Raw genomic sequence first — 141,096 nt, 5'->3', positions numbered from 1 at the left:
GTGACCCTGGTACAAATGTGGTCATTGTAACAAGGTCTGAATTTTTCTTGTAAATTCAGAAATATAATCTCCAACAAATAGTTTTGCAGAGCACTTTTATCAGCTTGGAATATTTTAATGTGACAGAACTTTCCAGAACATTAGTTTATTAAGTTTGTTTTTTGTTTTTATTTGTTATTTGCTTTTGCTTGGTACATTCAGTATTATATTATTTCTTTTCATTGTATTTTAGAGCCTCAGGAATGACTAGTCTAATAAATAGTATTATAGTAATGTATTTGAAGATTAGAAGTTATGAAATATCTAGTTACAAATGCGGAAATTACGGAAGTAAATAACAATAGTTACAAGGCATAGAATACTATGTGGTGTGTAGATCTGCCTTGGGTTCTATGGTGTTGAACAGGGCTTCTACCTTGTATAGAAGAAAGGTTCTGCCTGGGTATAGAAGAGGGGTTTTACCTGGGTGTAGAAGAGGGGTTCTACTTGGTGTAGAAAAGGTGTTCTACTTGAATATAGAAGAGCTACCTTGGGTTTAGAAGAGGTGGTTTACCCGGATTTAGGATTTGCCATACGGATATTATTTATATGTACCCAGAAAATGGGTTTAGAAGAGGCTTTCAGGGTTTAGACTAGAGCCCATAAATTATTAGCAATTTGGCAAATTTAGCCAAAGCAGCAATGGCAGTACATCTATAAACGACAAACGATTTTCGAACCAGCAATTTGATTTGGTGAATTAGTAATCAGATATAATTGTCAAATTCAACTTTAATTTGCATTTGGCAATTTGGCAAGCAACAGCTTAAACTTAGGGCTTTAGGTTAGCTTAGGATTTGTCATAAGGATATTACTTATATGTACTTAGAAAATCTGTCGTATTATTTTCATAATGTTTAGAATTCCCCAATAGGAACACAAAAAAAACCACAAAAAATAAACAAAAACAAAAAAGAAATCCAATTCTGGTTTCAATTTACACAAATGTCTGATATTTCAGCAGTGACCTAGCTGCCTTCCTTGGGGGGGAAAGTGGGAACATGGATCAGAAACTCTGTTACATTCAGATTCTTGTTCAAAAATAACAGTTTAATGTATTTATATCTAATTTCCATTTTTATAACTATATTTTTTATTATATGCAAACTGTTTAAAAATATTTAATGGACATTTTTATAAAGAGGAAAAAAAGAAGAGTTTTAATGCACACCAACAAGTCGAAGTTTCTTCATATTTTTATTGTCTTTATTTTTCAGCTGTTAAAATGTTCTGTGGTAAAACTATATGTCATACACGAATAACATGGTGAAGTGTATGTGTGTGATATCATTTGCATGGTATGTTGGGCACACTGTTAGTATTCCAGCCAGATTTTAGTTTGTTATATTCTATGTACCAAATGTTCTATTATATACAATGATCAGGACCTTTTATATTTTTAAATGTTGACAGAGAAAACAATACAAATGTATATATTTGTAACAGGGTGAACAATATTTTAGAAACTTAAGTTAATAGATGTCCTTTTTTTTTAAAGATTCTATTTATACATTTGTATATAGAAGTGATCAAATTATTACTCTGATGTTGATTTTACATGCCGTATATATTTTTTTTCATCAATGATAACATTTAATTTGGAGAAATATATTTGGTCGAAATACTGCATAAAACAGAAGTTAGTAGTGGTGGTTATACATTTTTGTGATTCAAGTGAAATTGTAGCTGAAGTCAGGTTGTACAAAGTACATGGTATCTATGGGTTGTTAGTTAGGCAGAGTGCATAGTGTAACAAGTGTGCCATCTACCTCATACAGCTCGAATTGTGGCACATACCTAAATTACAATTTAGAAATACTTGGGATTTTCTCTTGAAATATTTACAACATGCTTGTGTATGCAATTGTACCAAATGATTTGTACCTAGTAGTAGGTACATGTATTTATTCAAATGTCTGATATGCATAATTTGAGCAATTGTTTTGCTGAAAAATAGAACAAATTACTATTTAGAAACTCTACTGAATAGCTGGTTTCCCAATCCAGTCAGTACTGCACGTATAATATGCCACAGGCTGTGGTGTATATGTGCTGTTATTTCAGGGATAATTATCAACTATTTCTACATGACTTTTAAAGATCTCCCTCCCTCCCAAAAATATTTATGCTTGCTGTCCATAAATGCATTTTCATATCTGCGTTTTGTTAAGTGGATTCCAGTTATTGGTTCAGAATATTTATTATATCAGGTACTGACAACCAAGACCCTCCATATCCCTTTCCCCGGAATTTTTTTTGTTTTTGTGTGCTAGGTAATTATAATTCTATTTCTGTGATCCCTACAACACAAGCTTACCAACATGTCTTGTTCTGTTGTAAGCTCTCCTTCCAGTATTGTTGCCCATGTTCCCATAAAATTAGTACAACAGATTTGGACAATTACTTTCTCTATTTAGCTGCCATCAAACACTCCACATTATGACGACACCAAACAAAAAACTCTAGCGCAGATAAATTGCACATCGATCTACCTTTTTTACCCATTAACAGAAATGCATATATTTAAAAGGTATTGTGTATATGCATTGTATTGATAAGCTTGCTCATAAAATAGCATTAATGAAAAGCAGGTCAGAAAAATAGTTTTTCAACTTGTAACTTATTTTAGATAATTTTCAGTATGTACACTACACAGTTGCAAACTGGGAAAATTGCACAAATTATGTTACTATTCAAGGGAGCCACAGAGCAATTTTAATGCAGGATTTTGAATAATTTTTATAAAATTATAATTACAAACTTTTCGCATTTATAAGATTTACTCTAATCTGATTGGACAACGTCGAAGAAAAATTGAAAGTTATCCTTCGATAAACCTCAGAATATGACGTCATTATGCCAGATGGGACATCATTACATACAACAGGCCATGGCAAGGACTTTAGAAGCTGATTTGTGTATTTTAACTAAATATGGTGTGTTTGGGTGCTTGTGCATAATGTTTAGAAGATGTTAGGGGCTAAACTGTGGCTAGCGAAGTTTATGAAGGGTTAAGACATGCTTCCCTGGATAAAGTATTGAAAAAAGATTAAAATTTGCTTGATCATGGGGAGGGTTCGACTGCCAAAACCCACCCTCTGCACATGCTTCAATGTTTGTAATTATATAACTGCTTGTCATTTCAAAATAAATATATCAATGTACTACTGTCAGTTTTAACTAAATAGTTTGTGCTGTTTGTAATTATAAGAATTGTTCATCATTTTGTTGTGAATTTAACAATGTATAACAGTTATAAATTTGTGTAGTGATGCAAAGCGATTTTATACAATTTGTGACTTATACATCGATAAATTCACAAAAAATTACGAACAATTTTTATAAAACCTTATGTTTCCATTTTTTATAATCTCCTGTTAACCTTCAACTGTTTACTTGCATTTTGATCATATTTTATTTTTTTACTTTCATAAATGATTTTTATATTTTTTATTACATTTAAACTGTCATCATTCCATTGTCTTGATGTTTGCTGCACAAATTTCCCATTTTTGTAATTTTCAAATCAGTCATAACAAAATATATGGTTATATACATGTGTAACTGCTCCTGTGCAATTTTCATAATAAAAGTGTTACTTATTAACATGATTTGGGGTATTTTTTATATTGCATTCAGCCCAGTCGGTTGAGTGCTCGCTTAATGTGCTTGGGCCATAGGATCGTCCACCTTCCTTCCTTTTCCCCCATTCAAACTAGTGCACCACAACTGGACAAAGGTTGTGGTATGTGCTTCCCTGTCTGTGAAAGTGCCAATAAAAGATCCCTTGCTGCATTAGAAAAAAATGTAGCAGGTTTCCTCCGATGAATTATCAGAATTATCAAATGTTTGATATCCAATAGCAGATGATTAATTAATCAATGTGCTCCAGTGGTCATTGAACAAAAACAAACTATATTTGGATTTCAGTTATTAGCTTTAAAAAGACAGAAAATAAAGGACAAGAATGGAATAATTAAACTGTGACTTGGGTCTACAAAATGAGGGGAAATATGCTGGCAGGAGTCTTTTTACATGTACTTTCAATTCAACAGGACCAGTCCACTGAGTGATCGATCCCATGACCCATTGCACCGTAGGCAAGCATTCTACCATTCAGCTATTGCCACCCATTTATATTAAGGTATATAAAAATTGATGGCCAGCAGGTGCCGAGATGAACTTGAGTGATATATCCTTGTTCACTGTGCTTAAAAGGTAAACACAAATCAGTGGGCATTTGTAATAATAGGTGGTGACACTAACCAAAATGGTTGAACCATGTTCACTGATTTAAGGAAGGAAAAATGGTTTATTTGACGAAGCACTCAACACATTTTATTTACGGTTATATGGTGTCAGACTGATTTAAAGGCACGTGCAAATCGGTAGGCAGCTGTACTAACAGGTGGCCATACATACCAAAATGGTAAACCTTGTGCATGGTGGTTAAAAAGTACATGTACATACAAATAAGTAGGCAGCTGTACTAACAGGTGGTGACACATACCAAAATGGTAAACCTTGTGCATGGTGGTTAAAAAGTACATGTACATACAAATAAGTAGGCAGCTGTACTAACAGGTGGCCATACATACCAAAATGGTAAACCTTGTGCATGGTGGTTAAAAAGTACATGTACATACAAATAAGTAGGCAGCTGTACTAACAGGTGGCCATACATACCAAAATGGTAAACCTTGTGCATGGTGGTTAAAAAGTACATGTACATACAAATAAGTAGGCAGCCACCAGATGGTGAGATGTACCAAAACGGTGAACATTGTTCATAGTTGTTAAAAGGCACTCAGACAGAGTGAGATGTACCAAAACGGTGAACATTGTTCATAGTTGTTAAAAGGCACTCAGAAAGTTGTGGGCAATTGTTCCTACAGATGGTGAGATGTACCAAAATGGTAAATCTTGTTTACTGTGGTTAAAAGGCACATAGAAACCGGTGGGCAACTGTTCCAACAGATGGTGAGATGTAACAAAATGGTAAACATTGTTCAGTGTGGTTAAAAGGCACATAGAAACTGGTGGGCAATTGTTCCAACAGATGGTGAGATGTATCAAAATGGTAAACCTTGTTCACTGTCGTTAAAAGGCACATGGAAATCGGTGGTCAACTATTCCAACAGATGGTGAGAAAAAATCAGTGGGCAACTGTTCCAACAGATGGTGAGATGTACCAAAATGGTAAACCTTATTCACTGTGGTTAAAACACACATATAAATCGGTGGGCAACTGTTCCAACAGATGGTGAGATGTACCAAAACGGTGAACATTGTTCAGTTGTTAAAAGGCACTCAGAAAGTTGTGGGCAATTGTTCCAACAGATGGTGAGATGTACCAAAATGGTAAATCTTGTTTACTGTGGTTAAAAGGCACATAGAAACCGGTGGGCAACTGTTCCAACAGATGGTGAGATGTAACAAAATGGTAAACATTGTTCACTGTGGTTAAAAGGCACACAGAAACCAGTGGGCAATTGTTGCAACAGATGGTGAGAACTACCAAAATGGTAAACCTTGTTCACTGTTGTTAAAATGCACATGGAAATCGGTGAACTATTTCAACAGATGGTGAGAAAAAATCAGTGGTCAACTGTTCCAACAAATGGTGAGATGTACCAAAATGGTAGAACCTTATTCACTGCACTGGTTAAAAGCACATACAAACAGGTGGGCAGCTATAACTAACAGGTGGTGAGATGTACCAAAGTGGTAGAACCTTGTTCACTGCACTGGTTAAAAGCACATACAAACAGGTGGGCAGCTATAACTAACAGGTGGTGAGATGTACCAAAGTGGTAGAACCTTGTTCACTGCACTGGTTAAAAGCACATACAAACAGGTGGGCAGCTATACTAACAAGTGGTGAGATGTACCAAAGTGGTAGAACCTTGTTCACTGCACTGGTTAAAAGCACATACAAACATGTGGGCAGCTATACTAACAGGTGGTGAGATGTACCAAAGTGGTAGAACCTTGTTCACTGCACTGGTTAAAAGCACATACAAACATGTGGGCAGCTATAACTAACAGGTGGTGAGATGTACCAAAGTGGTAGAACCTTGTTCACTGCACTGGTTAAAAGCACATACAAACATGTGGGCAGCTATAACTAACAGGTGGTGAGATGTACCAAAGTGGTAGAACCTTGTTCACTGCACTGGTTAAAAGCACATACAAACATGTGGGCAGCTATAACTAACAGGTGGTGAGATGTACCAAAGTGGTAGAACCTTGTTCACTGCACTGGTTAAAAGCACATACAAACATGTGGGCAGCTATAACTAACAGGTGGTGAGATGTACCAAAGTGGTAGAACCTTGTTCACTGCACTGGTTAAAAGCACATACAAACATGTGGGCAGCTATAACTAACAGGTGGTGAGATGTACCAAAGTGGTAGAACCTTGTTCACTGCACTGGTTAAAAGGTACAAATAGATCAGTAGGCAAATGGACTAACAGGTGGTGACATATACCAAAATGGTAAACCTTGTTCACTGTGGTTAAAAGGCCAATAGAAATCGGTGGCCAACTGTTCCACCAGATGGTGAGATGTACCAAAACGGTGAACATTGTTCATAGTTGTTAAAAGGCACTCAGAAAGTTGTGGGCAATTGTTCCTACAGATGGTGAGATGTACCAAAATGGTAAATCTTGTTTACTGTGGTTAAAAGGCACATAGAAACCGGTGGGCAACTGTTCCAACAGATGGTGAGATGTAACAAAATGGTAAACATTGTTCAGTGTGGTTAAAAGGCACATAGAAACTGGTGGGCAATTGTTCCAACAGATGGTGAGATGTATCAAAATTGTAAACCTTGTTCACTGTCGTTAAAAGGCACATGGAAATCGGTGGTCAACTATTCCAACAGATGTTAAGACAAGGTGTTATAAAACTGAGACTGAATTATCGAAGAGATTGCCTATTGTTTTTTTAAATTAATGACAGAAAGCGTTGATCACTGACACATAGGGAGCTTCCAATGCTTTTGATGCTATAACTAAGCTAATCTTCTGGTCTCAATTTAACATCAACAAAAACAAAAACAATTTTCATAAAGAGTTTATTATAGATAACCTCTTGCTTTACATCTGTGATTGTTTTGTTTCACAGATGAAGCATGAAATATATGACTAAATTTGTAAAGGCTTTTCATGCATTATCCCATGAAATCGATTACTTTTGAAGTCAAACTTTGGTTTGTCATTTTTCAATATTCTTTCAACTTTTGATGACCCCCTTTTTAAAAAAAAAAACCCTTAAAATGCTCCATACAGAACATTGCACCTGTATAAATTATGAGATATATGCACCAATATACAAGTAGTTTTTCTAAAATCTTAGATTACCCATCATATCATAAATGACCCAATTTTTCTTCTTGAACCCACCGCTGATCAAAACCGAAATAGATGTTGAATGTGGCAACCTAGCACACTAGTGAAGATATTCATCTTTGAAACACTCTTTATGATCACACATTGTTAAAATATATAGATTAAAAAAAAAAATTCACAAATGCACTTTGAAACATATTTGTCATGCACTTTACATAGATTTTTTAAATCATTTATGTATACATGTGTGTGTGTATGTGTGTCTGTCTGTCTGTCTGTCTGTCTGTGTGTGTGTGTGTGTGTGTGTGTGTGTGTACTGTACTAATACTACATGTATACACGGCATGCTATTTTGCAAATTTGTTTCTGTAAATTAGTAAAAATTAAAATAAAACAGCACAATGCAGTAAAATGATTTTATCACAGGGAACTAATGAAGAAATATTCATGTATGATAAATACGACAAAATATTTGTCAAAAGATTACAGTTGTAACTGAACACGATTGATAATGTGGTCCTATGAACATATGTACATGTACAAGTACATTGTATGTTAAATGTTTTGATGCCCTCTCTACAACTATTTTGATTGCTCACTTGACAATAAATATCAATAACGGTCGCCATGTGATAACCAGTTTTGTTGTCACAACAATTAAACTTTTAGCTCATATCAACTAATTGAGCATGATTGTTAATTTTTAATTTTTTTAAATCTAGCCATAAGAAAATAACAGAAAAAGGTTTGTTATTTTATTTGTTTAAAATATAACACAGTGGCCTTTCTTAGTTACACGGGCAGAATATAGCCCAGTGGTAAAGCTTGATGCACAGTCAGTCTGGGATCAATCCCCATCGGCAGGTACATTACACTATTTCTTGTTCCAGCCAGTGCACCATGAATGGTATATCAAAGGTCATGGTATGTGCGATCCTGTCTGTGGGATCGTACATATGAAAGGTCCCTTGCGATTAATGGAACCATTTAGCAGGTTTACCAAGATTACATGTCAAAATTACAAAATATTTGATATCAAATAGATGTTGATTAATAAATCAATGTGCTCTAGTTAAACAAAACAAGTTATTCTTTGTCTATATGTATTTGTAGTCAACATCGGAAATGGTCGAGTACAAAATGTTTCAAATCATCCTAACCTTATGCACCACTTACTACCTACGGGCCTTGTTTCAACTTTTTATACCAAACTACCAGTACACATAATAATGATGTACATTACCGTAACGTAAGTTTAATTTTGCATCTGATATTTTGGGGGGGGGTGTTTTACTTTGAACATCTGCATGGCAAAAGCATTATTATTATTAGCATATGTGACCAAAAAAGATATACTGAACTTTCAAAACTTGTTGGACATGACCTTAAATTTAAAGGGATTGTCCTGAGTTTGCAGCCATTGTAAGATGTTTGCGATAACAGAGCCTTGTTGGCGACTACTATTTCATACTAAATACATTTTCTTGTTTAGAATACCAGTGTCTGTATATCAAATGTGTTTACGGTCATATACTAATGTTTGTAGCACTCAGTTTTTACCAGTACTTTAATTTATGATATATATTGTTTCATACGTACGAAATTATTGGGAGTTAAAATCTGATTTGGGCTACTACAAGCACCTTGTAAATACAGACATGATATTTTAAATAAGAAAATGTATTGAATTTGTATGTTACATCATCAAAAAGGTTCTAATGGTCGGAAAGATTTTACAATGGTTGTAAACTCAGGACTGTTCCTTTAATGGATTGGAAACAAATTAAAAAGAACACCCAGGCAGTTAATCACTAAGTAGTAAGTAGGCCTCCATGTATATGTTTTCAAGTAAACTTGTAAAAACCTGTGATTATAAACAAGAAAATATACTGACAATCATATTACATTATTTGTGTATTTCTGCAGAGGTACATGCAAGGCGTGTAACTCTCGATACAACTGTTAAATAGACTGTAGACAAAGTAATATGATGCTAAATAAAAACAAAACAAAACAACTACTATAATAATAATTGCAATATTATTGAGAAGTATTTACAAAGAAAATGGTCCACATGATGCAAAGGAATTGTCTTTGTTAAGTGTTCCTGCTAAGTGAGACACAACATAAAATAATAAAAATATTATGTAAAATATTAAACACTAAACGTAACTACTCAGGGGTCCATTTCTAACAGTAATAAGTCCAATAGGGTTGTTGCTAGTAGAATCATGCTCTACTTGTTGCTTTGCCAGAGTCTGTACAACGGCTCCATTTGACAAGGAACTGGAGATGGTCTCCGCTTTGTTAGCTATTCTGTCCTCAGCTGCCACCACAGAATGTGGTGTGCTTACAAAACTACTGGAGACATCCATTGCAGGTTGCACATTCTGAGACACTGGATACGACTGTCTCTTTTTAGAGCGAGAACTCTGCTGTAACTTCCTTCGGGGAATGTTTTGACTGGTTACCAAATACTGGTTTAGATGTTCCGTTGCAGGACTTGCGTCTTTTGTTGCATGGATCATGGATCGTGGTCTGGATGTCTTGTGTCTCGTCGGACTGGGGCTGTAGGAGCTTTTGTCTGCACTTGTCAAGTGTCTTTTCGCACCAAGTTTGCTTGCCACTATTGGACTCCTGTGTTCAGGATCTTTGGTAACATGTCTGCCGTCCCGTGGACTCTGCCTAACAAAGTCCATTTTTTGGTCATCTTTGACGACAGGCTGAGACTGAAAGTGACTAGGATCATCAATAAAACCGTACTGCTTGAAGGAACCACCCACCGACTTATTGGGTTTCTTTTTTGCGGGGTCTACAGCAGGTTTTACTTGTATTGCACAGGTCTTCATGTTGGATAGTGTAGCAGTCTCAGCAGCTGCGTCAGTCATCTTTGCACTGCCTAAATGAACAGCAGCCAAGGGGGGTCTCTTTGGTTTTTGAGTAATAATACCACCTGTGGAATGCCGGTTCTGTTTTTCTTTTTTCTTGGTCTTCGTCTTGTGTTTAGAAGGCTCAGGTTGCTTGTTTTGCGGTTGTGTTACTTCGTTTGTTGAATGACTTTCTTCAGAAGGTTTTACGTAACTGGTCATTTCAATGCCATTCTCTTTAATAGCATTTAACCGTAGTTTTTTAAGTTTCTCATCTCTTGCAGCACTTTCAAAATGGTCCCGATTCAATTCAGTTGGATTAAGAACAGTGGAATTGTGATGATCGTTTGATACTGCAGGAGACTTGCAGTTTCCATTATCAGAAACATTGTGAAATCCTGATTTTTGAGGAGTAGCCTCCCTTTCAAGACCCCGGACTGCATCAGATTCAAGTGTTAACCTCAAGGCATGTGCAGAGACAGGAATTTCTGGATACTGTGAATCACTTTCTAACACTTTGGCAGCATTTCTAGATGCCCGTTTCTCACCAGTTTCTGAACACACGGATATCAAAGAAATTTCTGAATTGACTGAATGTGATCGGATAATATTTTTCTCCAGGGTTGAGCTAGGCGACCCCGGGCTCTCGGGCCTCGAGTTTGGATCACACCACAGGTTTAAAAGACGAATGTTCCTCAACGTGTGATGTTCACTGTCCGTCAACTTGTGCATTTCCTGTGTTTCCACTCGACCAGGGCCTTCCTCTACTAATGCTGTTGATCTGTCACAGGCCATTATGCGGTCTGCACTGACTGGAAGAACAAGTGGAAGACTCTGACTGATCTCTTCCTGATTCACCATCCTGGGCAGACTGCTCCTCAGTGGGCCACAACTCTGTGAATGATTACCAGGCTCACTACGCTTATCAGGTCGGCAGGACAATGGCTTTGGCAAAATGGGGTATTTTGTATTATGATTTGTCAATGTTTTTTCATTTTCTCCAACATTTGGCACAGAATCGGATCTCTGATCCACTGCAATATTTCTGCTACTAGATGGCAGAGAAGAATATTTATGCATGTTACTGATTGGCACGCAGCCGTGCTCCCTGTTCTCTGAAGCCACACTACCCGATGATGCAGGTGTTCGTAGTTCACGGTCCGGCGGCGACTGCGTACAAGCACATCCTAAAACCTGATCAACACCACACTGTCCTGATTGTCTCCCCAAGCCGCGACCGTCTTGTTGATTATTCGAGTTCTCCGGGCCGTATGACTGTTTCAAAAGTGTCTGTTCGCTCAGACAACCACAGCCATGCAAAGACTCAACACTTTCACAAAAATTACCCAGACACTCATTCTGGGTTGCCTTCTGTGTACTCTGTGACGAGTCCAGACTGTTCCAAGCTCGTCTTGAAGGTGTGCACTCTGTGCTAGACGCTGGCGACTGTCTCTGTGGCTGTTCCTGCTCCAAAGGGATTCCATTAGTCCTTGCATTTCTCGTCTGGTGATGATCGTGAATGAGCTGACAGATTTCACTCATTACAGAACGACTACATATAGCTTGTTGGTTGTTGCATTCACGCGAGACTTCAGTGCCTTGATTCCGCACCACGTCGTGTGTTCTATTATGATTATGATTATTATTACTTCTGTCGGGTATCCTCCCACCATCACCATTACCAACACCAGCAGGGGTACTGTTTTGAGTGTGGTTCACTTCTTCGTAGGGTGGAGGTGCCTCCCTTGGTAGTATTCTAGGAGTGGGTTTGGGTGAGGAATACGGTGGTGGTGGGTCTTCGTAGGGAGGACACTCAATACCAAAGAAGGTATCTGGGATATTGAGGTCGGAATCGGCTTCCTCCATCTGGTGCCTCCTGGCTTCAATTTCAAAACCTGTATGAAAACAGAGATATTCACATTAATACACTGAAGAGGAAATTAAACATATAATTGAACTACAACAAGAAGATGGTTAATTTAAACAATATTTTTCACAACAAAAACTTCTACCGATTTTGGGCCAGTGATGTTGAGACCTTCTCACACATCCTAATACATTTTACCATTAGAATTAAAAAAACAAAAACAGTTCCACTTTTGTTAGACTATAATAAATGTATGTATAAAAATTCACATGTATAGCTGTAGCCGAGACTAAAATTAGCTTCAAGAGCAAACACCGTAACACCACTACATTATTTATTAATATTATGTGCATATAAAATATTCTCATGATCTAAACAGGGATAGATGACATCACTGACATTACAATAATATAAATTTTAATCCGTTTCCTGGGGTGTCGTTAAACAAGCATTCATTCATTCATTCCATTCAAATAATTAAAAATGTTCTGACTTTTGCTCCATAATGATGTAGTCACACGTATCATCTAGCTGAGGTACATGTGTATGATTTTCAACCTTTAAGACACTGCAGGTGAGACATCCCACCAATATTGTGCAAGTCCACATGCTATATACCGTATGCTTTGCATTCACAGATTCATATTTTCTGCCGTTTTTAGCACTTAGGAAAAAAGTAATCAACCAGAACTTACTTTATTTTTTTCCGTATTTCTGTCTGATTATTTTTTGGTTAAAAATCCAATTTTTGGTGAATATTTTGGCTTTAAAACAGTTGAAGTAAACTGTGTGATTGTGACAGCTAACTCAGTATTCTAAAGGTTACAGTATACAGTTAGTTGCTAGACTAACTCAAACATATTTAAGTGGTAAAATATATATATATAGGTATATAGATATATATATATATATATATATATATAAATATAGATATATGCAGGGAACATAAAAGTTCCCTGATTTGCAGTGTACCAAACTAGTTATACTTTTAATTAATGACAAAATCGAATGTACTATCTTACGTCTCATGGCCAGTAGGAGGCGCCTCTGTCTGAGCCTGTGGACGACAAACAGCAGCAATGCAAGCACAAGGAATGACGTCACGGTGCTGGCCACCAGTCGCAGACCCAGGTTTGTGATGCTGTCATCTTCAACAACTGGAAACGTAAACATAGATTATATGTGAAAATATGGGTTAATATGAATGAGAGACTGAGTGAGTGAATGAATGAATGGTTTTAAAGTTTATTTTGTTTAACAACATTGATTGTTTAATCATCAGCTTTTGGATGTAAAACATGTGGTAATTTTTACATAGAGTCTTAAAGAGGAAACCAGCTACATTTTTCCATTAGTAACAAGTGATCTTTTATATGCCTCATCTCACAGACAGCATAGCACATACCACAGCCTTTGACAATTTTGACAATATCAGTCGTGATGCAATGGCTGAAATGAGAAATAGCCCAATGGGTCCACCATTCATGGTGCACTGGCTAAAATGAGAAATAGTCCAATGGGTCCACCATTCATGGTGCACTGGCTAAAATGAGAAATAGCCCAATGGGTCCACCATTCATGGTGCACTGGCTAAAATGAGAAATAGCCCAATGGGTCCACCATTCATGGTGCACTGGCTAAAATGAGAAATAGCCCAATGGGTCCACCATTCATGGTGCACTGGCTAAAATGAGAAATAGTCCAATGGGTCCACCATTCATGGTGCACTGGCTAAAATGAGAAATAGCCCAATGGGTCCACCATTCATGGTGCACTGGCTAAAATGAGAAATAGTCCAATGGGTCCACCATTCATGGTGCACTGGCTAAAATGAGAAATAGTCCAATGGGTCCACCATTCATGGTGCACTGGCTAAAATGAGAAATAGCCCAATGGGCCCACCATTCATGGTGCACTGGCTAAAATGAGAAATAGCCCAATGAGTCCACCATTCATGGTGCACTGGCTAAAATGAGAAATAGTCCAATGGGTCCACCGACAAGCATCGATCCTAGACAGACCACGCATCAGGCAAGTGCTTTACCACTGGGCTACATCCGGCCCCCCAATGAATGGTTTAACAACACCACAGCACAAAAATTACATTGGCTATAGGGTGTCAAACCTAAGTGTGAGACTATGTCATAGTTAAAACCTTGTTATGTTCGGAAGATACAACCCCTGCAGATTTTATATTAACCTTTTGTTCAATGCACAAATTATAGTGTTATTTTAGTGTCATCATAGTTTATAACCTTACAATGTAGTATTAGACTTGTGGTTGGACTAGGTTTGGACATGGAGGTTTTTTTGTCTAGAAAATAAGTATGTATTGTCAATTGCACTGTAACACAAAAAATTAGCAAATATTAGCTCGAAAATCGGGAAACACATATATATATTTTTTATTTTAAATAAAAAAATTTCCTTACCTACCCTGATTTTGCGGGGGCATGTAACAGGAACCAAACATTTTGTTTTACTTGGCCTAGTAGTTTATCCAAGGACTGGCACTAGTGAACTGATGCCATCTTTCACTCTCCAAAGGCTTGTAAAGAACTTCAATTCACTCATGTATGCAAGATAAATAGTATTGCCTCATAGGACATCAAGTATTCTCTGAATATTTAACCAGGGTTTTCTGCCAGAGGGTAAAATGGGTATGGCGCCATACCTAAAGTTTTGCAGATTTTATTTATTTAAGTCAACCTTTTGACAAAATTAATTACCCTTATTATTACTGTATGATTTTCTTAACCTTAACATTAAACTTAACCATTTTTTTCTGGGGAAAGCCCCCCATATCCACTGTTGACTATGTTTGTATCCAATTCCATAGCGCCATACCCAAAAATTTCTTTCTAGCAAAAACACTGTTAATAACCATACACTACAGTTTAGGGTTAGCTCTGGCACTCACCAATTGTGAATTTCAAAAATATTTGGTGAATTTTATTTTATTTTGGCGAAATAATTTCATGAAATAATTGAGATTTTGTTAGAACGTAACAGGTTTTCTGCAAATTTTTTGAAGTTTGATAGACAATTTGGCGAAATGTTCTGCCTACCAAGAGCTAGCCGTGCAGTTTATGATACATTAGCACACCACAGCGATGTATTCAGTGTAAAGTGATAAGACCTGACAACACTAACCTGTGCCGCCGTCGGTGGAGTTGCTGCCACCAAGCGGGTCCAGACACCTGTAGTCGCAGCACGTGTCCTTTACCTTCTCCAGCTTGTTGCAGCTCGGGTCCTGGGGCGGGAGACACGCCACGGCCTTACACATGATCTGGAAGCCATTGTCGCATGTACACATCAAACACGGGTCCTCCGTCGGGAAGAACTTCATCCCGTTGTTCACCGGCTCACCCTTCCAGTCAAAGCATTGCGTACTGGCAGACATGGCTGGAACTGCAAGGATACAAATGTTTTTGTCTCCTATCAGCACATTGTTTAATCATCAATCCATTAAATTTACATGTATCTATGTAACACAGAAAGTTCATGAGCAGCTACCTCTCCCACAACCACCGCCTACTTTTCATGCTTGTTCTGATAAATCTAAAACAACATTCAGCATATAATCATCTACTTTCTCATCAGCCTCCTACATGTACTTTCAAAGACAATGAACATCCTGGTAACATGTGGACATGTTTAAGTGTAAAAAAAAACCTGGAAATTAAATGTGGTGGGTTTTTTTGCACACTGTACTGTAATTCTGGTACTGGTTTTTCTGGTAACTAGTCTCACATATGGCCTCAGACCACAATTAATTTCGCTATATGTTTCTATATAGCCTTAGTGGCTATAACATTTTTATTAATATCAGCAGGCCCGTGAAGTTTTGTATGTACCTTTGCCTGCATGGGGGACACATACCCTGAAAAGGACAACCCCTGTTGTCCAGCTCTTTCTCCCAGCATATTGGTTTAAACAGACACACCCTCTAAACCAGGCCGGAGTACACCCATTTTACACAAAAAGCACTACTTTTGCATGGGCCGGAATTACCACAAACAAGTCTTCAATGTCAACAAGTTACACATGTTTACAAACTACATGCTATCCCCTGTCACTTCAGTCAAACAGTTGCCACTTCATAGCTGTCTGCCATGAAATAATCACAGTCAAACAGCAGACTACTTGCGCGGTGAAACTTCCGGATTTTGGACAACCAAATGGGAAGATAACTGTAATCTGAGGCCATACCAGATACCACAATCACATGAACAGTTTGTTTTGTTTAACAATACCACTTTATTAATCACCGGCTATTGGATGTCAAACCTTTTGGTAATTCTGACATATAGTCTTAAAGAGCAAACCCGCTACATTTTTCCATTAGACAATTACATGAGGCCTCAAAATACGAGGCGGTCTACCCAATTCATATAGCCTGAATAAAATGTTTGGGAGAAAATATGACTGGATATTTTAAAACCCATATACATACTTGACTAACATAAAATGAAAATGTTGATTATATTGGTAGGGGACATACAGAGTATTTTCACATATACATGTATCTAGTCATTTAATTTAATCATTTCTAGATGTTCTAATTTGGTCGATTTGTACCCTAGTAATTTTGTACTATTGTGAAAAGTCATTTCGAGGTCTGGTCATTTCATACCCTAGTTTTTCGTACCAGTACAAGTGAATAGATTACTTGCATATAAATGTACTTGTATTTAAAAATAAATAAAAATGTCTACCAAGGGAAGCAGTGTATATATTTTTAACAAGTCATCATTGACCAAAGTGCACTTTTTATATTTACATTTTAATAATTATGATAAATTAATTTGAACCATTTTCCAAGTTGACCATGGTACGAAATAGCCGGATATTGTTTATTTGCATCTTTATTATTGTTTTTATTCAGTTGCAGGTGGTGTTTGCATCTTATAGAGGTTTGTAATGTAATGAAAGAAAGAAGTGTTTTATTTAACGATGCACTCAACACATTTTATTTACGGTTAATTATATGGTTACGGACCACACAGATAATGAGAGAGGAAACCTGCTGTTGTCACTTCATAGGCTACTCTTTTCGATTAGCAGCAAGGTATCTTTTATATGCACCATTCCACAGATAGGGTAGTACATACCACAGCTATTGATATACCAGTCGTGGTGCACTGGCTGGAACGAGAAATAGCCCAATGGGCCCACCGACGGGGATCGATCCCAGAACGACCGCGCATCGAGCGAGCGTTGTACCACTGGGCTACTTCCCGCCCCCTGTAATGTAATGTTATTTTGTAAAAGACACTACAAGAGTGATATTACATTGATTCAGTTATAATGGTATGAAATGACCAAGGTAATAAATGACTACGGTAAAAAATTAGTTTTTGCAATGGTACAAAATGACCAGGGTACGAATCAACCAAATTAGGTACGAACTGACTATGGTATAAAATGACGAGGGTACGAATTGATTAGCAACCAAATTAATAATCAAATGACTTACATACATGTACATGTACAAGTACATACAACACAATCCCTGTAATTAAGAAAATATCCATGGTTAAAAAACATGCCATTGAAAAAACCCTGAATATAATCCAAGGCAAAAAAGGGCGGTGGAGAATTAAAAACTCCACGGCAATCTCTACAGCATTGCTGATTGCCGTGGGCAATTGCAGTGGTTGCAATATTTATCCTGATTTTAGAATCAGCACTAACAATGAATTTACGCAACAAATTTGAAACACAGTCAGTTCAGATAAAAAAAGCGTATTATAAAATAATGATATATATACGTGTATATGTATAGACTACCACCGACATCAACAAGTTAGATAACCCAACGGATCACGGGTCAACAAACTGCCAGATAAAGGGGTCATAACAGGTGGTTGGAATATATTTCTAGAACTGTTGATTATTCCCGCAGTTATCAACAACTACGTGATTATGGAAACAAACTATTATATATCTCTCAGCTGGTTTCAAACCACTGGAAATTTTATTAATGGTAATGGTTTTAATCAAGTTGCATATCACTGCAAAATGGTGAAATCATCAAGACTGATCCTGTACAGCTTTTCTGAATAAAACTATACAGTGACATAGGAAGGTGCCAAAAAGTGTGTGGGGTGGGTCACACTTGTATATTTACACACTTTACACTATTATAAAGCAAATATAAAGCAAAATATTTGAAAAGTGGGAGGGCACGTGTCCCTGTTGCACCCCCCCCCCCCCTTCCTACGCCAGTGCTATATATATGTCCAACTTTTTAGTAGATCACAGGATAAATGAAATAACTGGTAACCTTAAATTGGCTGATGTGTGGCACATATGAAGTCACATGAAATCAGTTTATAATGGAATTATTTGTGGTTTGTAATTTAAAATGTAGAAACCAAACAAACACATCCACACAAATACAAGAACATATGAACACAAAATAACGAGACAGAGTTATCTGTCCTAAACCAAATGTTAATTTTGTTTTTTATTTTCCATTGTGTGTGGGCAAGTACAAATGTACATGCACATGATCAGCTACTTTACTTATTTCACAATATTATTCTACAACAAATTATGCATAACAATAAAAAATATTTTGTTACATTCTTATCTAAAATACTTTTCTTCTACATCAAGCTGTTGAAGAAAATCAAAGTATTTAATAAAAATTATAGGTTTAATTTTTAAAAATTGTTATTATTATTGCTTTTTAATAATTTGTTGTTTTAAATTTCATTTCAAAGCAAACTGTATACATTGGCAAGATCATTCTTACAAACGACCACCACCGCTTTATAAACTAGTGATATTCACAAGTGTGCTGGAGATAATAGTGTCTTATCACATGCCATAAAGATAGCCTCCAAAAAACAGGCATCTAAACACATTTAAACACATGTAACCCATGTCTGGCTCTTGCAAATAAGTAAGACTTTAAACATGACTACTTGAACAAAGATAAAATGTCTTATTGTGATAGTACATATGCAATAGTTTCAACAATCATCAACTACATGAAACCCCTCTAAACTGGACCCCTTGTAAACCTGAATTTCCTTAAAACAGAATATTTTTCACAGTCCCTTTTTAAATATCAGTACTGAACACAACCTCTCTACACTGGATACTGATTAAAACCAGCGTTTTTACTTGGTCCCGTGGTCGACTGGTGTAAAGGGTTTTCACTGTATTTAACTGTGTATTCTTTGTCTCAAATCTACAAAATGTGTATTTCAGTGTACTTGTTAATGAATGACAATATGCAACAAAATAAGGTCACAGTGACACACAAAAAAATTGCCTTCAATCAGAAAAAAAGAGAGAAAAGAAACACATACAAGTACATGTAACTAAATATAGACATAAAATGCTTAGAATGTACATGTACAGGTACTACAGGTATATATATATGTAAGCACTTAATAACACAGTCACAGTGTTCAAAATAAGCACTTGTCCGTTTGTCCTAACCAGTGTTTCTGCCAGAAATCTGAAAGACATTTTGGGGTATGGCGCTACTGTATTGAATGCAATCAGTTAATCAGAGGGGGTATGGGGGCCTCCCCCAGAATGAAAATTGGTTAAGTTTAGGGTTAGGGTTAAGAAAGTCATACAGTAATGATAAAAGTAATTAATTTTGTGAAAAAGTTAACTTTAAAAAAAAAAAAATTGGGAATGTCCCTCTCGCAGAAATGGCTAATAAGTGAAAATGTGCTTGAACAAATTTCACCTCAATGGTTGCCCTGTATGGGCAAGTAAAAATGTAAGCAGTAAAAAACATTGTCTTTGTACTTGTATTTAACAAACCGTTTGAACAAGTGAAAATATTGGCAGACAAGTAGATTTCTAGATGTACTTGTCCAGTGGACTAGTAAACAATTTTGCTTATTTCTATCACCGTAACATTATATATATATATGCACACATACACGTTCAGGTAGTTATTATTTTTTTATAAATTTTTTTTAAAGAAACAAAAAAAGAAAGAAAAAGATCACACTTGTACTAAATTAAAATACTAAAATCAAAAATAAAAATACCTATTTTTATCATTTACGACTTCCACCAACAGTACTCAGATCACCATGCCAGCTTAACTATATGGACTTCTATATATATGCATGTACACGGATTGTGATGTGTAGCAGTTAGCAACAAAATAAAGCAGAACTTGGACATCTTGCCCATGGATTAGAGCCCAGTGTGCATTTGTACAATGCCTGCAGGGCAATCAGCCTGACACTGATAGAACATGGCTGTGAGGAGCTGTGTATCCAAACACAAACAATACAGTCAATTCCACATTCTTAACAGCCACAGCAACTGGCTCCCCATGAGAACATAACCGCCACAAAAACCACAATGACCTAACAATGAGTGTTAAACAGTTGAAAAGAAATGATGCAAGTTAAGCCAATATTACATATAGGGCCTACTCTTGCTTTCCTGTAACCAGACTAGGATGGCCACAATACATGCAGGTAACTTGTGTTCTCAGCTACTGAGATATGGAAACTAAACCCGAGCTGGGAGCCCATGGAGCTCTAATTAAGAGCAATTTAATATACTGGGTAGGTTACATGGTAATAGGCTGCCAGCTGGTTCCTCCATGTTCAGCAGAGGTACAATAATCTGATTAATTGAGTATCATGCAGACAGAGCCTGATGAGTAATGAGTAATGTTTATCAATTACTATACACACATAACCGTATTATATTGTGTGTGTTGTACGTGAGCATGCAACAGTCATGGCTACATGATCCAGTTTAAAATTGATGTGACTGGCCTTGGTGGTGTAGTGGTTAACTTAAGTCATCACCATAATGACTCACTAACGGCATAACACCACTATAACGCTGACATTTCTCTCACTAACACCCCCCATCCACACCCCGTCAGGGACAGAACTCTTTGACAAAGGCAGATGTTGTGCCCATGACCGGCATGCTTGAACAGTTCTCTGATGGAAGCATGCCAAAAATTACCCCCACCCAATAACTACCACTGAACCACTATCCCAGACAGATGGCCAAGGCATGTGCCCAAGACAGTGTGCTTAAACCTTAAAATTGTATATATAAGCATGGAAATGTCATGACATGTAGGCGCTGGGGTTGCCTCCTAATACTGTGCAAACTAAGGATGACATAAAAACTTTAAAACTGTACAATGCACTCAAATATTAAATCAGAATATTAAATCAGAATTAAATAAATCAGACCCAATTGTACCGTGCTACTTTTACGATGGTGATAGAAGGCAACAGATATTACATAGTCGACTCCGCTTGGGAACTAGCGATCTAAATGGTCATAAATTTGCAAGACACGTAAGTGACAGTCCATTTTGTACTTGTGGACATCTTATTGAAGATGCAGAAATTTTGTTATGTTATTGTCCACTATATAATGTAATTCGTAATACTCACCTGTCAAAATATCACAATCTTAATTGCAAGACTTTATTATTTGGTGACCCAAATTTTAGTACCCACGAAAATAGTGTTATATTTAAATCTGTTCAGACTTTATAATTAATAGCAAACGTTTCGATAACTAACCATTCATTATTCCTCCTTCTCCCTTCCCAACTGTGACTAAATAATATCATATCAACTATCTATTTTTATTTTTCCTTTCTTCTCTCTCTCTTCCATTCTTCTCATCTTAGCTAATTTGAATTTATTTAAATTATTATACTATTTCTGTCATCTTGATGTATCAAACTTGTATTTATAAATGTAGGGAGAGGCCTTAATATAGGCTCTTGCCTGTTGGCCAATCCCAAACCGCATTTTGACGGCAATAAATATTGTTTAAACTAAATATTAGGTTATTTTTAAGCATTTCATATCACTGATCAGTTATCAAATTCTGTTTACTTGGTGCAAATTTTTAAATTGAAATCATAAAAAAGCTGAAAATCACATTACTGTGATACTTGTATATGCACAATGTACCACACTGCCTTGAGTGGTATACTGTCAAGTCATCAACTCTTGGACTCGTACCACAGTACAGTCTGGCTACCACCCTAAGTAAGTTTTAAAACCTTAATGAGGTAGATACAAGACTACTACACAGCCTTCTATATACATCAGGAATTTTACTAGGGTCCCATCATGTCTGATAGGATCCAGGTTATTTTACTAGGGTCCCATGTCTGATGGGATCTAGGCTATTTTACTAGGGTCCCATCATGTCTGATGGAATCCAGGCTATTTAACTAGGGTCCTATCATGTCTGATGGGATCCAGGCTATTTTACTAGGGTCCCATGCCTGATGGAATCCAGGCTATTTAACTAGGGTCTCATCATGTCTGATGGAATCCAGGCTATTATACTAGGGTCCCATGCCTGATGGAATCCAGGCTATTTAACTAGGGTCCCATCATGTCTGATGGAATCCAGGCTATTATACTAGGGTCCCATGCCTGATGGGATCCAGGCTATTTTATTAGGGTCCCATCATGCCTGATGGGATCCAGGCTATTTAACTAGGGTCCTATCATGTCTGATGGGATCCAGGCTATTTAACTATGGTCCCATCATGTCTGATGGGATCCAGGTTATTTTACTAGGGTCTCATCATTTCTGATGGAATCCAGGCTATTTAACTAGGGTCCTATCATGTCTGATGGGATCCAGGCTATTTAGTCAGGTCCCATGTCTGATGGAATCCAGGCTATTTAACTAGGGTCCTATCATGTCTGATGGGATCCAGGCTATTTAGTCAGGTCCCATGTCTGATGGAATCCAGGTTATTTTACTAGGGTCCCATCATTATGTTCGGACCCACAGAATGCTTGAATAAATCCTTGAACATGTACACTGTAAACACCACAAGTGATTAAACCATGGTCCTGGACACAGTCCAGATTCATGAATTTATGAAGCCTGTTTTTCTTAAATGCAGGTGTTTATGTATTGTAAATGTTTTGTAAATTCAGCCCTATTTTTTTAAATCATTAAAACACTTGCCTATAAAAGAGGACACTTTAGATATAATACATGTATTACCTGTCTAGGATAGCAGTGATAGAAATAAGCAGTACATCTACAAATCTACTTGCCATCAATATTTGAACTTGTCCAAATAACTTGTTCAAGAGCAAGGACAGTGTTTTTGATTGCTCAAAATAACAACCTACTGGACAACCTACTAAGGTGCATTCTACTTGTCACAGCAGATTATCACTGGTCAGGACAAACATATAAGTGCTTATTTTGAACACCGGATCGAACCTTTTGCCAAGTCAGAGGTTGTGCCCACAACAGGCATGCTTGAACAGGCAAAAAATTTTTTTTATCCGTCTCCACATAACATTCAAGGAAGGAAATGTTTTATTTAACGACACACTCAACACATTTTATTTACGGTTATGTGGCATCAGACATATGGTTAAGAACCTCAGATATTGAGAGAGGAAACCCGCTGTCGCCAATTCATGGGCTACTCTTTTCAATTAGCAGCAAGGGATCTTTCATATACACCATACCACAGACTTTGTTACACAAGTTCTGGAGCACTGGCTGGAAAGAGAAATAGCCCAACGGGCCCACCGACAGGGATTGACCCTAGATCGATTGCGCATCAGGAGAGCGTTGTACCACTGCATGAGCTACGTTCTGCCCCACATAACATTCAAATGCAGTACAATGGCCAATTGTACCTGTATAAAGCCTTTGTACTATAAACTTTAATAGGCTGTCTCTTTTGAGTCCCTTGTGTGATACATTTGGCTGAACAACTACATACATGTATATGTACATGTGTGTGTGAAAAACAAATGAAGCCAGTATTAACCTGAGTTTATTGCACTCCAGGTCCACTTCTTGTAGATGGTGTTGTGGAGAACCTCCACACCATGCAAATAGAACAATCAATATTCCATCAGTTTGATCACCATAAAAACTCCACTACAGCTAGTGTACTCAATTATCACAGAATATGCATGGCTCATTCCGGCTTTAACTACCTGATAGCAGACGGAGTCCAGTAACACACATCTTTGTGAAATGAATCTTGAGCAAAGCAGAGTAAGTCCATGTGCATGTGGATATCCAGTAAACAATGCCCATTGTATGTAACCTTTAGTTATACAACCAGAATGCAAATGGTTTAACGTTGGTAGATACTGGGATCAAATTCCTGTAACATGCAGTTACAAAGCAGAGTCAGTGCACTACTAGAGGACTTCATGACATTGTATCTATAGGTGTAAGGAAAGGAATGTTTGTTTAATGACACTTTACCACATCTTAAAACTATTTATAAATGGAACGTGAAAATGTTTTACATTCATGCAAGGGACTCATGCCCCCTCCGCCATGGAACCGTGGGCTGACGAAGTCAGAACGCGGATCCATGGTGGACGTGCCTGAACCATGATGGATAGGGGCACGCGAAAATAGTTCCCACTCCCACTCCCATGCAAGTATGAAGCACAGAACCGCTTTGCACATTATATGAACGACGTAACATATTTACAGATTAGATTTACATCTTATGTATTTGTAGGTGTAAGCATTATGTATACAGATGTACTTGTTCTAATAGAGAATATTAAATGATCATTCAGTATTCTCTATTAGAACTTGTGAAGTACTTGAGTGCTGTTATACACATATATATATTGGTCATTTACCTTAGGTGTTGTTTCCAAAATGATTTAACAAGTGAATTATTAAATATATTGAATTTAATTATTCATAATAGTTCCGGGGGCAGTCTCCACATTTTTAGGATTTCGGTCTATCCAAGAGAGTCAAAGTGACAGCCATAGTTCTTCCATGTAAAATGATGTGCTGCATCATATTCCAGTGGAGCTCAACTTTGAAAAGTGTGGGGGGTGGGGGACGGGGGGTGTCATTAGAGGTCAAGGGATACAAATCTGGAGAAAAAAGTAATTTTTTATTTTGATCATAAATATCTTCATAGCCATAGCTTTTATGTGTGATTACAAACACCACACATGCTTTAAAATTTTGATTTACAATGTAGTTATTCAATACAAAATCTGAACTTAAATGTCACTTTTCTCAGTTTGATTTTTCAATTTAAAAAAGGGGTTTCAAATAGGATATAGTTCTACCAGAGAGGGAGTCAAAGCAACCATCATGGTTATTTCATGTAGGATGATGTGCTGCATCATCTTACAGTGTAGCTAGGACAGCTCTGAAAAGTGTGTGTGGGTCACCACATGGTCAAATGGCTGCATATACTGGTTATGGAATCTCCTAGCCAAAAACTAAATGTTGTTGCCACTTTTAATAAAAGTTTCCATATGGCTAATTTGACCATGTACAGGGTGAGCCCTTACTATGCAAGCCCTGATTATTTTTATTCCTAATATAGGATACTGACAATAATAAAACAAGCCAGGGTAATATCAATCTCTTTATTATATACATGTAATCTCAAGCTTAATACAACATATTTTTGTAAACTGTATACGCAACATTAATTCCAGTCAACTATTACTCAATATTCAAATGACATAAACAAATTTTAATTTAAAAAAATAAAACACAGTGTCTTTTTGAAGTAATTTATTGACGTCATTTTGGATATCCTTACATAAAAATAAATTAAAACTGGACGGCTTTCAGAGTAAAGTTGCTAAAGAAATGTTTTTGTTCAGTGACTGAATGCATATGTCAATTATGGAATGTTACTATAGTACATTTGCTTAAATGTCAATAAACATAGTGTCATGACCTTGATTAATTTACATCTAATTTGCAAAGTTACCAAATTCTGAAAGAATGTGATCTGAAAAATGTCACGTGACATCCTTTGATTACACTGGACATGCTAGCTATTATATGATAAATATACATATTAATGTACAGGTACATATCAGTATTGTAAACACAGTTTGTGCAAAAAAACCCCTACTCTCTGTTGTTCTTTTTATCTTAATTTCTCTTAAGTATGTAACATGCCACTGTTCTAAATAAAATGTATTGTCACATGCACAGGCATACGGGCTCCCATTTTTATAGGGGCAGGCTGGCTTTTGCCCAAATTTAACAAAAATGCCTGAATCTGGATCAAAACATTTATTCATATTAGTATTACTGTCAAACAGCAATATAAGGTTGCAAATTAATCACAATGCATTTTTACACAGAATACAAATAATTTTGAGGATAGCATGATGGAAATACATGGTGAAAAGGTCTTAGGTTAGCACATTTTGCCCAAATATCTGTATCACTTTTGCCCGAATTTAATGGTTTTACCCCCTGCAAAAATTATACATTACATGCAGAACAATTAGCCATCATGCATGCAGAATAACCAGCCATTATCATGTAGAACTAGCTATTATCATGCAGAACAACTAGCTATTATCATGTAGAACAACCAGCCATCATGCATGCAGAATAACCAGCCATTATCATGTAGAACAACTAGCTATTATCATGTAGAACAACCAGCCATCATGCATGCAGAATAACCAGCCATTATCATGTAGAACAACTAGCTATTATCATGTAGAACAACTAGCCATTATCATGTAGAACAACCAGCCATCATGCATGCAGAATAACCATCCATTATCATACATGTAGAACAACCAGCCATCATGCATTCAGAATAACCAGCCATCATGCATGCAGAACAATAAGCTATCATGCATGCAGAATAACCAGCCATCATGCATTCAGAATAACCAGCCATCATGCATTCAGAATAACCAGCCATCATGCATGCAGAATAACCAGCCATCATGCATGCAGAATAACCAGCCATCATGCATGCAGAACAACCAGCCATCATGCATGCAGAACAACCAGCCATCTCCTCATGAAAACTGCACAATTTGTTAATATTTTGGACTACCGGTAATCCTACAGGACACTCAAAATTCAATGGCATCACAAATACCGTTGCATGCTACTGACCCTGGTCGGGCTGTTAGTGCTCTCTTGCTCTTGCCAGTGTGGGTGGTCCCTCCTCGCACCCAAAACCCTTTTCTGTGCTGGACAGAGGAGCCAGTGTGAGTCGACACCTGCGCCCATGACAGGCGTGCACTACAAAGGCGTGCACTACAAAAGTGTGCTCCAAATGTGCACGTTGTAAGCCCTTTGACCCGACCTGACCATCTACATGTACATTAAGCAATCAGGGCATTAATAATTATAAATCTCACTAATTTGGGCACAAGTGTTTCGTCTGTTTTGAGCACGAGGTCTTTTCAGCACAGTAATGTTATTAACTGCCAATGAAGAGTTGTGAATATTTAGAAATATATTTTAAGTTATTTTAATCTAATTAAAGCTTAACATTTCAGTGGCACTGAATTGAAATGTTTTGAAATCAGTATGTTTGTACTTAATTTGGGCATAGGGGCAACATCAAGCACAAGGCCACATTTGGGAAAATTAATTATTTGGGAATTCACTAACTTATATGGATCAGAAAGCTATTTATGTCTAGTTTACAAAACTGATTAGTTCTTAAATACACCTAGCCATTCAAAAGTTATGCCCATTTTAGCAAATCACATTTTGACTAACAATCTTGAGTAACTTTTTGTCAAAAATATATAGCTTTTTCAGACAGTACTAGACAATACAAAATGATCTAGACATATTAAACAACTTTAAATATAGTTAAAACATACTTTACTTTAAATATTTAGCTAAATTTTTTCACTTTTAAATACTAGTATGCATAATTAGTAGTAATCAAATTAAAATATGCTTGTGGTGTCCTTCCGTTATTTGTCCCTCCATTACCGAAAGAAAAAAGATTTTTCTATTTTTTCATGTCAAAGCAAATAATTTTTTTTTTCAATCCTTATGATCAATAGCTTGCCAGTAATAAATTTTAATTTTTTTAATTAAATAAATTTAGTCATTGTTACAGATTAAAAACCTGTCCATTAATGGAGAATATATTCAAACAGTTTTTGTCTATAGGACAATGGGAATGGTTACCTGATCACTTTGGAACTGTCTTGACAAAAGAATGTGTATCTCTACTTCTGGCAGACTAAGCTTATTAATTTACTTCACACATTGGTGCTAATTAAAAGCCCTGGGGAAATGGGAAATGTTGTAATAACTGTGACACCGGCCTCGGTGACGCAGTGGTTAAGCCATTGGACTACAGGCTGGTAGGTACAGGGTTCGCAGCCCAATACCGGCTCCAACCCAGAGCGAATTCTTAAGGCTCAATGGGTAGGTGTAAGGCCACTACACCCTCTTCTCTCTCACTAACCACTAACCAACAACTAACCCACTGTCCTGGACAAACAGCCCAAATAGCTGAGGTGTGTGCCCAGGACAGCGTGCTTGAACCTTAATAGGATATAAGCACGGAAATAGTTGAAATGAATGAAATAATAACTGTGACCTTTTAAACAGCAACATGACAGATTTTTTTTTTTTTTGGTAAATGTATAAAAGAATTTTTTGCTTCAAACATATATACTAGTATTCATTTATATAAGCCCAATCATTGCATGTTCAATATCATTTACATTAAACAGTTCTACAGTTAAAATACCTACTAGTATTGTTTGTTCAGAAAAATAAAGATGCTACAGAGAACACAAAACAAAAACCCAACAACCTAGGGTTATCATATTTTTTACAAAATACACAAGTAAAATTGATTTTTTAACTTTTATCCACAAGTTATCTGCAGATAGTATTGGTAGTTCATGATAATGAACAAATCAGTGTGTCTGATGTTTATTCAAGTTGATCATCCAGCTTTAATATCCTCAACATGCACATACAAATATATGAAACTTTACCATTTGGATTATGGAACCATAATCAGTAGAATCAGAGAAATAGTTATCTGCACGATTCGGTCACAGTACAACAACAAAAAAAGTGTCCCATTGTTACTGGTGTTGATGTATGTGATCCAGTGAATACTAAACCAAAACATTAAAAATAATATATATTATAGGTGTCCAAAATTGTTTGCATAATTTCAACTTGATTATATGAAGAGTTCAGGCACAAAACGCGATATAAACCATTTTCTTTCTTGTTTTTAGTTAAAGTCATTATTGTATGTCAGTAAGGGCTAATCGTAGGCCCGCTGATTTGCTGCACAACGTGATTGATCCTTATGAAATTGTATTGGGTAAATCCCATTGTTTTTTTTTATCAAAACGCGATATACGCCAATTAAAAAACCCATTTTTACTGAAAATGAAAAATGGATATATCGCGTTTTACGCGTTAACTCTTCATATATATATATAAACACACATATAGCACTTGTGTTAAAACATCAATACAAGCAATTGGCAATGTACAAGTTTTGATATACATTTGGATGTACTGTGTTCAATTGAGATCCAAAACAATTTATTAAAAATGTAGTTACTAAATTAAGTGATGTATTTCAGATTTATATTATTGATTTTAGTTATATTCTACTTTCAATATTGGATACCTAGCATGTGCAGCTATTTTATTTTTTTAAAATGGAGAGTAATTTTATGACATGTAGTTTATGTCCCTCCATTACACAATTTTAAAAACCCATTTTCAACAATTACAACAGTTGCATTAAATATTTATATGCAACAGTATAAAGGAACCCATCAGCTACAATACCAATCCAAAAGTAAGTTGATATGACAAGAACATAAATCAATATAAACACTTTTTATGTGTAAAAGTAGCAAAAATGTCCCTTGTTACTGCTCAATCTTGTAAGTAAAATTGGCAATGCACATGCTCTTGGATGTACAGTGTTCACTTGATCGAAAACAAAATATCAATGAACCACTGTTGTTAAACAATACAATGTACCCTCAATTTATTGCCCCCCCCCCCCCCCCTCCATTTAACGCCAACCCCGCCTACCGCTGTCCTTTTTGAACCGAACTCCACTTAGTCATTATAATCCCCCTCGATAATACCACTAACAGTGTAGTCAGAAGTCAATCATAGTGCTTTACTTAACCTGTTGATTGGTGAAAATGTAACACCGATGACCACTGGTAGTACTAGTATACAGTGAATGTACAGCTTTGTGTTATGGAGTGGCAATTAGCAACAACTGCTTTGGGTAGCTGCAGTAATCATGCCCAATTAGCACTCGCAGGACAGGAACAAACGACATTCTGATGATCACATGACAGATAGTGCATTCAATTCGTTATTTCATTTACGGATTAATTACTCCAGGTCTGGTAATGATCTCCAGATACCACTAAGTGATGGCATTCGTTTGGGTGAAACAAGCTTGGGATATTGTCAGTGTCATAACCATCAAAAACTGTTGGATTCATACAGGGGTTGTTCCTCGAGTGCCTCACACAGAGTTGCTTGAAGCACCAGCCAATGAAACGACAGCATTACCTGATCTCGTTGGTGACGTAACATGCAGATTTTCTATCGACAATGAACTGCGAATGGACTTTGATGAGTTTGTTAATGTTGATAAACAGGTTGAGACATTTGCAACAATGCAAGTCTCAGCAATGAGCAGATTGTTGAAAATGTCAAGATAACTTGTGACAAAACATGCGATGACCAGGAAGAAGAGTCTGACAGCGAACCGGAGCCCATTACATCAGTGGCCATGTAGTGCCCGGGATGCCATTAAAACATAAAATTTTAGTTCTGTAGAAGGGAATCAACATTCTGACTTAACATGTTTATAAACGCATAAAATATAAAAATTTGATAATTTCTTACCTGTAGGGAGTCGATCAAGAAGACCTTGAAAGTCCCCAGGGTTAAAAATGTAATTGTTTCGAAGGGGTAAAAAAACTGAACATAGAGTAATGGTTTTATGAGCCGTGACCTATACGGCCCAACTTGTAAATTTGTCTTTAATATGACTTCACTCTGGGGAATCATTAACAATAATGGAAACACCTCCAGACGCTCTATTTTCAGTTTCTTGACATTTATCGTAGAGATTAAATCCTCTGATGTTAATACTGTCAGTATTCTACACTGCAAGAAGATTATATTTTTGAATTAGAAGACTTAATTAATCAAAATTGGACCTACGCCCATGACAGTTCCACTGATAACTGAAGTGAAGGTACCTTGGTGACAACTATTGAACTAACACGGAGACTCGTCCAATATTCTGCCATAAATGAGGACTGCTATGGTGCTACCTATGGAACCATGTTGTTTCAGACATACAATTTACATTAAATACACACAATAGAACTAGATGATTCGTCTACTGTTCAGTTTAGAAGGATGTACCAAATCATTCATTTAAAGGATGCGTTGGTCGTTGAGCCATTCGCCTCACATAGGGCTTCTTCGGCTCTATTAATAGACATAGGAAACTCTTCTACGGAAAACGCAAAGTATATAAGCATGTGCATGATATGGTAAAAACAAAAAAGAACCCTTTAAATATGCATTTTAAAACATACTACATCGCACTACTTCAACACAGAGATACTTACTCTTAATATCAATGAAGTTTTTGTTTATCAAAGCTTGGCATGACACATTTGCAGAGTATGACAAATATTTTGAAAATTCACTAGCCACAGGGCTAGTGGGTTTGTGAAAACCACTAGCCCACTAAGATAAAGCACTAGCCCAAATTCCTTATCAATTATAACTGGATTTTTATATAATTTTTGTAATATTACACATTTACGAGTGTAACAGTAAAATAAAACAAACACTTAAATCATGTTGTAACTTTCAGTTTTTTGTCGTGTCGTACGTTTTGTCTTTTGTCAAGTGTGATCCATCGTCATTGTCCCGTTTTCGTTTTTGCCCTATCCCCGTGGAAATATAATTGAGCAAACGCTTGGTTGGTATCTAAAAGCACTATCAAAATAATTAAATTTAAATGAGGGTACGACAGTGTGACACACGGTAATAGATGGTTCAGTGTATTTGGTAGTTGGTTATATATTTAGGGCCTACTATTTATGTCGCCAGGAACGGTGATGCCAAATACAGGGCATTATTCCGTGTCAGACCGATATCAAAAGAATATAACGGCGACATCTAATCCGTTGTTAATTGATGAACAAAAAAGGTATTATCTTGTATCGGCAGCTGTGACGTATTATCCAAACCGCTACACATAATAGGCCAAGCCGAGTCATTGCATATGCGGTTACCATTAAAGTAAATTGTTTTCCTGATTGCCGATAACCACATGTTAGCGAAGTGTTAAATTAGAAAACAATAGGTAAATAAAACAAACACTGAAATTCAAAGCATGGCTGGGGTTTACTTGATTGAGATTAACCTGTCGTCGCGATTGGTGATTTCCAAGTTCTTAGCCTAAAACATATGTGCGAGATTAACTACCACGTGACGTGTCTAACCAATCAAAACACGCATGTCATTAGACTTTATTTCCTGTGCCAGAAACTTGAAAGGGAAAGGTAAACAATGCATGCTGTAACTGTGACGATGTAGAGATAGCATGTTACTGCAGTTTGCAGACCTAGCTCAAGTGGATTATTATTATATATACTGATTGCGTTGTTGATATTATTCGATGACAAACGTCACAATCAAATTTATTAAACGAAATTTCAGCCGAGAGAAAAAGAAAGAAAGAAAAAAAAACCCGCGATGACGAGAGGAGGGGGGAAACCACTAGCTCGCATGGGCTAGTGGTTTTGCCTTTCTCACTAGCCCGAACTTAAAAACCACTAGCCACGGGCATCTGGCTAGCTGATTTGTCGAACTCTGACATTTGTACCGGGCAACGTCCATGACTAGACGCCCGTAGGAACGATATCTGGAGTGGGAGATGGTAACAACCTCTATGGTGGGGAGACAAGCCATATTTTAACTTTTATTTAAATATAGAAAGGGCCTGTTATATCCACTTTGTTTTGATAACAAATCAACAAGAAACCACGTGGTCGGGCTTATCCCGCCTTTTCACGGGTTTGTTGATCGATCGTAATTTTGTTTTGTCATGCACAATTATTTTTAAGTAACTAATTTCATAAAATTCACTGCAGATATATATGTAAATAATGATAAATGTTAACTAATATGTTTTTTAATCGTAGATTAATCCATCTAACAGGTTTTCGTGTTATCACATTACCAATGATGTAATCAGTAATTCACATAAATCAAGGGAAAACTGACTTGTAAACAGATAACTACTTTAAACTTAAACAACAAAACAATATAAAAAGAAAATTTGTTTTTAAATATGAATGGTATCTAATATAATTTGTTCATCAAATAAATTATTTAGGTCAGCCGAGATGTTCCGGAGTGGGGAATTCGGAACTCAATCGCAACTCCAAGGTATTCCGAATATTCCCGAGCTAAGACTATTGTGTTATCAAGACCATGTTTATTTAATTCTCAAACCACGATATTTGTATAACATTTTGTGATGATACACAGCTGATTTCGTTGGGGTTTTTAAGTACAACCATTGCTAAACATTATGATACTGTTTTAAAAAAAAAAATTTTACTTGTCCGCCGAATAACCATAAGGTAAATTATGCTTTTCCAAGTAAATTTTAACTTGTCGGGACAGACAGACAAGTGCTTATTTTGAATGCTGATAAATGACTTGAAAGTACAATAATCTATTTAACTATGGGTTAATTTATGTACAAAACATAATAATTATTTCAACACTCTGACAATGGTGGTTTATTTTGTATTGAAAAATAATATATACTTATTGCTGGCTTACTGGGATGGATATTATTACAGAACATTGCGATGCATCTGCAAAAATCAGGAACGTTTTGTTTATTCAGTTCTAAGACTTCCTGACGTGACACGTTAAGTATTATGTAACCACTGGCTCGCCTAAGGGCGTATTCACTGGGATGGTACAAATGACAGCACCCATTATATATAATGGCCGTCACATTTATCCGTTTTATTAATTAACTATATGATTATACTTGTTGATATTAAGCATTAATGTGCATCATATATTGTTGAATATGCATACCAGTCCAGCCTTACGCGAGCATCCCTTTAACAGCTTGTCAAGTAATCAATAAATTTTCATAAATATAAAAAAAAAGGTTTTCTTGTGCTAACAACTTTTATAGGTGGCTAAAAAAGAAAGCTTACTTTTACAAACAGTAAAGAATCTACTAATGTTTCTCAAAAACAATCGTGGATTTGACATTTATAAATGGTCTTTCATACATCACCCCCCCCACACACACACACACACACACACACACACACCACACCACACATTTTAAGAGTTTCAGTCATGTGACTTATGCAGATGACAGTCATTACAGATCTGTCAAATCTAGTCTCTTCATTTTTAAAGGTTTTAATATATTATAACCTTTGGATATAGGATTAAATGTGTATGTGATAATATAATTACTGCTACCAGTAACTTGAGTAAGTACTGAAAAAGGAGGAAAACAAATTAATTACCTTTTTTCACCCCCATTTTCTATTTTGATTGGTGGAGACTTGGTTAGTTCATACATATGCTGTGGATTTAAAATTTGTTTGCACAGTGTGATTAGAAAGAGTGTGGAAGTGATATGGGACGGAATTCGATAGTTTAGGATATAGCTCTCCAACAGCAGTAGGCTACTCGGACATTGGCAAGGAAAAATATCCGCCCGGATCCCCCCTCCCCTAACCCTAACCAAAACCTAACCTCTAACCATAACTAAAAATAATAAACGGGGGGGGGGGGGGGGGCATTATACCTTGGCGTTTTTATATTTGGAACGGTAAAGGCTCTTTGTAGCACTCATCATGATCATGGTTCATGGGAACTCACCTGTCAATGTCAGCGTTGACAGCAATCTGAGAAGACAATTCATCGCACTCGGACTTCTCAACCGATTACGAACTACAACCTTCCTCATGGTCGCCAGATCGGATGCTTCATTTTGTTTTGTAATCAAACAAACCTACTAGCTGCATACATTAATGGACTGGCATTCATAATAACACCAAATGATGACATCATAATACCACCCGTAACTTTCCAAGCCGCTTTTCATCACCAGCCATGGCTGCCGTATTTATGTTATACTACTTTCTATATCTTATTATTGAGTTGCAGAAAAGACGATTTTTAAAAAAAATTATTATTATTTTTGGGGGGGGTGGGGTGGGGGTGGGGAAGGTGGGATCTTGCTCATTCGAGTAAGTTAGATCGCTTGTCTCAGTTGCTTTAGTCGTAGGAAGTTTTACGTCCATCATTGAATCCATTCTTTGATAGTTTTTTTCCGTCCCAACCGTGCACCACGACTGGTATATTAAAGGCTGTGGTTTAAGTTTCATGCCATTTCAAAAACATACTGCATTTTAAGTTTTTGTGAAGTTCGATTTAATATGTGAAACGGTACGCATTAAGTGACTGTCAGTACTTTATGTCGTAGTTTTGAGTTATTCCGGTCTAATTTAGCATAGGCCTACTATTATATACAGTTATAAATATTAATATCTATTTTGCATTTTATGGTACCCATTATGTCGGTCATTATGTAATAATGTGTCAGTACCGTAACGGGAAACTATGCTACGGTACCAATTGATATTACGGTACTGACTACCTTTTACAGAAATGACACTATGTTTACTTAAAATGCATAGCTATATGCAATGTTTCATGGTGCCATATCCAACACGCCATTCCTTTTTATATATTTATATGGTCATTTAACTGCCAAATTCACAGAATCCATTGCAAATCTGCGTTATGGTACCGACGTTGATTAAACACAGCCATTCTACATTTAGTAGCAAATTGGCAAAAACTTTGTAATCATCCAAGCTATTTTGCCTGCGGTGCTCATAAAATGCATGTGTAGCAATGACAACTTTCAAATGACAATCTGATTAAAATTAGCTCTACTGGTCTAACAGTAATAGTGGAGCTAATTTTAATTAGATTATTCAAATGATTACACAATAACTTTATTAAAATCAACATAGGTTATATTAATGTTGCCTCTGTTAACGTTGCGTTACGGTAGGCCTACTCTGACATGAAACTTGGCAACAGAGTAACATTTGCCTCCCAAGCATTTTTTGTAAATGAAATTGATGTTTAATATGAAGAAAATAACTTTTAATAACATCAGAAACTGTTTTATTTGTTAATGATATCCACCCATATCGATAATAGACCTGATGATATATCGCTTCCCCCAAACATGGCGACATGGTGATTTTGCTGACACGTTACAGCACTAACATCAACAACAACAAAAAGAATCATAATCAGCGAATCTGAGAAACAATATCTTGGGTAGAATAATGACTATATATTTAAGTTACTGTTTAGTTACAAATCATGATTATTGCAAAAAGTAGCTCCTAAAAGCTGGCGACATCAATTTGGGACTTTATCTGATAATGACCCATATATGCTGTCCAGTCTGAGGAAAAGTGCATATCAATAAATCAATATGCTTTAACTTTAATAATCGATTAAATTGATAGATTTTAACAATACATGCGTTTTTTTATATTGTTAAAGTCTGGCGCAAAAGCACAGGCCGTAACGGAGTTATTTAAACCCTCAATGCGTTTCCTGAGAATAATTAGGTCCATCGTATTGATGTTTTTGTTTTGTTTTTGTTTTTGTTTTTGTTTTTTGATTATTTTTTTTACCGTTGGACACTATTCCTCGATACCATTTTAATATACAACATGATAATTGCAGTATTTTTAATTTTAACGCCGAGTTAATTTAGCGGGATAGCTGCTGTTATATGTGTTTTGAATTAATAGACCTAACATGTTATAATATGGTCAGGCGATGTAACCTCAAGCAATCTGGGAACGGGTGCATATATGTATACATCGACAAAAATATTCGATGAAGTACACATGTATATCCATATGCCTATAAGACGGGGAGCATCGAGTTTTGAGACATCTTCGAAAATATAGGCATACTAGACATATAATTATACGTACGTGCCAGACGTATAATTCTGGGCGTCATTAAAGGCATACTGTCACAGATTTAAGGACTTTATTTCGATAAAATTGATTTTAAAAAATCAAAATTACAGTAATTTTTACATACTAAATCTGTCTATTGCATCACTTTAACTACACCATGAAGGAGTAAAATCCATGTCAACCTTCTCAGCAATGTTAGTTTTTGAATTATGGACCATTGCCATAATTCAATTATTTTTTACAAAATATCATTAATAAGTGGAGTATGGTGGTTACATAGATGATTGAATAAAATACATTTAGGGACGGATCCAATATATATATATTTGTAAGTAGCCTAATACTTTGTTAGGCCATGTAATAGGTCAGTGGTCTGTGACAATATGCCTTTAAGTATCTTAAAACATGCCCAATTAAAACAAATGCAGGTAGTTAGTCACCATGATATATAATTTGACATTTCTAGATATTGACCAAATACGTAAAGGGTTGAAACACGTTTTTTTGTCGGAATGCTGGAAATGGTAGGGGTGGCGAATGGGTTGGTGAAAATTTACGTTATCTGGAACATCTACCGTTTAATAAACTTTAATGCTTAATATATACATCTGGTACATAGTTAAATGTGTTGCATTTAGCACTGCTGTAAAATAATAAAACATTTTTGTTGTTTAATGGTGTTTCGGCATTATAGGCCTACCACAACCTGGGAAATTTTTCAATATTTTGGTGAAAATTTCCAGTACATATGCTACATACGTGATCGTCTATATTTTCCAAAACAAAATAGAATTGTTCTAAAAAAATTTTTAAATGATATCAGTCTGACAAAGAAAATTGAAATCGGATTTATAGCGAAAGCCAGGAGCAGCAGACGGTGACCGTTTTGAAATCTAAGATGTTTTTTCCTTTTTTTAATGATTCCAGAGGCGGATCTAGAGGGGGGGGGGGGGGCCGGCCCCCCCCCAATTTTTTTTTGGCGATAGTTATAATGTTATTATATATTAATTTTCATTGTTCTTACTATCCCCCTCCAAACCTCCCCCAAAGTTCCCTTGGCATTCCATCTCATGTCACGCCCCCCCCCCCCCCCCCCCCCCAAATGGAGTATCTGGATCCGACACTGGATTCAATCATAACATAATTACTATGGCTGAATTAAATTGTTTGTGTTTTCCTCTTTAGCAATACAAAATATTTTAATTAATATGCGCATAGGCACTACAGTTAATATCACACGATACAGACAAGTGGAGTGGTAACAAAATAGAATCATAAATGCTGGGGCTATTTCAATATTTATAAACAATATTACGCTGCCATCACGGATTGTGTTGTTCTTCAATGTTTGAAAAATGTATCTAACTAGGAGGGATGCTGTAATATTTTAGTTCTCAACGGATGTTCTATTATGACATCTAATGCATCCGACCACTAGCTTAGACTTTGTTTCAGAAACTTGTATAGGCCTATGCACCATACCACCGTACCAGGATAGGAGAGGATAATAGCCTACATATCCCGTTTCCCCCACATCCACACACAGTTAATGACATCACCTACAGGCACTTAATTCTATGCCTGTGCACGGTGTGTGTGTGTGTGTGGGGGGGGGGGGGGGGGTAGACTGTGGAGAACGGAGATTTTATGGAGTAGACTGGAGAATGAAGATTGTTTTTTTTGTGTTTTTTTTTTTTTGGGGGGGGGGAGGTCGAGTAGACAGGATCATCGAACCTCCAAACCCCCTATGATATAGGCTACACAGGAAATTCCGAGTAGGCTACTTTAAATAGCAGCAAGATTTTTTTTAAACAAAGTGAACAAAAACTTGTGCGCGCATATTTTAAATATATCAAGCATTTTACTACATTTTAAGTCAATTCCGTACGATTACCGGCATAATCATTACTTGTTTGTTAGGGAAAAGTATATTATCAAGATCTCATATAACGCGAGATTTTCCGATATTCAAGATGTCAGCCTCCATTGCTTGTGGTTCAAAGTTTTTAGCTTGAGATATTGTTTATAAATGTATGACCTAAGCTAGTTGTCTTTATTCAGCAATTAATTTTAACAAAGCAAAGATGAGCTGGAGTAAAGAGAAAGATGACAATGCCCTTGACAAAGCATTGAACACCTACTCTAAACTTATACAAGAAAGACCAGTGCTAACGAAAGCTATAACAAGGTAGGCGTGATAGGCGTGGTCTGCGTTCAGCCACACAGGGGGGGAAAAATCTCTCATTGGACTGGTTTATGTGCTCCGCATTAAACCGAATTACCATTTTGTAAACCAGTTAGTGTCTCATTGTCGTTTCTCTATAATAGACAGAACTCTCAGGCGAAGTCAAGAGGTTGTATCCACGATATGCGTGCTTGAACAGTTCTCTGATGGAAGCATGCCAAAAATTACTCCCACCACTCACACACGTTGTGGTTGAATGCAGAACTTATCTATGTTCACCCTTCGATTTTTTGCTAAACACTAAATGTTTGCAAACTATTTGACTGGTTCCCGAAGAAGTCATTCTGTTTAATGTATAGCATAAATGTCAGTCTAGCAAGTGTTATAAATAAATGACTGACTAAATTTGGACCTCATGTAGCCAAATGCCTGTCAACTCGACCCAAAACCTACGTGCCCTAAACTAACTTGCCTCAGTATTTGGTTAACTCACCCCAGTGGTTGGCCAACTTGCTCCAATCCAATTTTACTTGGGACGATACATTAAAAATGGACAACAAGTACTTTAGTGTGTCATTTTATTTAAATTATTATTAAACAGGGCTGGCCAAAAGTGCTTGTCCGCTCGCTCCAGATGAGTACAAATTTGCTTGGATGAGCAACATTTACAAGTCAGTCGTCTGCCAGGCAACCAAAATTTCCTAACACAAACTGCTTCTTTATCCCTTTGCTACACTCTCTCCATCCATCCCCTATACACATGAAATATGTGTGTGTGTGTGTGTGCGTGCGTGTGTGTGTGTGTGTGTGCGTGTGTGTATGTGAGGCTCCTGATTATTATATTGAGTACCATATTTGACCGGAAATAGGCTCACGTCTTTGAATAAGCACCACTCCTTTTTGAAGGCATTTAAGAAATTAGGCCTTTATTCATGGTATTTCATGTTGGTGTCTGTGAAGTAAATTGCCAAAAACTTTGAAGGATCAAGAAAAAGCTGTTTAGAACCTTACGATCCAACACGTTACTAAAATTGATAAATAGACTCTTTGTAAAGTTAGTTTTCGCTTTGTCTATCTGAGCTCGCGCAACACACATGTGACATAAACGAGGTCAGAGAATTCTCACTGCACAGTAGTTTTTTCACTAATGTAGTTTCGTATTACGAAATTAGGTTGTCAATCTGCAAGTTTTTGCATTTGTGTCCCAATTAAATTGATGTATTAAATATACATGCAAATGCCAATTAACATTTAATTAACTAAATGTTAAAGAACAGTGAGTAGTACACGTGCAGAAAAATTTGTAATGGGATCAAAGCAGTCTCTCACATCGAGTGCACCAAACGCCAGAATTTCTAAGGAAAATTGAGGGTATACTCCCCCTGAAAATTGTGAAAATTAAATGTCCAGAAATGCAATGTCCTTTCATTCTACAAGTAAAATTCATCCTGAAAAATAGGGGGGTATAAATTTTTTTAATTTAAAAACAAAACATCTCTTTAATACATTCGTCCATGATGACACCCCCCCGCCCCCACCCCAAAAAAACCCTGCAAAATTAATGTTATTCGGAATCACTGTGAAATCATTTACTCAAAGTAGCATATTTTTAATTCTCATTCTAAAGTAAGGTGTTAAAGTACAAAAAAAAAATCATAAACTCAGGCCAATATTTTTTAATTTTTAGGTTTACGAACAAGAACTTTTGTGCACAAAGGTAGGAGGAAGGAAAAAAAAAAAAAATCTGTTTGGGGTGTATCAGTAGGGGTAAAAAAAAAAAAATCTCACTGTTACCTTACGAAATGCGCCACAATAGACTAGAATGGTAACTTTTTTTTTCTTTAGAACTATTTATGGAAGTCGGTGGCAAAAAAATAAAAAATAAAAGTGACTTTTTTTTTTTTTTTCATTTGAGCAAAATTTACGTCCGAATAATAATTTTTTTTTACATCCGAATAATAACAAAAATACTGGCCTCATTTCCAATTTTTCTTCATTCCGAGAGCAATTTTTTTTTTGACGTTCACAAATTAAAGGAAATAAACATATTTAGTTATACAGGGCTTTGTATGATGTGAAATTGTTTGACAGTACATTTTAATTTTGATTTAAACTGCTTACATTTTGGGACGAGTTGATTTTTTGTGGGAAAGTGAAATTTGCGAGTTACTTGCCCGATGGGCAATTGAAAATTTTAGGATATGGCCAGCCCTGATATTACTGTGAAACTCTGCTTGTAGGTCTTATTAAAACTGGTCTGATATCACGCACAGTGATGGTTTAGGGGAAATGAAGCTACTACTTGGGTATGTGTGTGATAACTGAAATTGACCAGTTTATTCCTGTATCAAATACATGTATGTATGCATCATGTTTTCATTTGTTTCTTTCTTTCAGTGCCTGTATCTCATCTCTAGGCAACATTCTTTCACAGTTGATTGTTCCAAGTTCTCAGCTGGGTAACAAGATAGCATGGAGAAGTGTCTTATCATATGCTTCCTTTGGGTAATTATGTGTTCATTGTATATTACATTTATTATAGGCTTGTAAGTTGTATCATTGTTATATATCCTGACTGTAACAATAAACTTGGTAGTTTTCATAAAAGTCTATTTTCAGTCTGAGACACTGACCTCATTGCTTCAACTGTTTCTTGCCACTTCATACTTACTTATTGTTCATACATGTAGGTTTGAAAAAGGGGCCGGTGTTACTACTGTTACTAAATAATAAACTTACTTGTATCATGCATTTTTATACGCCCATCTATGATGTATGGCATTGTTTGTCCGTCCATACGTCCGTTTGTTAACTTTTCTTGTCCGGACCATACAGATGCATACAAGACCACCAAATCTCACGTGTAGGAACTACTTGGGATGGCGGTGTGTCACATACTATTACTAGGTCACTGTGACCTACTTTTCACAGTCTACTGCTCATAACAGTAAATCCTTGTCCGGACCATATCCTGCATACAGGACAAACAAACGTCACATGTAAGGATTACCTTGGGATGGCGGTGTGTTGTGTAGTATTACTAGATCACTGTGACCTACTTTTCACAGTCTATTGCACATAACAGTAAATCCATGTCTGGATCATATCTTGCATACAGATGCATACACATAATTAGAATTGAATCATACCTGTAACATATTCATTAAGTTCTATGGTTCTCTATCAAACTCCTGACGGGCGTATCATGTCCACCGGTACTTTTGTTTTATTTTGTTAGAGCTTGTGCTCTTAATACTATATCGTAAATAATACAGTATTATACACATGCTAGTACATATCGTGATGCATGCATGTACATGTATATTGCATTACAAACATTCTCATACTACCCCTCCCATCCCTACCACAGTGATATATGTACAGGTAATCCTATGACTACCACCCCTTCTAAAATTACATATTGCCCATCCACAAATTCCCCCTTCCCTGTCATAGCGTTGTACATGTATATACCTATATTTTGACTAGCATTATAAAACTTCTGTTTGTATTTTTATTTTTTATTTTCTGGGGGTTTTTTTTGGGTGTAAATACTACATTAAAATATCACGTATTACTATTTTTTTAAAGAAATAATTGTTTTGAAAATATTACATAAGACTTTACAATTTTACCCCTCCCTTCTCCATAATATTTTGTAATTCAACATAAGATAGCCCCATTCTCTTCCACAGACATGTAGTGTTGCATGTATAATTGTTGAACAGCTTGCTGATACAAAAGAAAGAACGCACATTTTAATTACGGTTATATGGCATCAGACAAAAGGTTAAAAACCACACAGATAAATACTGCCACTCTGTGGGCTACTATTGATTAATTAGCAGCAAGGGATCTTTTATATTATACACCATCCCACGGTGAATAATATGTGCAAACCACAGCTGGAACGACAAATAGCCGAGTGGGTCCACCGATGGAGATTGATTCTAGACAGACTTTGCATTATGTGAGGGCTATGTCCTACGCCACGCTCGCCAATATGATTAAATCATGACTATATGCAGTCTGAATGGACATTGTTCACCTTTAAAAGGTATGAGATTTTAAATGATCACGGACTGGTGATGGCAGTGTCCCATTTGATTATGGTCAAAGTTAAAACAATAGAAATACACAGGCAAAATGGGCAGGCCTGAAACTTTTCCACCATGTATTTCCATCATTCTATCCACACTATTACCGGTAGTCATAACCACTCTTATATAGATGTTTGGCAGTAATGCTAATATGAATAAATGTTATGTTTAATTCAGGCAAAATTCAGCTTGTCCCCTTCCCCTACAAAAATGATGACCCATATTCATCTGTTGTTCTTGCAATTTCCTCGAGGCCTCCGAGTACATATAGTTACAGTGTTATAATTCTGCATGTCTAATATTTGTTTTGTGTTGCAGGTTTTTCATCAGTGGCCCTGTAGTTCATCACTGGTACAGACTTCTGGAGCACCTAGGTGGCTCAAAGAAGGATTCCACTGTGGTCATAAAGAAGATATTGGCTGATAGACTTTTATTTACTCCTCCGTTTATCTTCACATTCTTGTATGTGATTTCCATTTTAGAGGTGTGTATAGTTAATAATTAAATTTCCCTTACATTCATTACACCAATGGTCCAGACGTAGCAACGGGAGTTTGTTCAATTCTTGATGATTGTGAAAATTATGTCTTCAAGGAACATCATATCTGATGACATCACTTTATATACACAAGTTGTCTTATTCAGCTTTATTGTTTATGGAGCAAAAGTAATTCAAAATAAGGTATGAAGTTTTAGTGTTATTATTAGCAAGTAGCATTCAAATTTAATTATAAGTATTGTCTGTCATTTCTTTTACGTTCATCTGGGTATGAACAAAAAATATCATCTGCAAACTTATGTGAGAATGGCTTCGCTGATTCACACAGTTTGCAGATGATTTTTTGTATTCATATCCCAATGAATGTAAAAGAAATAACAGACAATCCTTAATTGGGACTTGTCATTTGCCTAGGCCACATAGTTATTTTTTTTCACCTTTACGAAGTAAAAAAGGTGAGTTATAGGTAGTACTTTTCTGACGACAGCAGTGGCTGTGACAGCGTCAGCTTTTGCATAAAGGTTTTGCATTTAGATCAGCTTCTCACAAAGTCTTAGCTCAGTAAAACTTGGTTTATAGTTGCACCTATGGATGTTCTTCACAATGCACCGAAAGTTTATGGTAGGCAAGACATTTAATTCTGTGGAATTGAAGTGTTGATTAACCAGTAGCTTAACCTTTCCACTACCAAGTTACAAGTTTCCATGTTTTACTCACATTAATTTCTACGTGCCTCTTGTTTTTTGTAATGGCTACACTACAACTTGAATAAGTTTAGGATGTATAAATTAAAATGTAATAAAATAAACGTCCATTGACTTTTTCTCACTCAACTCACTGCCACCATTTGCATTGCAGGTGTTGTTGTGGGGTTTTTTTTGGGGGGAGGGGCTGTTTCTTCTTACAAGCAAGGATATATTGTATGTTCATTTAATTATGATTATCTGTTTTCTTTACAATCATCATCAATAATTCATTGTGATATTTATTTTTGAGCTTCCTGGGATATTCAGTGAAGTGAAGTGTTGTAATTGCACTTTGCACATGCTTTGACCTTTTTATTTCTGTTTTCACGATTTGATCAGCCTTTATGTTTACAACAAAAAGGTTTTCCAACACATATTTCATCATGTGTCTGATTGGTTCTTACCACGGACTAATACTTGTATAGTTAATGTGATGTCACTTCAATGTTTGAGTTTGTAGTGTTGATGAGAAGGGCTGAAAGGTAATCCTGATAAATGGAAAAACTGCTGAGACAGTGGAAGAATGAAAGAATATACCCAGTACTCCTGTAAATTCAGATAATTTAATCAAATAAAATGGGGATTATTAATTCATTATTGATAGCTAAAGACATTTTATTTAGCCTTCCTTCTTAGGTTATTAGTAAAGTATATTCTGTTTATCAAATTCCATCTTTTTAAAAAAATATTCTGTTTTAGGTTTTCTGTATGTTATTTTCTATTAATGTAAGGCACGTTAACTTGAGGGGAATTTCTGGCTATATTTATTGCTGCAAAATGGCAATAAAAAGGAGAAAACAGAACTTAATAAATAAAACAAACAAATTAAAAAAAGGATTCATTTTTGAAACAATGACATTTCACTTCCTTACTGTTTTATACAAGCACTGAATTTATACGGGTACTGAATCTACATTACTATGATTAGTACTTGGGGAGTGTGAAATAGTTTATACAAGCACTGAATTTATACGGGTACTGAATCTACATTACTATGATTAGTACTTGGGGAGTGTGAAATAGTTTATACAAGCACTGAATTTATACGGGTACTGAATCTACATTACTATGATTAGTACTTGGGGAGTGTGAAATAGTTTATACAAGCACTGAATTTATACGGGTACTGAATCTACATTACTATGATTAGTACTTGGGGAGTGTGAAATAGTTTATACAAGCACTGAATTTATACGGGTACTGAATCTACATTACTATGATTAGTACTTGGGGAGTGTGAAATAGTTTATACAAGCACTGAATTTATACGGGTACTGAATCTACATTACTATGATTAGTACTTGGGGAGTGTGAAATAGTTTATACAAGCACTGAATTTATACGGGTACTGAATCTACATTACTATGATTAGTACTTGGGGAGTGTGAAATAGTTTATACAAGCACTGAATTTATACGGGTACTGAATCTACATTACTATGATTAGTACTTGGGGAGTGTGAAATAGTTTATACAAGCACTGAATTTATACGGGTACTGAATCTACATTACTATGATTAGTACTTGGGGAGTGTGAAATAGTTTCAGCTGTTACTGTGTTACATTTTTTTTTTAAATCAATAAATTACACATTACGTCAAATGTTTTTGATAAATTATCCCTTTTAAAATATCTATTGCGTTTCTGGTTGTCCTAGCATTTCTAGTAGCTTAAAATGTATTTTATAGCAAACAGAAAAAGTACTACCTTGGGAACATGGGTCAGTGACATTAATAATGAACAATAGTGATCATAAATATCGGTGACTTATATTATTATTATTAGTTAATTTTTCAGGGTCATGGCCATAAAGGGGCAATGCATCGAATCAAAGAGGTTTACTGGTATATACTGAAGACGAATTGGAAAGCATGGACTGCAATACAATTTTTTATTATAAAATATATCCCAATGAAGGTAAGTAGAAATAGCAAAAAAACTACACTGAATGAGTCCCCATATGATGACACTCCAAAATGTTAATAAAAGTCTGAGGAATAAATAATTTAACAGATCAATGCTAAAAAGCTATTAATTTTACGTAAGTAAATAACATGTGATATTTTAAAAATATGATTCATTACTTTGAGAAACAAGAATGCAGTCACATTTTTGTAAGTTGTTGGCAAGAAATATTTAAAAAATGGCACTGCCTATTCAGAAACTAATGTTCAGATTTACAAAAGATGTGTTCGTGAACAATTTGACTGGTACCACATTCTTCTGTCATATCACATTCATCTAATGTTGGGCATAAACAACAGTCTAGCAAGCAACTGCAATCACATATCCTTTGGCTAAATATCCTTGTTAATTATTAAGTGCGAGTGCGAATAATTTTTACATGCTCATATACCACTAGAGTTTCAAGTATGTCCGTCCCGGGGCTTGTCCCGGGACAGGAATTTTTTTGAAATTTACATCCAAAAATTAAATAGTGGGCCTTTAAAATTTTGATGCGCATCTCTAATATAATTAATAAAGAAAATTCTACTCATTAAATTTGGTCGCTGGATTAAATCGGGTAGTCAAAAAGAAATTAGATAAGATCAGTGGCCTGACTTGGGATGGAGGGGAGGGGGTAGAGTTGAAAATAGGCAGAATTTTGACATTAGTAATTAGTAAAAAAAGTAGAATTTAAAAAAAAGAAAGAAAAAAAAGTTACAAGCCAAAAATAAAAAGAATTGACTGCTCGGTCGAATATTTATATAATTTGGAGCATTTTAGAAGGACAGTCCAAAAATAAATAAGAGAAAGAAGAGAGGATCAGACTATTTAATAATATAAAAAAAAAAGAGTAATTTCGACCCTTAGGGTGCACAGCATGTAGGAACGAGATGGGTTGCATCCCGTCAAGAAAACCCCTAGATTGACAGTCAATAGACGTTGAAGGTGTAGTGCTGTGCTGAAATACAGATCTTGAGAAGCCGGATCCGTCTGAACGAGAGAGAGAATCAGACTAGGGTATAAGCCCAGTCTTCATGGGTTGGTATAGTGGTGCGGACGGGCCCGACTCCGGAGGATACGAGATGGTATCACAATAAAACAAAGTAAAGTCTAGAAAAGAGTAGTAGGGGCCAACCCCGCTTCCTATTTCTTCTCAGAGTGGGGCGGTCAATCTTCCAGCGCTGCTAGGACAGGCTCGGACATGTAGAGACTAAACGCGAACAACCATGGCATTCTACAGAATGACCGTCATACGCGTCACAAAAAAAAACAAGTCAACATAGTCATGGAGAAATGACGTGGAGGCAAGGAATCTCGCTAAAAAGAATCCAATCTGGTGTTGCAGACTGTCGAAACGAGAAGCGTTCCAGCGGTCAATCAGTTCCAATGGTTGCATACATCCCAGTAGAAAACTTCACTTCGCTGACAAAAACAACAAACGTGAAGGATCCCCGAGTCAAGCCACGAAAGCACGTGCCGTGTGCACAAACACGTCTTACCGCGACGAGCTCAGACTGGGAATGTTAATTATAGAGGGCGGGACATGGCCCACTGGTAAAGCACTCGTTATGATGCTCGATCGGTCAAGGATAGATTCCGTCGGTGGGCCCATTGGACAATTTTTCACTCCAGCCAGTGCATCACAAATGGTATTTCAAAGGCTGTGGTATGTGCTATCCTCTCTATGTGATGGTACATATAAAATATCCCTTTCTACTAATGGAAAAATGTAGCGGGTTTCCTTTCTAAGACTGCATGTCAGAATTACCCAATGTTTGACATCCAATAGCTGATGATTAATAAATCAGTGTGCTCTAGTGATGTCATTAAATAAAACAAACTTTAACTTTGTTAATTGTAAATTGTTAAATATACTTAGTCTAGTACTCCTGTTTTGAAAAGTTGACTTGATAGATCAATAGAACCTTTTGTAAATTAGGCCATTTATGTTCAGTAAGTGTTATCTTTAACAGTTTATTACCAGTGACATCAGAAATGGCAAAAAATTAAATAAAAAAGATTTATATATTGTTTTGTTTTCTTTATTTTCAGTACAGAGTTCTGGTAGGAAATTTTGCTCAGTTGGTGATGACAATCTTCATATCCTACAAGAGAAGACAGATGTCATCCTGAAGGTGATAGAAGCAAATGTCAGTCAGTTGTCTCATGGTCACCAATGACGATACCAGTCACATGTCTCATGGTCACCAATGATGGTACCAGTCATATGTCTTATGGTCACCAATGACGATAAACTGGATCAATAGAGATAGCAATACTGTACAGTGCAATGACCAGAGAAGAGTTACATCAAACAAAACAGTGTGTCTGTATCCTGACCAACTCATAACAATCACCTATACATGTACTTAGATTGAACAAAGACAAATTCGCCATTTTCATCTCTCTTTTAAACATTTTGTTACGTTAAAAAATATCAATGAATTCCTGACTGTAACAGTCAAGTTAGATTATAGCAAACCAAATTTTGTTGACAGGGTTTATATGATAAAAATCATTACATTCCATGCTCAAGTGCTATGAATTATCTATGTGTGTATATATATATATCAAAGTGACATTCTGTATTTCTTTTACCCACGTGACTTAATCAATCAGGATTAGTAATGCGAACACTGATATACTTATCATATCCAGATAGGATCGCAAAGGACATGTAATGTAAAACTGGTTATGTTGTTTCTTGTTTTCAGTCATTTAATTTTCACTGTTGTGCCGAGAATTTCAACTTGTTCATAAAAAAAATATGGTTCTGTATGTCCTCATATTTAGAACACAATTCTTTCAGGTCTAATTGTCATTACTTATATTTTGACATGTTAGGTTTTTAATAATATTGTTTTAATTCACTTTTAAAAGATCATAGTTGTGGTGCTCAAGGCTTCTGCAATATTGTTTCGTGGGTGTGATGTTCCAAGTTAGACGACTCCACATTCTATAGTTAAATGGATCAGTCGAGATCAAACACAGCCGCGGACATGAGACTGGTAGGTACAGGGTTCGCAGCGCGGTACAGACTCCCATCCAGAGTGAGTTTTAACGACTCGGTGGGTAGGTGTAAGACCACTACACCATCTTATCTCTCACTAACCACTGACAATTAACACTGTCCTGGAGAGGCAGCTGAGATAGCTTAGGTTTGAGCCCAGGACAGCGTGCTTGAACTTTAATTGAATATAAGTACGAAAATAAGTTGAAATAAATAAATACAGTCTTTCTTTAATCTTGTTTATGACATTTAAGTATTATTAACTCAAAAGTCATTACCAGTAGCAGTTTAATTTGTTGATGTAAAAGTCTCCATGTTGGCAAAAAAAATTTATTCTTGCATTTTGAACAAATGAATGTTTATTGACACATCAGTGTCAAACAAAGGTAAGTACATTATGTATATGAATATGATTCTTGCATTTTATATGAATAAATGTTTAACGTCACCCCAGCACAAAAATACACATCAGTGTCAAAGTTAAGAATCTGAATATGATTCTTGCATTTTGAATGTAGACTGAGGTACATTGTGTATTAGTATTGGTAAGACATAATTTATGTAGCACTTTAGTTATATTTAACTTTGTTAATGTACACCAATATTGGTTTACATTCTGTATTAGTTTTGGTAAGGCATTTGTACTGTGTAGTATTTGAGGTATATTTAACTTTGTTAATATACACTAAGATTTGTTAACATTGTGTATTATTATCAACACGGCATTTGGGTAGCACTTTGTTAATATACACTGTAAGTTATATAGAAGCATCACGAGGGGAAAATGGATTTTTATGTACCTTTCGGCTTCGGGTAAAAGAGCAAATTTTATGGCTATACCATCACAGGTTTTTTTTTTTCCCCCCGTCTTGAAACAAATTTTATATATAATTTTATATTGAAATTAGTTTCCGGCATACTTCGTAATTCACCCGAATCATTACATAATCCCAAATGTTTTCAAATTCTTTTCAAATCACTGGTATGATTTTGCAAGTAATGTTGTGATTGGTCGAATGAAAGGTCAACTGGACATGAGCTCTAACGGGGTGCTGTTAGATCCACAGGTAATAGTAATTAACCAGTGGAGCTAATTTTAATTAGATTGGAAAAAATAGTTCCATTGACAAGAACAGTTATTAACTTCAATTGTCTTCAATATCTCATTGTCTGAAAGAAATATGAATTAAAACACCTATCACAATAAACAACAAAAATGTTGAAACCAGTTGAACTCATAATTGGCTGATCATTGGCCTAGATGCACTAATCATAGAGGAGTCATCATTTTTAAAAACTGTATCGACATTTTGGATGGTACAGTTTTGGAAAATGGATGTATATTACAAGTGTATTTTATAATTAGAATAATCACATGCGACTTTGTATATTTGGTTGATTACGATTGTTATTTTTTTAATTTACAGTTTAATGTGCAATCCTGCTACATGATTTAAAAGAAAATGGTATATAATACAAGTAAAATATATGAAAACATTAGGGTCTCTATGGGTACTCGAGCACGGGCCGAGTCTAGCAAAACTAGAGTCTGTTCACAGGATTAGAGTACTAGAAGTGAGACAGTGTAGAGCATTAATTACAGAAATAACTAATCAGCAATATAAATAATTATAGGATTGTTTGCTAATTTCTCTTTTAAATCTGGCCGTCCGTCCGTCACAATACTGAACGTATTAACAGGTTTCTAAGTGCAATACATTGGCATGATTTGGCATTCATGTTCAGCGCTGGAATGAGAATGCATGTTTATTTTACTTTATTTCTTAGTCTCATTGTCATCTAGTGTAAGTGCCGGGTTTGACCCTCGAGTACTAGAGTCCAATATTTTGTGGACTTGTGGAGGCCCTAGTGTACATAAATGTATGTTAATGGTAATCATTTAAATCGTATAATGAATCATGACATCATCTAATTACATTAATGTATATCATGCCTACCAGTATGTTTTGTTCTTAGCATTTGCAAAATTTACAATTCATACCTTGATTTTTATGGATAATTCTTGAAAATATACTATATAAAATGTGGATGTAAATATATGTACCAAAAGTGCAATTTAATTGCCTGACATATGCAAGTGTACAGTGCATAAATAAATATTTTGTTCTTATTGTTTGGCAAACTGTTTTGCTTGTGATTATGATGCTTCCTAGGTAGAGAATGTCATGCACTGCAGATAAATGTCTAAAATGGAGTCGGGTCAGTTTGGTTCAATGTTTGCTTTGTACATAATAATTCAGAATTTTCTTTGGGTCATGTTTTGTACCATGGCTAAGTACAGACATTAGACGTGCAATTTGCTCTGTGATGTAAAAACAATGTGTATCTGCATTGCTTTGTAGCTCTGCTGTGACATTCATCAGCAGAGCTTTTCTAATACCAATTTGTCTGGTGCCCGTCCATCAACTTTTCCTCAGAAGTCCATCTTCTCCTACAGTTTTGGTTGAATTGTTCTGAACCTTGATACAATGATTCTCTGGGACACCCTCCACAAACAAATAGACATTTTGAATTTTTATTAAATGTTTTTAAAATTTTAATTGAAAATTTGAAAGTATCTTCTAGAGTTTGATCGAATAGTCTGAAACTTGGTACTATGATTGACTGGGGCAGTCTTTATAAACTAATAAATATTTCTAAAGAAATATTGAATTTGTGAATTTTTATTAAATTTAAACATTCTACAGTAAATAGAAATTTAACATTGAAAATTTAAGTCTAGTTTTAGTAGAAGTATTCTTAGGGGTAGTCTTCACAAACTAATAGAGAGATATTTTGGAAGTTTTAAATTTGTATTAAATTTAATAAATTTAAATAAAAATTCAACATTAAAAATTTAAAAGATTTAATTAATTAAAGTTTGTTTTGTTTAACAACACTAAAGCACATTGATTTATTAATGATCAAGTATTGGATGTCAACACTTGGAATAGTTGCTACATTTTTTCCCATTAGTAGCAAGGGATCTGTTATATGCACCATCCAACAGAGGACAGCACATACCATGGCCTTTGATATACCAGTTGTGGAGTACTGGATGAAACAAGAAATAGACTAATGAACCCACTGAGGGGTTCAATTCTAGACAGATCACACATCAAGAGAACACTTTACTACTGGGCTACGTCCTGCCCTCAAAATTTACTGCAGGGCCGCCGCCCCCCCCCCCCCCCCCCCCCCCCCCCCCCCCCGAAACAAAAAATCCTAGCTACGGCCCTGTACCATAAATAGAAATTTTACCTCTGCTATGACATTCGTCAGTGGAGCTTTTCTCATACAGATTTGTCTGACATCTGTCCGTCAACTTTTGCTTTAAAGTCTATTTTCTTATAGTTTTAATTGTCTGCAATATTTCAGAAAGTTAAGTTTTATTTTTAAAATTTAAACTTAAACGTCCAATCTTATCCTAGAGTTTTGAAGGGATAGTTTTGAAACTTGGTACTATGATTCTCTGGGACAGTCTTCACATATTCATAGAGATATTTTGGAATTTTAAAAATTAAAACAAAAAATTAACATATACAAATTGAAAATTAAATAGCAGAGCTCTAGACTGTTAGGCCTCTTGTAAAGTATGTTTGTCATATTTTGGACTAAATTTACCAGTATAACTTTTGCAATGTCGACACTTGTCTCCCTTTTTTAAATATATGACATCATTCATTATTTTTAATGGTTTCTTTCTTTCAAATTATTTTTTTCCGAATTGTATATTTGCTACACTTTTCCCCCAAGTGTTCCAATTTTATGGTGGATAAAGGCTTAATGGTAATTATATCAGAGAGGGGTGAAATTACTAGAACTGAGTGCATAATGGCCCATAATAAACCTCTTCAAATAGAACTTGAAATAGTATTTTCCTAAAATACCATGTGGCAAATTAGGATTTCATATTCTCTTATACTGGAATATTAGAAAATAATGTTTTATTATGTATCATATTAATATAAGTGTGTGACTAGGTAAGTTTCTTATAGGAAATAACGTTTGGTTTTATTTGGTTAATGATATGCGAGAAATTTGCAGATTATATTATATTATATAGGCCCCTATAATACAATGAAAACTGTTTGTATGTGTATGGAGCCCAAAACTCTGAAATTGATCAATGTGCCTTCCATATATTTGTGTGGTGATGTACTGAAATTTGTTGACAACTATAAATATCTAGGTCATATTATATGCAAAAACATGAACGACATTAAAGACAATAAAGACATTAAAGGACAGTATAGAGCCCTTGGTGTATGTGCAAACATGTTGTTGCGGAAATTTGCAAAATGTTCAGAATCTGTTAAAACAATTATTTGAGAGTTATTGTAGTAATTTGTATGCAGGTGCATTATGGGTGAAATTTACACAGGATACCACAAAGAATCTTAACATATGTTATAATAATGCATACCGATGGATGATCGGACGACGACAACCATACAGTGCCAGCAAGATGTCCGTCAGTTATCGAGTAAAAAGCTTTGGCGCTTTACTTCGCTCAACAGCATATTCGCTGAAGAGCAAAATCGAAAAAACCTCAAACGACCTACTTGCCCACCTGCGGTATACAAATGTGTACATCAAATCTGTATGTGTAAATCGCTGGCACAAGCTACTGTATATTATGTAATCAGTTTTGTATGTGATGTTTAAATATGTTCTATGAATCGCTGATCCGAAATACAAATCTATTATTATTTATGCATGGTATTAATAAAAGTGTGTGACTGCGTGCGTTTCTTGTACCTCTCAATCTTTGATGCAACTTGCTTTAAAGCAGATTCAAGTAGAAATTTTCACCTTTCTATTAAGTATAATTCTTCAAATAAATATTAATAAAATATCCACGATTGAAAAAAGTATCTGGTTTTACAGTTGGTGAAATTACCAAAACTCTGCAACTTATCACTTTCCATTCACTCTCGTTTATAATTGGGCCTGAATGTTATTTCGAGTTAAAACAAGAGAGAGAAAAAAAAAAGTGTTGTTCTAATGGAAATGATAAAAATTTACAGGATTTATATGTATATATGCATTTGTCATTAAATTTATATATTACAATCTTGCAATTATATTCTGGTCTAAAGTTGTGGTGCCGTTATTTTTAATTGTCAATGAATTACTGCCTATACATGTATAGTGAAACTTGTCATAGTCAGACCCTGGACAATTTTCTAAATTCTAAACACCAGACCGTTTAAATTGGATAAATATTAGGTCCCCTATGTGTTCCCATGTAGACAGGTTTCACTGTATATATATATATATTATTTTTCTTATATAAATGAATTATTCTTTAATAAAACAAAATTTGTTTAAACTTTTTCATGTTCTACTTTCAATCTGTTGCGTGACTTGAAACACATAAAATTAATTTGTGATTGTAATGAAGTTAAAAAAAAAACTTCGAAAATGAAACCAACAACAAAATGAATGGGCAATAATTTTTATGTTTTATTTCGTAGCATGTTCATATGAGGAAGATAAACATATGCACGATACATCTAATGCACAAAATGCAACTGATTTATGTACAAACAAAGTAATGTTACCCAACATATGATGCATGATACTCAACTTATACTTTGGCTTTCACTTAAAACAATGCAGTTTATCTTGCAAAACGAGACATTGCTCGACATAATCACAAAAGATTACATAAATGACATTTTTATACACTTATGATTTAAGATGAGAATACGACAGTTAAAATGTTTAAGATGCAATTAATAGTTTGGAGAGATCAGTATCACAGCATTCAACAGTACGAAGGCTACCAAGTATGTGAAGGAGACGCCATATATTTACTACTCAAAGGGACATTGATGACTGCCAATGTTATCGCATATGTCACAAACCTCAATGAAATATCGCATATCTGTATATTATTGATGCCTGTGGTGAGAATCCTCATTATTTTGAACAGACTGCTTGAAGAAACTGATTCTTAACTTACAGGGATGTTCCCTAGATCTATGCAGTATCAAAAATAGACCCTTGGTTTAAAAATCAAAACCATATATTTCTTATTAACCATACTCCTTAGTAAAACAGATTACAAAACTATTACAAACTTTCATTTTTAAAAGCATGAGTATGACTGCAGCCCTACACTCGTCGGTTTAATCTGAGACTATCATCTGAACAAAACACTTCCCTTAACACTGACTGTATTGAGAACTGCGATATTCTCACCATCAACATTTTGAGGGTTGCAATTGTTTACTACTTAATACATTTAGTAACCAATCGATGACACCACAAGTACTCTGTTCTCACAACCATAAATTAAAAACAGGGAGGTTATCCCAACATTGAACATGGAGTGAAAAATCCATACTCTACAATTAAGATTTAACAATAATATTTTATCAGTAAACTACAGATTTAATTTTACAATTATGCCAGACAAAATGTGTACTTGTAAACACACTGTTCCATGATACCCTTTGTTTCACCTAGTTTTACTCTTCCACGTGTAACAAGTCGGCAAGACTTTAATGAACAGTTTAATATACATGTTTATTTGATGGTGTCAAGTACCTAAGAGATCACAAGCTGTCTAGTACATAATAACCTAACATTCAGTTTCAAAACCATTGTTAAAGTACACTGTACCCTACTTTTTAAAATTAGAAGTGAAAGTTTTAACGTTCAACATTTACAAAGAATCAGTATATATCACAATATAAACGATGTGCAAAACTTGCAAAGCCGATACTGATTGTCCAAATGTGTTCAGGCACCAATCAAAAGACACAGATAAACTATCGAGGTGAAGTATCGATGTCAGGAGTACATGTATTAACTATGAATAAATGTCCATTTGATATCACAGCACTAACTCCCAATTTGTACCAACATATAGCTTAACCAACAAAAACAAAAACCCAACCCCAACCCACCCCAACCCATCCCAACCATAAGCATTTCTAAAGACAATTATCAAGCTTGCCACAAAACAAATTTAAAAATATGGCTACAGTAATGTAGCATATTTTCGGCTTTCATACAATGAATCCGTCAACATGTATGGTGGTATGCACTGCTTGTTGATTAGTGTTAATGATTTTCTTTGCATCACACTGTATTAGCAATATATCTTGTGTACAATGTTTGCACAGTTTTTTCTACTTCAGTCCATTTCACAGAATATTTTTGACCAACAATAATATTCCATGGGAATTCGCTCTTAAAACTTTTTGTATTCTTAAAAGACAAGATTTAAAAAAATACAAAACAATGATTATAAAACTGCATAATACAAGTAGCTGAATTGTGTAACCAGCAAAAATAATAACAAAATGTTTGAATTTTACACATTTTACACAAATAAATGCACTAATTTTAATGACAAAAATCATATATATTTAATGAACCTGATAACAGAAAAGAGAAGCAACAATTATGTTTGAATGCTGTATGTTGTTTTTCCCCTGTACCCCCCCCCCCCCCCCCATAAGTCATTCAGTTGTGCATATTTTAAAGACATGCATTGTTTTGCATACTGTAAACATATCACTCTTAACTGTTTCAAATAATTACAAACAGTTCAAACAAAATACCGTATATAAAGTGAAATACTCTTTTGCACATCATGTGCCTTCCGAATGCACTAAACCAGATACATATTTTATCATTTATTATATTAGAAAAACTAAATGCAAGACTACAAAAATTACAAACCGATGACAAGCGAAAAACATAAATTCCTCGAGATTCAACAAAGTATCTGAAAATTCCATCAGCCAGATCTTGATGATGGTTTTATGATTACTTTCTTATTCTCTCAGATTCAATTCAAATTACTTTTTGTTGACCAATTACAATTTCTTCAGATTGCAATTATGATGTAATATTTTGCACACTGCAATATAATTTCCATTGTATCACAGTTTGTATCATTTCACTATACACTAAGAAATGGATATTTTTTTGTAACCACATAAAAGTAAATATATTAAGAATGCGAAGTATTTAGACTTTATTTGTTGGCTTTAAACAATTTGGAATCCAAGTAACAATATGATAGAAATGATTTAAGCCATTTGGTCTTTCTCGACATTCATAGAACATCTTCAAAGTGGAATAAAGTAAACAAAAGATCACAACACATCACGGAGTCTGCGTTCCAAATGTCAACAACCAGTCTCTATTTCAGGAAGGAATTCTGAAATGTTAAAGTGGATCCATAATTCAAAGCCACTACAACAAACCATATATTAAGTCTATATTAAGTTTGCTATGTAAAGAGTCACTTATAAGGCTGGTAGGTACTGTTCCACCCAGAGAGATAAAATGATCACTAAACAGAATTCTCCCTTACTTAAACCTTAATTGAATATAAGCAACAACAACAAAAAAAAAAATATATATAATAATAAATGAAGTCTTACACTGATGGTGAGGTTAATCAGTTTTAATCAGTTTTAATCAGTTATGTATTGGGCATCAACAGTGTAGGGGTATATCCAAAGTGAACACTGATCAGAATTAAATAAAACCCAGTGGATTTATTAAGAAAGATAAAAATGTAGGTGCTCTTGTACATAGGGTAGAGACTACCACAGCTACATTCTGCTGCTATATCTTCCAACAAATGAAATGGTAACCATGATTCCTGGGCTTCATTAGTACTTGTCAAATAGTGATTATTGAACAGAGACATCTCAATGTATCTTAGACTTTCTGCAGAGAACACTGGGCAGGAAACACTTGGTTAGCAAAAAATACATTATAATATACACGTTTGCAACAAAACTGAAATGTGTGTATTGTGGTCTTGGTAAAACAAATAACTTTTTTTTTTCAAAACAACAACATAAAAAAACACTAGTAAAAATAATGTTTTAAAAGTCACAACATGTGCAAGTAAGATAAAACATTAAAAATAATGCACCAATAAAATACTGAAAGACCATTCAGCTGTCTCAAGTGAATCCCCGATATCTGATATCTTCACTGATATGTATTAATACAATTGGCATTCGTTTGCAGGTTTAGTTGGAGAAAAGGTTTGATTACAACTTTTATAAGGACAATTCTGAATTTGTAGCCATTTTAAAAAGGTTTTCAGCAATTGTTTTTTTACTTTATTAAAATTCCAATTGATTTAAATTTTCTTGCTTAGAATATGAATATTCTGGACATTGTAACAATTTGTAGTTTTTCAATATAGATTTTTGTCTAAAATAATAAACCCACAAAAAAGCAGGCATTTATTTTGTTAGGGGACCAAATGGAAGTCAAGTAAAAGGTTTATTTTACATTTTAAGACATATGACTGTAATTAAAACAAATGCCAAATGTATGAAAAGACAAATTTATGAGTATTAAAATGAGAGCTTCGAGACCACGAAGCACAATGATTACTCTATTGCACATAGCAAATGAAAACAAATACACTTGCAAAAAAACCAACCTGCTTTACTGCTTCAAAATGGAGTTAATACCAAGGTAAACACTTCTTTATACTATTAGCCCTTACAACAATAGCTTTAAACATTTTGTTTTCTTTGCAGAATTGCTTTTTGGACAATTCATCCAGCTGTCTGCAAGCGTGAGGTGTAAACCATAACTTAATTTAAATAATAACTTATTTATAATATCACATTTCAAAACAAAAACAAATCAGTGAAGCTGCTCCTGTATTCAGTGACTGTCGAGACTGGACAAACTCAAACTGCGTCGGTATCGGCGACGGCGATAGACCGGACTCCTACTGTGGTAACGGGAACGTGACCTACTTGACCTGTAGCTTTCCTCCGAACTGTCTGATGGAGGCGTTGGTCGATAATAAGGGACTGGTCGTTTCCTCGCACTAAAATTAAACACCAACAAAAATAATTTGAAACTAAGCACAGCAAAGCCACTTTCATCATGTGTATTACATATTTTAGCAGACAGATGCATATGTTCAGGAAGTATTTATGTATCTGGAGTAATATTCTGGAACCTTTTTTTTTTCTTTTTTTTTTAAAAGAATATCTATTCAGTTACATTTGAGCTTACTTTTTTTATGAACTAAACTGGAAAAATCCCCATCTTCTATTCAGTTTACAGAGATAAAACAGGATTTACTAAACATCGTGTAAAATGATGTTATTTGGAAGGCAGACCTCCTTTTCTTATCAAGTGTGATTAAAAAGTAAACATGAAACCTATCAATTACTTTAAAACTATTTAAGAATATAACTTAATTTTGGAAATAAATCAACTGTAGTACCGATACACTGAGGACTCTTGCACCTATATTATATACACCAGTATATATATATATATCTCTCTTGTCATCTTTCAACATATATGTACTTCATGCTGCATTACATGTTGGTAAATACTCAGATTTAAAGAAATCTAAATCTAATGTTATAGCCTACAGAAAATAGTTTATACAACATACTGTATAGCAATATAGTCACCATATTCCATTTAATATCATCTTCGGCAGTAAAAAAAAAAAGTAAAATAAGAAAATATTATTCTTAATTAGCAGTTAGTAAAACAAAGAAACAATGTTAATTTCTTAAAACATTCTGAAGTTTACAAATACAAGGTGCATATAACTCAAGCACTCTGCGATCACACTTCAACCATGTTAACCATTTACCGTGGGAGGGTTATTGAAGTGAAGAATATTGAATCATGACACTGACAGTTATAAATTATAGCTATTCTTAAACATTTTAAGGATTTGGTTAGTGAGATTAGATTGTTCAAAACCTTAATGTAGTGGTTACCATGCATAGTTTCTCAGTTTGGACTATTTAAATATGAGCACTGCATTCTCCAAAACTCACAGCTGAAATGTTCAACTGCGGCTAATAAAAAAAATACCTGCAACATTTGCTTCATAACTAAGTGAAATAATTACATGAACTTCTTGTACAGACAACATTGAAATATAAATTCTGTGAAATTGCTTGCATTAACTTAAAACTTAAAATACAACCATAATGAAATGATATATCAAAAGACCAAACATGGTTTACTGGCTTGCACCTAGAAGCAGTTTTTAACATTAAGGTAGTTGTGAAAATAATTGCTATACCAATAAATCTGGTTAACTGGCTTGACATGGTTTTCTGGAAGCCTATTTAATATTCATTAACTATTTTATGGCAGTCGGCATACTCAAAATCAAATCATATATAAAGTAAAGTCTCTAAAAGTAGACAAAACTGTGAATTAATTTACTTTTATAGGTATCCATTTCAGTGGTTCTGTGAACAAACTAATTACATTTTTATTAATAACTGAATACGTTTACAAAGTTACTGTGTACTAAAAATAATACTCATATGAAAAATGAATTCACCATGCATCTATGTGATTATGTTGTTTGGTAGTTGCAGTACTTTTAGTTGTAAAACCATGTTAAACCCACAACAAAAACACAAATAGTAAGTGCAGCACAATGCAAAACCAAAACACAAAGCATGCAGTAAAACAACAGTCAGAAAATAAATAGTAAACCCACCAAAAGGTTAAATCATAAAAAATATTTAGTTCTTACATACAAAAGTGCAGAACAATTGTTTTTCACAATTGATATACAGAGGAAAAATCATTATTAAATGAACTGTACGTAACACAAACATTTCAATTTCATAAATACAGCTTTCACTTATAGTAATGCAATAATTAAAACCCCTAGGGTTTTTATCTACTTTTTGTTTAACGTTCCCATAATGCATGCATCCAATCAATCCAGTTTCAAAGAATGTCAAAAAGTGTTAAGTGTTTTACCAAACAGCTAATCAATAGCCAAAATATCCCATGCCATATACTGTACACTCAACAAGCAGTTTTAGAAACATCAAGTCAAGTTATGATAGATTAACTCTCCATATTAAACCAAATTAGGAAAGCAAAGCAATATTTCTTTAAAGACCCATCAAGGGATGATGAACATAACCTCACCATTTAAGGAGAGCTATCACTCTCACTCCCCTAACACTAGTTCAAGGAGGGTAATTTATAGCTCCCCTTAATATGTGAATTTATATGGAATCATTATGGCAATATCTTAAATGTAAGGGAATCAATCACTCCCCTCAATTTTATTCACACAGAAGTCTGATAAACTATAATAGCATTTAATAACAAAAAATCTCTATATGCACCTTCCAATGACAATAGCAGTACACAATCTTTAATATATATATATATATATATATTAGTCATGTATATGGGGGAAAAACCCAACAGGTTGGAGCAGAATCAATCCCCTGACCCAATGAATCTCACCCTCACCCACCCAATGTCAGACAATTATTAGAAACATGACTATGTAAAATCTTATCTCTACATTTAGTACCTATATAAAATCTTCTCTACATTTAGTATTTATTACCTATATAAATCGATGAATACAAAATTCTAAAAGATGTGTAACTTTTAATATTAAATCTCCATGCAGGTTTCTAAAGTTCTCCAGTCATATGATATCCCAGAACAGATTTCTCTGCACACACACACGCGTCAGGCACTGCTAAATGCAAGGAAAAGTCATTGTTATTAGTTAAGCTAACAAGTGTTAATTGTAATAGCCATTATCAATTAGTTGTGTTTAGTTTTTGAACGGTCAAACACCTGAAACAACAGTAAAGAAACTCAACCAAGTGTATACCATGTTGTGACTTCAATAAAGACTTAATATCGATCCTGCGATCTTCTGCAGTACGGAGATCTCGACCGATGTCGAGAATATCTTTGGCGACCATCACTCCGATATCTATCCTGTGACCGTGACCTTTTAGGAACAACAAAAGAGTAGAAAGGAAAGAAAATAAGAACCACAAAACAAAAACGAAAGAAAAAACAATATGCATGCAACAACAAAATCCATTTATATTTTAAATAAAAAAATAACATTACAACATGGAACCATTGAAAGCAAAATAAGAAAAGATTGGAATAATGAAATGAATAATAATCAGTGATAAAAAGCATGCTACACATTATTTCAGGTACGAAAATTGAAAGAAAATTTATAAAAATAATAATAAAATAGCTTGGAATAGTGCAGGAAATAAAAAACAAAATCATTTGCTGCTGACAACATAAATAAAAACACTTAAGCCTCTTGAGAAAACACTACTGTCTATATAGAAGTGTTCATAAAATCTCTTCTCAAATACTGAATATTAAATGTTTGTGAAGTTTCAATTTTGATTTCCCCATTCACCTTATATGGCTCTCCCAATAACAAAACGTTTTCACAGACTGAGTATAACAGTAAACAAATTAAATGCATAAATTAATCACAGAGTATAACAAATTCTTAGGTATCTGAAAAGCAAGTGAATTACATGTTGACAAGGTGATTGTAAATTGTGTTGAAGTGTAATAATTTTATATTATGCTTAACAGTTGTTACTTTTTAAAGAGTTTATTTTCATTCTTTGTTTTTGTTTTTAATCAGAAATGGCGACTTTTTAAGCAAATCCATTGTATAATGAATATTAATGAAGTGACAGAAATCAGTCATTTGAATATATTATTGACAAATAACATTCAGAACATCAGTGATATGTGCGTGAAAAAAAAAAAAATGCAAACAAGATTAAATGTAAATGTGGGCATTTGTATGTGAAGTCTTCGACACCACCTGCAATAAAAACCAACCAAGATCACCAAGGACACCAATCTGACCTTGTGATACGTCGCTTGTCCAGATGACTTGGAGATCCTTTCCGTCTCCTAATAGACGGACTTCGAGAGCACCGCAGGCGAGGATTGGAACTCCTACTGTGTGACCTCCTTCGACCTCGTGAATGAGAACGCGAGTAACTCCTGGTAAACAATTACCCCAAAACATTAATAAAATAAATCTAGCAAAACAAGAAAAGAGACTAAATTACTAGAGGTTTATGTTACTTTATGACCTGATATTAAAACTGGCAAAATGAGCAGACACTAGAGGTTTATGTTACTTTATGACCTGATATTAAAACTACTGCATTATCATGTAATTATGGACTAATCTACTAAAACCAAGGAACAATGATATGGTATATACATGAAGAGTTGGACAGTTAGAAAACAGTGAAAATAATGAGTCATGTTGAACTGTTTCTTCAAACAACAAATGTGCCAACATTAATAAGCAATATCTCACTTTGGGACAGACATTTGTGTCTATTTTAATTTTTTGAAGTGGTATCATCTAACTGACAATTCATAGTCAAATTATGTAGCTTTTTGGAAAATCTAAACCTGGACTGCTTGGTCCAAAGTCATTTGGAAAGCATGAAATTCTGCTAAATTTGTAGCTTGTAAAGTGATTCATGTAATACATGTGTATGTATGTATAATTACAAACTTTCCGAATTTATACGATTTACTGTATTCTGATTGGCTGACGTCACTAAAAAACCAAGCGTTATCCTTCCATAAACCTCATAAAAATACGTCATCACGGAAGACCAAGATCGGAAGACCAAGATCGAAATAACCGCACAACACCAACAGTCACTACACGTAAACAAAAGTTAATATCAAGGTCACTTTGCGATAGAAAAACACAAGACAAATCTGCACATGAAATTGTTTCATTTTTTAAAAAGAAGTTATAATAAAGATATATCCACTGTTTTTGTTGATTCAATACTTATTTTTATTTTTAGTGGACAATTTCCAATAGTATGTATTCATGTATTCCTACGCTTATTTACAGAACATGGTTGACAGTAAGAACGAAAGAAATAATTTTTGAGTGTTTTAAGGTACACTTCTTGTACTGTTTGTAATTATTAGAATTGTTTCTAATTTTTTAGGAATTTATCGATGTATAAAACTCACAAATGTAGTATAAAATCGCTTCGCTACGCTACGCGATTTTATACCATTTGTGACTTTTATACATCGATAAATTCCAAAAAAATGAGAAACAATTCTTATATAATGCTTACAGAGAAACATACTCCTAATTTCAAAGCATTGCAGAATAGTGTAACTTCAACAACAATAAAGACCTAACATAACGAACCTCTTTCTTGAACAACTTCTTGACCTCGAGTATGAACTTGACCTCGACCGTGAGCTAGTTGGTGATCTTGAACTTCTTCTCGATTTCTTGCGAGATGACCTTCGTGAATTGGATCGTGATCGTGACCTCCTCCTCTTGTCATATTTCTCCCACGACCGTTTGCTTGGCAACGACTCACTCGTCTTTTCCCTGGATTTGGGATTGGAATATTTTTGTCTTTCATCTGGAGAATAACTCGAAGACTTGCTTCGCTTGTGTGGAACTGGTGACGAGACTGGCAACTTACCATTTCTCTGGTAACCATTGGAACTTTTAGACTTTGATGTGCCGTTCTCTTTTGCGGGCCTAAATAAAGTACAAATCACCAATTATTAAAGGTACGGAGAAATACTAATAGATATTTACTCTAATCATTAATATTTTCACAGCAGGCTTAAAAAATAAGATTGTGTCTATAACTTATAGTCCGTTCCATCCTCCTACAAGAATGTTTTTTGTAAATAACTTCAGTTTGGTTTGATGTAAGAAGAAAAGTAAAAGTGTTTTGGAAATAAAAAAATACTATTTTCTGAATGCAAGTTACAAAACAATCGGCTCAGAAATAAATAACTTATAGTAAATTCCATGGTATGAAAAAAGGTGTTCCCTGTGAGATGGACTGCAGTTCCTTTTTTAGTTTAGTAATTTAATTAACACTGATGTATAATTCATTAGCCATTCTTCAAAAATGTCATAGCAATAATCGAATACACTAATGAAGTGAATATTTATATTATACAGAGATTTATTAAAAACAGTCAAGTACAAAGTTTCATTTTATGAAAGCCAACATACTGACTGCTTCTTTATTAAGAATAAAGAAGTCAAAGGACATGAGCTAAAAATATTAGTTTGGAATACGATTCAAACTTAAGAATCTAGCCCTAACAGGTGCGAGAAAGGCGTGTATAAACCTTGGTGAAAGACTGGGAGAATGTCTTGTCTGCTTTTTTCTGAGAGGAGAATTCAGAGTCGACTTCTGTGTTACTCTCGCAGTCTCTGAACTCTGTCCTGTCGATTGTTTTTTCTTGCTTCTTGAACACCTTTCAAGGCTGGAATCGTCAGAATCTTGCGAACTAAAACAAATATAGTTATTAATAATGCAAGTTGCATATATTTTCTAATACTTGATGTCCACAAGGATAAATTTAAATAGTATTAGTAGATAATGCACAGGTCTAATATATCAGAACAATTAATTTCTATCATACTTATTTCATTGGATGGCATGACAGTGGCGATCAAGTCATCATCAAGGAGCAGCCAATTGTATGTCTATAAATCAATAACACTTGTGTGTTATTGTCATTTGTTATCATAAATAACATATTCTCATCAATGGGTGTTTATGAAAACCCCCATTAATACTGGTGTATTTTCATGTACCGTATTTTACCATGTATTATGCGCACCGGTGTATAATGCGCACCCCCCACTTTGAACGTTTATTCCAAGAAAAAAAACATAAACCACAATATAATGCGCACCGTTTTTTTAAACCACAAAATCGACAGTGAATGCAAGATGTACCGTTTTCCCCCGTCACCAAAATTAACAAAAAGCGAAAGAAGCGGTATATTCAAGAAACAAAACTTAAGTTAGGTATTTCAGTACATAGACCTATATGTCACATTAAATAAAGGCTAGTACTTGCGTACTTACATGTCACAGACTCACACGTGCATAAATCAAAACAGTTATATACACTGTAAATTACTAATAAATATATGAAAACAAAAATATAGCATATTACATTTTGTTCTCGTGGCTAACGTGAATGCGCGAGATTTCTAAATTAATAATAGTATGGTATATTTCCGGTTTGCCGGAAATGGCCGAATTAAATCTTGTGGAAATTAAAAGTATTTACGGTCCAGTTTTGTCATTTTTGTGTACTTTTTAGTGAGGTATGGATACTTTTGTAGATTTATTTTGCATGTATTACAACCATCACAAGTGAAAAGCGATTTTTAAGAGGGTTTTGGCGTTTCGTTGTAATGAACACTGTCAATAACCTATAAAGTACCGTAAACTACCGATCGGCGATTTTTCATGGGTGATCGCTGGACATTTTTAAAAGATATTTTTTCTATTGCTATGTATAGTGCGCACCCCCATTTTTAACCTGTATTTTCTGGGAAAAAAGTGCGCATAATACACAGGAAAATACGGTAAGCCCAACATGGTTTTGCTATCAGCATGATTGTATTACTGACATAGTTGGGCTACCAACATATTCTTTCTACAAAATTCAATACAGTCAAACCTGTCCTAGCAGCCACCTGTACTCAACGGTCACCTGCCTTAAGCGGCCATTTTTTCCCTCCCAAACAATTTATAATGTAAATGCACCTGTAATAAGCGGTCACCTATCTAACACAGCCAGCGGCAACCTAAACTGGATCCCAAATTGCTAAAATACCTATATTAAGCGACCACAGCAAAGTTTTACTATTATATAAAAAGGGATATTTTAACAACAGTGATAAGGTACAGCAAATATTTTAACTGTGAAGCACACATCTGTTGATTAGCAGTACAGACGGTAAAACAAGAAACAACAAATGTTTTAAAGACTATATATGTGGCAACCTGTCTTAACTGGCCACCTGTCTTAAGCGGCCACTTACATCTACTCCCTTGTGTGACTGCTTAAAATAGGTATGACTGTATACTTATTTGATTGTACAACAAAAATGTGCAACATGGTTACATTGTGCCTTAAACATGTTTGTGCTACAAATATAGCAATGTTACATATATTGTGCCATAAAAATATGGTTGTGCTACAAACATGGTTGACATATTGTAACACACGGCCATGCCTTACCTGGCTGAACCTGAGACACTGTCAACATCACTGCCCGAACTGGAACTGGAAATACGCTTCTTAGATTTCTTCTCTTCAACTCTGAATTTTTAAAATGTATTTCAGGGTTCATACAGGGATAAAGCAAATTTTGAGCACATTTTTTTTTGCCATTTTCAAGGACTATATGTACATTTTTTTTAATTGAAACTGTTACATTACTTTAACATTAACTATCACAGATCAGTATCCAATGACTTATTGACAAGCGTTCACTTAACCATGTTTACTTGCATTTTTGGTGTTCAGATGAACCAACATCAGGTACAATTTGTCCAGTTAATTAAACTATTTAAGATATATTTATTATTATTATTATATCATTATTTTTTATAACAAAAATTCACAGTGGTTTAGAACTGTTAAATTTCAGCACTTCGATATAAAATTCAAGAAGTTTTTAGTTGTCTTTTCTTCAAATGCAAATTCCACTACTTGCTGTTATATTGTTTGACTGAATTATTAGCCCCCTACTGGTCCAGCCGGAGGGAATGATAGGTTTTATCTCTGTCCTCCTGTCTGTCCGCCCATGTGTCTGTCTCACATACAGTTTTCCGGATGGGTCTTTTTTAGGCCTTGAGATATTAACCTGAAATTTTGTGTATAGCTTTATCGTACTGTTAGAGATGAAGTTTAACTTTCATGGCAATTTACCAATTCTTGACAGAGTTATGGCCCTTGAATTAGGAGATATAGATACATTACCTGTCCTCAAACAAGGGCACCTCCCCCCCACACAAGTGGTGTGGTCCGAACATCTCAACAGCCAATGGGATGGCCTAAATTCTTCTACTGCATACTGCTCTCTAGTTCCGGTCACATGACTGTAACTTCCTTCTTTTCACCTGAGCATCGCACGGAGAACAGGAAGCGGGGAGGCCCGGGCGGGATGAAATCTTGAGGACAGGTAATGTATCTATAAAAGAGATAACACTCCAAGTTTTCTCCATTTCTTCAGACATTACCTGTCCTCAAACAAGGGCAGCATTCAACAAATGGTGGTGGGTGCCGAGATCCGTAGATGCTTGTGATAACTCCCCAAACCGGAAAGAGGCTGACTAGTGGAAGAATGATGCCAACCCTGGTAAGCCCTCCTCCTAGGGATGCCCGTCACAGACCAATGCAGGTGATGTTAGTATCAATAACCAGAATGGTGGCATCCGTCAGCAGTGGCAGGTACGGCTCCCAGAACAAAGGACCAGGAGGCGGCTGCCACATCTCATGCTGGTTCTGACAGGGTGGGAAGTCATAGCCACCAGGGATGCAGGTGTTAGGTAACCCTCACGTATTGAAGTGTTATTTTTGTAATAACAAGCAACAACCTAATGAGGTGCATCCGTCAGAACATTGAACAGAACAAGACCCCCGAGTGTTTTCTGTCTAGTACACCAAAGAACTGTTAGTTCAATAACGACAACAAATAACCACATGCAGTGCAGGGTAAAGGTTATCGAGACAAAAGTTCCGGCACAAACGAACAAAAGTCTAAGCAATCCTCACCTGTCGATTCGATGGACATCTCGGTATGCAGCCCAGAATCAGACAGACATCAACGGCGATGAGGACGGCTTGTATTCAACAGAGTCTGTGCAGCAACAACCGGACCCAGATGATGGAACCCCTCAACGTCTTCTGTGGAGATATCCCTCAGATAATAGTTGGCGAAGATGGCGTCCGTAGCCCAGAAACAACCAGTGATAATGTGCTGAATGGGTGTGTTGCAGTGCAGGGACATTGTGGCAGCCAAGGCACGGAGTTCATGCGGATTAGAAGCAGATGGAGCAGGTAAACCCTCCTTCTGATAGGCGGTCAGGATAGAAGACCGGATCCAGGTGGCCACCGTGTTTTTGGTAATATCCCTCAACCGACTCTGGTTACAGGAAAGGAAAAGTCTTTTGCGATATTGTTGAAAAGATCTGGTCCTCTCGATGTACTGGTGCAGGGCTCTGACAGGGCACAGCGCCAAGTCCTCAACGTCCGCTGGACCAACAATAGAGGAGAGGACCTGCACAACATACGAACAAGGCGCTTGGTCTGGTAACTGATTCTTTGCAACAAAGTTCATGAGTAACCCCAAGTTGACTGCACGCCGATCTCGGTGAAAACGTACTAAGTCTACATCAAGAGCATGGAGTTCTGAGACACGGGCAGCCGTGTCAAAACCGAGTAAAAACACCGTCTTCCGCGTCAAGTCTTGCAGGGAAGAGGATTCGATCGGCTCATAAGGTGCGGTCGATAATGCTCGTAACACCAGATTCAGGTCCCATCTTGGTGGCCGAAACCGGTGTACTTGATCATCAAGGCGAAACCCTTTGATCATTTTATGGATCTCAGGAATACCCGATAACTTCGTTCCAGTAGCGACATCACGAACAGTAGCGATAACCGAAACGTACCCAGCGATGGTAGACCCCTTCAATCGTAAAGCGGTCCGCCGATACAGCAAAAAATCAGCAAAACGAGGTATCTGGATCGTCTGAGGTTTGAGTTTTTGCCGGATACACCATCGGTGAAAGAAAAGCCATCTGACGTTGTAAGCCGCAGTAGTAGCTGATCTGTGCGCTTTCAAAATGGCCGCCGTAGACTGTGAAGAAAAAACCTTTCTTCCTCAAACTCTTGGAGATAAAGTCCACGCGTGCAGTTGGAACAACTGCGGACATGGATGGTATAGTCTTGACGTGAGATGCAGCAACAGATGATCCCAATCTGGCAGCGGCAAAGGATGTGGATCGGCAAGATGTATTAGATCTGGATACCGATACATCATCAGAAAAGTCACGTAGCACCCGTGAACAGGCCAGTCGCTCTGGTCATAGCCCGATGAAGATACCGGAGAACCGGACCGTGGTCGGTCCCGTGTGGATACCAAGGAACGGATGACCACATTGTTGTTGGATGTGGCAAGGACGGTAACTTGTCGTAGACGGCCGCCAAGCAATCCCTCATAGTCATATGGTCTGTAGAGTCGGGCTCTTCAATGACAGATGCCGCAGGCGCTTCATCACCAAAGTCTTGTAGAACTCGAGCACAGGCCAATCGATGTACCGTAATGGAAGCCGCCGGTTAAACCGGACCGTGGATGGTCCCGTCTAGATCCCTCGGAGGCCTTGGAAGCCACATCAACTGAAGGTTGGTGCTGACGATCTGTGGAACCCGTAGGGAGTCGTACAGGTCGTGTGGAGCAGCTACGGTCCCGGCTCCGATGCGCCGAAGAGGACTTCCCCACCGAAGATCGGTGAGCCTTGGAATCCGTGGAGCGTCTATCTGAATGAGCCGGCTTCTTAGAGGGCTGCGTAGAGACCGCAGGCCTGTCATCCGAAGTCTTAGGTATCGGTGGAGCTGAAGAAGCCGCACCCCCTGAAGAGGGGACTGGAACCGGACCTGACCCCGAACCCGCCGGTTTGGGTAAGGTCACCATTGACGCCATTGTTTCTTTCAGCATGGTCGGTAGAATTGAACGTAACACTTCCGCCACGGAGTCAGCAATCAAAGGTGAAGATTCCACCTTCTTGGTCCTCGCTGACACCACCTTCAGGTAAGCCGCGAACTCGACATCAGACAAGCCCGAACAAGGTCGCATCTTGAAGTGAGGCCACACGGAACACGACAACCTGGACATAAGTCGTGTGGGTCGCCGCCGGCAGTAAACTTCTTGCAGCATAAACACGCTCGAACTAGTCGCTGAACATTATCAGACATGATAATAGTAACCAACCAACAATAACACAAACACAAAGCTGGTAAATAAAGACACCATTTTGCAAATGGCGTCCGACACGACAACCGGCAATATAAAAAACATTTCATGTAATTAAACGCTTGGAAAGTCAAGCGACATACGCGAAAAAACATACGAAAGCTAACGAAAACAAAGGTGGAAAACATTTCACCCAAACACGAATACAAAACCAAAGGTCTTATAAAAAAGTTGACTCCAAACAGAGCCAAGCAAAAGGACGTCCAGACCCTTTAGCGAAGAGAAAAAGAAGGAAGTTACAGTCATGTGACCGGAACTAGAGAGCAGTATGCAGTAGAAGAATTTAGGCCATCCCATTGGCTTTTGGGATGTTCGGACCAGACCACTTGTGGGGGGGGGGGGGGGGGGGGGGGGGGGGGGGGGGGGGGGGGGGGGGGGGGGGAAGGTGCCCTTGTTTGAGGACAGGTAATGTCTAAAGAAATGTTGGGTCAGGTAGAGGACGTGTATCACTTTAGCAACACTCAGAGAATGTTTGTTTAACTCAAAGATACCATTTATTAACAGTAATGCGCAGTTTGACCGAACACCACCAGTTTTTTCCTAAATGCAGAGATTTGACACACCCCTCCCACATGCCTTGTACACACTAATAAAAAAAAGAAAACAAATTTCTGTAGCTCCTAAGTTCAAGGGCCATAACTCTGTCAACAATAAGTAAAATGTCATGAAAGTTAAAATTGATCTATATTACAGTATATGATAAAGCTATACACTAAATTTCAACTCAATATTTTAAAGCATTGTGAAAAAAACATCCGGAAAGCTATATGTGGGACAGACGGACAGACAGGACGACGATGAAATCTATAGTCTCCTCCGGTAGGACCAGCAGAGAACTAATAATGAAAGGGTGAAAAAATAAATATGTAACACATTTATCACCAGCATTGTGGGTAAATAAATGTCACACATTTATAAGACCAGGATTCCAGTAATGTATGACCCTGATAACAGACCATCCACAATGTGTCAGGTTACAGTATCAATCTTACCTCTTTTTACTTTTTTTGCTTTTTTTTTGTTTCTTAGATTCAGAACTGAAAAAAAAAAAATACAATGCACCAGCTGTATCATTAAAAGAAAAAAATATTTTGCTATATATGGCAGAAAAACAATTTGACACATAAATACACACACTCAAATCACTTACCATGATAGAAAAAACATCTGCAAGTAAAATGAACGTATTTTGTTAGGAAGGCCCATCAAGTCAACATATACATGTCTCTAAAGCAGTTATGTTTTGTCTAGCAGCTGTCAGTCAGATAAAGAAAAAACTAAACATATTATTTTCACATTTGAAATGATCACAAAAGGAATTTCAGTCTTTCTGTATTTTTTTATATATTTAATAACATTAAAATTAGAAGGAACATTTTAGCAGACATTATTTATAAGATATGACATTTAAAGGTTAGATATCCATGAATTGTTATGGCTAATGACACCAACAATTCTTTATCAAGAGACTGAGATTCCCTTATTTCTTCAAATTAAAGTCAAATAATATGTTGCTATAGTAACAGAATATAGGTATATGTTCAAGCATGCAACCGTGTGACGTCAAACGTTTATATGTTGTATAATCTTGTAATATATTTAAAATGTTACATACACACAGAAATCTTAAGATGTTTCCCCATAATTTAATACATATTTCATATTATATATGTTTGGTTTAAGAATATATTTTTAAAATGTTTGTAAAGAAGTTGACCTTATTTTCTGACAGCAAAAACATACAGGTTTGTTAAGACTGTAGTAATGCTGCTTTTGTATTCAAAAACGAATTCAGATTGGAAGACGACATTCCAGATGTAATAACAAAGTACAGAGCTTGTCTTAAATTGTTGATCTTTGCAGTATTCACTGTATACAGAACTGTACATTTTCACTCCAATATGTACAACAACAATCTTCTTTTAGTGTTAATTTGGAATTTCAAGTTTAGACTTCAGCTCTTAAACAAAAGTATTAGTAATTTGGACACCAGCAACTTGCTACTAAACTAATATGCAGTTTAGTACTGAAGAATGTGAAAATACTCCAACGTTCCAAGATGCAAGTTGAGGATATTGTTGTATTTTCAGAAGCTTAGCAGGTTAAAAAAGGTAGGTTACAAGGGGAAGATGCATGGCAATATGTATAATGCATTAATTCTACAATATATAAACTAACTGCAAATTCATGATGACTTGATGTGCTCAAAGCAAAAGCTTTGTTTAATTTATTAACCTATCATATTCACACAGATTTAGAGTGAAAATAATGTTCAGCTACAAGATTCTAGAACAAAACAAACTTACATTTTGTTTGTATATATAACTAATCAATTACTCCATGCATATGTTGATAAACACAAAGAAAATAATACACTCATAATATTCATTTCACTCTACAAGTAAAAACAAATTCAAACCTGGCTAATATGCACAATCTGAATACCAAAAGCAAATGTGGGTAAACTTGAGTACTTTCAGATTAACTTAAAACAAATTTTTCATTCTCTTCAGTTGTTTTGGTTTTTTATACTGAGGTTTTAATATTAATTATAACCATAACTATTATCTTCTTTTTTCAAAGCCTTGACATAATGACATATTAAAATCATATGACAAGTCATCAGATAATTTCATACTTGTAATTTATTTTGAGATATTTCTGTAGGTATATATATTATATATATATATATATATATATATATAAAAATTCAGTGAAAGTGAACATTCTACAAATAAAACCGCGTAAAGTTGTATTCAGTACACTAAAAGTCTCAACTTACACAGAAATTTCCAAAAAATTTCAAGTTTTCACAAACCATGTTAATTTATAGTCTTATAATGTTTTTGTTTTTTGTTTCTATTGATATAAATAAAAAAAATAACCATAGTATGTAAAAAGGTTACTTTATTTAAAAACACAAGGTACTTAGAATGTGCAATAAAAAATAAATTAGTAGTGAAGTCAAATCTTTCTGTGGAATATACAAGATTTAGTATATCTGTGAATGTTTTAGACTGTTGTAATATATATGAAATAAATGGGGGAATCATAAACATAATTATTTATATTTTAACAACTGAAATCAAAGAAAAAAGACAATAAATTATCTAAATGAAGAAAAAGACCTTCCCTAGAAAACTACACGTAACACACAAAAATACATTTGTTGAAATGAAAAGAAACCAAAATCCAATTAATTGAGCCATCATTACAAATTGATATTTTTACCCTTTTGTTTGGTCCATAAAGATTTTTTTTTTTTTGTTAGTATTAATAGTGAAAATGTGTACCTCATTAAAAGAGGTGAACATTTCCACTTAGTAGCCATGTTTAAACCTATAATTCTCCACCACTAATTAGCATAATTTATGATAATTTATACATATGAACAGTAGACAGAAGACAGACAAGAGAGACTTCTTTGCTTACCTGTGTTTTATTACCACTAGGAAAGGGGGCATTCAAAAAAGGAGGCATAAGATTTTGAGTTATGTTAGCATGGTTACAAAAAAAAAGAAAAAAAAAAAGGGATCACCTTAGACGGAGCCAAGCTATGCAGTTTGATTAGTATTAAGTTTTGGCAAAATCTTCACAAGCATAAATGCTACACAATCTAATTAATTAATTAAGAACATTATTATATGCATACACAACTGGTGTGTTTATGAACTAAATAAAACAGAACCATTCTGCAACTGCTAGCAAAAACTGGTAAACAACCTCTAGATTCAAAATGTGTTCAATGAGATTTGAGTTTAATACATACAAATTATATAATTATAGAGATATATATTTTTTCTTTCTTTTTATTTATGTTTTTTTTCTCTTTTTTTCATCACTCTTCAGTTTTGGGGCATGTTACAAATTGTGAATTAATCTCAAGTAGCTTGAAAACTCCAGGTTTAATATGAACCACAAATAAATATTAAGCCAAATTCCAAATCATTGCCAATACATTTTGTAGTGAAACTTAGGTATTGTTATAAAGAAAAATATATTTTTCAAAATCCTTATCCAAATAAATAACTAAATCAATCAACTATAATCATTGTTCCAAAATTCATATAACACATATAACAATGGAATCCCACTGAACGTTGTTTGAAGATGTCTGACTATGGGACCGTTACAAGTACAGTCAAAACTCTCAAAACCGGACCCTCTGTAAACCGGAATTCCCTCAAAACTGGATGTTTTTCACGGTCCCTTTTTAAATATCTGTACAGAAGAGAACCTCTCTAAACTGGATACCTCTTAAAGCCGGACTTTTTACTTGGTCACGAGGGTGTCCGGTTTAGAGGAGTTTCATTGTAGCTGTTAGTTGCAAGATGTCCTGTGACCACTTCAATCTACAGATAAACTGCACTTAGAGCACTTAGCAGGGATATCAACCACTGGAGTGATTCTCTTCATTATTTATGACTTGACTAACACACACTTCATTTCAGTGTTAGTTCTAAACTTCTATATTACTTGTGCATAATCATCTTTCACTCTTGTCATTAATAACAACAGAACGAAAAAAAAAACAATGAAAAGAAGATATAGATATATAGTCAACACGCACCCAAAACACCAATTGTAACTGTCTAGCTTGCGCGAAGTGCAGAGAGAATAATAAACAAGTTTGTGTGAGATCATTCTATATTCTATTGACATTTGTTACAGCAAAGATATAGGTAGAATACAAACATATTTACATAATTATGGTATTTACACTGTTATGTGCATGCGCATCTCTTTATACATATTAAACTGTCAATTTGAAAGAAAATACACTTGGAGTTATCCAGAATAGAGTTCTTTACATTGTACATATAAAAACATTACCTTAGGTAAAAGCCTCAAAGCTACAAAATCAGTAATGCAATGGAAAAGAGAAAATGCATGAAATATTTTAATATGGATAACGATGAAACCAAATAGCACACAAAATTTTTAATATTATGTACACAAATGGTTATATACAAATATTTAGCAACAGGCACATATAATTATATTATCTATATATATGTAAGTAGGCATGACATTAGTTATTCAATAGATCATAACTCAAAACACTTTCTTTTTTTCTTTCTTTTTTTAACATTTGATCTTCTCAAGTATATTAACTACACTTCACAGAAAACATACTACATGTATATGTAAAGTATTTAGTCCATATTTATTAATGTTTAGGGTTTTGTTTAATACCAGAATTTTGGTTCCGATCACTAATATTATAATTTTGTTTGGACGACTTTTGAATAGGAAGCCACTGCCCACATGCCATAACTCTGTCAAAATACAAACATAGTGAATGTCTAATATTGGATTCAATTATAAAATACTTGACATTACCTATGTTTAATGAAAAGACAGACATACAGGACAACCAGTCAAGAATATTTTTCTTGCCTATGTGTAGTTACATCAACTTAAAACAATTAAGCAATTAAATAATAATAATAATATATCTTAGACTACTAATTTTGGTTAGGCACAATAATGCCCCCCCCCCCCCCCCCATCCCATTTATATGCACTGATAAAACAATTTCCACTTTTGTGATGAATAATGGAGGATATACTGCTTCCATTTATTGTGATTTCAGTTCTTTTTAATACAATGTTTTTACATCAAAGCATGATGAATTTAAAAAACATAAAAATAATTCAAGGCAAAAAAAACCCCAAAGCCTTAATTTGTCTGTGTTTGTACCAAAGTTACAATGTTATATATATGAATAGCCAGTTTGGTTAAAAGGTCTAGCCTAACACATCAAACTAGAAACGGAGTAAAACAGTGTACATGTTGCTTTGATTATGTTGTGCATTAATATTTAAACATGTTCATTTTGAACTCAATAAAAAGTAAGAAATACACACACTAAAACTATACAATTACAAAATGAGGCTAGGTTGTCAAAGTTTTCCAGTACACAATTTTCATCCATGTATCGTCAACATCATAATGTTTATATGTCAAATAAAACTACACTGACAATCTTATCATTTTTTCATTAAAACATTTCTGACTGAATAATCATCATTAATTAGTCAATAAGAGCTTGTGACATATTACTTGTCTCAATAACCTTGGACTCTTCTAGCTTTATTCCAACCAGTGCCCTATGACTGGTGTATCAAATGCTGTGGTAGGAGCTGTCTTGTCTATGGGAAAATGCATATAAAAGATCACTAGCTGCTAATGGAAAAATGAAGTGGGTCTTGTCTAACACAGAGTTACCAAAATGTTTGAAATCCAATAGCCAATAATTAATTAATTAATGTGCTCTAGTGGTGCTGTTAAAAATGTGTGTGTGTGTGTGTGGGAGGGGGGGGGTGTTTCTCTGGCTATATGCCATTATGGCAGTGATTAAAATCATTTCTTTATTAAACAATATGGCAAGTTCTACACAAAAGAGATAATGAATATTAACAGTAATTGCATGTACTGGTTCTCTATTAACAAAATGAAATTATCAAAGACTGTTTCAGTGACTAAGTAGTTCCTCATGTTGTGTTCAATAAACCTAATGTCTCCATCAATCATAATTTTGGCAATAACAAAATTAACATCTGAATACTGATATTAAATGTTTCACCTTTTGTTTTGTGTTTCATATCACTTCACATCTATATTATCCAATAAATAAATTGTCATAAGAGATATCAAGTTACATGTAGATTGGTTCAGTCCATGCACTGCCATGAACATTTATAATTATAGCTGGAATCAGAGATGTGGGACATTGCGATAATAACATATTCTGTTGCATGTCTTCTTCTCTCTCTCTCTCTATTTTTTTTGGTTAGTAACAGATTAATAAACTGACATAGTATTTAAACCTGTCAGTGTTAACCAAACTAAGGACCATATGCTACTTGATAGCTTTGTCACATATAATACATGTATATATAATTTATTATTTGAATACATGTAGGTTATCAGGGTTTCTGCCAGAGGGTAAAACGGGTATGGCGCCATACCCAAATTTAACTTTTTTTAAATTGGGACTTTTTCACAAAATTAATTACTCTTATCATTATTGTATGATTTTCTTAACCGTAGCCCTAAAACTTAACCCATTTTCATTCTGGGGGAGGTCCTCCATACTCCCTATTGACATGTGGTTACATGTGGTTACAATTTCATAGCGCAATACCCAAAAATTTCTTTCTGGCAGAAACACTGGTTATCTATCTGACATTATATCTACTTTGCATATTTATGTCAGACTCAAAAGTTTACTTTTCAAATAATGAACATGGCTCAATTTAAACCACTGTACATAAAAGGTATGAATATCTTTTCTCTTTCAAATTCGATTTTTGTTTATTTCAATTCATCAGTGTATTTTAAGTGCCATCACATGGAAAAATTCTACACTATTATATGTAGTAAAGCCAAATTTTAGTGTGAAAAATAAAGCAATTAATTGCAGACTTTAAATAACAAAACAAACAATATCAATAAAGGGAATAAACTCCCTATTATAACAGTAATACACGATTACAAAACACATCTTACATGTAGAGTCGGTGACAGACTGTCACACTACTTCATAACTGTGAGTGACATGAAACTTACAAACCAGGTGTGTGGGCATAAAGTAGTTTGCATGAAAACATTCATAGAGTAATGTCAAATATGATGATTTAAAAGTGGATGGTTGCATGCAGAAACACTCAGAACAAAAAATCTTAAGAGATCTAAGTCTTAACATATTAACACAGTGCTTCTGTTATTGCAGAACATTTCAATGACACAATAAAACACACATTTAATAGAAATAAATAAAATAAAATAAAAATTTAAACAAAAATGTAAACTTAATTTTAACATAATTTATACAAGTATTACCAAAAATAATTACGTCATTTTTTTTATTTTTTTTTAAATTGTGGTTTTTCAGAAAAACAGAAGAATTGTGTCAATGCTTTTGGAGAACTGTAATTATTAAGCAAGACAAAAGCACATACAACTTCAGTCCGAACACTGAGTGCTGCAACAAACAGAACAGAAAATAAATGAAGAAATTAAAGATAAAGTGATCATTTGTGGGCTATAGAAATCAAATTCTTTCAAACATTTTTGTTTATACATTTATAACATGAAACATTATTACTTTTTTTTAATAATATATTTTTTTGACTGTAGTTTTCAATATCGTAAGTTCCAAACTAGTGTCAGATCTGTGTAAATAGATATGCCATGCATGAATCCTACCATGAAAGATGACCTTTATTTACATAATGCGGGCCGGCGTTTCGACTCACGAGATTTCATCATTACAACTGCACTGTAAACATTGTTGCAATTCATTTAGTAGAAAACTGGACCAAAGGATATCAACTGGAGTCTAAAATATGATGATCCCAGATTTTACCAGATAGATTTTGTGTGGATGTTATGATGGTTTAATGCTTTTTAATCGATGCAAATTAGTGCAGCCAGCTGATATCTACTACGAAACACAACATGTTTACTAGTGTCTTGAAATACCAATCATCAGGTATAATATCGTGTTAGTCCATATTAGGGATGTCCATTACCATTATTATTCATCTAATAGTTATTACATTGCTGATTTAACAGTCATATTAAATAAAATGCCAGTGTCTGTAGATTAATTGAATGGTCCAACAATAACTTTGCACACAAAAGTGGTTCAACTTTAAACAAATAAATCAATCAAATCAAGAATTCAATTTACTATGCCCTTTACAACAAATTAACAAAACTAAAAACCAAAACATATTTAAACAACTTACTACATATATGGCCAAGTATAAAAGAAACATCAAGTGCTAAGGAAACAGTGAACTTAAAAAACAAGACGGAAAAGAAATATTAAACTTTTGTCAACAGTTAACACCGTCAGTGAAGTTTTCTTTTTGCTCTTATAGAATAATATAATTATATAAACTGTACATAGGATTTTATTCCCATTTTATTAAGTAATTATTAAGGAAGAACTGAATCTATGCCTACCGATCATGCTTATGTTTTTTCGATTTCTTCTTCTTTTTTTCTGGTCTTTCTGGAGAACTGCTATCATCGCTGTGAAGTGGAAACGAAATAACATATAGGCAAAAACACTTTGGGCCAATTTATCGCATGTGAACTGGTTTACATTTTAATACAATGTTGTTAAATCTTTCATATATTGAAACAAAACTATTTTGTAACTAGTTTCAGTTTCCACATTTATCGCAAACAATTTCAAACTGACCAAACTCACAGCCCCCAAAAGCAGTTTGCTGGTTTGCATTTTCAAATTCAACAGTTGTGATCCAAGAATCCAATTCAGTTTTTATTTAACAGACACCATTCAATGTTTATTATTCCCAGCTCAGTTTGACCCTGTCAACGTTGGGAAACATCAATTTCATGGCCGTACAATGAAGTTATATTAGATATGTACATATATATATTAAATAATATTTCACATACACACATAAATAGTAATTTACTATATGAATATAATTGTATTCTTCTGTATGATTTTGGGATTAATTCCCAAAAGGGTTAGTCAGTTCAGTTAAATCTATCACCAACCTCTATAAAAATAAAATGTTTTACAGAAAATATATTTGAGTACAATGGGGTGTGCACATTTTTACAAAAAAAAAATGCTTTCTGAGACTACTGCTAAAGCAATACATGTTCCCTATCAGGCCCAACAAATTATCATATTTTCTAAGTTTGAAGGCCATAACTCTGTCAAAAATGAATAAATCACCATTAAAGTAAAATCTGATCTGTAACAGTATGTGATAAAGCTATGCACAAACTTTCAGCTCAATAATTTGAGGAATTGCGCAAACAACATCTGGAAAACAAATGTTCATATCTCATAAGTTCAAGGGCCATAACTCTGCCACAAATGGGTAAATTGCCATGAAAGACAATAATGATCTGTAACAGTATATTGTAAATCTATATACAAAATTTCAGCTCAATATCTCGAGGCATTGTGAAAAATAACACTCCAGAAAACTATATGAGGAAAGATAGACAGAAAGACATTCAGAGGACGGAGATGAAACCTATAGTTGTCTCTGGATGGACCGGTAAGGGACTGAAAACCACCTCTAGCAGTCATCTGAAATAATCTTATTTCTTTGTTTATTTCAGTAAATATTACCAACAAATATTATAGATGTCATTGTTCTAATTTCAAAACTGTCATTTACTGACAAAATGCAAACCACTGAACCAGAATGAAACCCATTTAAATCAATTTACTTTTAACGATTATGAGAAGTTTTAACTGTGCTAAATCTGAGAAAACCAGCCTAAATGTTAAAGTGTCCTGTCATAATATATCAAAATGTTATCTGTATTATTTACAAACATGCAGTTCAACAGTTCATTTCAATCACAATGGTATTTAGTCCTGCTAAATATATATATCGGAAAGCTCCAGAACAGAAGAAACATATCATTTCTTCTGCACAATAAAATATTGTCCAACCAAATGAAAACTCCAAAAAGAAAACCGAATGAGATAAATTAAAACAAGAAGCAGTCCTTAACACTATGATCATATAAACAGTCTCCAATGTGTACTGATGAGAAGAAATAGAACTGAGATGGAGAATTATTGAAATGTGTAACCCTGTTCAGAAAATGTTAAATGACAGCCAGCAAGCACAGTCTCATTTGAATGACTCATGAGATAGTGAGATGCATTAGGAGACAAAATATCCCTCTCCAATTCCAGAATACATTAAAATTATTCCACAGCTCCAGAATGTAATTAAATTTACTATACAACATGATCTTACCGATGCTCCGTCTTATGTTTTTTGCTTGCAAAAAGAAAAGAAAAAAAATAGAGAAAATATAAGATGTCTATAAATAGCAAACTGGAGTACACTACTTTAAAAAAAATCATGAATGTTATCTCACTAAAAAACCCAACATACTTGTATTTGATATTTTATGTTTATATTAATATCAAGAGTCATGAAAAGAAATACCTTAATTAAAGAAAGATTTTTTAACTTAACAACACACTTACTGTATTTTTATTTAATGTTATATGTCTTGGACATGTTGACAAAGACGAGAGAGGAAAGCCAATGCCACCACTCTATCGGTTACCCTTTTTAATTAGTAGCTTTTGGGGATCTTTTATATGCATCATCCCACAAACAGGACAGTGTTTACCACATCAGTTATGGTGCATTGGCCTGAATGAGCAATTTGACCAATGGGCTTAGTAATGGAGATCACCTGAAATGCGATCCCACCCCTACAATTAAGGACAGAGTATTTAATAAAAAGTAATAGATTAGTTGACTGGGAACAAAATTAATTGACTATGAAACGTTGATTGGCTGCTAATGTCGAACCTGGTTTCTGTCAGCATGGCTTGTATATAATATTGAAGAAGTTTGTAATCTCAAGGATTTTTATTCGGTGCGACAACCAGTCTAGCTGTTATTCTGAATTCTTAATGTAATTGTAAGCTTGTTATTATTAAAGACTAGACATGACTTCAACTTATCTTTTAAACAAAATCCTAATAATAATTATTTATGTTACTGAACTAACTATAGACAAAAACTGATAATGGAGGAGTTTAATACTATTAATTAAGCCATACTTGTAATGGTGGCTTCTCTGAATTTCTTTCTTGGCTGAAACCACAATTTAGTGTAGTTCATCTTTTCTCAAGATGAAACAGTGTGAAACTTTAAGGTATATTGATTTTTATATGACAGTGGGTAAAAATGTGTATGCCAAGTTTGAATAAAAGCTGTTTAATCATTCTTTATATATCATGAAAATATCTTTGCCAGTCAGAGACAATTACTGTTACAATCAGTTTAGATTTTAAATAATATCAAACTTAAAACCACATGGTTAAGTGCTTTGGTTTTTATGTTCAGAATTAGTTTTTCTAATACTAAAGAATGTTCTTTAAAAATGTCCTAATACCGTGATTTCTTTTTCTTTCGTTTTGCTGGTGGTGACGGATCCTCTTCAGATTCAGAACTCTCTTGAAGATATCTATGGGGATTAATGAAATATTTGTAATTTTGACACTAAGTAGAACAACATTTAGAAAAACATTTTTAATCAAATCCATTTGTGGTTTAAACTCAAGCATTTAGGGTAATCACCTACACATAGATCCTACTTACATATTCCTAAGACATCTCTTGCTGTTTAGTTTGAAGTACATGTATATGCTTTATAAAAGAATTTCAGAATACAAGTATAAACCAGTAACTGTATGTACAATATAAGCTAAATGGAAGATTTTCGAGCTCCTGTTATTGTGTAAGTGTCCAGAACAGGTAAAATCAGTAATAATAGCTGATGTTTAATATAACAGAGAAAAATAAAACAAAAAGCAACTGATGTATTGCACATGAAATTAAAAAAAATATATATATATATTTATTTTTTTGCTGTTCTTTTAATCTGCTTAGTACTTTGTGTATGTACCAAATTATTTTAGAAGGAAGTAAATGTTTTATTTAACGACACACTCAACACATTTTACTTACGGTTATATGGCGTCAGTAAATTATTTTAGAAGTTGAAATGTTAATGCTGATTTTACCATGTCAGATTAAAAAATTCTGTTTTACCATCTCTGCTACACATTGCCGGTAAAATTCAGATTACAACAGTAAAGCCAGTACTATAAGATTCACAAATAATCAAACACAACATAGTTATCATAATCTTCTACTTTTGTTCACCACTCTAGTTACTAAACACTGTCAAGTAAACTGACTGATATTTTTTCTGAGCCATTGCCAAAGCTTTGGCCTGTTCCTCTTTGGCTTTTCTGGCTGGGTCGAATGCACTGCCCTCGACATAGTCCCCCAGACCAAAAGCTTCCCGTAACCGTGCATTCTTCTCCTGGTTCGCTTGAGCAAGCTGGTGTGTTTCTTTAGCACTGAAAATACATGGATACCAAATAATAAATACTGTAAGGGCTTCTAGATTATGGTAGCCCCACTACCATTGCTATGTTGGGCTAGTAAATAACTACTCTTGCCTTGCCCGATGGCTAGTGAAAAAAAAGGGATGTCAAATGCTGTATTTAAGTCTATTTTGTAAATATGAATATCCTGCCCCCCCCCCCCCCCCCCTCACTTTTTCAAATCTTTAGGCAACATATCAGATTAATCCTATTAGTATTTTCTTAAAGAAGGGCTAGTAAATTTTTAATCATGGCTATTAAATGTTTCAAATCACTGATCCGATGGCTAGTGAATTGTTAAAACAATTATAGAAGTCCTGACTGTAAATAAAGCTGGTATATTTCTTTAGCTCTGAGAACACATGAATAATATTACTATATATTTTGTATTTCTTTAAACGCTAAAAATACAAGGAAAACCATAAATAAATATTGGGTGAAAAAAGCTTATGTTTCTTTAGCACTGAAAATACATCCATGGATAATAATATTAATAAATAGTGTGTGAATAAAGCTAGGGTATTTCTTAAGTGCTGAAAATACAAGGATACTACAGTGACGTTCCAAATGTTGTTGTTTTTTAAGGCTCATTATGCGATGTTAGTATTTTTCATTTTTTGTGACACTTTTGGATTCCTGTTTACGTTAAAACTGTTTTTAACATATGTAAAATTATAGCCAATCCAATAGTATGTCTACATATATTCCTTTAGAGATAAAATAGCAGCAGAAAATTTAGCCATTCCAAGCGGTCCGAGCACATTTCTTTAAAACTGTTGCAATATAACGTTGTTTACTGGTTTGCTGCGCATCAAGTATCTAAAAATCAGTCTAAAACATTTGTCGGAATACCAGTAGTATGGCTGCATGAATAAACTTCCTGTAATCGTGAAGTTTGCAAGTTTTAATTTCTGAACGTTTACAGGTCATGACGTAACCGATTTGCAGTTCGCGTAAATTTAATTTTGCGTAACCGACATGCGAACAGAATGGCGGTTCGCGTGAAATATTGTGCCCTGTACTCCAAGTTGTTTTTGACTATAGTATGTTATAATACTAGAATACTTCTATACTAACCAATCTACACTGTTTCAAAACCCTTGCTATTAAAATACTACTAAAATACTGTCGGAAATAGAATTAAAATGATTTTCGTCAATTATTTCTTACATATTAAACAGACTAGTAAATATTTTGTAAATATCTATTTAATGATAGTCTACCTAATTTAGCATTTACTTGTTTTTACTGTTTTTACATTTACTGATGTACAAGGTGGTGTTTACTCTTGAAATTAAAAGAAAGATATCAGTAAACAGGTGATTTGTGCACTTTACTGGAACAGACTATAACAATTTTGGTCAACATGTGTCTGTTTTATTGCTGTTATAATATGTGAGGGACCATTTCTGGTGACGGTTTACCCCTATCCCTCTCCAAAACAAAATATTTGTAGACATTAATAAGTAACTTTTGAGCAAAACTGTCAAGAACCATTCTGAGTTTGTGATTTATTATACTGGTATTAAAGGTGCTATCTCAAAGTCGCATAATGACAGCTATTGCAAATCATGTTTTTATTAAATTTTGCTTTAACATTTAAGGACTACACCTATAACTATATGCCCATAAATGATTATAGGAAATAATTTTATCTACCAGTAGAAAATACATTTTTATTGGAGAATCTTTATCAAACAGAATCTGCTCACATATAACTTCAAATATAGCACTTTATGTGGTTGCAAGATTGTGTAAATTTCTAATGTAATTATATTGAATTTATATTCATTAAATATGCTGATCATAATTAATAATTTATGCTGCAATTCAAAATAATCAGTTAACTTGCAGTTTTAAATTAAAAGTTTGTTTAAGGATAATAAAATTGACACATATTTTATAGTCTGTTCCAATAAAGGTCACAAAATCTACTGTTTACCGAAATCTTTATTTCAATTTCAAGAGTAAACACCACCTTGTACATCAATGAGAGCCCAAACAAGTAAATGCTAAATTAGGTAGACTATCATTAAATAGGTATTTACAAAATATTTACATGTCAGGTTAATATGAAAGAAATAATTGACGAAAATAATTTTTATTCTATTTCCGACAATACTTTAATAAGTTAGAGTACTACATGTATATACACAAACTACACCTACAAAAAGACTTGGTAGTAACCGATAGGTATTCCGAAGGAATCTGAAGAAATGTATCCTCCTAGTTTATCACATGACTTCTCCTCGTGCTTAAATTGACACGCATTCTCCACCGACACATCAGCACTTGAGTTTGCCTTTTCCCAGAAATAATCAAAGATGTGTTTTTGTTTCGAGAACTGCTCGTTCCCCCGTGGGCTCCGGTACTTACACGGGTTGTCATGGTTCACGCAGCATGATGCACACACCTGAGTAATTTCGTCAATACGACGCAAGATCAGCTTTCCCTGACAAGGAGCGGGCAGAATTCCACTAGTTATACTTTCACTCTTCATTTCACTGTTAGAAATGCACTAGTTATACTTTCACTCTTCATTTCACTGTTAGAAATGCACTGCCAAACAGCAAACTTGTTCAGAACTATCGGTACATGTAACTATGATGTTACCGGATTTCTTTTTTAACTTAAAACTTTTGTTCGTATCTAAAATCATATTTTATGTACGACACATTTCAGATCCAACACTGAATATTAAATATTTTTAAAACAAATCTGCTAAACTGTTTCCTTAACCATTGGAACAGATGAACATCACAGAATATTAGATTAAAATACCACTTAATGTAAGATATATGTAGAGGTAATTAACTTCTTCGTGGCATAAAAAGTGCTAAGTACATGTATCATTGTTTCAATGTATATGCACAATAATTAATTAACTCCAATAGTTTGAACTTCTGAAATACAGAACTAACAGCACTTGTCATGCAGGTAAGAATCACGTCACACAAGTACTCCACGCTATATGTACTGGAACACAAGAATATCACAGAATACTACACTAAAAAACCCTCACTTAATGCAGGATGCAAGTACAGGTACATTTGTAATTAACACCTTTATGGCATAAAAACACTTCACAACTTATTAACAGTGCTAAGTACATGTATCATTGTTTCAATGTAACATGCACCATAGCTATTTAACTCCAAAAGTTTGAACTTGTGAAACACAGAACTAACAGCACTCGTCATGCAGGTAAGAGTCATTTCACACAGGCACTCCACACTATGGGGTGACCAGCATCGACTTTGGATTCAGCGGACATCACCGCACGTCTCTAAGACTTAAGGCTCTCAAAGTGCCGAGTATCAATAATCTTGTGTAAATCCATTACTGACAGCAACGAAGGCCAATCAAGCCAAGACTCTCTCCCCTTCACATCTCACAACACAGACTAAGTTCACAAATGCATTACCCGTCTATCAAACGGACGTGTCAAACATAATTATATCTAATGCAAATGCCAGAGCTATAACGGTATCCACAGCTAATAAAATAATTCACACCAAAAGGGTAATTGAAAAAACAGCACATGTTTCTCATGTTTTTATCATGAACGCACAACTCACAGACCCGAGACATCAAACGCTGATTAGTTTTATGTTAATAAGCATGGATGTAGTTCATGCTATTGGAATTATATGTACAGTATATCTACATGCATGTATTGTAATATATAATGGCATCTAGAGACTAGTAAAGCTAATATGTTGATCTCTAGCTATCATTATACCAATTAATAATACATACTGATAATGATACCAACAGTTAAACAGGTTTTAAGCAGCTAACGCTAGCAGTGAGCACGTAAATGATTCAACTCAGAGGTAAAAGTATATATGTAGTCTAGAATGAATGAATGAATGTATGTTTAATGGCACCCTAGCATAAAAAAATACATTTTCTATTGATGTAGTCTAGAGTGCGTGCTTGAGGTGTAATGGATCAAAGAATCAATTCACGTCAGTATATAGACTTAGCAGCACTTTTCTCCATGCCAAACAGTACTGTATTACATCTACAACACATGTACAAGTAGTAATATTTCCAACACTGCTGTTATGTACTATGCCAGAGTTCGACAAATCCGCAAGCCCGACGCCATGGCTAGTGGTTTTTAAGTTCGGGCTAGTGAGAAACGCAAGTTACCCACCCCCTCTCCTTATCGCTCAATCGTGTTTTTGTTTTGTTTTTCTTTCTTTTTCTCTCGGCTGAAATTTTGTTTAATAAATTTGATTGTGACGTTTGTCATAGAATAATATCAACAACGCCATCAGTATATAATAATAATACACTTGAACTAGGTCTGCAAACTGCAGTAACATGCTATCTCTACATCATCACAGTTACAGCATGCATTGTTTACTTTTCCCTTTCAAGTTTCTGGCACAGGAAATAAGTCTAATGACATGCATGTTTTGACTGGTTGGACACGTCACGTGGTAGTTAATCTCGCACATAATTATGTTTTAGGCTAAGAACTTGGAAGTCACCAATCGCCACAAGTTAATTTCAATCAAGTAAACCCCAGTCATGCTTTGAATTTCAGTGTTTGTTTTATTTACCTATTGTTTTCTAATTTAACACTTCGCTTACATATGGTTATCAGCAACAAGGAAAACAATTTACTTTAATGGTAACCACACATGCAATGACTCAGCTTGGTCTATTACGTTTGGATAATGCCTCACAGATGCCGACACAAGATAATACCTTTTTGGTTCATCAATTAACAATGGATTAGATGTCGCCGTTCTATTCTTTTGATATCGGTCTGACATGGGATAATGCTCTGTATTTGAGCAATTGGCAGTATCATTCCTGGCGACATGAATAGTAGGCCCTAAATGTATAACCCACTACCAAATACACTGAACCATATATTACTGTGTGTCACGCTGTCGTACCCTCATTTAAATTTAATTATTTTGATAGTGGGTTTAGATACCAACCATAAGTTAAATCAATTATTTTTCCCTGGGGGAGGGCAAAAGCGAAAACGGGACAATGACAATGGATCACACTTGACAAAAGACCAAACGTACAACACGACAAAACTGAAAGTTACAACATAATTTAAGTGTTTGTTTTATTTTACTGTTATACTCATAAATGTGTAATCTTACAAAAATTAGATAAAAATCCAGTTATAATTGATTAAGAATTTGGGCTAGTGCTTTATCTTGGTCTTTATCACTGTGGCTAGTGACTGTTCAAAATATTTGTCATACTCTGACTATGCTATTCTTGTCTATGTGAAAGTATTTATCATTAATCCATATTTGTGATGTCACACTATTGTTCTAGGTGTAGATTATTTTTCAAGAATTTACACCTGTGAAACAATGCAATTTGAACTTTTTATGCGTTCAGGTCAGATATTCGAACCCACTACTGACAGAACTTATTTGTTGTAAACAAGTATAACGCTTTAGCCCACGAGGCCAAACATCTGCATCAATGGATTCTGGTGGGCGAAGATTGTCAGAAATGAAATCGAAAATCAGAGGTTACATGTGCATTTAGTAAGTGCATCACACTTAATGCCACTACCCACTGCTGAAGATTTTGTGACCGAATCGTTCAGGCTAGGTCCGAAAGGATCCTATGGTTTTGGGTTATTAGTTTTGTAAATAACCTTTGCCATTTAAGCAATATTTTCATCAAAAAGGGGTAAAATAATAGTTAATTTAGCAGTCACATAATTTGTTTTAATGAATAATGGATTACGTTGAAGAATGCCCCTACAGGGCTCATGAACTGTTTTTCATGAATCTACACCCCACTCATACATTCTCCATTATCTAAATGTTGAGGACTGATAGAAGACAATATCACATGTACATATAGTGATTGTGACTATTTTCTCTAGACCAAGGAAGGAAGGAAATGTTTTATTTAACAATGCACTCAACACATTTTATTAATGGTTATATGGTGTCGGACATATGGTTAAGGACCACATAGATATTGAGAGAGGAAACCAGCTGTTGCCACTTCATGAGCTACTCTTTTCGATTAGCAGCAAGGAATCTTTTATATGCACCATCCCACAGACAAGGCAGTACATACCACAGCTTTTAATATACCAGTCGTGGTGCACTGGCTGGAACGAGAAATAGTCCAATGGGCCCACCGATGGGAATCAATCCCAGACCGACTGCTCATCAAGCGAGTGCTTTACCACTGGGTCACGTCCGGCACTTCTAGACCAAGAGTCATGATTACTGTATCATGTCAAGACAATAACTGTGTGTGTGTGTGTGTGTGTGTGTGTGTGTGTGTGTGTGTGTGTGTGTGTGTGTGTGTGTGTGTGTGTTACTTTCAAGTTCAATTCCTTTCCAAAGGAAATGTGGAAACATGGCATTTTACTGTTAGGATATATAAATACATGTAGTTGGCTGCTTAATACAGATCAGTTTGGAAAGGTGAAAGGAAGAAATGTTTTATTTAACAACACACTCACAAGACCCTTACATCTATAACTGTGGTGTTGTAAATCTGGTTACGGATCATGCACACAGATGATAAGGATACCATTGCTGCCACTCCATGGGCTCATCTGTTTTATTAGCAGCAAGGGATGCCACAGACAAGACAGTACATACCATGGCATTTATTACACTGGTTGTGGCACACTGGATGGAACTAAAAATAACTTAATTCTCCAGTCAGGAATCGAATATGTGGTTTCCAGAGAATTCTCCAGCATAAAAGGTTTTAAATAATGTGGAATCTATCTTCTTCAAACATCTCTATGTGTACGAAGTATAATGTATTTAATAGAAGCATTTTTATTTCTAACATTAAACTTGTTATCCATGCATGGATCTGACTGGAAAATCTAGCAGTTTTATAAATTTTCATTAACTACTAACTGTTCAACTTCAAAAAATGAAAATAAGTTATGTTGATAAATTGTTTTTAGTAATACTTGTTGTATTAAGCAGACATATTAAATTACATTAAAATATTATTTATGGTATTTCAATTTACTGCGAGAAAGCAAAAAGAGAACAGTTACAATATAGTATTGTAGCCCAAATGTAATTCATTATTAGCACAGATAGTTTTACTGGTAACAGGTTCATACTGAATGTAAATTTACACTTCCTAGACAACATCAAATGAGGTCCATGTTGCTGTTTTTGTTTGGTAGTGATTTTTGACCTTTTTTTAGAACTGGCTATCTAATTACGGTGAATATTTAATTTAAAAAAAGTTAAAGAATAGGCTAATTAAGAGATTGATTACATGAAGGCTAAATATTAACTACTGACTAACAGGAGGCTAAATATTGACTAAGACCTAATTATCACCAAAACTGACAGACGATCCACATGGACATATCCATGACCATTTTAATACATTCATTTTGCATATTTAAGTAGGAATTTAATATACAATATCACAAGAATATAAACTATTCACATAACTGATTTGTAAAAAAAACAACCCCAAAAACAGTTGATTTGTGATAATTAGACTGCATGCCCCAAGACCCACTATTAGTATTACCATTAAATCCAATTCAAATGACAAATGTATAGCATCCTGTCTCTATAATAACATTTTCACGTCTCGAATAAAACATCTTCCTACACACCCAGATTACAGTCTAGATACCAGCTAAGGAAGAAAAAAATCCAAATGATTTCCTTGCTAATGTCTTTATGCATTGTGTCTCTTTGTCAGTAATCATTATGCTCACATTTATCATCTGATGGAATGTCTTTGATCAACAGTGCATCTTGTGTAATGAATATTTCAAGACCATAAACAGATTAATGAAGGATAAGCCAAAAATCATGTCCATAATTTTGAAAGGACAATTATAAAATCACCCAAAAGGTCAAAATATTTAGATATTTAATAAGGGTTACTGGTTATGTTTTGGGCCATAATAATTATATTAATCATGTTATAGTCACATACAGGTATATGTACATCTATATGATTCTGGATATTTTTAACATTAAGGACATACATGTACTGTATTTACAATGTCATGCAAACGTCTTCTGTACTGTACATTCAAAGTCAAATTTACAAAAACTGTTTTTGTCTTCAACATGTGTACATTTCAGTGTAACAACATACAGGTATAGATTTACATGTATTTACAATGCTTAAACACAAGCATTTAATAAAAACATGTTTCATTATTTCAGCCCTCAGTTTTGAAACTGACATGTTCAGTTAAATTGTAATTACACACAGGTAATACATGTACATGCATTTACAATTCTTAAACACATGCATTTAAAAAACATTCGGTCTTTTGAAATTAGCATGTTCCTGCTACCAATACAGTCGACATGTTTACAACATCAACTATGTCTCAATACCTGGCACAGAAATGTGGACACGGAAAGTTAAACAGTTTCCCAAATAATTATAAAAAAGGAAACCAAGGTTAAAATCTTTTCAAAAAGATACATAAATTGCTTTTACTAAAAAAAAAATTAGGACCATGTTCTACAGCATTTAAATTATAAAGTAGGGCTGATTTACTGAACAGTCTTATTGAAACCTAATTTCTGTTTCTAAAGATGCTAAGCAAGTTATCAGTTTAAGCCAATTCTTGATTATTGCATTGCATGGTACAAGAATAGACTTCCATCAGATAAAAAAATGTAATCAAAAGTTAAGCAATAATTTCAATTTTCAACTTCTGAATGCTTCCAGAGATGTGGAATCATAAGGGAATACATCCAATCTCTCTCCAGTTCGTCAGCACACACCAAAAAGTAGCTAATTGGGCAAGTTAACAGGCCCAGACCAAGCAGACCACAATCGGTCATCAATCATTAATTAATAATTGATGATTATTGACGGAGGTAGCATTAATCAGGATTGCATCTGGCGAAATAACTGCAATCCGACATGCAACTTAATCATCATCATACAACCAATAAGAATGGCAATCACTTGAGCTTTTTTTAATTTTTCTCGAGCATCTCTTTTCCCCCCCCCCCCCCCCCCCCCCCCCCACTTTCCTTCCGTCTGCTTTCAGACCAATTTCAGGCAATAAGCTGTTAGTAACGTGTTACTTTGGGTAATCCCTGCTACAGTGTAATTTACATAGGAAGACACGTGTTAAATCCATTCCTGTCAGGCAGCAATAGAACTGGCAGTGCTGAGTGACACACACAATATTCTGTATTCAGTTAGGATTTCAAACAGAAAATGTTGAAATTAACAGCTACATGTATGCTTGAAGAATGTGGTGAAACCTGCATTAGAACTCTGATTTTGTCGTCAGAACTCAAACAGTAAATACAAAAAGTAAACATTATTACATAGAGGATAATAAACGAGTTACCAGTTATTATCAAATTTATGTCCCGAGTGGAATAATTTTCAGTTGTCACGAGCTTTAGCGAGTGACAAATGAAAATTATTTCACGAGGGACATAAATTTGATAATAACTGGTACCGAGTTTGTTATTCTATTTATTACCTTAGCTATTTTTCTCTAAAAACCTTTAATTTCGACGCACATGCACGAAGGCCAACCTGTATAGGAACGATGTAAACCACTTTACGCACTGTTCTGAGAATTACTATAACGTTGTAATTTAATCACGTTCATAGATAATTTTTAAAAACACAAGTTCTCTTTATTCTGCTTCCAAATTTATAATGAATTGCATTAAAATGATATTTTGTTATTAATTTAACACCAAAAACAGAGAACCGTAAAGGCAAACTCTTTAAACTACGTGACGTCATTTTGTGTGTTTGTCAAATCGTGATGACGTCATATTTAGTACCGACAAAGTCATTGGTTTGTAAGCGTCAAATTGTCCAATAGTATTGTTCGTTAGACCAATGCATCATAATGTCTCAGTGAGAAATTATGATTTTTATTTTCCCTGTTATGAGTGACCACTGGGGTAATAAATATTAATAAAATTGTGCATATATCCATAATTTATGCATGATTTTTTTTCAGTCTTTGCCATGAGTAAAATCCAGGCGAGCTGAAGATCACTCCTAAAACGGTGCTATGCGAGCAATCACATGAGATTTCAAATAAAATGTATTTAATTTTATTAGTGTACGGTGATCGATTTACCACTCTACAGACCTTGCCTTTGAAGGTGCCCGAGTGCGATCGCGCTTGTACAGCGTACGTAATTTCAATCTAGCGAGTGTGAAAAATAACACACGTCACACTTAACAAACAGCGCACGAAAAATAATTTTGAATATTGATTGCCACTATTTACCTTATATAGCTGATAGTAAGACCCATTTTATAACACCATAAAAAAAAAAAAAAAGTGATGAGAACGGTAGCGTCTATGCAAGCTTTTAATATATGACTGGTACAAATCTTTGCTATACAAATCAGAAAACACTTGTTTAACAGACATCTTCCAAGACGTACCAATATCTGATCAAACCTCCTTTTTCTATTTAATTTATTATTAATTAGAAACAGTCCACTTTTAAAAGGTAATAGATCACAATGTCTGATCGGGCCAACTCATTTATACTGTTCATATAGTTATGAAAAAAAGAAGAAGGAATTGCATTAATTAGTGGCTTCTGTAGCCTATACAAATCATGAAATGAACTCGTTACAGAAATCAGTGAAGTCTGTAAAATTGTCTCGATTAGTTTATGACTGTTAGCTTACAAAGCTTACGCAAGGTGCCGAATATGGCAAGCGTGTAACTTTCTTCTTTCTTTAAAAAAGAAATGTAATTTAGACAAAGACAATTCAAAAGTAGACGGAATAATAAAAAGAAAGGAAAGAAATGATAATAGGTACATGTATGTAGGAATAGGCCTAAGTCTCGTTTACAACAAAACACGTTTTTTTAAAGGTCTATCATGTTTTTTTTCTTTAAAAAAATCAAATAAAACTTCATTTAAATATTTGTATTTCAGCCAGAGGTTAATGCATGTACATCGGTTATTTATATAAGATATATATATATATACACATAAAATACTAATATTATAAAATTAATGGTAAGAGATTGCCTTGCAGTGAATTCTTATTTATTCACACGTAGTTATGCACACATGATGTGCTTTATATAATACATTGTAGGTCAAGCCTGACATTCACTATGTTTTGGTAATTTATTAATGATAGTCCTAATCATTATTATTTTTAAATCTCTTAAACATTTGTATACATTTACTTTTTACTTACCATTGCCACTCTCTTGTTTTTCAAAATTAAGTGTTTTTTTGGTTTTTTAAATTATAAAGTCACACACCATGTGACTGGAACATGATTTGATGTGCAGCAGTCTGTGGCATATTGACCAATCAGAGCTATCGGGGTCAGATTATTTTTACTCTTGTAACTCTGGCTGCTCACACACGCTGGTCTACTTGACAACTTGTTTCGCATTTATGATGATGTCTAAAATTATGGGTGCTTTTTTTTAAAGATTATCTTTATTATGACATCCCACGTTTGGAATAAAATCCTTTGTAATGACAGATTTTGTATATTTTTTATTAACAACATTGGTACCGTTCTAAATCAATAACATAACGCTGACGACACAAATGTCACAGCTGTTCACAACTGGTAGTGGTAGGTCAAATGACGTGTAACAAAATGTTGAGGGAGGGAGACTGGTTGCATAATTGTTGAATTGAAAATGTCACGTGAACGTGAATTGAACTAATTGTAGGCCTAACGTTTAACGAGTTATTAAAAAAAAAAAAAAAAAAAATTTGAAGTGATCTAATTCAGACGGTAGTGCACATCTGAGATGCTTGGGTCATAGTTCCACGTACCTCCTCAGAACCAGTGGGTGTTTCCAATCCCAACTATCCTAATCATGTTCGTTGCACATAATAATAAATTCCTACACATGTTTAGCTGCATGTTCATCAAACCATCTAACACTGAAAAGGTATGTATAATTGTGTGCATCAAATTATCTGAATAGTACATATTGTAATTAAAAAATCAAATTGTCTGCATCAGTGCATGTCATAATTATATTTTTTAGCACTGCTCCTGAAATCTTTTAATAACTCCATTCCTGAAAGGAAATAGAAGAAAGACAGTTGAGACTACACTAATGAACTGAACAACATAAAATTAGAAGAAGATATTATTGGTTTATTGGTTAATTTTTGCAACATATGTCTCTACATTTACATGTACCAATTATTTCATAAATTAATAATGCTTGGTTTTCACTCGCCTTAGCATTTTGATGAGTGCTATTTTTCACGGACGGACTCTCCCAAAATGGTCCAGGTGAGTGTGGCTGGGAGTGAAAATGACACTCGCCATTCATTATGATGACTGGGTTTTTAAAATAACTTAATGTTAGAGCTCTACACACACTAAATTATAAACTGTACATGTTTATGGACTTGTAAAATTAATCAGTACAATTACAATGTCAACATTAAATTAAACATTTCTTAGTAACAAGGATGCCCAATTAACTGTTGTTTCAACTCCATCATGAATATGAATGATGATTCATCTGTCACACAAATCATAATTAACTGTGTGCCATATATATATATATATATATACAGAGTAGAATCTCGGTGGGGGGGGGGGGGGTCGAATACACCACAACACTCGAACCAAAAATGAAGTCGCGAGTTACACTTATACAATGTTAACCAAATGGTTAGGTCGAACTACCTGATGGGTCGAACACTTTCTCGAGCACTGACGAGGTTCGAGCCAACGGGATTCAACTGCATATTAATATGTTGATAACATACAGACATTCTGTGCAGTAATCTAATCTCATCTGATTTGATGACCACTTGTCTGTAAAATGTCCATCAGCTTTAATTTCCCCAACTTGGCATGGCTGGCATTCAGAATACCAATGAATCAACAACAAAAATCTACTTTAATCAATGTACACCTACAAAATAGGCATGGCAAATTAACCTCATGAACTTAATGAAGCCAGAAAACTCTATCAGATAAATACAAATCATATACATACATTTACATGCATTTGGTGAAAACAGAAAACTCAATATGAAGGAAGCAATGTTTTATGTAACGACACACTCAACACATTTTTAATTACAGTTATATGGTGTTAAACATACGGTTATGGGTTGTTTAAATATTAAATGTAATGCTATTTTTGTCAAAATTAGACACCATCTCTCCCCCCCCCCCGTAATGGTCCGTAACACTAGACCATACCTCCAAAAAATATTACATAACGCTTGGAGATGCACCCCCTCCCATTCACAGACAAGTCATGTGATGGGTGTAATATAATTTTAACATACTGATTTGCCATTTGGGAAAGTGCAGATATGCATTTCAACTCGATTTATAATCCTTATATATTGTATGTAGGGCCTAAATGCCTAGCTATAACTACCTACCTTAAACATTGTCGCCGTGACAGAGCATTTATGAAAAACACAAAACAAAATAAAATATTTTAGTAATGTTTGTTTTAAAGTGTGTTACTTAACGCTGTTAAATACACCCACCCACCCTCTGTAACACTACATAACTTTTGGATCTACACCAACCCACCCTCTGTAACACTACATAACTTTTGGATCTACACCAACCCACCCTCTGTAACACTACATAACATTTGGATCTACACCAACCCACCCCCTCGAGCCTTACGCAATATTTGAATCGGCCCTTAAGGACTACACAGATTTAAAAAAAAAACCTACCTATTTATCAAATTATTCAAATTTTAAGTATAGAAAGTTTCTTTTAGATGTCAGTATATAAATTGAGCTCTCATGTAAAATGTAATGCAATTATATGAATACATGTACTGATATCTGCAAAATGGCTAAGTGGAAACATTAAAATTTCAAGATAACTGATCTTAATTCTTAATACATGGACACTATGACTGCATATTTGTGCCATTCTGATGGGATTCTTTCTGAATATTACAACCAACGTTTTACTACCGAGTGCTTTTACTGGCTGACTCACAATAGTACATGTACAAGTGAAATTCATTTGACATTATTAGACTCTGCAAACAACAAATGGATTTATGTCATTTATTATAACCGGTAGTATCCCAAGCAAAGCACACAACTTGAACACAAGACTGTGAATTAATTTCCAAAGAACATAACCAGAACAGCAAATGTCACAGGTTCAAGACCAACATTCATGACATACCAACGGACAAAGTAATTTGGCTAATTAATTGTCAATTACAATTAACCTGTGATCGTTATGCCCTGTAATGTTTGGGATTTGGGCAAGTCCCACGGGCAACATATCATATCCTCCACTCTCGGGCTGCAGGAAGCAAAGAAATGTCAAGAGGAATGGAACTAAAAGCATTTATTAATTTCAGTGATTATCTCGGTGAAAAGTAATGCCACACGGTTACCATTAGAACATGAAATTTAGTGATACTTTTATCTGTCATTACCAACAAAAGTAATGCATACGTAGTTACTGAATTCACTTAGGATTTTAATATTAAAAAAAGAAGATAATATATGAATTTTGAAAGTTGTGAAACTTGAACAAACTTTACATTATGATTAGTATATATTTATACAAAATGCAAAAGATAAACATATTAAACTTTAAAGTACAAATGAAGTACTTGATATAAATGTATAGGTATTAAAACAGGCTAGAAGAAACAAGTGTTACATTTTAGACTTTATTAAACTGGCTTTTTAAAATTAATTAAATACACACATCAAAACTGAAGAAATTTGGGTGTTTGCCTCATCTATTATGTTTTTGTGCATGTATTTATTTATTCAGCAAGTTATGTGCAAGAGGCCACTTTAAATACCAGTATTATGGAACTATATGTATGGTATCCTGGGTGGCTGTTCTACACATTTTTGACTCTATATGCATTGATGTGCAACAAAATCACCAACATGTGCATGCAGTAAGTACATCGACAAGGACTTTCTGCAGTTTACTCAAGCTCAAATGAAAACTCATTCCAAAACTGAAACCCAGACAGGCAGAAATAGCACAGATTGTGAAAGTAATGTAGAACTTAAAGCCAAGATACTGGTATCCAATCAACAGATAAAAAGGCAAATATTTGTTCAACACTGAGATAGAAGTTGCAAAACGTCTGTGTTAAATCAGACCAAATCCAATTATATTTTTTTGATGGTATCATCTGAAAACAGGAATGGGATAAAAGCTGTCAATATTAGTTATAACCGTTATCAACTCATTAACTGAAAGCCCATTTCAGAGATTATACCATTCACGCTCAGCACTGGAAATACTTTTAAAAAGTGGTTACTATATATATATATATACCATCACTTCCACAAATGGAAGTCATAGATTAAAACAATGCATACATGAAAGTATTACTTCTGGATCCATGCTCTTAAAATACAACTACCCTGACAAGTTGTAAAGTCATCACCTGTCTGCATTTGGGACAGCTGGATTAATAAAAGTTAAAACATCTGTTTGAAATATTTTATATTATAACCCTTTGTGACAATAACGATTACAGGCAGGGTTTCTGCCAGAGGGTAAAATGGGTATGGCGCCATACCCAATTGTTGTTTTTTTAAGTTAACATTTTGACAAAATCAATGACTCTTTATCATTATTGTACGATTTTCTTAACCCTAACCCTAAATGTAACCCATTTTCTTTCTGAGGGAGGACCCCCATACCCACTGTTGACTGTGGTTGCATTCAATTCCATAACGCCATACCCAAACATTTCTTTCTGGCAGAAACACTGACAGGTTTGTACAGAACTTGAACTTAAATAACAAAATTCAAGAACCATAAAAACATTTTTTATTTCATGCACAATAAATAATAGCAATCATGGTAATACTCCAACTTACATTGGTCTGCCCATTTCATCTTTGTCAACCCCTGCTTCAGAAACTCCTTCTTTTTCCATCAACATCTTGCGGAATACAGAAACTTTGATTTCAATATCTTCAGCCGAATAGCTGAAACGTGATAAACAGAAGAAATTCATCAGAGTATTAAAACCAAAAGCAACACCACATCAGGCAAACTAGATTAAATTATGCAATTTTTCATTTAGTTGCATACAGTGAAAAGTGTATGGTGAGAAACAAAATCACATGTAAAAATACACGAATGCCGATAACACCAGGTTTTCTGCCAAAGGGTATGGATGGTAAAGTTACACACCCTAAAATCTTGGAAATTAATGGATACATTTTTAAAATGATTAGATAGGTGATATTAAGATAACTGCTGTCTAAACCTAGTTGGGGCACCAATGGTCTGTTTTGTGTTTATTATATACATGTACCCTTAAACAGGGCACAATATTTCACGCGAACCGCCGTTCTGTTCGTGTGTCGGTTATGCAAAATTAAATTTACGCGAACCGCAAATCGGTTACGTCGTGACCTGTAGACATTCAGAAATTAAAACTAGCAGACTTCACGATTACAAGTTTATTCATGCAGACATACTACTAGTATTCCGACAAATGTTTTAGACTGATTTTTAGATACTTGATGCGCGGAAAACCAGTAGACAACGGTATATTGCAAAAGTTGTAACTTGCGACCAAAGGCTCAGGGGCCCATTTCACTAAACATTGTAAATTTACGTCTGCTACTAGCAGTTATACCGGCCGTGCGTTTGCACGTGTTTGGCATCAATTTCATGCAGAAAATTACATCATTACGAAAGCTGAAGACTTTTAAAGACAAAAGAAAATGAAATATGCGTTCTTCTAACTATATTTGTTGAACTATAATAGTGATAAGAACTATGGTTTAGTCACAGATTTACGTTTACGTGCAAAACTAGGCTTACGATGTTTTGTGAAATTGGGCTCAGTATTAGAGTCGAGCCAAAAGGTTTAACGAAATGTGCACGGACCGCTAAGGCGCCTAAATTATCTGGTGCTATTCTATCTCTAAAGGAATATATGTAGATATAATATTGGATTGCCTATAATTTTACAAAGGTTAAAAACGGTTTTAACGTAAACAAAAATGCAAAAATGTCACAAATACTAACATCGCATAATGAACTTCAAATAACAAACATTTGGAACGTCACTGTAGTATAGAAGTACCAGCGATGAAGTGAAAGTAGCATCGCCACCGCAAAATATCAGTGTCAAATTGTGATCTTTCTTTTTATGTTATTATAAGATTTATTTTTATTAATCTAATCATGCACCAATGAGTAGCCTGTTTTATAGTTCAGAGGAACTGGACATTTGTTGTTTGAGTTTTTGGTGGGCTTTTTTTAATCTGCTCCAAATGTATCTATTTTGTTTCAGTACTAGGCTGATATTTAGTCCTTTTACAATAGTATTAACTTCCGCAAGCTGCACAGAGGTTCTAGAATACGGTGGCCCGATGCCCGAGGACAGTGGTTTTTAGATTCGGGCAACTAAAAATTACTTTTTGCGATCCAAATGGCAAGTGGTGAATAATAATAATAATAATAATAATAATAATAATAATAATAAATCTAAAACGCTACAAATCGTATGAAAATAAAAGAAACATCTACAAGTCACTTCTTTTCATTTGGAAGCATTAAAGAAACTGTTTTATAAAACTTTTTTTTTTTGTATTTTGTTTTAACTTTATGTTTGAGCTAAAAATTATGTATTTAAAATATAATTTCAACGAACTTTGAGGTAACTGATCAGGTAATCCACAGGTTACGCAAATATAATTCACTTAACCGAACAATTGGTTACCTAGGTAAAAACCACGTGAACCAACTTCCGGTTACCTCAGATTTCGAAATATTGTCCCCTGCTCAAATTAATTTCTGGCAGATACACAATGTAACCTGAACACTAAAAGTAATCTGTGGCATTAAATATCTTGCCTACCATAACTTATTCAGTCATACTCAAACCATGTAGATGTTTATCTCAATGCACATTTAAAAAAAAATGTAATTAAATAACTTTAAACTAGTTAGTTAATAATGGTTCTAATATTTTTTTAAATGCCAGTTAACCATCTGCTTATTTTATGGATGGATACAACATTTTTAACAAACTGATAGGTCAAATTACAAATTCAATCAAAATATTTTTTTTTAATGATTATTGACTATCCCGGTAATACATAATATTCATTTTTGTTGCATCTTTGCTATAATTGAACATATACATGTATTTTGGAACTCAGGATTAGGACCATACCCAGGGGTGCACAAATCGGTTATCCGCGCGCCCGGGACAACCAAAATATGTTGCGGGCAACCATTCTTTGTCAAACAGTTGCCCGACAGGCAACCAAGAAAATCATAAAACAAGTAAAATGAAAAACAAAACTTCCCGACACTCGGACAGTCAAGGGCAATTCAAAAGTATCAAAACTGATAACTTGACTGACAGGCAATATAAATATCCACTCTAACGCTGCTATCCACTCAGCGTCCACCATGCATGATTTTGACTAGTTCATTGCAGACAGATACGTTTCAGAATGGTGGCTATTAGCAAAGGGCACAAGACATGTAAAAGGCCACAAACTACACCAACAACCATCCAGTTCTGAGCTAAAAATTTGGCTAAGCCATTTTCTATCTTCTGATGTGAACAATCGGTTACATAATCTATCCGACACCTAACATGTAATAATAATACCAAATATTAACGGATCTTGCGACTGGTAACGAGAAGCGGTGTCATCAAGAATTCAGCATAACAATGTTTGCTTATTTTAATAATCACAGTTATTAATTTTAACGGCAACATGTATGCAAGAAAAGTCTGAAAAGTTATTTTAACTCTGTAAAGTCTTTGAGCCAAAGTAATAAAAACGGACCAAAATTGCGTGTCAGTTTCAATACACATGCTAGTTCAGGGGCCAAAGACAAGTAGGCTAGGGCCGAGTTCAGCTAGACCGAGCAAAACAAAAACGTCTGCTAAACTGGTTTATGCATTTCACGTTAAACCCAATGTCCACGTCAGGAACCAATCGCATAGTTCGCGAACGTTTGGAAAACGTTCGTTGGCTGTTCTCAGTATGCATATAGGTCACACTTGACAGTCAGCCGAGACTGTTGTACATGTCAAAAGACATCGTTGCAGACATTAAACAATACGATTACACGCAAGTAAATCTTGATGTAAATTTGTGAGAAAAAGCCCCACCACCAAATAGTTGTTCGCATTAATGAATACTTAATTGCTGTTTTGTTTGTTTATTTCCGTTGTCTTTGTTAATTTTGCGATCGCGGGAAAGGAACATGCAGTATTTATACAAATTGCAGTTAAATATACACTGAATACAATTAGTTAAAAATAATCATGATATTTGTTTGATAAAATATTATATAAATTTGTTGACTGTGAGGTGACATCTCAAAAGTAAGCTAGATTTTAAAAAGACCGTAAAATTTGAATTCATTATCTTTTTAATCAAAACCGTTTGACGTAAATGGATAGTTGTCATAACGTGAAGTCAGCATTCTTAAGCTAAGTATTTTACAAGCTGAAATCAACAAGCATTTAACACGACGCGGAAATCAACAAAATGGCGCAAATTACGAAATTGTTGGGGAATAGATGGGTTATTATACAGTTAAAAGCAATTCATACCAAAATAAAGATTGCTATTTTACAGAAATAATGAGCACTGTTTACAAAAAGAAGAAGAGTATTGGCTCTCAGATTTTTAATAATGCCATAGGCTTTAGAATTTAGGGTGTGTTTGCAGAGGGCATTGGCTTCCAACTCTGCATATCTCCCCTCACCCACTGAAAAATCAAAGTAATATATTAACTGCTCCTACCCTCATTGCTGTCTTTGATTTTGATGAGGATAATTTTGTTATTCAGATATATTCCAGTTTGTACATAAAGCTGAAAAAGATACATTTTCATATTCATATATAAATACTCTATACAGTACGCACCGGCGTCGTGGCAAGCCATCGGTCTACAGGCTGGTAGGTACTGGGTTCGGGTCCCAGTCGAGGCATGGGATTTTTTCATCTAGATACCGACTCCAAACCCTGAGTGAGTGCTCCGCAAGGCTCAATGGGTAGGTGTAAACCACTTGCACCAACCAGTGATCCACAACTGGCTCAACAAAGGCCATGGTTTGTGCTATCCTGCCTGTGGGAAGCGCAAATAAAAGATCCCTTGCTGCTAATCGGAAGAGTAGCCCATGTAGTGGCGACAGCGGGTTTCCTCTCAAAATCTGTGTGGTCCTTAACCATATGTCTGACGCAATATAACCGTAAATAAAATGTGTTGAGTGCGTCGTTAAATAAAACATTTCTTTCTTTCTATACAGTACTACACAAAACAATTTTGGCTAAAACATTTTCATTATGGCAAATAAAAATCCCATTTGGGAATGTTTTTGGCTACAGGTATTTTTAATCCTGGATGAGCCCCGAGTTCATCAAAGTATTATGACTGTGACAGCGAGATCGAACCACCTCTGTGGATCCATTCAGCTGATTGGTTTGTTTCTCGTTACAACCAGTGCACAACAACCGGACAAAGGCTGTGGTATGTGCCTTTCTGTCTGTGGGAAAGTGCATATAAAAGATCCCTTGCTGCATTAGGAAAAATGTAGTGGGTTTCCTCTGATGACTACGAGTCAGAATTACTAAATGTTTGACATCCAATAGCCGATGATTAATTAATCAGTGTGCTCCAGTGGTGTCGTTAAACAAAACAAACTTTTTTTCAGCCATTAGCGAAGATGAGCTGTAGATAAACAATGTTAAAAAAGAAATAAAACTAAACTGATAAGTAATGATAATAATAAAAACATTTTAAATTTTAGTTTCATTTTAAAGACAGTTCAAAATTATATTCACAAAACGTTTTATAAAATATGTGGGCAACCAAGAGATGATGTTGGGCAACCAAACTTCAGCTACTGGTTGCCCACCGGGCAACTATCACAATTTTACATTTGTGCACCCCTGACCATACCACTATTAAAATCAATTTCAATAAGTCTTAGAGAGGGTCACATTAGTGGAGTTTAATTAAATGGCATTTCTGAATACAAGTAAGATATATGCATCTAATGGGAAAATGAAGAAAACAAAAACCACATACATACATAACACTGTATATCTGTAATAAAAGACCTCACAGAAACATAATTAGAAGATTTAATGTTTGCATTAAATGGAGAATTGATACAAAAGTCTTTTATGTACATGTAGTTAATATTTCTACAGAGTTAACTTTTGGTTACATTATTAGTTTATCATACCCATCACAGAATACTTAATAACCTTCTTGATGATCAAAATGTTGTAATTATCAGCCCATACAAAATGATAAATGATTAATAACCATTTCAATATATACTGTGCTTTAGAAGACTTAAAAATCTGTTCCGAGGTGCTTGACAAATTGGGGTTAAAAGCTACAAATCAGTCGCTAAATTAATAAACAACATTCCGTGAGAAATTGCCTTCTAAAAAACTACTAAGATGGTTTAGTATTCTTTTTTATTTATTTTCCTTTTTTTTATTTATTGAATGTACATGTAGGTACACGCAGTGTTTGAGACCCTTCAAAATGTGCACGACAACAAATAGTTGTCAAGATATACAGCAATCTACGTTAACTGTTCTGTCCAAGAGCCAGATGGCAAAATTAGGAGCCATGTTTACATACAGCTAGTTAGTGTGTGTGTTTGTGCGTGCATACGTATGTACACATGAATGTAAATATATATATACCAGAGGGTACGGAGGGTAAAATTACATACACAAAAATCTTGGAAATTAACATATATTTTTATAATTTTTAGATGGATGATAGTAGTATGTTTAAAATTTGTCAAAGCACATAAAAATATACAGTGGCCAATTTCAAAATATTTCAAAACCATAACAACTTAGTAGGGGCCCTTTTTGTCTGTTTTGTTTTTAATACATGTATGTATCTAACATTTACACAAAGCACAATTTTTTTTTAGCATGCAGACTCTATTCATTAATTAATGAACAAGTACATGTATGTACATTGATGCATGTGGTGTTTTGTAACATGTGCTTTGATAATAACATCTAACATACAAAAGCTATCAGTGCCACTTTAGAGCAGCTGGGTGAAGACTGGATGAGAGAAAACAGGCCCAGAAGCCTGCCAAGACCGCTCTCCGATCTCTCACACATGGGGCTGATGTTTGGCAATGGTGTTAATATCACATCTGCCTCCAAACAGATTGTATTTGTATTGATTCACAATGTTGGTTGAGGTGCACAATGAAATGTGAGGTGTGTGCTGGGCTTGTAATAAAGTTTGAGCCTGGGCCCTGCACTGATTGAATATGGATGGATTGCAGCGGCAAAATGTGATCATTGTGAAAAAGACAATCATCTTATGACTGGCATCATGTTTCCAAAAACGGGAGTTAATTACAGATTGAAATTAGCCAACAACAGGCAATACGGCATCACAATGAGTGGTGATTGAACCAGGGCCGCTTCTGCGTCGCTCGACGGTTCCTCGTGATAAAAAACACTGCTGCCATCTTCATCTAACATTTCCTGCTTCATTACGGCTGATTATAAGAAATCCATAAACTCGTTAACACACCAAACGACCACAAGTAGTGAACAAAAGAAACCACTAGGGAACAGAATCAACGGGAAGCTTTTCGATGTTTTAGTTAGACCGTCCCACATATCTTGTCTGCTGCTAGTGGTTGTAGTGTTAAAAATAAACATCACAGTGAATAAATATACAAACAACCCATGCAAGTCAGAGAATTGACTTAGCAAAAACAAACATTATACTGGCAAGAAGAGATGACTTCAGCTATAAGACACTTTTGTCTTAGCTAGCATTTGTATTTATAATAGCTAATACTATACTAGTATCTTTTCACTGAAAATCCATCAAAATGATGATGTTAATCAATTTTACTTCAACTGACACAAACTGTGGTTGATGAAAGTGTACATCAAAACTTGAGATAGTGGTAGTCGGTAAGAAACTGAAAACAGGGACTTGTTATGTTATAGTTACATCATCCTTTTCCGAGAGATTTATCAAGTTAGACCATGGTTTTTGCGGCCGTTGAGTGACAGGTGTAATGATCGAGGGCGTAGCCCGAGATCTATTATACCCGTCACTCAGCGGCAGCAATAACCGTGGTCTATCTAGACAAATCTCCCGGAAAAAGATGATGTAACTAGCTTGTACCACGTACCCATTACAGATTTATATTGTAGCTTTATTAGTAATGTTAGTGAAAGTGTTACGTTTTAAAACAATGTTCTAATTTACTTCCTGCTGAACTATATATATATATATATACCCATAAAACGACTCAACAGGAAACATTAAATTATAGTTTTATATTAACTGTTATAAAAAAAATATTTTAAAAATAATACATACATGTATTAATAAACAAAAAATATAGTTGCTTAATTCCTTCAAAAATATGTGCATTAAAAAAAATTATAATAAATTTGGAGTTTTGTAATGTTACTAAAATGAATACATGTATGCTGTAGGGATGCCAAGGGCAATTGCTGACAGTCCAAATGATAACAGCGAACATGTCACAAATAGTTTTGCTGTTGTCTCATGGTCAATGTATTTTTAATGTGTGTTACAGTAAAAATAAGCATTATGATAGTACTGCAAAACAAAAGTCTGGAATTGTTTTTTTTACATCTCCTGAATCCATCAAAAATAGGTAAATTGCCATGAAAGTTAAACTTGATCTGTAAGAGTACTTGACAAAGATACACATAAAATGTCAGGTTAATATCTCAAGACCTAAAATAAGTCAGGATTTTGTTTTTCACATTTCCTAAGTTCAAGGGATAGAACTTCATTAAAAATGGGTAAATCGTCTTGAAAGTCAAACTTGATCTGTAACAGTACATGATAAAGCTATACACAAAATTTCAGACAGACAGACGGAGATGAAACCTATAGTCCCCTCTGGTTGGACTAATAAAATAAGGCCTCATATTGGGTTAGGGTTTCTTAATATGCCAACAAAATTTATCATGTCTTAACTTCCTATGATAATTAATTCATTTACAAACATCACTGTCCCCACATGTCCAATAAAATGGAGTACACGCTTAAATGTTTAATATTATGTCAATAATGCAATAGTTTATCTATACATGAACCAGACACACATGGGACCAAGTATTTTGTCTGGTTTTCAGATGTGTCTGGTTTTCTGGGGTTGGCATTGATACAAAAGCATTTGTTGTACTCTCATCTCGTTTGTTTATAAATGCATCATATTCAGCCGTATATGTACATGTATATGTATATGTATACACTCTTCATAAAAAGTAGGGGAACCTGAAATATTAATGTTAATATCAACTATTATATTAAACCGAACATACGTTTTGACCACAGACATCCTAGTAAAGAACGTTCAGGTCTGTTTATTAACACACCAAAACACATTCCATAGTTTGCACATGCCTCATGCAGTTGCCCCGTATACGTGACAATTTCCAGGAAGGTCCATTAATCACTGTGGAACATGATTTCTGTCAATCTTTCTGTTGATCATACAGTTGTTATTATTTTGTTTTTAGTCATTTTTATTGTTTGAATTTGCGATTTACTGATAAAAATAGTCAACTTTCAAATTTTACTTCTGACCCCAATCGTCCTTCAAGATCTTTGGTGGTCATAAAACCTACTGTAATACTGAACTACCAGTTGTAATGTTTGCCCAATTAATTCACTATTATCATATAACCATTCCCCACAGCTAATATACCTTACAATTTTGGCAATTGTAAATTCTTATTCGAGTTACCCTAATTTGTTTGAAGAGTATATATTAATATCAACCAAGTCTACGTTAATCAGTATTTATCCAGGCTCTGCTGAGACAAATACTGATTAGCTAGACAAGGTTAATATTTTACATATTAAAAAACACGAGTAGCGAATTTGATTTATCCTATAACACTTCTAAAATAACATTTTAATTCAATTAGGGGATAATATCAGTGTTTTGTTGTTAACTATAAGGATTTATCACAAAATTTGGAAGTCGAGTGTTTCTGCCAGAAAGAAACTTTTGGGTATGGCGCTATGGAATTAAATGCAACCACAGTCAACAGGGGATATGGGGGGCCTCCCCCAGAAAGAAAATGGGTTAGAGTTAAGAAAAGCATACAGTATTAATAAGAGTAATTAATTTTGTCAAAAAGTTAAATAAAATATGAATAAACATTTAGGTATGGCGCCATACCCATTTTACCCTCTGGTAGAAACCCTGCTAAATAAAAATTTTGTGTGATAAATCCTTATAGTTAACAATGAAACACAGCGATATTATCCCTATTCTAATACTATACCTATCAGGAGTATCTGTAAGACATTTTATTTTATTTATTGTGTTTTTATTAAAGAAATCCCACAAATATATATATATATATATATATATATATATATATAAATCCATTCTCCTTACTTACGATATTAAATGAAAACGCTTGTAGTAAGTAAAAGCATGACAAAATATGTTTTTTGTTCTCTTCACATGACGTCACTGATTTAGGAGCGAACCAAATGGCAAATTTATCAGCATTGTAGTCTGTCTTTTGAACATGATTTATTGTAGGGGCATTTCATGGTATTTGGTCCACTACTATGAAAATATAAATCATTAAATTTTATTCAAAACTTTATATCATTTGAACATAAACACAATAAGGGTCCTGAATATGCAAAATTTGGACATATAAACTACATCAGGGAGACTTTGTAGGCATTTTTGGGGCATAAAAAAAACAAATTGTGATGGACGTGACATTCTGTTTTCTTCAGTATTTTTATTAAAAATGTAGAATAAAAAAATTCTTTACCATATTCATAGAAACCTCCATACCCTTGTGAGATGTGCATACAATTTTTAGCAATAAATTATTTAATTAGTGATTTGAATTTTATATTTAATTTGAAATGTCACGTCCGTCACGTTTTTGATACAAAAGTTGGGGGGTTTTTTTCAAAGTAACAAAGTTAAAAATATAAACTCATATATTTTCCTTCTTCTTTGTGCATTTAAAAAGATGAAGAATTTGATTTTGAAAAATCTTATGTGAAATTGATGAAATTTGAAATTACATTTTGTGACGGACGTGACACACGAATATAAATTTCCAAACATTTTGATTGATTAAATGGTGTTCTTCACATTATTCATTACAAAAGTAAGTGATCCATGCTAAGATACTATCTGAAGCACATGTTGTTACAAGATTTAAGTGGATTAACCACCTGTACACATGTCAAGCGTTACCAGGCACCCTGGCGATTCACTTTGTGAAGCCAGTGGATAATTGTACAATTGCAGGTGCTACAAATTCCCAATTTTTAAACCCTGGCCAAGATATGAAGAGATGCAAGATTCTCCCCAATCTTGAAAACATGGAGAATGATGAAGTCAATGATACAGCTGAAGAAAACTTTGAGGTACAGCCTTCAACATCACCCAGTGATGCAGCTGAGGAAACTTATGTGAACAGTATTAATACTGGTTCTTTTGCACTTGTAAGTTTTAAAACCAGGAAGTCAATCAACATTTTTGCTGGACTGATAACAGATACTGATGGTTTAGAAATAGAGGTCTCCTTTCTTCGTGCAAAAGAAAGCAGTAAAAAGATTTTTGACTTTCCAGAGAAAGAGGATAAAGCTTGGGTAATGAAGAATCAAGTTATGGAAGTACTCCCAACACCTTCTATGGATAATCGCGAAAGATACATATTCCCTCAGTGTAGCAGTGATAGAATGAACTTGACAAAAACCAGGATTTTTAAGTGAACAAGTGTTGTGAACAAAGAAAATGAAATTTGAAAGATTAATGTATGGAATCATATTGCGTGAAGGAACATTGAACATTTTCATTTTAACTTGCTTTTAACTTAGATATTTCATTGGCTTAGGATTTTTTATTTTAATGTGCTTGGATTTTCTAGAGAAAATATGAGATACACATGTACATGTATGTTTTCATTTTAATTTTACTTTATTGTACATTTTCAAAAAATTAATTCACCATAATACATTTCAGTCAGCTGTTGCCTTTATTCTACCAGTATATTATATACATGTATAGCTATGATTTTGTTTACATTAAATAGTTCAATCAGATATCATTACTGTGTTTTGTATCATTATTTCTATAATTTTATGAAGTAACTTGGTTGATTGACAAAATGTCACGTCCGTCACGTCAGGTCCGTCACAGTACCTTTCTTGATTAATTATTGATTATTAAATTATATCAACTGTCTGTTTATTTTCTTTATATGTCATTGTAAAACAACCTGGTGACCTAACAAAATGATACTTGGGATTTAAAATAGAAGAAATAGGAGAGCAAAGTTTCTTGGTTGAACTTGAACAAAAATATCTTGTGTCCAAATGATGTCACGTCCGTCACACTCATTAATATATAATTTATTCCAAAAATACTAGTACAAAATAAAAAAATTCTTGGGTGAAATAAACATCATGCATATGGTTTCTATTAACACAAAATGTAGAGAAAAGTACACACAAGTTTTTGTAGAAATGTAGTTATATGGTGTCAAAATGTCACGTCCGTCACAAAAAATTACTGTGAAATGGCCCTGTAATACAGGATACACTAAAAGAAATATTTTTGTTGGCTGTTAATTTCTGTTGCAAGACATATGGATACGATTGGACTTTACATTTGTGAGCGGTGTTTCAACCGCATATTGAATTATTTCGAGGAATTCGCCTGGTTTAATTTTGTACAAAAACCACGTTGATGGGGTAGCTAGTCTACAAGTTTATAATTGCTAACATATTTTCACTTAAAGTTTATATAAATATATAAAATAATATGCATTTACACTAAAGGGCATGTATTATTTTCAAATGTTTTTCAGAATTATGCGATATTTTAAAGCAATTAATTTTGTTTAAAACTGCATTTAAAAAATCGAGTAATTCCCATCTTGTTTTCTTTATCAATTTTATTGTCACAAAAAATATGTTTTAAACAAAAATAAGGTAATTCAGATTGTGATATAATTATTTCTGATGAACCTGCTTGCACCCTTTTGAGAACACAAACTAGAAGAGCAGACCACAAGACACATGCTGGTGACTGCTGCGATCGATCAGTGTCCGGACCTTATTTGGGGTGGGTGGGTGCACGTTCATTGCTGCTAATGAAGTGTTAAAAAGAAAGATGTCAATATGGATAGGCATTACGTTCATACCAGTGAACAGTTTGTAAAATATAATTCTTTTTACATAAACTGATTCTTAATTAACACAATTTCTACACTCTAAATTATTTACAATTGTTATGAATGGATTATGAATACTATTCACTACAGTAGAGGCACAAAAATGTATCATACCTTTTGCAGATCTACTGACTATAATAAATGAAAATAAATTCTAACAGGGGGCAAATCGTAAAAATTAAATGATTTGGCCTCGTTGATCTGGCACATGTGAGGTCATGTGACACGCACTGAATGTTAATTCATCTTCCTTCATTTTAAGTCAATTTCTACGAGTCATGTGGACCCAATGTCGGTAATTTTAAAGAATAATAAAAAAATACCTTAGTAAAATTAATGGTTTTACGGGTTTGTAAAGTTTTGTATTTAGATACTTACTTGTCTGAACTTTATTGTTAATGAAAATGTTCACGAACTGAGAAGAAAAACCTAAAAAAATGAACGACAAGCAGACAACAACAAATCAGATGTTGATTGCGCAAACCGTGCACGAGAAAACAAACTGAACAAAGTTGGAAGCATATATATATATATCTACAGTCGAACCTGGTCTAACGGTCACCTGTACATAACGGTCACCTGCCTATAACGGTCACTATAAATCCCCCCCCCAATGCATTTCCTTCCTTATTTGACCTGTACATAATGGTCACCTGTTCATAACGGCCAGCGGTCACTATTTTTCACCCAAAATCACAGGTTGAACCTGCTATAACGGTCACAAGATGTCTTTACTTTTTCAATCATCTTAAAAATTATAAATTAAATGTGTTTATATGGCCATGTCTGTAGCTTTGGGTTTATTTTCTGTCAAAGTAAAGTTCCATTGTAATTCTCTGATCGTAATTGAAAAAACAAACGGGCACTCAATAACTTCCGTGACACACAGTTACTGGTGGTGTAATTCGATTGGTTCTCAGCATCCTCACTGAATAGTAGACGACTTCCCATTGGCTGTACATAATGTAATCTGTATGTATGGTCACTCTATTGAGTCTCGAGAAAAAGAAAAAAAAAAAATGAAGTGTTTCCTTGTTTCTAGCCAGACATGAATGGTAAATAAACATGAATTGCTGAAGGCGGCGGTCATTGCAGATGTCCCGTGTTCGGATTATTTAAGCGACTCCTGATCTTATTCAGCTGTAATCAGCGGTCACACTCCACTGAAGGATTAGCGGTGACATGAAACAAACAAATGAGTCAAACATGCCACATGGGTAATAACTTTAAATTACACAAAATATTTTCTGCAAGTCAATGTTAGGGTTTGCGAAATATATTAACGAATACATTTGTATGCAAAATGCCACCGAAAAATAGTACTGCTTTAACGTTAGAACAGAGAATCGACGTTGTTAACAAATCTGAGAAAGGCAATTTAAGTGCGTGAAAGATCGCCGATCATTTTGGTGTAGGACGTTTTCAGATTAATTCTATTTTAAAAAGGAAAGTTGATGTTCTGGCCGATTTTGACAATAATGTTTCAGCCAAAAGAAAAAGGCAGAAGAAAGCGAAAGGCAATGATGACACAAATAAGCTAGTGTGGGAATGGTTTAAAAATGCGACTTTTTTTTTTATGACAGTTGTGATATTCTTTAATATATGGGTTCTAATTTTGAATTTGTATATAAGGGTCACCTCTCTATAACGGCCACTTTTGTCAGGTCCCTTGGGTGGCCGTTATATACAGGTTTGACTGTATATATATATATATATATATATATATATATATATATATATATATATATATATATATATATCTTCAAAAAAAGTAACGCAAAAATGAAATTTTCCTAATAAATATGGAAGTGTGAAAACATTGTGTTCCGAACGCTAAGTATGTTGTGTAATGGAGCGTACCAAATGCATTTTCACCAGCAAAGTTGTTCGGAATTTGATGACCTTGAAGACAGGTGTGAAAAAGTTAACAATCGCAAAACCGCACCTGCAGTCAAATTCAGCGATTTGAACGGTCGGCATGGTGTGCACGTGCAAGAGGCACAAGAAGCCCTATAAAAGTGCAGGGTTCAGGACTTAGCTGTACTCAGTTTAAAACTGTCAGCGTAGCTTTCACAATGCCAAGACTGAATGAAGCACAGAGGAACAACGCCGTCGGACAATTGGAAGCAGGCGAATCCCAATCAGAGGTTGCGAGGCTTTTCATTGTGTACCCTAGCACCATTTCAAGATTATGGATCCGCTACCAGGCACATGGATCAACACGTGACCTTCGCTGATCCGGTAGACCACGTGTCACCACTCCTGCCCAGGATCGCTACATCCGGTTGCGCCACCTATGCCAAAGGATGACCACGGCTACCTCTACTCAATCTGCAATACCGGAACTGCGTAGGATCTCTGACCAGACTGTCCGGAACCGTCTACGAGAGGCAGGATTGCGACCCAGACTTCCTGTTAGAGGCGTGATTTTAACCCAGCAGCATCGACTACAATGGTGTCAAGCACACAGGGTATGGCCTCAAAGACGATGGAGACACGTGTGGTTCAGCGACGAATCGCGATTCATGCTCCGCAGACAGGATGGAAGGGCACGTGTCTACCGCCGAAGAGGTGAACGTTTTGCACGCAATTGCATACAGGAAGTGGACAGATTTGGTGGAGGAAGTGTGATGATGTGGGCAGCCATCTCTTACAATGCCAGGACAGACTTGGTGCACATCAGGGGGAACTTGACAGCACAGCGCTATGTGGACGAGATCTTGCGCCCGTACGTCGTCCCCAACATGGCCAACGGCAACACTGTTTTCCAGCAGGACAATGCCCGTCCTCTTACAGCGCGCATCACCACAGCAAACAACAACATCAATGTTCTTCCATGGCCCTCCAAATCCCCAGATTTAAACCCAATCGAGCATTTGTGGGATGAACTGGATAGACGTTTGCGACGACGGCAACCCCAACCTCAGACACTACAACAGCTGGCTGCCGCTTTGGAGGCCGAGTGGGCTACAATTCCGCAGGATGACATCCGTCATCTGATTGCTTCACTGGGCAGGAGGTGCCAGGCAGTACTCGACTCTCATGGGGGTCACACTCGTTACTGACTGTAGGTGACGTCAAACGGGACCGTGGGAACTTGGATGGTTGTTACAACAGCCTCTGTCAATGTTGTTTATCTGTGTCAAATTGCAAGTTTCTGCCATGTTTCTTTCATGTATTAAACGATTTAGAAACATATAATGAAAATCTGGCTTTGCGTTACTTTTTTGGAAGAGTATATATATATATATATATATATATATACTGAAGATGTATTCATCAGATAATAATCCAATAATCCAATAAAGAACCTTTGACATAAAATATTATATAACTTTTAATTATTGCAAGTGTATCAACGATTGATAGTTCAATACAGCGACATAAAGCTGGATGTTCCACATTGAAAATCAATATGGCAATGAAATGCTACTGACATCTTTTCGAAACCACAACGACAACATTACTTTTGCCTACTCTTTATTTGGTAAATAAATGGCTTTATCAATACTGTGAAGTCCCAAAATGAAAAATGAAATTAGATATGCGGTGAAAGAGCCATTTTGAACTGATCCATGCAGTAGATCCAATGGATATCAGTATGAATTTAAAATATTCCACTTAGACACTATCATATACATGTATGTATAGTGAAATAAACTCCATACCTAAACAAGAAAAACATTGAGTGCAGTGATTAACTGCTTCCATAACTTCATAACTTAGAAGTCAGAATATGGGGAGCCACTTCAGATATTACCATAATGATACCATATAATATATATACTAGTATTCAGGGGAGTGATGGGGACGGAAAGATCCCCTCAAATGGTGAGGTCTGAATAAACATAACAACAAGAATTCCACAGAACTAAATGTCTCCCCCACCATACATAAAAAAATTATCCAGTGTCACTAATAGTTGAATGCATAGATGTTCATCTCAATGCATGAAATAATAATTAACTTACAAAAAATGCAATTAAAAATATTCAACTAAACTTTCAATTTAATACATTTCATTTTGTTCAAAAACATGCATTGAGACAAACATTTGGCTCCTATACATGTATACCACCAAATCAAATCCCACAGACGACAATCGTAACATGTTGTGTATCAATCGACATATACACCAGATATAAATACTACCACCTTTCAACATTTAAAGTGAATCAGAAAAAATTGGCTGCTCATTTCAGAGATAACTACCCTAGTTCCACACAAAATTTTAGTGGGTTTTTTCACAGGTAGCCCATGTTTCAACCACAAGGCTATTTGACACAATGGTACCAGATGAAATAAAATTGCATACATTTTTGGCCCAGATGAAACTAATTGGCTTTACAACCAACACTCACATTTATCATCAATCACAGGACTTGTGGTAGTAACTACTCTATCAAAAGTTGGGGGCACCTCAGGCTTTGACCTAGCTGGAAGTTATTTGGTTTAGTACTAGTCTACTTATAGGCTTGTTGGCAGAGTCAACTAACAAAAGAAAATCCCTGTGTATAGCTACGTAGTGTTTCTGCCAGAAAGACATTTTTGGGTATGGCATTATGAAATTTAATATAAATTTACAATGTGTGTGCTGAATGCAACTGCAGTCGATAGGGGGTCTGTGGGGTTAAGTTTAGGGTTAGGGTTAAGAAAATCATACAGTATGATAACAGTCATTAACTTTGTCAAAAGGTCAACTTACAAAAATAAAATATGATAAAACTTTGGGGTATGGCGCCATTACCATTTAACCCTCTGGCAGAAACCCCGGATAGTACACACTGCATGACAACTACATGACTGTCAAACTTGGTAGAATAGTCCATACTGTCCAAACATGGGCATCTTCCAGGCAGATACAGAGTTCAACTAGACCGAGCAGTAGAATGTTCACTAGACTGGTTTTAAGCACTTCACATTAAACCAAATGTCTATATCGGAGAGACCAGTCAAATAGTTCACAAATATTAGCATCGCTCTCACTCAATACTGCTAGAAACAGGGTTGTTGATGAATTTCATCCTAAGAGCACTGATTAAACAAGCATTTTAAGAGTACTGCTAGAACAATGAATGTCTGTTATCAGACAACAAATTTTTGCATAGATCTCCTAAGCACAAGAGCCATAATGCTGCGAAAAATTGGTAAATTGCCACGAAAGTCAAACTGTACATGGTAAAGTTATACACACAAATATCAACTCAATACCTCGAGGCATTCCAAAAACAAGGTCTGAAAAACTAATTTCCGTATCTCCTAAGTTCAAGGGCCATAACTTCACCACTAGAGCCCATTGATTAATTAATCATCTATTGGATGTCAAACAATTTGTGATTCTGACTCATAGTCATCAGAGGAAACCCCAATGCATCAAGAGATCTTTTATATGCATATTCCCATAGACAGGAAAGCATACTATGGCCTTTGACCTAACTAGCTGAATGGATCCACCGAGGTGGTTCGATCCTGCGATGCAAGCACCTGAAGCAAGCACTCAACCGACTGAAAATTGTCATGAAAGTCAAACATGATCTATAACTGTACATGGTAAGGCTATACACACAATTTTAGCATGCAATAACTTGAGGCATTAAAAAAAGAAAAAAAGATCACAAAACAAAGTTTCATATCTCTTAAGTTTAAGGGCCATAACTTTGGGGAAAACGGTAAATCGCCATGAAAGTCAAACTTGATCTATAACAGTACATGATAATGCTATACACACAATTTTAGCATGCAATAACTTGAGGCATTAAAAAAAGAACACAAAACAAAGTTTCATATCTCTTAAGTTTAAGGGCCATAACTTTGGGGAAAACGGTAAATCGCCATGAAAGTCAAACTTGATCTATAACAGTACATGATAATGCTATACACAAAATTTCAGCTTAATATCTTGAGGCACTGTGAAACAAAAGTCCAGAAAATCATATGTGGGACAGACACGAAACCTATGGTCTCCTCTGAGTGGACTGGTAGGGAACTAAAAATGTGCAACCACACACAGATTCACAAACAACATACGACAATACACTGCTCAGTGGGTTCACTGTACCGTGATGATGAAATTTAAGTCTGTTCAATGACAATCACTAAAGAACACCAATTTATTAATCATTGGCTATTTGGTGTCAAAACATATTTTGGTAATTTTGACATCCACTCTTCAGAGAAAACCTAGCAGCAAAGGATCTTTTAGATACACTTTCCCATAGACAAGTCAACACATGATGATTAATATATATTTTTTTTTAATTAGTAAGTACTATAATTATATTCTGCTAATACATTTGTAGCTATAGTTATATGTTACTTTAAAATCTTAAATGCTTTTACAATGTTCTACAGACTATACAGTGCTTAAGAAACAAGTTAACACTCACCCTTGCTCTTCCATAAGTTCTTGCATTTCCATGCATTTCAGTTCAACTTTGCGCTTTCTGTCGTGGTTCATTATTTCTTGATTTGGCTGTTTGATCAGCATCTGGTCCAGTTTCTTCAACTGTTCCTCCGATTTATAATCCACCTTGTCCTTATGCTTGCGGACAGCACACATATTTCGCTGTACGAAGCCATTTGTGCCACTTCCTCTGGCTGTCGACAGTCCAATACCATTGTACATAATGCTCAGTTAAACTCAGTCTGAAAGAAAATTAAAAACAGTGACAATGCAATACACATACAATATATAGAGGATAATAAACGAGTTACCAGTTATTATCAAATTTATGTCCCGAGTGAAATAATTTTCAGTTGTCACGAGCTTTAGCGAGTTACAAATGAAAATTATTTCACGAGGGACATAAATTTTATAATAACTGGTACCGAGTTTGTTATTCTATTTATTACCTCAGCTATTTTTCTCTAAAAGCCTTTAATTTTGACGCACATGCACGAAGGCCAACCTGTCTAGGAACGATGTAAACCACTTTACGCACTGTTCTAAGAATTACTATAACGTTGTAATTTAATCACGTTCATAGATAATTTTTAAAAACACAAGTTCTCTTTATTCTGCTTCCAAATTTATAATGAATTGCATTAAAATGATATTTTGTTATTAATTTAACACCAAAAACAGAGACCCATAAAGGCAAACTCTTTAAACTACATGACGTCATTTTGTGTGTTTGTCAAATCGTGATGACGTCATATTTAGTACCGACAAAGTCATTGGTTTGTAAGCGTCAAATTGTCCAATAGTATTGTTCGTTAGACCAATGCGTCATAATTTCTCAGTGAGAAATTATGATTTTTATTTTCCCTGTTATGACTGACCGCTTGGGTAATAAATATAAATACCACCTCTGTCCCGACCATTTTTTCCAGTTAACATCAACACAGGCCAAAGATTTTTGGCATCGTCCTGTCCTGTCAAACATTTTGCATAAATACTCTCACATTACATTTCATTCGAGTAAAATATAATCTTCATCATAATTTTTGTAAAATTGATTCCATCACAGATGTAAATGATTATAATTTATAAACCACAACCAGGCCCTGATCTAGAATTAAAAATGTAGGAGAAGTGACTTCTCCCTTTCAAGAAGAAAGTTTTATAAAAATAGGCAAAGTGAACATTTATCGGCACCACTAAAGGACATTGATTAATTAATGATTGGCAACTGGATGTCAAACATTTGGTAAGTCTGACTTGTAGTTAATAGAGGAAACCCGCTATATTTTTCCAAATGCAGCAAGGGATCTTTTAAATGCACATTCCCACAGACAGGAAAGCACATACCATAGCCTTTGACCAGTTGTGGTGCACTGGTTTGAACGAGAAAATCCCAATCAGTTGAATGGATACTCTGAGGTGGTTCGATCCTGCGACGCAAGCACCTCAGGTGAGCTCTCAACTGATTGACGTAAATCCCGCCTCACTAATATGCTGTAAAATTCATTTATACCATTGGCGCTATTTGTTGACTGAAAATGACGTACCATATATCGCTGTGTATTAGCAGATTTTTTAAACCTCTAAATACCACCAAGAGAAGGGTCGGCCAATACACAGAGTCAACAAAAAATGTCTAAGAAAATACAACAAAATATCGGTGCATACGGAAATGCGATACCAACGAAAACTCATCAGTCAATCTAGGCTTCAAAACCTTACCATTGTGTTATTTAACCAGTATTTTTAACAGCTTCTATTAATTCACATGCCAGTGTCTATTTGATTGTTTGATACACACAATAAAAGTTATATTTTATTTGAGAAATTAAATCAAATTTATTTTATTTTTATTGTCAACAATTTCTGGCAAAAGCCACCAACAAGTAGTACCAGCCCTAAGTTCAGCCATCAAATGTTTGGCTAACGTTTGCGAAACTATTTGACTTGTTCGCAACATGGCCATTTGGTTTACTATGAAGCGCATAAATCAGTGTAGCGGACATTTCTCGGCTCGGTCTTGCTGAATGCAGATCAGTATTTGCAGCCAAATGTGTCACGTAATCGAAACAGTCATTAAGTCTTTTCGTTGCAGATTTAATTGGTCAGAACTGTTGATTTTTACTTACGATCATTGCTGATTTTGCAGTTCCTAATAAATTATTAGAAACTACGTTTTATTAGAGATATCACCACTTATAAAAAGAACAGAAGAATTATCTATTGTGGGTGTTAAATAATATTTACACCGCTGTATAAATGTGAAACTACATTTATCAGCAACTAGCGAAGCCCTTGCAATCGATTCAATTAAGAAATAAAAGAACAAAGTTATCCCACATTAGGCTCACGGCTTCTAGAAATTTTATAAAATCCGCTAGCCATGGGATCAGCAATTTTAAAAATTCACTAGCCCAGGGCTCACCCTGGATCAAAAATACCTGTAGCCAAAATATTAGCCAAATGGAATTTTTATTAGCCATATTGAAAATGCTTTAGCCAAATTTGTTTTACGCAGTACTGTATAGAGTATTTATATATGAATATGAAAATGTATCTTTTTCAGCTAATTGTGTACAAACTGGAATAAATAGGAATAACAAAACCTCAATGGGGTAGGGGCAGTTAATATATTACTTCGTTTTTCAGCGGGGGTGGGGTGGGGATGGGGTTATGCATTATCTTCAGTTTGAAGCCAGTACCCCATACACCCACACCCACTTCTAAAGCCTTTGACATTAAATTATCAAACATACAGAAAAATGGGGGTGGGTGGATGTTTATGGAGGGGGTTATTTTTTTCTTTCTTCCTTTTTTCCCAAATAAAAATTTGAGAGCTTTTTTATTATTATTAAGCTCATTATTTCTTTAAATAGCAATCTTTATGTTAGTTTGAATTGCTTTTTTTCTTTCTTTTCTTTCTGTTTCTTAAGTGACCCATCAATTCCCCACCCCAAACAATTTCATACTTTGTGCCATGATGTTGCCGTTGATTTCAGCGTCGTGTTAAATGCTTGTTGTGATTTCTGCTTGAAAAATACCTCGGCTAAGAATGCCGACTTCACAGTATACTCCATTTATTAAAAAAAAAAAAAAAAAAAAAAAATGTTACTAAAATTAAAATTTATGGTCTTTTTAAAATTCCTGCTAACTTATTAAATGTCACCTCACAGACTTGGCGCGAAATTTGTCACGTGATCAGAACGGTCACTCTATCTTTTGTTTCCACTAACTGTCATCTGATATTTTGTCCTCAGTTACAGATATAATTGATTGTAACTGACGATTTTTACTTTCTGTCATTTTGTTTATTCAGCAGTTCTTATAACATATTGTAAACTTTTCTTTTTGGGGGGATATCACTGCTTATAAAATCAACGGAAGTGGTAGAGTTTAGCATTAAAATCATTGATCTTGGGTGCCAAATAATATATACACCGCCACTACAAAAACGAAACTACTTTTTATCAGTTGGCGATAATATTTTATCACAGTGATCGATTCATTCGATGAAGATGGGAATAACAAAAAATGTTTTCGACATTAGGGGATCACACAAACGTCTTTTTTGTTTTTCGTATATCTTGACAGTGTTTCTGCCAGCAGAGAAAAAGGGTAAAATTATGTACCCAAATATAATTCTAGGGTAAAATTACATACCCAAAATAAATGTTTTTTTCTTCTTCTTTTTTTGCACCATACAGTGTTCGAGATTAAAACTTTTGGGCAGTATCCCAGTTGGATACTAACATTTCAAAATCTGGTATCCGACCTGAGAATTTAGTATCCCACTTAAATGAAATTCATAAATAACATTGTAACAAACTTGGACGACCACCAGTAAATGACGACTTTCATTGTTTCAGCGAAAAATAAAAACGCAGGATTAAAAAACCCAACAACATTATACGGTATCGCGGTGGGATACTGGGTTATCGAAGTCTGGTATCCAAAATTAAATTCTGGTATCCCTGGGATATCGGGATACCGTTATTCTCGAACATTGATACAGTCCATATCAGTCTCACACTTTGGGGTTTTAAGTCTTCAACAAAGACTTGTATAAAAACTATGTCCTTTGTTGAAACAACACATTCTCTTGAACAAAAATAGAAAGTGAAAAGAAGTCCATGATGTGCAACTGGGTCACGAAATGCGCATGCGCTGATAACATTCTGTGCATTGGAACGAAACTGTGTCAAAACGGCTCCAAGTGTACACATTAGACAAAACGGAACCTAGCGTTGACTGTAACGGAACCAAAATCTATGGCTAAAATGGAAACAAGTTATTTTTATATGTCTGCACCCTCCCCCTCCAATAAATAAATAAATTACAATTTTTTTTTTTTTTAAATGTACCAGTGTAACCGGTCCGGGTTAGGGTAAATAAAACATAAAAAATGTAGTTTGTTTAAAACATTAAATAATTGTATTTTAGTGTAGACCTACACATGAGAATGCTGCTAGGGTGGGTAGTTATGAATGGTTCCTGTTTATTATATGCAATAATAAAAATATATTTAAAAGGTAGGCTACCATTTTAACCATACTGAGCCAATACTTTCAGGTACGTTTTTGCCTAATCGGTTCCGTTTTCGCCAATGAAAATTGTTTGTTTTTAGTAGTGGTTTCATTTTAACCTGATCCCATTGGCTAAATTTCAGCCAACCGTTTGCAGCTCACGTATGCTAGACTCGGGGTTTTTTCACTCAACACGTGAAACCGAATGACCTTTTCAAGAACAGTCAAAATAGTATGGGAAAGTTTCCATTATTCACTGTCACTGAACAGACAATTAATTCAAAAATTAGTGCATCAAGATTAATCTTGATGAACTATTAAAAAATATGAAGGCAAGTTTACAATTTTCCTGCAGACTGTTACATTCGTCATTCATTCTCCTACGAAACATGGAAAATATCACCATGTCCATGAACTGGCTCAGATTTCAGACTCCAAATGCCAGGAAATCGCTTCTCCAGACATCTACAAATCCATTTCTTTCTGGTGGATGGCCAATAAGGTGCATTAAGCACCGTGCGCATTAGGCTTTGCCTGCCAGCTCCATGATCACAAACTCATAACTACGTACCCAAAAATATTTTTATGGCGGAAACCCTGCTTGAAATCTTTATTAAAATAATAATATTAAAACTTTGATCGGTTCAGCAAAACTGGAACTGCCAGTGAATATCAGACCAATAACATCTTCGATTCAATAAAAAGACGAGTCTGCTTGTATTTCGTATAAACTTTTTGTAATCAAAATAAGGAGTATGTCTTTCCACAACACACAACATGGTAACCACCAAGCTCTCACCCACCCATCCACCCCCCACCCACCATTTTTTTTTTTTGTTGAAGGGTGTGGTGCTGCGCGGCCACACTCCTTTAATTTTCACCCAGCGTGAACACTGCCAGGGCTTCTAGAATTTTATAAAAATCCACTAGCCATAGGATCAGTGATTTTAAAAATGTACTAGCCATGATTAAAAATTCACTAGCCCTGCTTTAACTGAATACAATATTACTAATAGTAATAGAAATAATCAAATATGTCTCCTAAAGTGGAAGACTGAGCTTTAAAATCATTAGATTGGGGTGGAAAGAGGGGGCAAGATATTCATATTTACAAAATATGTAAATGCAGCATTTGACAAGGGGTTTTTTCCACTAGCCGTCGGGCTAGTTATAGTAATTATTTACTACTATACTAGCCCAACACTGAATATCACTAGCCATGGGAGTGGGGATACCAAAATCTAGAAGCCCTAATGATACATCAAAATGCAGCTGGATTCGGAACTACATGGATTTTTTGTTTCAAATAAAGAATGTATTTGGAGGTAATCAGTAACTTTTTAGTTTAAATGTATGTTCAGATTTATTAAATTTTGTTTTTTATTTTGTTATTAAAAATATGTTAACACTCTTGTCAGTCAGTGTCTCCAATTTAATTCTTGTCTTGATGTTTCAACTGTTTATTTCCGCATTCCTCTGCTTGTCATACAATTGCGTGAAGTTATTAAATCTCATCAATTAGAACACATTTTGCCAGAAATTATAAGAATTAGTGTATTTCAATTCTGATAATAAAGAAGTAATGTACTAGTCTTATGGATGTTATTATTTAATAAAACAATTACTGACCGTCATTGAGGTCAATATCAGGTTTTATGGACCAAAGATATTGATATCAATTTCTTTGGTCCATAAACAGTGATAAAACCTGATACTGCACTGAATAACGGTCAATAATTGATAAATATTTTTTTTAAATAAATATTTCTCATAGGGGAATGAGAGGGACTGTTGCCAAATCATCTCTTTCATCATAAAAGCAAAACCACTGGTTGTAATCGCGTCCCTTAAAATTGACAAGTGACAATGACAACAAGCTGACACATTTTCTTGTGAAAATGGTTGAAGATTTGATATATTAGACCATCAATATTATATTTTATATATTCTTAATAACCTACCAATTTCGTTTTTTTTCAGTAGAGTATACACTATAGACGGTTATCGTGTTTTGTCACATCAGTATAAAATCATATATAGTCTTCACGTTAAAAACGATTACAGATATCGATTTTACTTTCATTAAAAATGGACGAAACCGGAAGTGCGCATTTATTTAGTTAAAGGGAGACAACTCCATTTCAACTCCAACCAGTTTGGTTTTATAACACCAAATCGACTTCCATTGCCAATAAAGTTACCATTTTCTAATACTAGAAAATTGTCTTGTGTAGCGTCTTGGGACACACCTGTACTGTCTGTCCAGGTCAGGGGTTGTAAATGCTTTCTTGGTTAGTTATCAGTAATAAATAAAATGAGATAGATGGTGAAATGCCAGCAACTGAAGTGGCCAGTTATATTAATTCGCATTTCAACCGAGGACCGATACATGATAGATCTTCATTGTTTGGGGTGGGGTGACCGAGCCATTAAACTCATCACTGATGCGTGTATCACACTGTATACCTGAAAACACCATTAACAACTAGTATCCATTGCCATTTACCACTGTTCTGAACACATCGATCTGGATAATTGGGACATGTGTCCCACTGTGCTTGGATCTTAATTTTAAAAATAACATTGTGGATGTTTTTTATTATTTGATTCTGTATTTGGGTGTCCCAACGGTCAACAGGAGGTCATCTTCAATATATTTGTCCAATATCCCGTTTACACCATTTATCCACTGTTACGTGCAGCCCATTATATCTAGGTAATGAAATTGAGGTTCCTCATTTCCACCCTCACCTTGATAACATAATATGGTGCATGTTATTAAAAATCGAATCGTAAAACATATATATAATGTGTTGTCAAATTCTACGTGGAATAATTAATATGCTATCAGTAGATCACCTTAAAAGTGTACCTTTATATGCGGAACAAATATTATTCATGGTTAGGATACGAGTGTTAATTCATGTGGAGAGAACCCCTTCCCCCCCCCCCCCCCCCCCCCCAACAATACCACTTACATATTATCCAGATTATCATCGCTGGGTGGATTAAAAAAATAATTGTGCACCCAGTCCCAGTCTGGTGGCCCTGTCAACTTAACCAACACAGTGTACTTATTCTACATCAAAGAATGTACGTCTACCGATTAACTAGCTGACACATAAATATCGATCTCCAGCGTTTGGTGTCTTAGTCTAGTCTTCTTTTGGTCATTAGTGTTCCGACTGATCTATTTTAGCACTCATCATCCCTTTCGACTGGCTGAACGACACCACTACAGCACAGTAATTAATCGTCCACTATTTTTGGATGTCATTTTGTAATTCTGACATATTGTCTTCAGAGGAAATCCGCTAGAGGTCTTTAATATGCACTTTCCCACAGACACTCACAGGGTACCGGTTGGAACGGGAAACATCCAATCACAGAATGGGTCCACATATGGGATTCGATCCTCCGAACCAAGCACTTACAAATGTGTACTGTAACTTGCAGTAACTCGTTCAAAAAGGCATCCGCAGTATGCACTAGTATGTTGTCAGTCGGTTGTGGGATGTCCTCGTATGGTGACAGGGTGAATTCTCAACGTTGGGGACCCTCGTTCGAGAATGCTAACCTAAAGGTATTTGAGTAGATGCACACCACCGTGTGTTGGGATACACTCATACGTATGAATACGTTCATGCTGAGGACAAGCCTTGGGGTGGTTGTCATACTCATAGTCCTTCGCAGCAGTAAAAGCTATTTTCTTATTATGGTATGTTCTACAATTTTATTTATTTATGAATTTATATTAAGATATCTCCCTACATTTGACAATTACAAATGTTACATGGCAGATAAAATAATAAAATTGGTTAAAAACAACAAGTAGACAAATAGACAAATAAACAAGAAGTGGAGATTGTAGGTGGTGATGTGGGGGGGGGGGGCAGAGAGAGAGAGAGAGAGAGAGAGAGGGGGGAGTGAGAGAGAGGGAGGGGAGAGAGAGAGAGAGAGAGGGGGGAGAGAGAGAGACAGAGACGGAGAGAGAGACAGAGAGAGATCTTGATCTTCGAAATTTAAATTTCCGTGTAAAAGTGTTTTGTAGTTTAGACTGAAATAGGTATATACAAATTGGGAAGGACTACAGCAGTTTCCGTCTTCACGGTGTTTTAGCAATGCTTACACAAACAGTTATCACTATTCCCAAATGACCCACCTGTCGATCTCTCGACAGACAGAGTTGAATGAATGCAAAAAAAAGTGTAGGCCCCACTCAGCTGCATAAGCGTACGAGACAGGGGGTAGTGCTGGAGCAAAACCTCAAATTCGGGCAAAAATGATAGGATATTCTGGCAAAATGTGCTAACCCGAGACCTTTTTACCATGTATTTTCATCATTCTATCCCCAAAATGAGTTGTAACCCATGTAAATACGCGTAGTGATTCGTTTGCAACCCTGTGTAGCTGTTTGGTAGTAATGAACAATGAACAAATGTTGTTATAATCAAATATAGAATTTAGGGTATAAACAGAATGTTTTTTGACATTTCCAAAACGCTGTTCCTTTTCTTATTATGTCAAGCAAAACTGGAAGTATTGATTTAAAAAAAAAAAAAAAAAAAAAAAAAAAACCCTCTAAATTTATGCTGGTAGTAGGTATATTTCACTTCATTTGGCCATGTTTACATCAAAAAGTAATAACACATGTATATGTTTAATGTTGTTATTTATTATTATTTGTTATGTTGTCCATTTTAGAGCTGTTAGTAATTTCCTGGGATATAAGAGAAGAGGCCCGGCTCGAGCGCAACGTGTCATGGTCGAATGAAGTTCCACACATTGATGTTTGAGACAATGAAATGTTACTTCTTCTTTTCAGCCAAGGGTGTTCGTGTATCTTATCAAAAGATATACGTTCTTTAACACAGACAGTAAGACACCGCCGAATTAGGTCTTCGACTGCTACAACAAAAAAACAAAAACAAACAAAACAAACAAAAAACGAAACATAAACTAGTATTTATTAAAAACATCATTTTAAGTAATATTTTTGTGTGTCAATATTTTGCAAAAAACATTCTGGCTGCTGTAACATTATGTGCATGAGCTTGTGCACGAGCTTGTGTGTGTGTGTGTGTGTGTGTGTGTGTGTGTGTGTGTGTGTGTGTGCGTGCGCGCGCGCGCGCGAGTGTGTGTGTGTGCGCGCGCGTCTCTCTCTCTCTCTGTGTGTGTCTGTGTGTGCGTGCGTGTGTGTGTGTGCGTGCGAGTGTGTGTGTCTGTGTGTGTGTGTATCTCTGTATGTGTGTGTGTGTGTGTGTGTGTGGTGCCCGAAGCATGGAATGAATGAATGAATGTTTAACGACACCCCAGCACGAAAAATACATCGGCTATTGGGTGTCAAACTATGGTAATGCAAATAAATAAAGTGATGATCAACATCAATATAAAAATTCAAGGTTCAAACAAAAACAGTGTAAAGAACTGTGCAAAAATACAAATACAAATATCACAGAATTTTACGGACACCGAATTTTACTCTAAACTTCAATTTGTGCTGTATTGGCCATTCTCACCCCGAAGCATGGTTAAACCACATTTTCCTGCCTCAGTATTAAAATGAAAAACAAGGGTATACTACTAAAAGCAAATATATAGTTCAGAATAGGAATTGTACAACCTTTCCCCACCTGGCTACTTATAAGTATTAAATTTGTATATGAATTTAATGATAATCATTATTTATATACCTATGCGGACCCTGAGGCCCTGGCTACTTATAAGTATTAAACTTGTATATGAATTTAATGATAATCACTATTTACATACCTGTGCGGACCCTGAGGCCCTGGCTACTTATAAGTATTAAACTTGTATATGAATTTAATGATAATCACTATTTAAATACCTATGCGGACCCTGAGGCCCTGGCTACTTATAAGAATTAAACTTGTATATGAATTTAATAATAATCACTATTTATATAGTTATGCAGACCCTGAGGCCCTTAATTAGTCCATGCAACAGTTAAGAAATTTAGCAAATATTTGATAACCTTGGGACAAATAGAGACAGTGATAAAATGTATATCTTAAATTAAATATAAACATACCATCAGATACTTCATATATCAATGCGAATCTGGATGTCAAGATGTCTTGCTCCTTCTTAAAAGGCATCTGGCCACACACCATAATGTACAATAAAATACCCAAAGACCAAACGGTTGCTGGCAAATTAATGTATTTATGCTCCTTGATCCATTCCGGTGGACTATACAATATAGTACCTGAAAGACATAAGACGTTACAACACCACTGTGACATTTGACGTCCGCCCAGAACCATTATATGCAATAAAATATGTTTTCAATCAAACCAATTTCTGTTAAATGTAACCCATACTAAGATTATACCAAGTGCCAAAACAGACTGGGTTGTTTTTCCTCTGACGTCCAATAGCCGATGATAAGATAAAAAATTAATGTGCTCTAGTGGCGCCGTTAAATAAAACAAACTTTACTTTACTCTTAGTAAAATAAAACACAAACAAAGAATGGGATGGGGTCTCTCTTTTTTTTTGGGTTTGGCTGTTGGTTGTTGTTTTGATTTATGTTTAGTTTTTCGCCTTTTTGAGATTTCTGTTTGCGAGTGGGTTTGTTGTTGTTGTTTGTTGTTGTCGTTTTTTTCTCTAGTTGTCGTTGTTGCAGTGGGAGAGAGCATTTGCAGTGAAATATTTTTAAGTGGCCTTCACCATCAAATTTATACTTAAACAACACAAGTATGACGTAATTTGCAAATACACGAAATATTATTTATACGTTAAGGAGCAAGCATCTAGGCGAGAAAAGAGTCAAATGGACATAGATCAAGGTCGTGACTCTACCATGAAATACTGTCCAAACCGTGATGATACGAGGTGTTCGCTAAAGATAAGCATCTCCTGCCACACAGGTGACACCCTTTACTCACTTTAGCAATTAACGCCAATCTGATTGAAATTAGCTCTACTGGTCTACTAATTTTAATTAGATTGCAATTAACGCCAATCACTTGGTTCACACAGAGTCAAACTCACCCGTAGCTCTATGTTCATACTTGTTCTGCAAGAAAGACCCTGAACCAAAGTCAATGAGTTTTAACCGTCCATTTGGGGTCACGAGTATGTTTTCATCTTTAATGTCTCCGTGGTGCACACCGGCCTCGTGAACGTCTGAAATGATTTCAACAACCTGTTGGAAAAAGTCCCTCGCCTCGTCTTCGAGTAAATGAGTTCTTTCTGTGATGTATTCAAACAAGTCGACTACTGACTCTAGTCTTTCAAGCACGACCGCGAAACTGCGCGGGTACTCGTAAAAGTCTATCATGTGAATAACACCCGACACGTGCTCAAGCTTTTTCAGCAGACAGACCTCCATAGGTACATAATGTTTATCCATCTGAAACATATGACATACATCTTTCTGAAGTTTCAATTTAAACGGCCAAGGCATATTGTTTTTACATGCACAATCATTTTAATATCTTTACTATCATAATATTAGTAATTTGTTTCACTCGGATTTAGACATTCTGCTTAACGACTCAACGCAGAGGCTTACGGTCACTACATCAACTCTGTCTCATTTACAGTGAACCACTATTACCACTATAGTATCATTCTGTACTTTTTCCATTCTATACCTTCACTCCGACTTTTGATTACGATGAGGCAAGACCTTTGTCCGTGCTCTCTCGAGTTACCCCCCCCCCCCCCCACCTGGGGGGACTCATCACCAGTTACGGGGTGTTATTGGAATACCGAGTATCGTACACCGGGTCACGGGCTTCCGTGACTTTGGTGTACGGGGACCCGGTACCCAGCCGAAGAAGGAAGAGAAGCCGGAGGAAGACCGACGCGCCAGGGGCGGACCGGGGGAGGACAAAACCGACAGCTCAACTGCCGGCGGCTACTTGTCCCGTAGTTCACACCCAGCATCGGTCTACACCAGCGAAACCAGCCGATTCAGCTCAGCCGGACCCAGCTGTTGACGCGCCAGGGGCGGACCCGGACCTGAACCAGGCCCTGATGGAATCGCCCCCCAAAACTCCGCAGACTTCGACTCCCGGGATTCCAGCGCTGCCACCTCCACCTAGGAAGAGTGCCGCCGTAGAGTCCCAGGCCCGTCTTGTGGCCGGTGGAAAGCGGAAGGCGATCGCTTCCCCAGGCGACCAACCAGTCAAGCCAAGCCCGCCGCCTCAACCGCCGACACCGCCTACAGCTCCAACAGAAGATCCGTCCTGTGGACAGCCTTGGTCACTCCAGGCCGGCAAGCTACCAACTCGCTACTCCAGGCTCGTCAAGACCAACCTCGGGGATGTTCGTCAGCTACTCTGCGAACCTAGACAAGAATCCTACGAACCTCTGCCACGAACCGAAGGAGAATACACGGTGCGCAGGGTCACGATGCAGGATGGGCGTGGGATTTGTCTCACCGTGCGCAGGAAGGGACTTTTCCACCAAGGACTGCTTCTCGATGAAATGGACAACCCGACCATCCACCGCATCATAAAGACCGTTGCCGGGGAAGACTACCGTCCTCTCACCGAGATCATCGCAAAGTCCACATACCGGCAAGCCCTCCAACATCTTGACGCATCCCTGTTCATCGCTTCTCCTTGACGACATCCCCTCTACCAACCTCCTTTGCCTCCGTGAGTATGGACTTTACTAGACTTTAATCTTTAGGCCGTCATTTCAAAAACTTTGTTTATTTTTTTGTAAACAGTCGGTAACCTTTTATTTTCGGCAGTCCGTCTAAATTGCTCAAATCACCTTAAAACCCTTTCGGTCGAGCAGTCAAAACTAACTTTTGGTTTAACTTTTTAGTCCAGACAGTTTTGGACGCAGATATCTTATGCAGACTCACGTACTTGACAAGTTTTACCGAGGAATCGAAATTCAGCCAATCAGAGCACGGCTCCCACTCGGTGTTACTTGAGGTCTGTGAAGTGTCTGCTAGTCGGTCCGCGCTCGCGTTTGACCGTACTAAATGGGTTTTTTCCAAATTCCGCCCACCTCAAACTCACCCCCCCCCCCCCCCCATCCTGCTCCGGAGTTGGTCACTGGCGAAGTCAGAGGCTAAATCCGAAGTGGGCGTGCCTGAACCTCTGTGGATAGGGGCACGTAAAACCCAGTTTCCTTCCTTCCTATTACAACTAACCATTTATCCCTGTACTGGACAGACATCCTAGACAGGAAACGGGTGTGCCTGCGCGTGCCTAGGTATGCAGAGCCATTGTTGAATATAACAACACGTGTGTGTGTCCATATGCACGGTGTTTCTGGTTAAATAGTGAATCAATATAATTTTATAACTTAAAACAAAAAAAGAAAAAAATAACACTTACATATGCCCATTCTTTGACACCTTTATTGGGAATGAATTTTACTGCCACCTGAAAAAATTATACAACTGCAATGCGATAAAACGTATAGCATTCAAACAATTTTTAAACTCAAACATATTTATTTTCATTATATTTTACCAAAACGAAACATGAAAGATAGAAATTAAGGTATTTCATTCAACAACCATGCAATCATATAAATGACAAGCTGTTTTAAATGTCTTGGAAAATATACCAAGGTAAATGTCAGTAGAATTGAAATTCGAATACTTCAATATATAGACAATCTAATTAAAATTAGCTCCACTATTACATGTGGATCTAAAGACAGCCAGTTGGAGCTCATGTCCACCAATCAAAACCTTACTTGCAGAATCCTGCCAGTGATTTAAAGATAATTTGAAAACATTCCGAATTATCCTGAGGGTATACGACATGTTTCGTGTGAATTACGAATGCCTTAAAACATGTTTTATTTTATAAAATAAATAATTTGTAATGTAAAACTGAAGACTGATTTAGGTTTTTTTAATTTTATAAATAAATAAATAATTTTTAATGTAAAATTGAAGACTGATAACCCACCCCGTACGTATCGGTATGGTTCGCTGTACTGCGGCCACTAAAATAGACTCGCCCGATATTTTTAGAATTTGTATGCTCCCAAATAACGTTATAAAAGGCGAAGTGTGATTGGTCAATATTTAAATTATTATTTACAGACGAAATGTTACCTGGGCATTGGGGACTACGCAGTGTTGTTAGTTTTAAATCACTGGCAGGATTCTGCAAGTAAGGTTTTGATTGGTGCACATGAGCTCCAACTGGCTGTCTTTAGATCCACATGTAATAGTGGAGCTAATTTTAATTAGATTGATATATAGAATAACTGAACAGTTTATTTTTAAGAAGGAAGAAAAGAAATGTTTTATTTAACGACGCACTCAACACATTTTATTTACGGTTATGGGGCGTCGGACATATGTCTAAGGACCACACAGATATTGAGAGAGGAAACCCGTTGTCGCCACTTCGTGGGCTACTCTTTTCGATTAGCATCGAGGGATCTTTTATATGCACCATCCCATAGACATGATAACACATACCACGGCCTTTGATATACCAGTCGTGGTGCACTGGCTGGAGCGATAAATAGACCAATGGCCCACCGACGGGGATCGATCCCAGACTGACCGCGCATCAAGCGAACGCTTTATCACTGGGCTACGTCTCGCACCTTACTTTTAAGAATGCATTGTGTGGTATTTTATGTCTGCTCTTATAAAACATACTTGAACTTTGTCTTGTTTTCGGACGGCAGACATCACTGTGCCAAATCCACCCTTTCCCAAGGGGTCACCTAAACTGTATTTCCTCTTCAAATCATACCCCCTTTTCACTGAAGTAAAAATAAAACATATTCAAAACAAATATGGTAGCATCCAATCAATGTACTGTTGCCGTCCAAAGGCATATGAAAATCTGTCAGAAGAGAAAGTGATCTTTAAAAAACTAAACAAAATACTACTGCTACTGCTACTGCTGCTACTGCTACTAATAATTGTGCCTGGACCATGTTTGGATAGAGAAAAAAAGAAAGAAATGTTTTATTTAACGACGCACTCAACACATTTTATTTACGGATATATGGCGTCAGATATATATATGGTTAAGGACTACACAGATATTGAGAAGGAAACCCGCTGTCGCCATATCATGGGCTACTCTTTTCGATTCTGGTCAGGTCAGGTCAGAATGTTTAATGTGCACATTCAGAACAAGCTGTTGTAGCTCACAGCTGTCCTGGGTACAGGTGCCGACCTCGGCCGGCTCCTCCGTCCAGGACAGGGGTGGGTTGGGTTGGAGGGGGTACCGCTTGCACTGGCAGGTGCAAGGGAGCACCAGCAGTCCGACCGTAGCCGGTAACAGGCGGAGGGTGGTATGGTGCTATGGAATTTGGAATCTCCCGTAGGATTAAGCCAAAGAGAATGGGTGCACATTTTTGATGAAGGAAGTTAGGCGCAATTTTGAATGGTCAGCCAAAAGGTAAAGATAGGGACCTACGAATAGTTTTAGAAATGAGTAAGCCGAGAGTAGCTCGTTTTTTTATTAGCAGCAAGGAATCTTTTATATGCACCATCCCGACAGGGTATGTAGTATATACCACGGCCTTTGATAAACCAGTTGTGGCGCACTGGCTGGAACGAGTTTGGATAGAGGAATGTTAATAAAATTACTTAACTCAGTAATAATTACCTAAGATTTCAATCCTCAGAGACTACAAGGAGACATTGGACGTATTATTAGAGGATTTTATTTTTCATTTTGCTATTTGTAATCCAAATAGAAATGTATAATTTCCCCGAATAAAGCTTTTGTTGTCTGATTTTACAACACATCTAAGAGGCTCGATTTTTGAGTACATGGGTTAAAAATATCAACATGAACTTGCCCGTGTCCAGGTGATCATGTGATGTCCTGCGTGAGCTGTGTTCATCTGAAGCACCACTGGAGTGGGCAGCCGTGACAGCTGCGAGGCGCGATTTTGACTGATGTAAATAATTTCCCATGGCTGTCTCACCTGTACTCCAACTGACTAACTGTTCACTGCAACCTTTATCAACGGTTGGTTTTTCGAAAACCGTTGTATGTAACTGTTCTTTGCAATCATCAGTTGATTTATCGACTGTAGATTTGTCCGATATAATTTTGACAACCTGTTCTTTGAAAGTTTCATGCGCACCTACATTATGCGATGTGGATTTGACTAAATGATTTTTGGAACCTTCACCCACAGCTGCTTTATACGATGTGGATGTGACCAACTGATTTTTGGAACCTTCATCTTTGTTTACAGCTGCTTTATGCGATGTGGATGTGATTAAAGCTAATTTTTGCGATGTGGATTTGATTATCTGACTTTTGGAACCTTCATTCTCAGCTGCTTTATGTGATGTGGATTTAACCGATTTATGTTTGGAACCTTCATCTTTATTTACAGCTGCTTTATGCGATGTGGATTTGACTGAATGATGTTTGGAACCTTCATCTTTATTTACAGCTGCTTTATGTGATGTGGATTTGACTGAATGTTTGGAACCTTCATCTTTAGTTACAGCTGCTTTATGCGATGTGGATTTGACTAACTGATTTTCGGAACCTTCATCTTTATTTACAGCTGCTTTATGTGATGTGGATTTGACTGAATGATGTTTGGAACCTTCATCTTTAGTTACAGCTGCTTTATGCAATGTGGATTTGACTAACTGATTTTCGGAACCTTTATCCACAGCTGTTTCGCCCGTATTCGATTCAGTTAACTGTTTGTTTGAACCTCGACTCACGGCTTCTTTGTTTGATATCGTTTCGACGAGCTCTTCTTCGGAACATTCATATAAACTCGCTCTACGAGAGCCGGATTTGATAAACGACTGTCCCATGAAATCGTACTTCTTGGCAACTTTCTTTGAGCCTGAAGAGTCCTTCCACTTTTATCCTGGCGTACATTGTAAGAAAACAAAAATTTAATATTTATAAATGAAGGCCAACATTGTAGAGACTGTCAAAATCAAACAGAGCGTATTTTGCAAGTGTGTACTTTCTGTATTGTAATTTATTAACCTGTTTAGTTGTTATTATTACTAGTATATTTTTTTATAAAGTTAAAAAAGTTTGTTTTGTTTGACGACACAGTTAGAGCACATTGTTTTATTAATCACTGGCTAAATTGTCATTCTGACATATATTGTCTTAAAGAGGAAACCTATTACATTTGTCCATTAGTAGTAAGGGATCTTTTATATGCATCATGACATCCCATAGACAGGGCAGCACATATCACGGCCTTTCACATCCACACTGTTGTGTATGGCCCGACGTTTCTCTGAATATATTAATTTTGAAGACAGCCATTTAGTATTGTTTGTGCTCGAAATTTACATATCTTTACACAATGTAGTTTTCATTTTGACAATATTAAAATATTAAAATTTTCAACATTAATTGTTAAAATGGCCACCGTGGAACCCAGTGCGGGTATCTGAATTTATCATATGCATTGTTATTAACACAATTAATCACACATATGTATAGATATGTCCATTACACATCTGGTAAAAGTGCTACTTGATAAACAATGCAGGTTTAAATAAGGTTATTTTTAGTAGATAATGGTGTAGGCCTACACATTTAATCTTTTCGGAAAAAGAAATGCTTACTTAATTATCGTATAAACATTTACAGGGTTCTTTTTATACTGGTTTATAGATATGTCCATTAAAATCTGTATCCATGAGTGTTATTTACCTGTAATACATATTTTATATTTACCTTTTTATATTTACCAAGCAAATTTCATAACTTTAGATGCATTCGTCCCCCCAGGTGGTACCAATTGGCCCACATTTCGGGTCCTGGCTCGTGGACTAATAAGCCACAATTACCATCACAGACCTACAGGAAATTTAACGTTTATATACCAATCTTATGTCAAGTACCGGTACTATTGCTATACCCTGTTGTTTTTGTACTGCTCCTCCAACCCCACCCTAAAGATAGGTTGGCCTTGGTATGGCCGTCCTTCGTCTACAAGTTACACCAAGCTGTAGCGTGAGAGCCTTATTGTGACGTGGGTCTACCTTTATGTTTGCTGTTAGAATCTTTCATCTTGAAGCTGAAGCAGGTAAAGGTAGGCCTACCTGTAACAATAGGTAGGCCTAACTGTAACAATAGATAGCCCTACGCTGCTAGACGGTGTATCTTCGAGTATCACAGGCCCGTATAAATAAAGATATGGCTTGTCACCACCACCACCACAACACAGGCATTTGACACATATTAGTATACATAAATATATACCAATTGTATATTGGTAAACTTTATATATTTTAACAATATTTTTGTTTATATAAAAAATATCTTTTATATAATAGGGATCGAAATGCTAGTTACAAATACATATACGTTATGACTATAAGATTGACCTGTATGAACAGAATATAAACAAAATATTGTGAAAATACAATTTTTTTTACCAATATACAACAATTTTATTTATGTAGACTAATCTGTGTCAAATGCCTGTGACCCACTCACTAGATATTGCGCCCCATCCACCAATAACCAATAACGCCGAATGTGAACTATAGTTAGGCCCAAAAAAATAATATGTGTGTTTCAGGTTTCATCTCTGGAAAAAATAGGGTAGGTAGGTAGGAACTTTTTTTTTTTAAACCGTGTTCTTAACATACTGCATATAACCTGTCTGCAAAAATCGCGGTAGATGCTGGGTGGTTTTTTTTTTGGGGGGGGGGGGGGGGGGGGGGGGGGGGGGGGGGGGGGGGGGTTTGGTAGTCAAATTTTGTTTAGGGTAGCAGCGTAAAATTAGGGTCGGTCGGGAAACCGGAAATACAATTTTTTGTTTCACGCCTTACGTTATTAACTATAGCATTCGTACTAGGGGTTACTGTTTGGGGGTACCTGTGCTCCACTTCACTCCCACTCCATATAGGCCCTATTGTTCCTAAGGGATCCATGTTTTGACGCTGTACATACCGTTAAGAAAACCTGCTGTTAATTTACGTTAATTTAAGTAGACAAAACCGGCCTCGATGGCGTCGTGGTTAAGCCATCGGACATAGGTCTGGTAGGTACCACAGGTACCCCCAAACATAAACCCCTAATACAAATACTATAGTTACATATATAACGTTATTATAACATATCTGACGTTATTGTTTGGGGATACCTGTCGTAGGTACAGGGTTTTTAAAAGAGTCAATGGGTAGGTGTAAGGCCATTACACCCTCTTCTCTCTCACTAACCCACTGTCCTGGACAGATCACAGGTATCCCCACACAATAACGTCAGATATGTTATAGTATGTACTCTTTATATAACTATAAACTAGTATTTGTATTAGGGCTTTCGGTTTGGGGATACCTGTGGGACAGACAGCCCAGATAGCTAAGGTGCGTGCCCAGGACGGCGTGCCTGAACCTTCATTGGATATAAGCACGAAAATAACTTGAAACGAATTGAAAGTACACAAAAAAATATTTACCTCTACGGTCAATTAAACACACGGTTAGATGGTTACAACGGTTACTATACTAGTGCCCTTTCATGTAGACTGCATGACGTAACGTCCATTTCGCACACATGACGTCACATACAGTACTTGTATTATTTCAGAATATATGTTTTATTAAATTGAATTGAACTCAAATTGAATTAAACAGGGCCTATACAACTTTCTACTTATTTTATAAACTGTCTGAGGATCCATAATTAAGAATACGATATGGAGGGTCAGAAAGGTCAGTTATGGAGCAAATTGCATTCGGACAAAAACGATGGAGACGTTCAAGCAAAATGAGCTTACCTGGAAAACATTTTCACCATTTATTTTCATCATTTTACACACAATATTAGTTGTAATACATGTTTGGAACCTTATTCGGTAGTAATGTAAATATGAATAAATGTTATTATCCAGATTCGGCGAAAACAAGCCTGTCCCCTACAAAATGGGAACCGTATTATGCTTAGGCCGTTAACATGTGATGGGGTGCATTAACCGGCCACAGAAGAGTCGGCAGGGTCGAACAAGGCCCTTCTTGACGAATAATGCTCTCCAAGATTAGTGTTGGTAAATTATACACAGGGGCGTAGCGTGATCTGGACATGGGGAGGGGGAGGCCGAATATGAACCAAGTGGACCCGTTTTCTATTTTGATTTTGCACCATCAGAAACTCCATATGTATAAAGCGGACCATTTGCTTCAGTGGCAGTGGCAGATTGGGCCAAGTTAGGGTTATACCCATCCTGAAACTATGCGGGGTGGGGTTGGGGGTGGGGTCGGGGGGATGGATGGGGTGGGGTGTCACTGTCGAACAAGAATCGAGGTTCAATTTATATTTATATGTGAATAATACAAAGAACATGGCATATTGTAAAATATAAGTAAGAATATAAATTTTAAATAATAACATTTATAGTCATGTATGGATTTTAAATGAATAATGGCACGTTTTGTACCTAGACATAACATACTGTTATATAGGCCTATAATTTAGATGGTTTAATAATAATTAATAGAACAATGCTGCTTATACGGAGGTAGCGATTCTGGAAAGTCCCGTGTGAAAACATTTCGTAACATGCACATCATGTAGTCGTCAGGTGCATGGGTTTTGGAGAAGTCGACCCCTCCCCGACTGCTCGAGCCAATTTTTGTTTTAATACATTTTCTGGGGAAGCTTGTCTCGAACCCCGTATAAAATTCGCTCGACAGTCTAGAACCCTGTTGCTAAATTTTGTACACACGCGCCTGGTCTTATTTGGTAAACAAAAAGTACTTTGTTCTCCATTTTAATAACGGGCAATAAAATGTCCACTATTAATGAAATAATAAACCCACTTCCAAACAGGTCATGACTGTTGTCCATATTTGTCTACTAAAAATTATTTTCAGGAGATAGCACGTTCCGATTTCTATACCATAGATTTTGGGCCAGTGCACAGGTTTTAAAAACCTTTTAACCCAAAAAGCAGGGGCACATAACCTTTTTCCAGGTGTATAGATGCTACTAATTCGCGTTTATAAAAAGCCACTTGAAGATAAAATATCCATACCCCTAAATAACTTGTGCACCCACCCTCTCCCAGACTTCAAAATATTCCTTCGGCTTGCTATTTAATTAGGGCGAAGAACGCAGGAGAAAGGTAAGAAAAATAATAAGACAGTGTAAAAATGTTGATAAATGAAGTATTAGTGTAAATATGATTTGATTATGTACTCATTTGGCATCATCTCGAGGTCTGTTTTTGTTTTAGTAAAATGTTATTATCTCCTACTTAATATGTATCAACCGGTCTTCACTTTTTTCTTCTCCTCTTTTCATCTGCACTGCCGACCATCTTCTTTGCATTTTACCAATGTTGCACTTCACAAGGATCTTTCTGCACTCAAGAACATTGTACTAAATATTGCATACAAAGATGACTTCCATAAATGCAACTTCAATGGACGCAGCCAGTACTACCACTTAACATGAATGTGGATATATACACAGCTGCGGATATACATATATCAGCTCAAACCATCAAATATTGCTGCCAACAGATAATACACATCCAGAAAACAGGGTCAACAGCAGATTTCCCATGGCCGCCACAAGACATCATGTTTGCGAGATTGAAAAATAAGGTTATGTCATCTGCACAATCGTTTTGTCACTTGAATTATTCAGGGCCAGGTAACACCACAGGTCATTTGGAATTGCCTACAAACTGCATGAATTTGTGCCAGGCGCTTTCGTCCCTTTTTGTTGGCAAATCATTGACTGAAGTGAAGCATTTGATGCACACAGTCACTAACACATATGAGATTTACTAAAAGACAATGGAATAGCGTTGTGAAGTTAAAAATAACGTTGTTCATTGATAATTGCCAAAAGGATGATGCCTGTATGGAACAGAATAGTGTTAAGGAAAAGGAAAATGTTTTATTTAACGATGCACTCAACACATTTTATTTAC

The 141,096-nt window shown here is 35.5% G+C and overlaps 4 protein-coding genes across 8 annotated transcripts; 1 reads left to right on the top strand and 3 right to left on the bottom strand.

Annotated features, from left to right (window-relative positions):
* Positions 1-8,973: 8,973 nt before the first annotated feature.
* On the bottom strand, positions 8,974-35,065 carry LOC121368305. Of its 2 annotated transcripts, XM_041492976.1 has the most exons (4): positions 34,847-35,065; positions 15,281-15,538; positions 13,150-13,284; positions 8,974-12,155 (listed from the first exon to the last, which is right to left on the bottom strand). In XM_041492976.1, the coding sequence occupies exons 1-4, from the start codon at positions 34,932-34,934 to the stop codon at positions 9,556-9,558; spliced, it is 3,081 nt and encodes a 1,026-aa protein (XP_041348910.1). In that variant the 5' UTR covers positions 34,935-35,065; the 3' UTR covers positions 8,974-9,555. The 2 variants fall into 2 exon arrangements, with proteins under 2 accessions (XP_041348910.1, XP_041348911.1); XM_041492977.1 differs by lacking the exons at positions 15,281-15,538; positions 34,847-35,065 and adding an exon at positions 14,560-15,268.
* A 3,908-nt stretch (positions 35,066-38,973) lies between these two features.
* Positions 38,974-50,419, top strand: LOC121391042 (peroxisomal membrane protein 2-like). Its single transcript, XM_041522805.1, has 5 exons — positions 38,974-39,175; positions 41,570-41,677; positions 43,591-43,756; positions 46,314-46,433; positions 48,516-50,419. Exons 1-5 carry the CDS (start codon positions 39,072-39,074, stop codon positions 48,594-48,596), a joined length of 579 nt encoding a protein of 192 aa, XP_041378739.1. The 5' UTR covers positions 38,974-39,071; the 3' UTR covers positions 48,597-50,419.
* Positions 50,420-56,931: 6,512 nt separating this feature from the next.
* Positions 56,932-125,325, bottom strand: LOC121368304 (serine/arginine repetitive matrix protein 2-like). Of its 4 annotated transcripts, none has more exons than XM_041492973.1 (14): positions 125,184-125,325; positions 118,683-118,941; positions 99,907-100,017; positions 83,891-84,055; positions 83,083-83,154; positions 81,924-81,947; positions 80,125-80,193; positions 72,138-72,182; positions 67,350-67,430; positions 65,434-65,595; positions 64,481-64,825; positions 63,145-63,285; positions 62,120-62,242; positions 59,172-59,308 (listed from the first exon to the last, which is right to left on the bottom strand). In XM_041492973.1, the coding sequence occupies exons 2-13, from the start codon at positions 118,919-118,921 to the stop codon at positions 62,143-62,145; spliced, it is 1,554 nt and encodes a 517-aa protein (XP_041348907.1). In that variant the 5' UTR covers positions 118,922-118,941; positions 125,184-125,325; the 3' UTR covers positions 59,172-59,308; positions 62,120-62,142. The 4 variants fall into 4 exon arrangements, with proteins under 4 accessions (XP_041348905.1, XP_041348906.1, XP_041348907.1 ...); XM_041492974.1 differs by lacking the exon at positions 62,120-62,242 and adding an exon at positions 59,891-59,929 and having other exon boundaries at positions 59,182-59,308; XM_041492971.1 differs by lacking the exon at positions 62,120-62,242 and having other exon boundaries at positions 56,932-59,308.
* Positions 125,326-127,877: 2,552 nt separating this feature from the next.
* LOC121391031 (serine/threonine-protein kinase PSK1-like) lies at positions 127,878-138,708 on the bottom strand. Its single transcript, XM_041522799.1, has 7 exons — positions 138,616-138,708; positions 135,007-136,050; positions 133,847-133,953; positions 132,555-132,602; positions 130,243-130,603; positions 129,278-129,454; positions 127,878-128,130 (listed from the first exon to the last, which is right to left on the bottom strand). The coding sequence occupies exons 2-7, from the start codon at positions 135,992-135,994 to the stop codon at positions 127,892-127,894; spliced, it is 1,920 nt and encodes a 639-aa protein (XP_041378733.1). The 5' UTR covers positions 135,995-136,050; positions 138,616-138,708; the 3' UTR covers positions 127,878-127,891.
* Positions 138,709-141,096: the final 2,388 nt, after the last annotated feature.

This window comes from Gigantopelta aegis, chromosome 3, assembly GCF_016097555.1.
Source record: "Gigantopelta aegis isolate Gae_Host chromosome 3, Gae_host_genome, whole genome shotgun sequence".
Lineage (NCBI taxonomy): Eukaryota > Metazoa > Mollusca > Gastropoda > Neomphalida > Peltospiridae > Gigantopelta > Gigantopelta aegis.
Note: the sequence above shows the minus strand (reverse complement) of the source record. Positions and strands in the feature narration are given on the sequence as shown.

Bases quoted from the DNA above. Each gene is read 5' to 3' on its own strand.
- LOC121368305 (XM_041492976.1), bottom strand. From the start codon at position 34,934: ATGAGGAAGGTTGTAGTTCGTAATCGGTTGAGAAGTCCGAGTGCGATG. The intron at 13,285-15,280 runs GTTAGTGTTGTC...TTACGTTTCCAG, and splicing joins CTCCACCGACGGCGGCACAG to TTGTTGAAGATGACAGCATC. The intron at 12,156-13,149 runs GTAAGATAGTAC...GTTTTCATACAG, and splicing joins CCTCCTACTGGCCATGAGAC to GTTTTGAAATTGAAGCCAGG.
- LOC121391042 (XM_041522805.1), top strand. From the start codon at position 39,072: ATGAGCTGGAGTAAAGAGAAAGATGACAATGCCCTTGACAAAGCATTG. The intron at 39,176-41,569 runs GTAGGCGTGATA...TCTTTCTTTCAG, and splicing joins CTAACGAAAGCTATAACAAG to TGCCTGTATCTCATCTCTAG. The intron at 46,434-48,515 runs GTAAGTAGAAAT...CTTTATTTTCAG, and splicing joins TAAAATATATCCCAATGAAG to TACAGAGTTCTGGTAGGAAA.
- LOC121368304 (XM_041492971.1), bottom strand. From the start codon at position 118,921: ATGTACAATGGTATTGGACTGTCGACAGCCAGAGGAAGTGGCACAAAT. The intron at 81,948-83,082 runs GTATTAGGACAT...TCTTTTTGCAAG, and splicing joins CGAAAGAAAAAGAAATCACG to CAAAAAACATAAGACGGAGC. The intron at 65,596-67,349 runs GTAAGGCATGGC...TATTTGTTTTAG, and splicing joins AGTGTCTCAGGTTCAGCCAG to TTCGCAAGATTCTGACGATT.
- LOC121391031 (XM_041522799.1), bottom strand. From the start codon at position 135,994: ATGGGACAGTCGTTTATCAAATCCGGCTCTCGTAGAGCGAGTTTATAT. The intron at 132,603-133,846 runs GTATGTTTTATA...TAATTTTTTCAG, and splicing joins GAAAACAAGACAAAGTTCAA to GTGGCAGTAAAATTCATTCC. The intron at 128,131-129,277 runs GTATGTTTATAT...TTTTTGTTGTAG, and splicing joins GATATATGAAGTATCTGATG to CAGTCGAAGACCTAATTCGG.